General features: G+C 40.5%; 9 protein-coding genes and 1 non-coding gene across 17 annotated transcripts; 5 read left to right on the top strand and 5 right to left on the bottom strand.

Annotated features, from left to right (window-relative positions):
* Positions 1 to 11,802: 11,802 nt before the first annotated feature.
* Positions 11,803 to 15,097, bottom strand: uncx (UNC homeobox). The gene is made up of 3 exons (XM_035179816.2): positions 14,720 to 15,097; positions 14,045 to 14,220; positions 11,803 to 13,195 (listed from the first exon to the last, which is right to left on the bottom strand). Exons 1-3 carry the CDS (start codon positions 14,976 to 14,978, stop codon positions 12,122 to 12,124), a joined length of 1,509 nt encoding a protein of 502 aa, XP_035035707.1. The 5' UTR covers positions 14,979 to 15,097; the 3' UTR covers positions 11,803 to 12,121.
* An 8,572-nt stretch (positions 15,098 to 23,669) lies between these two features.
* On the top strand, positions 23,670 to 28,859 carry zfand2a (zinc finger, AN1-type domain 2A). 2 transcript variants are annotated; one of them, XR_004698643.2, is made up of 10 exons: positions 23,670 to 23,844; positions 24,517 to 24,620; positions 24,714 to 24,808; positions 25,867 to 25,998; positions 26,089 to 26,240; positions 26,343 to 26,480; positions 26,602 to 26,677; positions 26,766 to 26,972; positions 27,916 to 28,000; positions 28,544 to 28,859. XR_004698643.2 is itself a non-coding variant. In XM_035181424.2 (10 exons), exons 2-10 carry the CDS (start codon positions 24,566 to 24,568, stop codon positions 28,580 to 28,582), a joined length of 849 nt encoding a protein of 282 aa, XP_035037315.1. In that variant the 5' UTR covers positions 23,670 to 23,844; positions 24,517 to 24,565; the 3' UTR covers positions 28,583 to 28,859. The 2 variants fall into 2 exon arrangements, 1 of the variants encoding a protein (XP_035037315.1); XM_035181424.2 differs by having other exon boundaries at positions 26,766 to 26,842.
* Positions 28,860 to 43,676: 14,817 nt separating this feature from the next.
* galr2b (galanin receptor 2b) lies at positions 43,677 to 56,459 on the top strand. Of its 2 annotated transcripts, XR_004698527.2 has the most exons (4): positions 43,677 to 43,874; positions 47,477 to 47,859; positions 53,834 to 55,648; positions 56,104 to 56,459. XR_004698527.2 is itself a non-coding variant. In XM_035179813.2 (3 exons), exons 2-3 carry the CDS (start codon positions 47,486 to 47,488, stop codon positions 54,594 to 54,596), a joined length of 1,137 nt encoding a protein of 378 aa, XP_035035704.1. In that variant the 5' UTR covers positions 43,677 to 43,874; positions 47,477 to 47,485; the 3' UTR covers positions 54,597 to 56,459. The 2 variants fall into 2 exon arrangements, 1 of the variants encoding a protein (XP_035035704.1); XM_035179813.2 differs by having other exon boundaries at positions 53,834 to 56,459.
* Positions 56,460 to 60,977: 4,518 nt separating this feature from the next.
* Positions 60,978 to 90,943, bottom strand: axin1 (axin 1). Of its 5 annotated transcripts, none has more exons than XM_035181595.2 (12): positions 90,792 to 90,943; positions 88,082 to 88,267; positions 80,788 to 81,759; positions 74,906 to 75,046; positions 73,784 to 73,880; positions 72,858 to 72,995; positions 69,297 to 69,832; positions 69,048 to 69,212; positions 68,647 to 68,895; positions 68,346 to 68,453; positions 64,928 to 65,077; positions 60,978 to 64,614 (listed from the first exon to the last, which is right to left on the bottom strand). In XM_035181595.2, exons 3-12 carry the CDS (start codon positions 81,681 to 81,683, stop codon positions 64,488 to 64,490), a joined length of 2,607 nt encoding a protein of 868 aa, XP_035037486.1. In that variant the 5' UTR covers positions 81,684 to 81,759; positions 88,082 to 88,267; positions 90,792 to 90,943; the 3' UTR covers positions 60,978 to 64,487. The 5 variants fall into 5 exon arrangements, with proteins under 5 accessions (XP_035037486.1, XP_035037485.1, XP_035037484.1 ...); XM_035181594.2 differs by lacking the exon at positions 90,792 to 90,943 and adding an exon at positions 89,860 to 90,179; XM_035181593.2 differs by lacking the exons at positions 88,082 to 88,267; positions 90,792 to 90,943 and adding an exon at positions 84,074 to 84,230.
* A 5,266-nt stretch (positions 90,944 to 96,209) lies between these two features.
* trnat-cgu lies at positions 96,210 to 96,281 on the top strand. Its single transcript has one exon. It is a non-coding gene; the product is annotated as a tRNA-Thr (tRNA).
* A 5,559-nt stretch (positions 96,282 to 101,840) lies between these two features.
* On the bottom strand, positions 101,841 to 104,789 carry pla2g10 (phospholipase A2 group X). The gene is made up of 4 exons (XM_035179688.2): positions 104,652 to 104,789; positions 103,917 to 104,085; positions 103,131 to 103,237; positions 101,841 to 102,021 (listed from the first exon to the last, which is right to left on the bottom strand). Exons 1-4 carry the CDS (start codon positions 104,686 to 104,688, stop codon positions 101,873 to 101,875), a joined length of 462 nt encoding a protein of 153 aa, XP_035035579.1. The 5' UTR covers positions 104,689 to 104,789; the 3' UTR covers positions 101,841 to 101,872.
* A 4,185-nt stretch (positions 104,790 to 108,974) lies between these two features.
* zc3h7a (zinc finger CCCH-type containing 7A) lies at positions 108,975 to 121,060 on the top strand. Of its 2 annotated transcripts, XM_035179682.2 has the most exons (23): positions 108,975 to 109,134; positions 110,448 to 110,551; positions 112,712 to 112,751; positions 112,949 to 113,152; positions 113,597 to 113,755; positions 114,366 to 114,446; positions 114,687 to 114,740; positions 114,822 to 114,861; positions 114,957 to 115,306; positions 115,409 to 115,649; positions 115,759 to 115,787; positions 115,873 to 116,017; positions 116,111 to 116,269; positions 116,779 to 116,984; positions 117,531 to 117,631; positions 117,817 to 117,998; positions 118,147 to 118,220; positions 118,342 to 118,475; positions 118,555 to 118,660; positions 118,760 to 118,868; positions 118,947 to 119,080; positions 120,106 to 120,269; positions 120,353 to 121,060. In XM_035179682.2, the coding sequence occupies exons 2-23, from the start codon at positions 110,484 to 110,486 to the stop codon at positions 120,540 to 120,542; spliced, it is 2,970 nt and encodes a 989-aa protein (XP_035035573.1). In that variant the 5' UTR covers positions 108,975 to 109,134; positions 110,448 to 110,483; the 3' UTR covers positions 120,543 to 121,060. The 2 variants fall into 2 exon arrangements, with proteins under 2 accessions (XP_035035573.1, XP_035035574.1); XM_035179683.1 differs by lacking the exons at positions 108,975 to 109,134; positions 110,448 to 110,551; positions 112,712 to 112,751; ... (1 more) ...; positions 113,597 to 113,755; positions 114,366 to 114,446 and adding an exon at positions 114,447 to 114,513.
* On the bottom strand, positions 120,932 to 122,304 carry rmi2 (RecQ mediated genome instability 2). The gene is made up of 2 exons (XM_035179689.2): positions 121,844 to 122,304; positions 120,932 to 121,746 (listed from the first exon to the last, which is right to left on the bottom strand). Exons 1-2 carry the CDS (start codon positions 122,130 to 122,132, stop codon positions 121,595 to 121,597), a joined length of 441 nt encoding a protein of 146 aa, XP_035035580.1. The 5' UTR covers positions 122,133 to 122,304; the 3' UTR covers positions 120,932 to 121,594.
* A 1,125-nt stretch (positions 122,305 to 123,429) lies between these two features.
* Positions 123,430 to 128,567, bottom strand: ubfd1 (ubiquitin family domain containing 1). The gene is made up of 7 exons (XM_035179687.2): positions 128,310 to 128,567; positions 125,995 to 126,267; positions 125,693 to 125,901; positions 125,543 to 125,608; positions 125,344 to 125,449; positions 125,166 to 125,248; positions 123,430 to 123,849 (listed from the first exon to the last, which is right to left on the bottom strand). Exons 1-7 carry the CDS (start codon positions 128,323 to 128,325, stop codon positions 123,739 to 123,741), a joined length of 864 nt encoding a protein of 287 aa, XP_035035578.1. The 5' UTR covers positions 128,326 to 128,567; the 3' UTR covers positions 123,430 to 123,738.
* A 1,497-nt stretch (positions 128,568 to 130,064) lies between these two features.
* LOC118122810 (UNC93-like protein MFSD11) lies at positions 130,065 to 142,374 on the top strand. Its single transcript, XM_035179684.2, has 13 exons — positions 130,065 to 130,565; positions 131,167 to 131,222; positions 131,499 to 131,606; positions 131,689 to 131,768; positions 133,012 to 133,108; positions 136,508 to 136,566; positions 136,750 to 136,894; positions 137,874 to 137,923; positions 139,266 to 139,331; positions 139,423 to 139,548; positions 139,636 to 139,810; positions 139,914 to 140,049; positions 141,577 to 142,374. Exons 1-13 carry the CDS (start codon positions 130,476 to 130,478, stop codon positions 141,724 to 141,726), a joined length of 1,338 nt encoding a protein of 445 aa, XP_035035575.2. The 5' UTR covers positions 130,065 to 130,475; the 3' UTR covers positions 141,727 to 142,374.
* The last annotated feature ends 688 nt before the right edge of the window (positions 142,375 to 143,062 follow it).

Raw genomic sequence — 143,062 nt, 5'->3', positions numbered from 1 at the left:
CATTGATTCTGTCCCACTATCACCTCTAATTTGCTTCCAGCCTCTGCACAATAAGCTCCTTTATGACTAATCACACCCATTTACAGGACTGATACAGGGCTTTTTTATTTTTTATTTCCAGAAGTGTGCCTGAAGCTCTCAGTCGCACTGTGTCAGTATTGAAATGTTTCTGGGCTGTCACATCTCGCCACTTCCTCGGCCCTAATGTGATCGATTGGGACGGCTACCGAGCCATAACATGCTCCTCTACAGAGCACTTTTATAGTAACATTTCAGGCCCAGTTGAACCCTCCTTCCCCTGGGCCATTAAATGAAAAACTGGACCTCGAGTGGATCTCTGAGTCTGGTCCATCCCTGAGCTTACAGGCACGTTAATGACAGAAATTGTACATGTCAGTACTACCAGGGAGCCCAAGGATTAAATAATGTGCATGTAATAGTGAGATCTGAGGTCTTGGCCTGGATGTGCTAAGAACATTTGCAATACCACTTTAATGACGAAAGGAAAGAGCCGAGTCTGAGACTCTTGCCTTGGAGGACATGTCAAGCCTTTCATGGGAACCATTTTTAATTGCAACCAAAAATGTCTATTAGTGAAGTCTCCCCTTAGGCACATACTGTATCCATTATAGAGGTCAAACTTTAAGGTTGGAATATATCATATGAAAGGTTTTATCAAAATATTGTTATTGTCATTATTATTATTAATAGAATTGTTGTATTGTACTCAAACAATATCATTAAGTGTAAGTGGGGAAATTACTGAAACTGTGACAATAAAGCACTTATTGCTAGTGTTTAAATGTGATTGTGGAAATGCAGTCATTTAACCCTCTGAGCTTTACATATATTCATAGTTTGTCATGTGATCTGCTGTAGTGAAGCTATAAATCATTTTGTCGTGTCTTTTTTAAAATTACCTTTGCCAAGGAGGTTTTCACCCCTTTCCATTTGTTTGTTGGTTGTGGTTATTGTTTTTTTTGGTCAGCAATATTACATAAAAATTACATGACAGATTCCCACAACCCCTGGTGGACGGATGTAGTATGGGTCACGGAATAGCTCTTTAAATTTTGGGGCGGATCCAGGATTTTTTTTTTCTCTTTCTTTAATCTTGCGAAATGGACCAATTTTCCACATTTTTCTTGATGATCTTGATGAAAAAGCAAATCAGACATTTTTATGGGACTGATATTAATGGAATTTGGTGTAAATCCAAATAGAAAGTAATCCGGATCTGGAGAATTTAAAGGTTCAGTGTGTAGAATTGTGTGATATCTGGTAAAGAAGTTTCATGTTGCAGCTGAATACTCTTGTAAAAAAACATGGCGGCCTCCGTATAGAAGACCCGCTCCCGATGCAAATATAAAGTATTTCAATATAAAGGGCCCATTCAAGGGTAAAGAAAACAACAATTCGTACAATTAAGATGAAACACAATAGTGAAAACATCACTAGGACTATTTTATATTCAATCTCTGCCAATTGATCCCTTTCACCTAAATCTTACATACTGGACCTTTAAATGTGGTTTCATAAGGGGACTGTTGGCATAGGTATACACTCTACTCAGTCCCATCCTAGTTTCTAAAAGGGACATTTAATAGCTTTTCATGATCACAATCAAATTCGCAAAATTGTGCAACTAAAGGTTTTGTTTTACCTTTGCATGTTGAATTTATATTCACATCATTATAAACGCTGGATGGTAAAAACAAATGTCAGTAAATTCCATGAATTCAATTCCAATCCTCACTTAATCCTGTTATTACATCCATTCGTGTGGAATAACTGGAACACACAGGATGGCATTAGCCCCGACAGTGGTAGCAGATGGCCCATGGGACATGATTGTCAGATTTAAGAGTTAGAAAGCACTGACACACACAAATAAATTTGGGCAGCGTTGCTTTAACATCTGAGAACACTGTTTAACTCATCCCATCTCAGGAAGTTTTCACACTTCACACTTCATTAACCTCTGGGGCACAGTTTCCCTGGGAATACGAGGAAGGGAAAACGCTTGACTTTTTCATATAAATCACCACCAGGCAGTGACAACATTTACATGCACGCAGCACTCTAGATAATAGCTGATATTCTGGTTAAGGTGTGGTTCAGTAAATGCTGTTTATATGCGCTTTCACGTCTCGGGCACAATACCCACGTACATGTGCATAAACAAAAGTATCCCAACAGTGCTGTGAAAGGCTCTAATCGCAAAAAACAATAATTGGGATGAGGCGAAATTTACTCGTGTCCGTGTCCCTGGTTAAACTGACATATGCCAGGTTCCAAAGCATGTGTTTTACGCAGTAGTGTAACACTTGCATGGAGCCCAGTAGAATTTATTTTCATTTGTGTTGACTGCTGGCCTGTGTGCATAGCCTTACAGAACTTTCTGAATTTTAGCTTTTTGGAGGAAAGATTCAACAGCAGAAAAGAATGTCATAGCCTACAGTTTGTATTGTTGATGATAGAAATGATTATTCTCTAAGAAATTCATCTCAAATCAGCATCTACTGTCCAACCAGCCTCGAACTAGTTTCGTCTGGAAGTGAATCTTTGGTCACGCAGTTTTGTCAAACTACTGTTTCTGGGTTAAGAATGACTCTTCCTGCTCAAATTGTTTTCTAACGGCTATGTGTAAGGCTGACTTCTGCCACCTGGACTACCACCATGTTATACCCAACAATCACTTCTTGTTGTTCCATTCCCTCGGTGGTGGTGCATCCGATTCCACTTACCTCCGCCAAGACATTCTGATATGTCTTGAAATCCCAAATATCCACTGTCAGAGCTGACAGGCCAATCACAATGGCACCCTCGGCTCCAACAGCGGGCTGAACCTCAGAGCTGGTACATTTTGACATGTGTCTGTCACATACACAGGCAAAGTGAAAAATTGACAGTCAATCTGAATGCATGCAGCTGAAGGTAAACTTTGACCAACTGTGTAAAAGCTTCAAAGTTCTTTTTTTTTAACTTTTTGCCCAACTGCAGTCGATATGATGCTCTCTGAGAATCTGTGCATGCCTCTGAATCTGCAACCGTTTCTGCTGTTCTGAGAAGTCAACATGGGACTGTGGTCTGGAGCCGAGTCCTCTTCTTCCTTGGATCACAGCAGTGTCTTGCCTTGGATGATACCTCTGCAGTCCATTGGGATGGGGTTATTGAACAAAAGATTCATGTTCCCAAAGCTTTCAGGCAGAAGCTGAGGATGTTCCTCCTCCAGGGTTCCTTTTGTAAGCTACATGTAGCCTGGTGTACATTCATATAGATCCAGCAACAAAATATCAAAGAAATTATAGGCTTATTGAACTATGAAATCCTATACTGGGACCTCGAGCATGGAGGTTACCTGGCTGCAATAATTTGCCAGCTGCTACAAGTAGCAACTAGTTGCTGCCCACACACATAAATGGCATAAGCAGAAAACCACATCTCTCTTTTTATTATCAGGAACCATGAATCCTGCAGGTGTGTGGATATCTGAGAGCCAGGGTGGTGTGTTAACTGGCCCCCAGATGGATACAGTTCAAAACAAAGCTCCTGTGCCCCAAATGCTAAAGATCTGGAGTCTGCAGCACATGACTAGGCAGCAGTTAAAAGAATATTGGGACCAAATTTTGCCATGAAACAAAATATTACTTTATTGCTGTTGACTACAAAAGCTTTGCTTTACGCTCCGAGGTCTCCTTCCCCTGCTTGCACATCATTTAACAGCTCAGTGGTATCCTAACTGCCTCTTTTATTAACCCAGCTGTACACAACAGCCTCTTTCTTGGTTTTCTTTGTTAATAATATGTTGGAAAGGCTCATTTTGATCTTGACAGGAGGCCTGCTAGTGTCCCCCCTTCATCTCCTGCCTCCTTGAACTATTGTTTCAAGTCTAAAGTTTGTGCTGCAGCTAATCGTAGCAACTGGTCGTCACGTACTTAACCAAACCTTTAAGGAGAAAGACCGATTGCTGTTACTGCCTGGAGTTTTCTGTCAGTGTCACCCATCCCTCTTGGATTGAGGATTGCTTTCATGTTCTTGTTAAACTAAAGCCAGTCCCAACTGAATCCCTAACACCTTATTCATCCAGCACATGGTCTGATTATGTGCTGCCTCACGATCTGGCAGGATCTGGATCTCACCACGAGTTGTGTCTGTGTGGTTAATCAACAAGCTCTTGGCCGAGCACGTCATCTCGGCCTCGGTCTTGGCACCTTGTTACCAGTCGTGTGGGTTATTTTCTATGGATCAACAACTATTACTACATTTGCATGCACCAAATATTCTTGTTTGGTTTACTGCAAGAAAGACAGTATTCCCACTGAGCAGTTTGCATGCAGCCATCCATACTCAGATTGACACATGTCCTGTCGTCAGGCCCTCGTCAGGAAATTATATCCAAGTCTTTTCGTAATGTTTCTTAGTTGTTTTTGTCCCTCTTTCCAAAATAATGTGTGTAATAATGTTGTCTACGTGGTTTGTGTTTAAGGCACAGACCTGAATGTAAACCTGGCAAGAAGTCATGTGTCACAAACTTTCTCAAAAAGCCCATTTGAGACCCATTTTGCGAATGTTTCTTATTCTTGTCCAAACAATGCTCCTGAAACCCGAATATGGACAAATTCAAAGTCTCAGTTGGAGAAGGCTAAATCCAGAATATCCAAATGGAATATGTTGTTCACTCTGCCCTTTTCAAATTCCAAAGGTTATCATATTATTCAAAATAAACGTGGAATATTAGTTTGCATATTAACGTACTGGAACAAATTTCATTCACATGCATCTAATGCAACATTAATGAGGGGTGAGTTTCTAAAATGCTTGACTTTAGGCCAGTGGCTAACCCTTACCCTTACCTGAACTAAGTGCTTTTAGTTGCATAAACTTTGCCGTACCTTAAAAGTGCCATGAGTGGATGTTATATGTAAAAGAAAGAGGTTTGCTCCGATTAGTTTGAGGTCATTTTCCGCATTATTCTATCTTAACAGTGATAATTCTGTTGATTTTATCGGTTTAAAGTGGGAACTCAGACTGCACTTTTATTTCTCTCTATCTCAAAACGTGTTGTTCATGCAGAACAGCTGCGTTTAGACATTTAAAGGAGCTGCTCCATATGTTGGTGGTGGTGTTACCATAGTTCATATTGTACATACCTGTTACTTTTGTAATGCATTATATGACATATCATCGCTAACGTAAAGATAGTGTGATCATCAATTCGAACACAGGAGTCTACTGCTGTTGTATAATGGATCATACTCTAACTGAAAAGGCCATCAGGATATTTTAAAGCTCTGTATACAGTACTTAATCTACACATGGGCAATAGTCTGCCAATTAACCTACACAAATTAACAGGAGCCAAATACAGACCATGGAATTGATTGTAGCTGTTATGACCGTATTCTTTCAAGAATAGAATCATCCGAGAAGGTGATAATTGGTTTGTATATGCAGACAGATGTATAGATATATCGCCTCACAACGTTTTGTATTGTGGTACATTAGTGTTCACGTAGGTTACATAACAGCATCGTAGATTTGAAATTCAAACCCTGAGTCCTCCTATGTGTTTTAATTAGCTGCAGGAGAAAATTGACCTCTCAGGCATCATTTAAAGGCGCCTCTCATTCCACCACGCAAGGAGAGCAATAACGTAGCCTATCAGCTAATGCTCCCTACATTAAGTCTGCCAGACAAGAGTTAGCAGCTGTGGTAGTTTGTGAAAGTTTATAGTGGCTGATATATTTCTGTTTGCTCTGCTCATTCGCTGCTTGGTTTTTGAAAAGCAGTTATCTGAAGATTCCACAGACTTGTAGCCTCGGGTGATACAAAAACATTAAAATCCCTACTGATGACTTAAAATAAAATAAAATCTGAACAATAGCTTTTATGCGAAGCTACTCAATACACGCGATATCAACTTCTCATGCAGTATCAATACCAAGGCCCTAACAACGGCATTAAGTCTCATCACACAGGGAAATAAATTCAATATCAGGCTTGGCTATTTGGTTTAAATTTATATCTTTAGAAATAGATAGAGATATTGAATTGTCTCATATTATCATAGCTATCTAATTAAATGGCAATCACCAGATGGGATTGTGTTGTGCAGTGTAGACTTTGCAAGTTCAGTCTCCTCAGTCTGAGCCAACAACTACTGGGATAATTTACCTTGGAGATACAGTATTAAATCTAACCTTTAAATACAAACTTAAGAAGTGGCGTGAACTAAAACCAACTTGTGATCATGTATAATTAATCCACCTGCTTTTCTGGGTTTTGGTTTACATTACATTTGTGGGTTCGTATTGTCTCTTTGTGTTACAGTGTATTGTTTGATTTCAAGAAAGGTTTTCTTTTGTTTTTGTATTTTTTAAAGTAGTGTTCCACTCATGGGTTATCTGTAGTGTAGTCTGAGTACCGGACCACAGTATTATCCATAGATATTTGTAATTATGGAATAGGTGAAGGACAACAGATGGAAATAAGCCTACACAGCTAACTCTGGCTCATTTGCAGTATTTTGTGTGTTGATCTATGACCACTGTCCTCAGCAAATAAAAATAGAATTTTTAAAAAAGATGAGAACTGGTGTGTTAAAGTCAAAGATTCACCCCTTGAATAGACCTCAGGTAGAGAAATTGACAATCAGACACAATCGGATAAAGTAAGATATCACTTTAAATATCACTTCTCATTTTGGTAAGTTTTAACTTTAGCCAGGTTTTTCTAGAAGGAGAAAGTTTAAGAACTCCAGACAATGCGGTGTCAGACAGCAGTTGTTAATTTGCTTTCAGATTTATCACCCAACACATCAGCTTCTGTCCCCTTACGAGACCCTCTCGTCCTTAAACTGCTGAGACGTCTGTCCTACACATTGTAATATTTCTCTCTCCCTTTTATTGTTTTGGTTGCGTTATCCAAAAAGATCCCAACGCAGGTCATTTTAGGTGATGAGACCACACAGATAGCAACAGGTATGACCACTTTGAAAAGATTATATTAATCTTACACGTCATCATACAAGGATGCGAGTGCTCTTATTGTGGAGAGGAGTCTCATATCTAATCCACGCCCGCAGCTATTCCAAGACAATAAGGTGCCAGAGTAAGGATGCAGAAATGTGCAACATTTAATGAGAAGCACTTTTTTAAAAAGAGGGAATGCTTTGTTATTGAACTGATATTATTGCACTCAAGGAAACTACTTCCTCGTCATTATTTTGTATCGTGTAATTTAGACGACAGTTCTGATTTTTTGATTGGCGATTGGGAAATATATTGTACATTTTGTTGAAGCAGTAGTTTGAAAACCTTAAAATTCATTGTTATGTTCTTTTGTTTTTGTTGTAATGTGGGGCAGCCTCTTAAGTTTAAATAATATACCGTGTGTTTATTCTACTTTTCAGCTTGATAGATTCGTGTTCACAGATAGTTGTCTCTAATTGTTCCCTTATATAGCTATATTTTTTATTTGCCTTTTTAGGTCACATTTCTCTTAGCACGAGTAATATGCAAATGCAATATTTGCATGATCATTCATTTCAGCCATCCTGTTGTATCATTTAAATGCAACTAGTTTGCTGTGCAAAGTGTTATATGGTTATTTTTTAAGTACTTTTTTGAGTAAGCTAATATAGAAAACCTCATTTATCAGAAAGCTGGCATCTATGTTGTCATGACAACTGGCATATCATCTCACTACAGCCCTTACTCTGATACAAAATAATATTTAAAAAACCTTCTAACAGACCAACATCCTATATCACGAAAAAGCATTTTAGTATTGTATGCCATGTGTTTTCAGGAACACCCCCCCAGAGTTTAAATAAATGTGGGAGATTTACTCAGGAGTCTTTACAAAGATTGTGGAAAATAGTATTTTAAAAAATCATTATGAATAGGATACATAAGAATATTAAAGGGATTATGATATTTAATCATGACAGTGGTGATTTGTAACAACATAAATGTGCTATCTTGTGATTTTTCCACCTTTTTAAAATCAGCTTTGCATGTGGAATAAAGTCACTAAAATATATTTTCAAATATTTTGTGTGTTAAGCTGCAATGTTACAATCTTCAACCTAAGACAACTGCTTGATTTTCTTAGAAAGTCAAAGGGCAGATGGTTAAATGTGTTTTAGGATTAATTTCGATGTTATTTAGTAGAAACCAGGTACAATTCTAAAGAATGTTTTTATTCACCTTAATTTAAGATGTAATAAGTGTCTTTCTTTTTGTGTTAACATCACAAAACCTGAGGTGGGAACACTGAAGTGTTAATAACTACATTTTGATTAGTGTGGATTTTTTTTTCGCGAAATACTCCCGAGATAATTAAAATTATTTTAAGGATCGTCCAGAAATCAATGCAGATGGTAATTTTCGGGGCTTATCCCAGGTATGCACGGCAAAGATAAGAATGATTAAATCCAGTGGCGCATTAATGAGTGTGAGATGTAAAATAATCCTAAAAGGCATGGCAGAGTTGCTGCAGGAGAAGCCAAATGTCAAGTGCCATTTTTATTTTATGGGGGATCCTTTTTCTTTTTTAAGAGACACGGTTCTTTCTTATCCAAACTGAGCCTGTGAGATGTCACACAGCAACACAAAGCGCACAGGAGTGTGGTCCACACACGCACATACATACACACACACACACACACACACACAGGAACACCGATTTGTTTGAAACTTGTAAAAATCCTTCCCTGTTAAAAATGCATTACAGCAATTGTTAAATATACAGTCGCTCCACATAATGTTGAGAAAACATTATTGTAACACATATATTTTAGGCTATTCTACTGCAAGCTTAGGTTTTTTTTCATATAAAAATGTTAAATTCAACATGGAAAATAATCGATTTCTGCAGGAAGCAGTAAATGGCACAAATCTGCATTTAATTCAGTCATCCGGCGCAGTAAAGGGGATCAATTTATGTCTAATCTGACTTAGTTTACTCGGATATGATTTGGAAAATAAACTGATATGGTGCCTATATGAAAACATTTGGTAAGTCATTTAAGCTTGGAAATGAGGAGGAGGGTTCAGGAGTGGGGGGGGGGCTTTATTTCTGAAGACGCTGATTTAGGCTGCAGCTCGCATGCATCTGCAAATGAGACTCTCAATATCGTGGCCATAATTAATTGCGCAAATTTGTTTCTATTAAATAAAACTAACACATACTGAGAAAACTCCATTAGCCTTAATTAAGCTTGATATCCTAATTTAGGGGAAAGTGTCGTGGAAAACAAGCCGGGGTTTTTTTTTTTGGTGGAGGGTTTTTTTTTTTCTTTTTTTCCTCTGTCTTTCTCCGATTGTGAAAAGCCTACCAGCTTTCTGCCTTTGGGCTGCTTTTCCTCCTCTGAGAGTTGGAAATGAGAAATGGAAATGGAAATACCAGGAGGTGCTAAATTAGCTGGCTGATCTGCACTTATTGCCGCATACAGGCCCCTATTACTTTGCCAATCTGCGCCTCTCTCTTAGCATTCCGGGCATGGAGAGGGGGCCGCGAGATAGCAGATTTATCAAATGGGAAAATGAATGCATGATGATCAGTTAAATTGAAAATCAGCGTCTGCATGACAGCCCGACCTGACACCTCCGTAATTAGAAAGAAAAATGATGGCGTCCGATGCATAATAGAGCAAAAACAATTTACACTCTCCCATAATGATCCGCCCGTTCAAATTGAAAATTTCTCCGGGTATAAATTGAATTCATAAAGTGTGATTCATGGACGACACATTATCTGGAGGCTGCCCGGGCATATCGATTGATAGTTTGTCTTGAATCGTGCAGCGTGCCGCTCTCAGGCAAGAAAAAGCTTAACTGCTTAAGCAAATCGCTAATTTCACCTTAAGGCCACCAATGTGCAGCCAGCGATACTCCTATTCAGTGTGCTAATGAATTATGGATGAACTGGGCATACGTCCCAAATAGCCTCAGAGTAACATGGAGGAAATAAAATAGAAAACACACACACACACACACTCTAAAGAATCTGACAAGGGGGTGATTTCAAATTGGCCTCTGTTATTCCAAATTGTGTGAAGAAACCCGGTAGAGTGGGTTTCTAAACGTGAATTCTGGGATTTTTCCACCTTGAATACTGTCAACATGTTTCCATGATTCAACAATGGGGATATTTCTCTGTCACTGTAATTTAATTTACAGGGTAATAACATGGGGGGGGGGATGGAAAATTCCAATTAAAACTTATCTGGGAGATTAAATATATGGCTTGCATGTAAACTCATTGGCGAGTTGGAGATAACATGGAAGATGATAAGAAATAATCAATAAGAGTAAATAAACAGCACATTCAAGGCACAATCTGAGCACCGTGCACACACACACACACACACACACACACACACACACACACACACACACACACACACACACACACAGAGGATGCACCTATAACCAGAGCCCTTGCAGGACAATAATCTTGCGCGTGTGTGTGTGTGCACTGCGTGTGCGTGTGTCTGCCCCTGTAGCCCCCCATCACCCATCACACACCACCACCACCACCACCAGCAGCAGCAGCAGCAGCAGCCTAATAAGACATTGCTTCCCAGTGCAAACAGCTTCATGGGTCGAGATTTATGTAAATATTTTGAAAGGGACACTGGCTCAGAAAGTCATTTGCGCCGGCTCAGACGCGTCGAGCTCGCCCCTTCTGATTATTTTCAATTTATTTGCAAATCAAGAGCCAAAGAGAAAATCTAAAGGGTCCTTTTTTTTTGTTGTCCCCAACAAGAATTGCGAGCTTCTCTATTTAAACCTGGATCTGATGTGTTTTTGTATTTTGTTTTGTTTATTAAGATATTATATATTTTTTTAGATAATATTATTTCTTTCTTCCCTGGGTCGACTGGATATTGTGGTCAACATCAGCGCTAATATTGCAAAGGGGGGAAGAAAAAAAAACCAGGGGAAGGGGGGAGCAGATGTCCCAGATCCCGTGCGGCTTCCCCGGGGACCACCAGCCCTATTAGAACAAATGTGTTCTGCTATTGTAAATAGGCACGTTCGCCCCGGCCCGTCCTATTACAGCCCGACGCATGATCAATAGGCTGATAACACAGAGACATCAATGTAAAGCGACAGAACAATGAGGGATATCATCGAACATCTATCTTAATATAGCCCCTGCTACAAGGGACCCCTGACAAAGTGGAGAGAGAGAGAGGGAGAGAGAGAGAGGAAGAGGAAGAAGAAGAGGGGGGGGGGTGCATGGGAGTAAAAAAGCTCATGAAAATGCCTCCCCACGAATCCCCATCTCCTATCCAATATGCACAAACACACACACTCCCAGCTGCCGGGGCTATTATTTTCCTATTTCAATTTGACACCCAGGCCTTTTCATGCTAATTCTATTATTCTTGGGAAGTTTATGTGATTTCATATCACTAGAAATCGGTAATGTATTATAACCCCCTTTGAGCTAAAATAAACTGAATCCCCCTGCAGTAGCCACCGGGAAAATAATTACTTTCATATCAAAACTCTGCAGGAGTTGAGCGGGTCCTTTTCGCCCCCGGGCTCGTAACCTCATTTCAGCGGGGGGCTTATAGATGAATAAATTTGTTAAGGCAATATACAAAAGTACAACACGAGATTTCCCTTTTTAAGAAAGCCCTTTCCTCGTACTGTACAGTGGTGACTGCACATGTGCAGCTATTTAAGGTCTCACACGGTTCGAGGTGCTTGTATACAATAGATTTATTTAAGAAAAAAAAAAACTTACATATATAAATAGTATAATACCTTTTTACAGCTCTTGAGGATTTTCGTTGGTCTCATGGTCTTGTGATTTTTTTTTTTTTTGACAAGTTATCACACATTAAAAGGAATATCTATAGAGACTCCTGACACACACACACTCACACACACACACACACACACACACTCGCAGAGAGAGAGGGGGAGAGAGAGAGCACACCATTGTCAAAAAATGTCATTGGGGGGAAACCTAGATATTGGATGCGAAGATTGTGGTTAAGCTTTGGCCTAATGGAAGGTGTCGTTTAGAGGTTATATCAATGTGTATCTGCATTATTATTATTATTATGATTGTTGTTGTTGTTTTTACCCCCAGAGATTTATTCCATGTCGACATCTTCTTTTGAGTCTGTCTTTGTTTCTGCTGGACTGTCACTGAGGACGCACTCGGGCCGGTCCTGGATCTCTAAAGGCTCGTTTCTGTCTGCGTCCACAGGCTTTGCACTGAGCGGCTGTGGGCTGCTGACGTGTTCGTGGGTGAAAGTCGAGTCGCCGCAAATGACGGAGGTGGTGTGGGTGTGTTTGCCGGGGGGGAACGCGGCCCTGGGCGGGCTGGTGTGCGGTGAACCGGGCTGGTCCTCTGACCCCACCTGCCCCCGTGGCGCGGCGTCCGCGCAGTCCGGCGAGCTGCTCCTACATCCCGCAGAGACGCTGCTGCAGCGGCCGCCCGCCTGGTGCCTCTCGTGCGGGGAGTCACCGCCAGAGTTTGCAGCCGACGAGGACGATGCTGATGTTGTTGTTGTTGTTGTCGTCGTCTTCAGAGCAGTTTGGGGAACAATGAATCCAAGCGGCTGCGTGATGGGATAGAGAAGGAAGTGTCCTTTCCCTATCAAAGGCCGTGAGGGGGGTAAGGCCGCGGGGTGGCGTCTCGGTCTGGAGTCCGAGAGGAGGCTCTCGACGCTGAAAGGGTTGAGCTTCTGTAGCCCGGAGGCCCTGCTGCTGCCGGAGCACAGGCTGGTCCGGTGGCTGGCGTCGGGCGAGTCCAGCTCGGATCCGCCAGCGTCCCGGTCCATAAGTCTTTGGTTCTGGTTCTGCGTCTGGAGATGGCGAGGCGACTGGTCGCAGCTCGACTGCGACTGACTCCCCCCCACGGAGTCAAAAGGCGGGCCCGTGGTGTGGTCACTGTCGGTCACATGCGACACCCCGCTGTCGCTGTCCGACCCCGGGGTGTGAAATAAATCCCCAGAACTGAGCTTGTTCTGGGACTTGAGCAGCCGGCGCTCGTGCTTGCGCTTCTTCTTGTCCATCCTGTCCAGCTCTCGCCGGGCGATCTCCTCCGGGTCCATGGGCTCCCCGCTGCAGGTGGTGGGGTGGGCGTTGTGAGCAGGTCGACCCGGACCTTTCTTTGTGTTCTCCTTTTTCCTCCACTTCGCCCTGCGGTTCTGGAACCACACCTGCACACATGGAGACACACAGAAACACGTGTGATGAGCAGTTACAAGGGGAACGTTAATTGGAGCAGGATTTGTCGGTGTCTTAACAATATGGTAATTAAACAGGTAGTGAGGTTTCATTTGCTCATGGCTGTTTGGTATGCAGGCCTTTAATTAGGCCTTTCATTAAACACCAGTGTGTGCATCAGGGCAGGACAAAGTTTGGAGAAAGATGAGCGAGGTTTGACATTCAACCTAAATTATTGGTTTGCAGTTTTACAAGTCTTAGTAATTGTGATAATAATCATCATAATTGCATCATTTTCCAGTACAAACTTTGCAATTTTCACAAAAACCTAACAAGTTTTGCACTTTTCAATTTTTTCAATCAACAGCAAAAATTCTTGAAACAAAAATAATTCCATATTTTTTGCACTTATATTGCTGCAGTTAAAAGATTGTAGATTGTGCATAAAATATTTTTGGTCTTTGTTTATAAAGGATTTTCAATACAATAGAAAATCTTTGAGTCAAGGTCTCTGACTAAATTATTTTGTTATTAATAATAACAATAATAAAATAGAAGGCTCAAATATTTTTCTAAATAAAATTGCAACATAAATGATCTTATTTGACTCATATAAGCTATTTTGAAAATTTTGTAGGATAACTATTGCTAATTATGTGTCATATTATGACCCCAAATTGGCCTGTATGCTAAGATTTATTCTATATTTGTCCATGTCATGAAAAAATGAAGCCCTGCTCCATTATCATGAATTATAAGCAAAGGAAAAAAAATACACACACATACAAATTAAAATTAAAAATATCTAGCCTACAATATGAGGGAACAAAACCAATATTTACCTGAACCCTTGATTCTATCAAGTCCAACCGCAGAGCCAGCGCCTCCCTCATGAACACGTCGGGATAGTGGCTCTCGTTAAAAGCCTTTTCTAATTCCTCCAGCTGCCAACCAGTGAAATTTGTGCGAGTTCTTCTTCTCTTGCAACCGGGGCTATCTTTGTCTGGGTCCAACGAGTCTAGCAGCAGAACGAGAGCACATGTCAACAAAAGGATTAGTTACTCAGCCTGTGTATTTATTTTTCCTCAGATTGCAATAATCAAACACCAATTTGACAATATCGGTTCAATGTGTGAGCAGAGTATTTTTTTTTTCAAACTTTACAGCTGAAGAATTTTTGATTTTTTTTGGTGTCTTTTGCAGCCTGAGGAGTCTATAAAAAAAACCCATTTTCTGAATTTACGCTCGCAATGTCCTTGTTCTACTGTTTACCACCCTGACAGGAGCATTGCTTTGGCTTGTGTGCAAAAGCCTCTCGCTGGTGGAGATGAAGTGGGAGCAGAGACTGCACAACCCCACCGCTCGCCTGCGCGCGTGAGCTTTATCAAAAGAAACAAGACGACAACTTGTATCGCACCTTCCAGCCTTTTGTGCGCGTCTGTTTTGCGTCTGTGCGCAAAGCAGACCCAGCCTGGACGAGGCGCTTTATTGTGTGGCGGCTGCGCAACGTGGCTCACCTGTCAGTTTGTACTGCTGATTATCTCCATTCATCCCGCAGCCCGAAGACAAGAGGGGGTTGGAATTACCCACCGACGCCGTGCAGGAGCCATTAAGTAATCCGTCTATCGAGAAGGGGACCGCGGACGCAGATTGAAGTTGATGCCCGGCTAATTCGTAAACGTGATGGTGGCTCAGATGGTACGGGAAGCCCACCATCCCGCCGAGAGAGCCTCCGAACTGGGCGTGAGGTGCATCCAGTATCCTGCTGTCCATCATCCCGCAGGCGAGAGGAAACGACGTCTGGAGGCCGGCGATGGGAATTTAAAAAGCATGCAGCGAGTGTGGCCAGCGAGCAGGGGACATGATGCGGAGGGGAGGGATGAGCTCCGACTTTATCCACATGAACCTCCCAATAATTAGCCCAGGCTCTGGGAATATGAGACCCAATGAGAAGCGGTAATGGGCGCTGACGTCAGAGGCGCGCTCTGCAGACGCTCCCCGTATCGATTGCTAATTAAAGCTGACATCCACCTCAATAAACAATATCAGAGCTGTCACAACAAGACAGGAGGGCTTTGATAAGAACTACATGGCAACTACACGGGGGGACCCACCGGGAGGAAGGGCTCGCTGACTCCCGGGGAAGGGGAGGCTGCAAGGCGGATGGCTTAGGCCAGAGGCAGCCGCACTTTTTGGTCCACTGGAGGACCTGCAAATATATAGGCTATATTATACAAGATGAAATTATATATTCTTAAATTAATATAATTGTTTTTATTACATAATTTGACTGTTATTTTTTTGAATTTCTACACATCTCTCAGGGAGGTGGCATAAAAAGTGAAAACGTTTTTTTAGTAAAACATTTTTTAAAATATGAACTGTTATCCTAATATATATATAGTGGAATTATAATATCCCTCTCCCCAGGGATGCCTGCTGCCCTCTGTGGACCCTGAGACCCTTTGTCGTCCCTGAGCCCCCACTTTGACTTGATATGCTCCCCCTCCCCATACCCCTCCATGTTAGTTATGGATCATGATTTAAATACATTAAACCTTTACAATCAGACAGGTCCGCATGCAGGGGCGTAAAACAAATGGGGTGACTTGGTGAAATATGGGTGTGTGTTGTATTTGAAAGGGGGGCGGGGGGGGGGGCAGCTGAGATATTGCTGAAGGCACAAAGCAAGAGTGAAACTATAATATTTTACTGTTACAAGGCGAAAGCTTCAATTACGAGCAACGCTGCGTTATGGGCAAAATATATGGCCAAATAAAACGGGGGGGCTATACGACTGGAGGCTGGAGCGAGGACAGCACAAGAGTGCAGAGTAAAATAGAAACAAATACTCACATGTACATTATAGTCCCAGTATTTCCTGGCAGGAAATTTGGAGGAAGAAAAAAAAAAACAATCTCCTTTTACTTATGCAACCCCTGCACTCAATATGTGACCAGCCTAAATCCTATCTGCTCATTAGGTTTTCAAATAATTAATTCCACTTTATTTATCCCAAGTCTGGCGCTGTCATAATGTTAATCAGAGTTGAAATTTCGCACCCCACTCACTCCCTGACCCTTGGCACCCGGATTGGCATGTTGTAATAACCTGAATCTCTCAACAGAAGCTGCGATAATTGTTACCCCATTAGCATGCAAATTGTTTAATTAATATTATTATGAGGAAGTATATAATCCGCTCGTCACTTGACCCCCAAGCCCAAATAACAGCCCCCCTGTATTTCAGTGTGTGTAGCCCTACATTTTAATGAACTCCTCAGAAATGATCTCGCCTGTTTATCCATCTTATCCTCTTTCTCTTTTTTTCAAGCAGCAGCAGCAGCAGCACTGACTGGGCTCTTCTTTGAAGCCGCCCTCTTCCTATTTCAACTTTAATTTTTACGCACACGGACCAGATCTTATGAATAATTCCTCCCCCCATTCATTTCTCACTCTCTCTTTTTTGAACATCTAAAATTCAATAATTGCTTTTGCGTCAATTCCAAGCATGTATATATTTATACATCTATATGAGGGCTGTCCCCACACATGAGCTCAATGAACAGCAGCCCCTTGACACAGTCTCCAGAGACATTGCATTTAAATCCGTTTTTCTACAACCGGGTGACATTGTCAGATTCTAGCTTTAATTAACCCGATAATAAGGCGAACAAGGCCAGCATTGAGCCCTGCCTTGTTACCTTTTCACAACTGTCCCTTTTGGCAGCTGTTCAGAGGGGAAAGTATAATAATACACACACACCTGTATATATATATATATATATATATATATATAAATGTTTATTTTCATTTCCTTTTATTGAGATTTCTTTGTTGAGTCTTTGCTTGCAGCATCGTCTTTATTGCATTTATGTATTGTTGGTCAGAATCAATAAGGGAGCACATAGGGCCTATAGACTAATTGATTAACTTTCCATCCAATGAGAGGAATCCCAGGGACAAATAAATGGTGGAGGCTGACAGATATTCACCTCCACACATTTCATTGCCCCCCCCCCCACCCCTTTACCCTGTTTTTAGACAAATCTGAGTGTTTTATCACAAACAGTAAACAAAGAAGAAAAAGAAGAAGCCGCTCATCTGAATATGAACCTCAAGTGCAATCTGAGGGATTTCTAGGAAAAAGCAACTCCCTCTTTTCTGAAACAATCAACAGTTCATGTTTTATTACTTTTGCAGCCATTCAATCACAGTTTATACGATTGAATTCATTCTTATGGCCACAGTTACACACACTAAAGCCTGTAAAGTCCATCATATCAATAAAACTGTGATGTTTGTCACATGACCAACAGAATATTAGTGTTTGTCATCTGTTGCTGCCTCATATTAAACGTTAGGTGTGTTAATCACTCACAAGTTGGCTTCCACAGGCTGTTAAGTCCCCCCACTGACCACAGCGATGACATCGGTGAAGAAGCACAGCCCATCCCTCACAACACAAAGTCTCTACACACCCAGAAGTCCAAACATACAGCCTCTTACCTCATGCAATTTTCATACCCATCAAAGTTTGGCTTTTTGCACCCAAGCAAAACTGAAATCAACCAACTTCCACTTTGCACTTTATCTTTTCTAAAAAGTCTCCTTAATGCCAACTTTCTGTGCTGTTTTTCTCTGTTTGCCTGAGTCTCCCTTATAAGAGGATTTTGCAAACTCACCTGACTGCAGATAACCAGATAACTGAAATACACATGAGTGCCAACTTCATACACAGGGCGTTCTGATGATAGCCTGTACCTCCCACCCCCCGCCCCCTCCCGCCCCCACCCCTAAAAAAAAGACACGGGCTTTATCAACATGCCCATCCAACACTGATACCTAGTTCAGCAGCACAGAATCAAATTCATTTTTAATTAGGCAGGCAAATTAATAGGCGGCAGTTTAGGAGTTTAATTACTCAATTAACTTCACGCACGTTAATTTTTAACTATCTAAATTAGGTTGCACATTATTCGATTTGATGATAATTATAGAATTAAATCTAAATTAATTGTTTTGGATGATTTGGATGAACTAGATGCAATTCCAATTAAACAGTGGAAAGGGGTGGAGAGAGGAAGAAAAAGAAGCTGGTTGCCATTTTAAGCTCGCAAATCCTTTGATTCGATTTTATAAGCAAGAAAACTCTGCCTGGAAATTTTCCCTCTGATCCTACAAATTCTCTCCCCCTCTAATCCCACAATTAAAAGTTTCCTCCCATCTAATTATCTGTAATTGTGCCGCTGTCAAAGTAGAATGGAGCAGTGAAAGCGATTGATTTGGACTTTTAATTCAGTTCATTTCTGATAGAAGAGAAAGTAATTCCCTTCAAATTACCTCATTCAATCCTGACACCCTAATGCCCTTCAAAATCTTTTTTTTCTTAACTCCCCAGTATTTATATATTAAAAATGAAGCTAGAATGACTGGTGCCTCCTAATAATAATAACCAAACTTCCATTAGAATAATAATTTCATTTCAATTAAAACTGACTTATCACCTTTGCTAAAACGTGCTTAATATGCCGAAAATTATCAATGCTTGAAGGAGCCCAAACTGGGGAGTCTAATTGTAATCAGCAAATCAGAGGTGCTTGTCGCTGCCGTGCCTTTGCAGAGAGGCAGCCTCGGAAATAGAACTAATTTACTCAACTCCCCCGGGAAATCCGCTCAACAGATTAACATTTTCAAAATATAGTAATGATATAATTTGAGAAATGGTGACGCCAATTTGTGAGGAGCCTTTGTGCAGAATAATTTGCATCCCCCCCCCCGCCCCCTCATTCGCCACCTCCTGCATTTTGCCCCACGTTAATTACAGCTCCGCAGATGAAGGGTGTGCTGTTTGACTCGGTGCTTATTATTCAACTTCAATCTAATAATTCAACTCTACAGGAATATAGAGGGGGAGAAGAAGAAAAAAAAAAAGTGTCGCCTCTCCAAATTTTAAGCCATCCTGCCTATAATCCCAAATGGGTTTGGATGGGTGAAACAGTGAGGTGCATATATATATATATATATATATATATAGATAGATAGATATATAGTTTGCCTGTCCCTGTGTCTCTGATTGGAACTCATATAGCTTCTGTGCATAGGAAATTGTAGGTTTATTTGATTTTAAGCACCATGGACAACTCCCTCACAGCTTCCTGCATGTGTGAGTGCTATAAATAAACTACACATACATTATAAAGGTGTTTATCACTACTTTCATTGGAGTTACCTAAACTTTGGAGGGCATGGAGTCAAAACATGGCCTGAGGAACGCAGCTATTTATTCATGATAATCGTCCAATAACTAACTAGTTGCTGGGCTTGTGTGGTTTGTTTTGGCTGGAGCCAGCAGTGATGGCAGGATAGCCAGCAGTCCCTTGCTGGTTCCTCACACTGCAACGAGCTGGTAGAGGGAGTGACTGTACTCCACGGCTCGGCCATCTGCTGTAGTACACAAAAAAAAACAAATCTGAAAAACCCCAGAGATTTTTTTACTGTAGAAACACACTCTAAAACAACAATCTGACACAGAAACTACAGACGGGGAGCTTATTGTGAACTTTTCAGATGCACTAACGACAAACTCTGGGGTTTATCATTGTCAGTGTTGTTTTATGTCGTGGTGCATTGAGATGTATATTTTGATTATATTTTTGACCTCACTGGTTGTTGTCTGATTGTGTGGTCCACTTCCTGAACATGTTGCGTTCACTGTCACCCTTTGCAGGAAAAACTACCACTCTGCCACATTCTGTCTTATACGTTTTGTGCATTCACACACACACACACACACATTATAAACATGACAGGTCACAGCAGTGCTACCCACAGACCTTAGTGAGGCCTTGTTGACCCTGTGTCAGGGCTTCTTGAAACCTAAGTCTCTCACCTGCCTCAGTGTCCATAAAAAGGCCTGTTCTGCCCTCTAGTGGCGGTTTGTTTTCCTTCGTTTATTCCAAATAGTCACACAAATAAATGTTGAAACATATTTCATTTACCTTGTGGTGTGGTGGACAAATCACTGGAGAGGCCAGACAACGCAGGTTTATTAATTTGTGTCTGAAACGTCCAGTGTTTCTGAACAGGGTATAACCTCTAACCTCTACCCCTGACCTCTGACCTTTTGATTCCCCTACAAAAATCAATACTGTTTTATTAATTAAAGCTGTTACTTTTTCCAATACCATCATAGAGTTGTAAAATAGTTACCCTGCATAAATTGACAAAAACTATGAACATCATATACGCTCAGAGCCTCTGGTTCTTCCCTTTCAGCAGATGGAAACATAAAGTAAAAACCCATCAATTGAATCTGTTTTTTTAATATTTTTTTATTCTTATTTCAAAAGCATTTTTATACATATATTTTGAATACCTTTCTTTTATTGTTGTCTTTCCTGTCACTGATATATTTGGTATACACTAGTCTCCAAATCTGAATGTTAAACTAACTTTTAATTCAATTTTAACATCTCAGTATTTGTCAGTCCATTGCACTGGACTTGTTCGAAAGGTGCTAAAAAAAAGATCAAGTTTGATTCTTTAATTAACTGCACATATTGTAGACCCGAAGTCATAAACACATGAGCATGAAGATTAAAATGTGAAGTTTGAGTAGATTTAAATTTGTTTCTAAACCTTTCCTTCATGACTCCATGACTCAGTTAAAAAAAGTGTCATGTCATCCCCTTCCTTCTTCTGTCTCTTTCTATTCAAACACTTTGCTGAGAGATGATGACTGATTGAAAAACAGGTTCTGTTAAGCATGTGGGACGCTTCTGTGTGTTTTTCTCTGTGTGTATCTAGGTGTGTGTCTATGTGTCTATGTGTGTGTGTGTGTGTGTAGATGGCCAGGTGTTTTCTGAGTATGGAGCCATCTGGCCACAGCGTCGGCAGCTTATGAGGCAGGAGTTGCGGAACAGGAGAGAAATTCATGCTCTCTAAGTGCCTCTGTCAGTTCTTGATGATGCACTCTTACATTATAATTAAAACCACGGAGAAGGAATATGCTGTTGTCATTTCATTTAAATCAGTAGCTTTATTGATCCCTTAATGTCCTATTTGTTCATTAATGTTTGTTCCGACTTTTGGTGGATTACTGCTGAGCCCTCAAGTGCAAAAATCTTTAAATCGTAAGTGGTTATTTTGTCTTCCTTGAGCTGTCACAATATTTTCACCTTGTGCTGACAGTATACATGCAAATACAAGTATTGCAGTGCATCTACTGCAGTTAGTAGATGCTTTTTGTGATCCGTCTGTATTCATGATCCCTCCTCAGCTCCCTGAGCATTAGAAGAATCCATGCTGCCATCAACTGGTAAACGCTATAAAGACACCACTCAGCCTGCTGGCATTAAACCAAGGGGAAGAGTTCAATTTCAACATTTTAAGCCATCAAGTTTCCGAGAGATTTAGCCCGAGTGCCATCTAAAACAATATTGAAGTCAATTTCACCCCATTACACTCCAAACTCAAATTCAAGAACATAATCTGAGATCTGTTCTCGGTAAATCGTCAAAAAGAAGATTGGATGATTGGACTTGAATCTAAATAATTCAGGTCCGATTGTGATGTTGGAATTATGTGGCTCCGTCTCACTTTTTTAAATCAAATTGAGCTCCGCACATTTTCATGAAAGCTGAATATTATTTCCAAAGACTCTGGCGGGGATAGATATTTAAAAATGCCGAAAGCACATGACAATTCTTTCTGGGTGGCATGTCAAATCGTTAATGATCAGTTCATCAGAGCTGCTGTCGACCCCCTAGAGAACCTTATATTTCTATTCTTACAAGATTGAATCTATTATGACTCCTATTAAGTGTAAATCAACTCCCAACTTCCACTGATATTTAGTATAATATAAACTAAAGGTAAGAAAATATCATCTTATTAAAATCTTATTGAAGAAGATTAATTTTACTGATGAAAATGAACAGTCTGAAGAGGTAGAAAAACAATAATTATTCAAAATACTAAATACAAATTTGCGTAAGTATTTATATAGGTACTGCTTAAATGCAAAAAGTATTGCACCAGTGGTTTACATTGCAGATCCATATGTAAGATATAAATGTGAACAAATGATCTAAACCACATTAAAATCAAACTAATATATAAATATATGGAAATAAATAAGCACCATTCATTAACCAAAACAATCCCCACTCATGATCCTCTTACTACTGACTTTTGATACAGTTTAAGGATCTGAGAAAAGAGGTTATACCTTGTTGGGAGTGGTTTGTTAAATTTATGGGAATACAACAATCTTGCATGACCCCTCCTCTGAGGAGGGACAACAACACAGGAGGATCAGAGGCTGCAGCACAATGCAGACATGTTTAAGAGGGAATTCCGCTGGTCGAGTGCAGGACAACGCTTGTGACACTAATCCTGACATCTTGAGAGGTCTTGTGTATCTTTAGTCAGGTCATCTGCATTTAAAAAGAAAATGCTGGAGAGGTGTGAAGTGTCTTTTTGAGATGGCCAGATGGGAGTGATTGGTTTGATTGAAACCTAAACCTCACATCTATTTCTGAAGGATATTTGACTTGATGACACACATGACACATGAGTCTTGTGTTCTGTGCTTTAGTTTAGTGAGGAAGTAGCAGGACTATAGTCCTCTTTAGAAGACTGGAGAAGTTCCACACACATAATAAAGATCAGCTTCATTTGTGGTGATGAACTTTAATTCTGTTCTGAAACATAGCACATACCTTTAAAAGTCTCAGTGTCACCTCAGCTTAAATAAGTATGTTAACACAAGTTGTCCGGTCTTGTGTTGAGCAGCTCGACACTACAATCTGTTCAATTTTATGCAGTAGAGATCAAGAGAATGTCCTTCACACATTGCTTTAATTTCTTTTTTACCCAAAAAATTCAAAGTCAACTTTATTGTCATCTGTACACGACACAGATGGGATTCAAATGCCCTTTCTCTCCGATCCCCGGTGTAAGACATATAAGTACTCAACATATAACAACCTCACAATACAAGTAAAACACCCAAGTAAGACATCATAAAGGTACACAAATTATTAACTACTCAAGCGACATATAAGTACACCAAATTAAATACTCAAGCGACAAATAAGTACACAGCATATTAACTACTCAAGCGACATAAAAGTACACAAATTATTAACTACTCAAGCGACATAAAAGTACACAACTTGTGAAGTACTCAAGTGACATAAGTACAGGACATAGTAGGCAGTCAAAAGGGCTCAGGGTAGATATGAACTGCTGTGTGTGTACATATATGTGTGATATTATCCTTACAGTTAAGTAATGCATGTTACTTTTTGCTGACTCATGCTCATTTTTGACTCTTGCTGTTGCAATATTGCAAAGTTCACATCTTAAACCACTCCTGCAGTGACATCATATTTCCTGCCGTCGTGTTACGTCATGGATGTAGGAGGGGCGTGCGTGACACATCAAAACTTGACGACAGCTCGGTTAAAAACACACACACACACACACAGAGACAGACACAGACACAGACACACACAGTGGTGCTCAGGGATCTGCGGTTTAAACCACTGACGGAAAACAGGAGATAAAGTCGCAGCTCGATCGGATCAGTCAACAAAACGTCTCTCGGTCCTCTGCTACAACACGAACCGGATCCGGTGAGTAAAACAAGTAGAGGCAGCAACTGTCAGATTGATCCGGCTAGCTGAGTTAGCTAGTCGGCTAACAGAACACTTTGTCTAATGCTGTGTATCGGTATGTTGACCATGTTTACTTCGAGATTCAGTCTAAAAAAAACAAGATGTATTCGTCTTTATCTGCTTGAGCGATGTTGTATAGACCGGGTAGCGTTAACTTTAGCGTTGGCCTTTTGCTTAGCGACACACAAGCTAACACCCAGCTAGCATCTGTGTTGCTAATAAACAAGTGTTAGCTGATGCAGATTTTGAATTTGTCATCATGACTTTGCTCGACACTCTATAATAAGCGTTGTTAAGCCAAGTCCCTGCCACGGGAACGTAAATAACGTAAGCTGTAGTTACGCAATCAACCTAATCGTTTAAGTTAGTTTACGTGTGTAGCTCCTAGCGGGGGGCTCACAACATCTGCCTGCTAGCTTGAATCTCCCCTAGGCTAACTTGACAGTCAGCCGTGTTGATACGATACCAGCAGTGGCTAACTCAGCGATGACAACGCTAATTCCCGAAGCTAACGGTAGCTAGCATGCAGTGAGTCAACCCTGCCCCACTGTTGACACCGTTAGCATTTCACCTGTCAGCGGTTTCGAGTGAAGCTCTGAACCCTTTGCTTTCTTCCTTCCCCCCCTGCAGGTTTGTGGAGATTCGACCTCAGTCAGCCGGAGGCGGACGTGTTTCTGTGATGGAGTTTCCAGATTTAGGCGAACACTGCTCCGAGAAGACCTGCAAGCGTTTAGGTGAGCTCGGCAGGAAAGAGGTGATCCTGTCCCGCTTGTTTGTGTGAGTTTGTTTTTGATCCTGAAATGTGAAATCTCACCCTGATGTCACAGATTTTCTTCCCATGAGATGTGACGCCTGTCAAGAGATTTTCTGCAAGGATCACATAACCTATGCGAATCACAAATGCACGTCGTCCTATAAAAAGGTAAAAACTGAAACATGTTTTCATCACAACTCATACAAAGTGTTAAACAGGTTTTAATTTACTCTACTCACACGTAAAGGTGTTTATTTCTAGTGTTCCCCTTTTAGCGCATGAATGCGCAATTACGGTATATTAGAAAACGTTATACGATTGTAGATTTCAAAGTCAGTCACATTTTACTGAATTTTTCCTGCCAGTCCCATAGGAAAATTATGAGAAAATGTCCAAGTCAGCCTGTGTGAGAATTCAGCAGTAAAACATGTCTTTGAGTGGGCATGTGAACAATATTTCTAACACACAATAGATGCAAAATTGGAAGAAGACAAACATCTCAGAGATTAGAAAAAGAGGTGCCGTGCATGTAGAAGACACTCGTGTAGAAAGATGATGAGATTCAAGAGCTTTTGGGGAAATGGGCCCACGCCAACAAAAACACATGATTTCGTTATTTATACATAATGAAAAAGACTATAAACTCTATACTTAATTCAGTAGTTAAAGGATAACTGGAACATAGAGCCTCTAGCTGGTGTGTACATTTAGACACAAGATTCCTAGAGCCGTTTAACCATTTATTGGGTGAGGTTCATAGTCAAAGTCATATAAAACAAACAGACAAATTTACTGTTGTGGCAGCATCATCTCAGAAAAAGTTTTTTTGAAAAGAACACACCCAGCCCTTATATAACTCCCCTGTGCACTGACAGCTGAATCTCTCCGCCCACTCCACCCACTCCACCCACTCCCAGTCCCACAGAATAAACATTCAGGCTTGAGATTCTTGAACACATCATGTCCTACCTCCTGGATGCTCTACCCAGACGCCAACACTCGCTTGAAAGTTCTGACAATTTTTTGTTGTTGTCGTAAACATGTCACACTTGGAGAATCTCCTGCTGCGTTCGTCATATGTGAAAGGCAAAGTCTGGGAAATATCCACAACCCAGTTCTGTTTAAACAAGAAATGAACTGAATTTTGTTTGATTCAACAGTGTGGGAATACGTTCAATTTCGTGAAAATCTTCAAATCTGTAATTGTTTAATATGTGATTTTATAGGACATCCAGGTCCCAGTATGTCCTTTGTGCAACATCCCCATCCCCATCAAGAGAGGGGAGATGCCTGACATTAAAGTCGGTGAACACATCGATCGCGACTGCAAATCGGATCCTGCACAGAGAAAGAGAAAAGTATGAATTTAATTCATCCAAAAAGTCGACGAGTTGTGCCGATTCAAAATTGCAAGATAAAATAAATAACCTTTGTCTTTTTTTTTTCAGATTTTCACAAATAAATGTTCTAAAGGAGGCTGTAAGCAGAAGGAAATGATGCGCGTCACCTGTGACCAGTGCCGTTTTAATTACTGTCTTAAACACCGGCATCCACTAGACCATGATTGTAAGACTGACGGGCAACCTTTGTCCAAACCTGGGTGGGTATAGTAACACTACACATTCAGATAATGCTGTTATTTCATCTAAAATATCATAGTAGGAGTGGTTGACAAGAGTTGTTTTTTTAAAATATATTTTAGAAATGCTGCTGTAATGAGAGCCCAAAGTGCTTCCTCCACCTTCACCTCTGCCTCCTGCTCCGGTTCATCTGCTGCTTCAGGAAACATTAGACCTGTTCCTAGCGGTGTGATGGCAAATACCAGAGGCCACAACAGTGGGTAAGCACTTCCGTTCTGTCCACTCAAACGTGTATGTGTGAAAATGCTTATTGATACTGACTTCCTCGAACAAAATAATCATTCTTTCCCCCTGCTCCCGTTTTCACCCCCCTTTTCTCAGCACTACCCAGCGGATCCCCACTTCTGTTTCCGCACAGAGCGTAATACCGCCTTCAGCTTCATTTCAGGCCGGCATGGTATGCACATGACATCACCTGATTCCAAATTTCCCCAATGAGAGTGAAATGTGAACATGACTGAGCGGCTCTGTTGCTGTCCTTGCAGACGGAGGAGCAGGCTTTACAAAGGGCTCTGGAGATGTCTCTGGCTGAGTCGGGGCCGCCGGTGCAGCCGGCCCTCAGGTGAGTACACTTCATCCAAACCTTTGAATTACTCGTGTCCGTGCGGCGGAGTCTTCTCTTCATTTAGCTCCAGCATCAAACAGCTGTATCATAACAGAGAGGAATGATCGGGCCGAAGAGTGTGTGACCGGTAGGAACAAAAATATATGACGTGTAACACACTTGAATGAACCTGGTTAAATAAACAACACTGCTCTGATGCAAGCGTGACTGTTGACATTCATGTTGTTAAGATTTATGACATGCAAAAATATCAGATAAAGATAAAAAGGGATCAGGGAAGAAAACAAGGTGCTTTGCGAACAAACATTGAATTCAAAAGTGTGTAAAAACCGGCAATGTGGATTAAGTTTATTTTGCACTAGTGAATATTATTTATGTTTGTTCAGCCTCCAGAATACAATGCCCTGGAACCATTCGTTTTAAACAAATGTAGCAACAGTTACTTTTGCCTGAAGGCCTTTTCCATCCACTCATTAATGGTTTCATTCGCAGTAAATATTTAAAAACACATATGAGTGCATTATGTGAATATCATTTTAAAAGGCTCCAGCTGGCAGATCGCCCACAGCAGCAGGCATTTCAGAACAGGTTGATCTGATTGTCAGATTTAACAAAGGGTGGAAATTTCTCCACTATTTGACTCTGGCAGGTAGCACCTTAAATAACTTCAGCCATTATTCATTAAATTGACACAAGCAGGGACATCGTTTCTAGTTCAACTGCATTCAGCAAGTTTCTAGTTCCATTTTTCTACATTTTTGAGTTGTCATCTCTCTTGTTTAGTTTTTACTCATGAACTGGTTTTTAGTGGATAATAAGAAGTGTGGATTTTTAAAAACAGACTTTCTTATATGAATTTATCACCATCAAAAGCTACAAGTTGCTTGTATTAACTCAGTGAGTTTTCAGTCTCAAGTAATGAGAGGGCAGTTGGATATAGATTTACCCCCTTTGTATCCAGATGCACAGACCGGGTCATCTGTTATAAGTGTTTTGTGTAGTAACTTAGTTTTTGTTTTATTTCTCCAAGTGTCAGAGTCTTGATGTGTTTTTGTGTCGCTGTGTCTCAGCCCTCAGGAGCAGGAGGATCTGGCTCTCGCTCAGGCTCTCGCTGCCAGTGAAGAAGAGTTCCGACGCCAGCAGCAGAGACAACAGGTACCCGGAAAGCTTAGCCGACAGTAGCATGCTAACATGCTAACATACCAACACATGTAGGTACACCGTTGTCATGGCAACCGCAGATTTGGAGGACCCAAACTGTCACAATAAATACATAAACATAATAAATAGATTAATATGACCTTACGTGCTGGATGAAAATAAAGGCATTAATTAACTAATTGAAATTTTAGTTGTCTTTTTTAATTTGTTTAACATTTGAATAACAAACTAGTAAATAAATATGAAAGATAATACAAAGGTAAATAAGTAAAGAAGCAAATCAAAACAAATATCAATTTAAGTCACATTAAATAAATGCCTACATTTATTTTGATATTTTTGTGCATGTACTGTCATACATTTATTCATTTGTGTATTACTTTTAATTTTGACAGCTTCGGTCCTCCATAATATTTTTTTGAACTTTCTTGATGGCAGAAGACAAAAGACTAATTTGCATTTCATATATTTTTTATTATGTAAGAAAATGTTTTCTATGTGAAAGTGAATCTAACTGTGTTTCCTCTTTGTTTTCAGGGAAGAGAGACCAAACAGTCCAACTGCAGCCTTTCCTAGACATAGGCCACCATTTAAACTTGGGGCTGTGCTATTTTATCTACTAACTAGACACTGCACATCTGGGATTTCAATATCCACGATCAATGATTGTCACATGAAGAAATACTCTTGGAAGTTGCTCAGATGTTACCGCCTTCAACAATATAAGCACATACTTTCCCAGCAGGATCTGTCATTTTTACCAATGATTTGCTCTGTACCTATTTTATATGCTGATTGTGATTAATCCATTATATTACCATATATGAATATTGAATAAATTATTTCAAAGATGCCTACATTTTGAATTTCTGCATTGATTCAGATGTGATGACACTTTAAACACTGAGCCACTGAGAGATGAAGCTTGTTATTTTGGTAACTCAGGCATCGGTTCAATAGAGATGTGAGGTGGAGGAATCAAATAGTTGATTTAGACTTTATGCAGCAGAGTTGAACAGTTGTTTGGATTAACTTCTGCCTTGTCATCAAACTACAGTACATGTGGGGGACACCTGTGCAGCTGCATGTGGGAATATTTAAAAATGTCTTTCTTTTTCCACAACTCGATGATTTGCATTTCCTTCATGGTTAGTTTCGGGTTTCACACACTTGTCTGAATTGTACAGCCTTAAGCTGAGGACTTGCATTAGAACTCCTCTGGGTTGAGAGGTCCAAGCCTTGACAGATCTAAACTGAAATACTGTATATTTATCATGAAGATAAATCTGCTCAAGGGAGAAATGAGTTCAGTTTATAATTTTTATATATATGCTTTAAACTGGGCTGCAATTTACAGATGATGTGGAACAGATGAAAGTGCCACAACAAAAAAATTGGAAAATGTATTTACAGTTATATGTACAAATATTTACATACTCACTCCTGCTCAATTAATTGATTGGTTATTTGGATCAACAATTTAAAGTTAAAACAATGTATCAAATAAAAAGGAAAATAAAATAGTTTTGATTCAAGGTTTTAAATTCCAGGATATTTCCTTCAGTTTAATATCATTGTGAACTGAATATATTTGACTATATTGTTGATTAGACAAAAGAAGCAGTTTGAAGATGTCACAAACGTCGATAGTTTGATCAGATGATGTAAATACGTTACTTTCAATTGCAGCAGCTCAGGTTTGTACAGCAGAGGGCAGCATTGTTTCATGGATGATATTTAATCTGCCACAGCAGGATGCATGTTTTACTATACAGATGTTTGCCAGAACAGACTTCTGCCCATTTCCTTCTTAATTAGTCTCACAGAGATTCTTCATTTTCCAAATGCTGTTTTCTTTCCAATACTTGATGTATTCTTGCTTTTGCTGTCGTCTGCATAATGAGCACATTTTGTGAAAGTCCAGCGAGCTGTTGGACGAGCTGCCTGCAGTGGAAATGCCACGTTGGAGAGGAGTCTGTTGTGACTGGAGCTGACCAAACTCATTTACATAGTCATATTTAATAAGTAGACCTGACGGGGGTGCAGCTGCCGGACAAGACCTCCGCAACCTGCTGTAAATAGCATGTGCCACAAAAAACGCCTAATTGCCTTCATCAGATGTGACCTTTGTCATTTCACACTTCATCAGAATATATCATTGCTGGCGTTGTGTCTTCAGTCTTTGTCATATATGGTCTTAATACTTCAATTACCTGTACACAGCTACTTAAAAGTGTTCATGCCTCACTATTTAACTCATCTATGCACTATACGATATGTGAACACATTTGCATGTTTATGATGAGAGCAATTTTGTTCTAAATATATAAACTAAACTTGCTATTTACCATTTGCATAGGATTAGAAGCTCATAATTAAATATTCTAATATTTTCATGACATAATAAATAATAATACAGTTTATGCTTAATATTTTCATTAATAAGAGATGACTCAAGGGAGTTATAGATTTTTTGAATGATTTCTTGGCGAAAGAAACATGTTTTATAAAGTCAATACCTTTGTTTTTCGTGTTTTCACCAGAGAAGGTTACTCATTATAGTCCACAGTATTGTTTGGTGTCTAAATGAAACATGGTGTCTCGCCTGAGTTGTGATTATAACTAAGTTTCTAAGGAGGAGAGGAGAGATTGAATTTTAATGCTCAACACAACCAAGCATCTTTGTGTTCCCCTGCCTGGTGGAAAAACTGGATTCAGCTGGAATCTCCTTCATTGTACAAATCGTGACATGAAGGGAAATACTGACTTTTAGAAATACTACCAAAATGGTTCAGTTTATTGAAATGATCTACATCGTATCATGCAGAATATTTACATTTAACACAGTTATTAATAACATATTTTGAAGTGAAAAGCAGATCAAGTCTCTGCGTGATTGCTGCAAAGTACACTTCTCCGGGTGAGGAGAAGATGCAGCCTCTGACATGTTGGAGACAGATGCTTCTCGCCTGTTGCCCCTCATGTCTGATGGTCTTATGGTCCTCGTCGGGATGAGGCTTGTTGAGTTTGATCACATTAACAGCAAAAGCAACAGCATCCACTCGAGCCAGTATCAGTGAAGGGTGGGGACATACGGCATGGATTGGTTTCAGGGCACTTTCAAGGCTTTCTGACTAACCGTTGTTGTATGTGTGGAGGAGAAAGATGTTTCTGAATAAACGGCAATGATTCTCTGTGTGGGGAGTACATTACTCAGCCCTGAAATGATGAATCATTGAAGGTCTTCACAGGAGCATCATGACATGACCGTGTATTGGCAGCATTTCATTAGCAGCACTGACATTCTTCAGCACATCTGTGAACAAATAAACGCGTCGATGTTCCTCTCACTATTACAACATGCGACTTTTTTGCTTATTGAAGACACTGAGCATTGTATTAATACAGTTATGTCAAGTGCAAGGGTACAAATATCAAATAATTCTTCATTTCTGTAAAAAACTGCCACATTTTTGATGCCATGCTAACGACAGATGTCAGTGTTAAAGGTGAAGATCCTCAGCTGAAGATTTCTGAGTTTGGAGCCTGAGGTGGAAAACACGGCTTCAATTTCTCTGTGTGACAAGTGTCACTTCACAGCACAGCAGGGAAACAGGACAGGGGGCCACAATGTGCCCTCGTTAATGGAAAAGCTGTGTGATGCAGACCAGCAGAGACAGAGACGTACAGAGATGCTGTCCTTTCCTCATCCACAGCTCTTTTTTTTAAGTTTAAAAATAAACGGAAGTTAATTCATATGACAACCAGAAAAAGTGGGAAACAGACCCATTAAAGGGATTGTTCACCCAAAAATGAAAATTCACTCACTATACTCACCACTATGCTGCTGCTGTGGTGTCATCCGAGTTTCTGGAAGCCCCGATATTCTGATTCGACTTTAAAAGGCGTAATTTACACCATGTTTTTAGCCTGAATGTCCGCTGTGATCCACGTGCGAACGCAGCTCTGGAGGAGGATGACAGAGGAGTGGTGGAGAGTAGACAATGAGTGAATTTTCATTTTTGGGTGAACTATCCCTTTAAGTGGCAATTGGACCGTTTCACTTTACAATGAGTAAGTAACTGGTGAGCCCATATTTGCATGTACCTATGGTGGCTGGTTTGGCACAGACGGCCCATTAAACCCACACGGCTGAGTCGGCTACTGTTTGTTATTCATTATCTTCCCTGTACACTGGTACAGAGTGACCTAGTTTTGTCGTTCGCAAACAGGAACAACAACAACAAACTTTACCGCGTTATCAGCAGCGGGAAAAAAAATCCCTGCTCAAACATGGAGGAGGTGGAGGAGCCACCAGGAAGTCCTAAATCCCACCTCCTCCATGTTAGTGGATATCATTTTAGATATAATTCTCATCACACATTTTTTTGGTAAGTTTGGTTTTAATTTGTCATTTGATGCTATGAAATTCAGTGACACATCATGATTGAGACTGACTCGCAATTGGCTCCATCCCCTGATTGCGACTGTCCAGGATAATTAGGCTCAATTTCTGCATAGTGGAGAGAAGAATACTTAGTGCTTTATATGGTTGAAACAGGATTCAAACATTTCAGGACTAAGGCGCATACGATCAAGGAATAAAATAATAAAGAATCAATCAGACTAATGTATTAAAACAATGACAAAAACAAAGACAACACATGATGAAACTGATGAACTAGGATTAATAAAAGGCTTTTATTTTTTCAAACATATTTTTGAAGAATATTTTTAAAAGATGTCACTGACTCTGCAACTTACCCAGAGTGGTGATTAGTTTGAGGGATTTTTTTTTTTAAGGATATTTAAACTGATATTTGAAATTGTCTGTTTTGATTTTCTCCCTTTTCCCCCCCAGTCGGGTCATATTACGGTTCTGGTGTCTGACAAGTCTGAGGATATGGATTTCTGAGCGCTGCCTATTCCTCCACTTCACTTCTCATCCATCAGCTTGTCATTGTGCAATAACCTGTGCTTCTCATTTCACCAACACCGCATTCACACTTCAACAAGCCCACGGAGAGGCGGTGCATCTGCGTCAGCGCTGCACAGCCATCAAACAGAATCAGTCAGTTCAGGTCATTTAGGTTCAGGCAGGAGCACAGTCAAATTTGATTGACAGGGAAGATAATTTTTTTCAGCAAGTCGTGCATGTACACCGCAGAGAAACAGGAAGCGAATTGCTGTTAAAAGCTGTTACACACAGTGCGATGGCATATTTAACGTTTTATTTCCCCCCCACTCTTCTGCCTCAAAGTGGTTTCATCACATTGGATTTGCTGCAGCAACAGAGCGGCTCCCAGGGGTGAAGTGTGTCTTTTATTCACAGAGGGTGCAGCTGAGTATTAAGACCCCCGACAGCAGCCGTTTCATCTCAGGTGTAATAGTGTCCATCGCTTCTGTGAAACTACAGACGATACAGAGATTATTCCCAGTGACAAAAAAACAGTGTGTGGGCCAGGGGAGAAACATCACTTCCCCTAGGAGCCGCTTGTGTTTCCATCATCTAAAAGCAGCTTTTCAGCGGCTATGCACCATCCCTCTGGTTGTCAGTCAGATAAATGTGAGCAGGTGTCATCAGCAAACCATCACAAACACGATCAAGCCAAAGATAAATTATTAGTGTTGTATAAATCTGCGGGGACTCAAGTGTTCAGTTGAGATTATGTGAGGAACTAAACAGATGCTTCTTCATGGTGAAGTCAGAATCGATACAAACTCGAGTGGCCCTCAGTAAAGTGGATTCCTCCGCCAAGGCCAAACAGTCTGATGGTGAAGATCTTATAACAGAAATTTATATTAAAAAAAGAAGTGGTCTAAATAATTGACTTTGTCCAACACAGTGAACATGAAAACCATTGTTACATATATTTTAACTCTTAACTACATGTATCTGCTCAAGTGAAATTATCTTAGCGCAATTTTATAAAGCAGCACAAAATAACAGCTGGGAAAAGAATCATTTAAATCTGAAACTATGGATCTGCACCCAAAATGTACACAGTCATTACGAGTGGATGGATCTTGATTTTTCTTTTTAATCAAGATCTGTGCATAATTCTTAGAAAACTTTATGAAAATTCAAAAAAGAATGACCAATGCTGCAATATCAAAAAGATCCTGGATGGTAAATGAACTGTATTTATACAACACTTTTTTCTAGTGACATCGACCACTTACAGTGCTTCACACAACAAGTCACATTCTCACATTCATGCAACGCTTTTTCTATTTCACACACAAGCCGCACAACTGTCAGGGTCAATTTGAGATTCAGTATCTTACCCACGAACCCTTCAGAATGCAGACTAGAGCAATCGGGTATTGAACCACTGGCTTTCTGGTTAGTGGACGATCCACTCTACCTCTTGAGCCACTTAATCGGCATCCACGGCAACATTTAATGGATTCCTTTCAGACTCAGGCCCCAAACCTTCCACCAGGTTTGGTGGAAATGGGATAAATAGTTTTTTGTGTGATCTTGCTTGAACAAAAAAACAACAAACAAGCTCTAATTGACATTTGGATATTTTCTCCAAAAGCGTTTTCTCCAACCTAGACAGGCTTACATCTTTCATGTACACTATCGAATTTTCTATTCAACTTTATCACCAATAAACTTTTACTGCGCTCTGCGTGAACGTAGGTAATCGTTTTGCAGGAAGATTTCGGATTCTTACTGTCCAGTGATCGCACACACACACAATGTTGTTGATTCTTACGACAACAGAAGCTGTATTTCTCCCTGACTTTCTGTTTGAATAAATGATGAGGTTTGAGTTTTTTGTTTTCAAGCGGAGGCTGTGATGTGCAGAACTGGGACATTTCCCGTGTGTTGACATCCAATCATCCATCATTATATTATATTAAGTATGAGTCACACTGTGCTCAGCTTCCTGTTTGAAGTGGTGTGTGTGACTGCTTCATTTGCCTGTCCTTTAATCAATTACAGTCAGTCATTTGTTGAAGGGTTCTCCATGGATAGTGTCAGCGAGACTCTTGCACACATGGGGCTAGAATCTGAGGAGCCACTGTTTGCCTGAGGTCGGCTCGATGGTGCGAGCACAGTATGGGTTAATCTCATCCGCCGCCTGTGAACCATCACTTTTCAATAAGTGGAACGGGTGAAATTCAGAAGCTTTTAGAAGCTGCACATAAAACGTTTTGAAGGAGGCTCCGATCATTGTCATGCGCTTCTTTTTTTTTTTCTTTCTTTTGCACACTGACAAATAACCCAGATGGATGGCACAAATGATGGGCGGCTCTGGCTGAGGGTGTAGAGCGGTCGTCCTCTAACCAGAAGGATGGCTGTTCGATCCCGGTTCTCCCCATCTGCACCTGTCGGAAGTGTCCTTGGGACAGCACAGGGCTCATCGAGGAAAAATGTCATATGAATACAGGCTATTTACCAAAAGCGACATCTTCTGTAGGTTTCTATGACAACCTTGTAGGCAACATCAACTGTGGTGGTTTCTATGGCAACCTTGTATGTATGTGGCAGGGAGCTGGACTGACACATGGCGGAAAATTACAATTTAACACCGTGTTATTTTCAATATGCAATCAAACCTTATTTTACTATTGTGACGAGACCTCTGAGACTAAATCACTGTTTTGCTATAGGTGTCTCTAAATTGCCTGTTGGTGTGAATGCTTCTTTAGCTCATAAGTGCCCGGTCACATTTATGCAAATGTATCAGTGACACCCCTTCGCCTGCAATCTGTGTGAGCGAGTGAGGAGGTGAATAAAACATTTGCTTGCTGTGGCGAGGCAAATCGCAGAGTGGCTCAGCGTGGAATTCAACACGGGCGAACTTTGACCTGTGATATCTGCCCCCCATTAGCGTATGTGTGACTATGCCCTCAGTCGATGGATGGATACATGAATTCCTCTGTTTTGCCATAACAATGATAATAGCACACTCAAAAGAAACCTGTTGATTGAATGTCAAAGAAAATAAAAAGTCCCTTCTCATGATTGAATGGCATCAAGAAATTGTCAATGTCATATTTGTTTTCCAGCTTAATTAAATAGGGTTTTTACAGTAGTTTAAATTACACTAATAAATGAAATACATCCAACCCAAGTAGATTATGTTGATAACATTGTTGAACCAAACTGATGGTCGCACCAAAGGAGTTATATGAAGTTACAGACAAAATAAAACACAGTTCATGTCAAAAGATAAAAGATGTTTTAAGAAGAAATTAGAAGGATGTTGCCTGTCTGATCTCAATGCATAGGCTGTTCCATAGTTTCGGGCTCTTACAGCAAAGGCCTGGTCACCACCTGAGATCTGGGAAAAACCAGCAGAGCTTCATCCACAGATTTTCATTCTTAGAGCCAAAGGGCGTCATTCACCAATATCTTCTTCTGTATTTTTCTCAATTTTTTTCTTAAGAAAGTTCCCAAGAAAACTATCCCATTGTCTTCGTTAATTGAAAGCATGTGCCAGTTATTCACAGGTCAACGCCCCGCCTATGCCCATAAAAGGGCATGAGACTGCAGCGCCATGTTGACACACAAATTACAGAAATTTAAAAAAAATGTTAGCAAGTCAAGGAATCAAACCAGAAAATATGCTGTTTTATTTAGTGTTTTCACTAGTGGATATATATAAACACAAAAAAACTATACTATATACTATACTGAAATAACGATGCAATTACACATTCAGTGAAAGCTATATCGAGAGAAAGTCACCCAGGGCTCTTTTGAGTGAGACTTACATAAGAACAAAACATTGGTGAATGTCAGAATCTTCGTAAAAACCTCATTAAAAAGTTGGTGAATCAGGACCTATGCTGCTACAATGGCTAAAACGATTCTTCCTAATCACAAATTTTGTCTTCATTTTTGTGCTAATATTTGAACTTTATTGCTAAAGGGGAAAACATTTTTTCATGTCTTCAAATGTAAGTTTTTGTAAGGGTTGTAAAAGCATCTCTGACGTCAAATACCTGTGCAGTGTGTTCCTGATCCGTGTGTGACCGACTGATATCTGTGGTTCTAGTCATTCGTTACTTTCTCTCTCTTTGATTCACCTGGTTCGCGTGCTTCTTACCTTCCTTCTTCATATTTCTCTTCTCAGCCCTGAACAGCGTACTTGCCTTGATCTTTTTGCCGTCCACCACTCATTAAAATCCTCAGATTTACCGGCGTCGTTAATTCCTCTTTTCTTTTAAAGCATCACCTTATTCTTTCAGAAGGAGTGAGTCATGATGCAGCAAAGTGCAGCCTTGAAAGATTCACACTCAGTTTGGCTTGAATAGAAATTTACTTTGAACGCCGTAAATTCAGACTTTTATTTTATGTAGAACACATTGAATGTGGTGCATTTTCTGAATGAATAATGTTCCAAGATTCCATTGTGCTCAACAGAAAGTCCCAACATTTTAATTCTAGATGGTGATGTTTTAAATCTATACATGAGAACCACTCAGATCTGTGCTGGCATTGTTTTAGATACATACGCAGTCAGTTTACTTCCTCCCAGTGGTAAAGACAGAGCGCTGAGGTGGCTGACTCACTCCCACGTATCTTGAACACACTAACTGCTCGGCCTGCAGAGTGTTGCATCATAATTACTATGTCTCTCTCAATGTGAGACTATGAGAACAAGAGAATGTTCTTTTTTTTTTACCTCACATCATTTTGTTGCATTGAAAATCTAATTATCTCATATGATAAATCTGTAAAATAAACTGCTCAAAAAACCAGTGAGTTCTAACCTTTTTTGATGATGACTTTAAAAAGCATCCAGACACATTTCAGATGTCTATACGTTGTTATTGCACGTGTTCTAGTTTCTGCAAGGTTAGAATGATCCAATATTTTACTAGGATAGTCCAAAGAAATAATTCTACATTTCTTTAGCAGAAAGTTTCCTTCCAACTATCTCACAACAAATCTAGCTTCTATCTCATTTTCGGAGGAGTGAACTACTGGGCTAAATTCAAACTACCAAACAAAGAATGAATTGCATGGAATGTAGGTAGGTTTTGTGATTAGGTTTTGTAAAGGAGTGTAATTAAAAGATCTGTGGGCCTTGTTGAAGCCTGAGCCAATCGATCCATCAGCACAGCGTTAGCACACTTCTCCTTTATTGCAACCCAGTCTCTGCAGAATAGGTTGTTTCAATGCTGCGGCGATCATGTTATTTGTGAGGGAGGGTCTCTTACGGGGGTCCTTATTTTGGAACACAGGGCAAGATGGTGAATATCTCTTGTATGTTTGAAGGTCTGCCGACCACCAGCAGATATAAGGGATCAGATATGGGGGATCACCAGCTGTTGTTAGCGACCACCAGCAGATTTCCTCCTGATCCAGAGCCATTGGCTGCAGCGCTCTGCAGTCTGTGAGGTTTCTTTTATAATCTGGTGCAGCGCTTGTCCGTGGATTCCTGGTTCTTTTAGCAACCTGGCAGTGGATGTTGCACTCCTGCAGCAACCTCCACTTGTTGGACCATTGCTTTCCGGCCATGTTGTGATGCCTCAGATGCCATCTCTGCATACCACAGCCTCTTCCTCTCATACGCTTCATCAACAGCATCCTGCCAAGGGGACTGTCAATTCTACGAAGTAGACAACACGCCATGCGTTCAGGTCTGGTTTTAGTGTGGTGGTGACACTTTGTGGTGGAACTGTAAACCGCTGGCCTACATCCACCAGCATTTCCAAGTCTTGGGCTTTCTCCATTTGAACAGTCCTGGCCATTGAAGGAGGCCCTCTCTGTCCCTGTTCCCCTTCTCGGACAAATGGTGTCCTTGGAACTGCACTGGATGTTCTGGAGGTTTTAGGAAGGAGTTCTCGTTGTCTTCATTGTAAAGTTATCAGAATATGTGGTAAATTGATTGTCATCTATTTATATTTTTTTACTTATGTTTATTTTCTGGTTTATATGTGTACTTCTTCTTCTGATTTAATTATTTTCTTTCTTATGGATTATAAACATGTTTTTTTAATTGAAGATACATATCGTCCACTGTTGGTCACTAACATCCGCTAACATCAACTGGAGGTAGGCATTAATTAGTGCAGCAGAACGTACAAGGGATATTCTCTGGTCCTGTGTTCTCAAATGGGACAGTGTTTAGTTTAAAAAGTCATAGAGGTAATGATGTCTGATCTACTGAGCTGGCCACATGGCTTTAATAGTACTGACATAGCAGCCAGTAGCCAGTCAGGTTTACCTTTAGCCTCAAGTTCGGCCTGTATCATTAATTAAAAGGCCAAAGCACTTGATGACGCTAAAGCGCACAACTAAAGTTATGTCCCTAACATCCGCTGGTGGCCGCTAACACCTGCTGACATCTACTGGTAGTTGGTAATTTAATTAATGCAGAAGACTTTCCAACATCCACCATCTTGTCCTATATTCTAAAATGTTAAGTTACTAATTGAGATTGGTAGAATTTTTCATTCACAAATTCCACCTTTAAATTTACAGTCGAAACTCTAAAATTTGACCTTCAGCACATTTCATATATCAGTCATAATGAGTCCACTGTATGTGGAGGGCTGAATGCATATAGGCACAGTGTTACATTTCCCGGGATGGAGTGGCCTTTGGCACAATAATGAATGTCTGCTCCAGGTAATTGAGTTGAGAACATGCCATTTCTTTTGTCTCAGAGCTGTCGCAACTTGAGGTTAATCAGTCCCTAAGTATTTTTCTCACACTTTTATTACACGAGCTGTTCGCCCGCGCCACATGCACAGTGGCTGCACTTCACTCAGCTGTAACAGTGTCACTACACGTCCCTGCAAAAATAGCATCTCTGAGGACAATTCATCCATATTAGTCGCAATTAATAACACATTTTTAAACGGATTCATTCTTGCCATTTTCTTTTTCTTAATCTAAAAAGGAGGGACACCTGATGAGTGTTTTCACATGCTCGAATTCAATTTTAGAGCAATAGAGCAATTTACTTTTGCTGGCAAACAGTGACCCTGGGTAGGCGTGAGGTTTTAATTTAGCAGAAGTAATATGTTGTCTCATACACTCAGCCTCGAGCTGCCCTTTAATAATTCACTAATGCACAGTATTTCTGTATCCCAGACCTTTTTGTAAACCGTCACACCGGTCCTTGTGTTCCAGGGAGGAAATCAATCCTGTTATTTATTTTTTTTCCATGGTTGCCATGGAGACCCCCACATGAAACAACACCCAGAGGTATTTCCGAATGTTAATTTGCTGTTCACGTCGAGGCCGAAATCCATCATTGGCCAGAACTGAGTTGTCTGCCTCTGTTCTCTCTGTCCCTCCTAAATGAGGGTGGAGCTGTTACGTAAGGAGCCAGTGGAGAGATGGATTTTATTTCTATCGGAATGAACCCGCTAACTTTGCTCTTTTTGTTTTTTTGTCAGAGGTTGTTGATGCATTTCGGATAAGTGGCTCAAAATGAAAAAAAGTTAAAGGTGTTTGAAGTGGCCAACAGAAACACTTGTCTTGTTGTGAAAACCCAATGTAAACACACTTCAACCCGGAGGCAGGTCAAAACCTGAAAGGGTTTATTTGCACGGTTCCAGCAAACGGGTTCTAAACACACCTTGGCTCGGTCCATTACCGACTTGGTGACACATATAGTCCAAATGTCCGTTACATGTCCAGCGTCACACTGCCCATTGCAGGTTGCACGTTTATTGAATCACAGTGTCACGGTCAAAAACATTGTGTCGAACCACTACTCCGCAGACTTCACAAACTAAACATTATCCATGTGGTCAATAATATATAACTACGCATGTGCACTAAACTGCACCATGTCATCTGGCTGTCGTAAGCAATAAGCCGCAAAATAGCACCTAAAGCAGAATATAATTAAATACTAGCAAATACACAATACAAAATATACTTTAACTGTATAAAAATAAGTAAATAACATAAGTGACACGTCTATATATATATAGTAGTATATAAATCAAGATGATGTGAAGTCATGAGTGAAAAAGCATGTTTTCTTTTTACAGGTGGCGGCTCAGTGTGGACACAATGTTCCGTCCCTGCAGTTTTGCCCGTGTCACAGAGTTTGTTGATGGATGAGAGCTGACAGCAGAGCAGACAACATGTTTGGAACAGGAGGAGGCGGAAAGGTGTCAGGCCGGCGGTCGTGGGGCTGAATCTCCATGTTACTGGAATCAGGAGTCGGTTTCCTGAGCCAAGTCAGCTGCTGCAGGGAGATCAAACAACCGCCAGTTGTTTGATTCTTCTCGTCCCAGTTTACAGTGGAACCAGTGAGTATGTAAAAAGAGAGGAAACTCAGTCCTTCAGCTAACTGCGGGTGGTTGAGTTGTTCCAGCCTCTCCAGGATGAGATTGCTCTCCTCTCTAATTAGGGATCCATGCGCACAGAAGTAAATTAGCATTCTTGCTGGAATCTGGCATGTTTACGTGGAGTGTTTTTAAACAGATGTTCATTAACATGCTCTGTCCCTATCAAATAAATAAATAAAAAGGAAACATAGATCCTTCATTAGAGCAACCAGGAGTGGGTGGCAGGAGAGGCAGCGACTGGCTTAATAAGAGCAGGAGAAAACACGAGGAGCTCACATCTACGTGTGGACGCTACAATCTCACTGCAAATCTGATTTAAAACGAATTAAACCACAGACTGTTTTTGAATATTGATGACGTGTCTCCACTTCCACCCACTATCCAGAAAGGAGGCCAAAATATATCCTGGATACGAACGTCGCCATCTTGTGCCAAAGACGTAATTTGAAGCCAAAGTCTACCCCGTAGCAATCGTGGGAAGAAACAAGGGTCCAATCTAGTTCCTGCCGATACAAGCGCTCAAGAAATCCCCATCAGTTTCAGCTGTCGTTCATAAAATGACTTAAACATGTACTGAAAAACTCAAAATAACAGAAATCATCTTTGAAAAAACAATTATTTATGGCGGCCATCTTCCCCCGTGATGTCAGTGAAGTAGCGATCAGGGGTTGGAGCCGCAGTATTGAGGTCCCGCCACCAATACACATGGTTGACCGCATGTCAATCTTGGGAAAATACTTATTTGCCGTGTACTTTGACGTTTTAGTTTGCTCCATGTCCCATGAATTAACATGGGCGAGGCTGGGTTTACGACCCTATACTACAGCCGGCCATCAGGGGGCGATAGCTTCACTTTTGGTGATCAGTCGTGTCGTCCATCTTTATATTCAGTCTGTGATCATGACGAGATGAATCATAACTTCGAATACGCTCGGTGACGATGGTCCTGTCACATATTGTTGTGTAGCATGAGTCATTCTTGCCGCTTGTTTAATCTTGAATCATCTGAAGAGTCATCAGGACGCCGCCTCGGTGTGTTTGTACGCACATTTTTGTATCGTCAACATATTGCACGATCCCTCCCCTGGTATAGTATTTTTTATATTTCATTTTGTTTTCTATTTTTCTAATTTATATATTTAAACTTGCATAAATACACCACAGCAAATTCCTTGTACAGGTATGTGTGAACCTGCTTCACATTAAAAATCCGATTCTGATAACATGAAGTCGACTTGAACGATTCTGTAACCCTTAAATTCAGCTGTGTCGTGACGCTGTTGTGATTCTACGGTTTCTATAAAAAGCAGACGATAATAACACAAGAGAGCGGACCTCTGAAAATATGTCAATATTAAACAATTAAGTCTCTTTTCAGAAGAAGCAAGAGAAAAAATTGGAACAAAAGAAAGGTTTTCTGTTGAGTGAGTGAATCATCTGTTGTTCGATGCTAGACCACGTATTAGTTTTGAGCACTAGATCAGCCTATCTGCCACATGTGTACTAGAATAGTTTGAATAGAATAGTTTTGTACAAGATATATTTGTGTTTGTCATAATGGAATTTCTGACACAAACAAGCAAAGAACATTGCTTCAAATCCGTCCTCCGTGCATTTCGTGATGACTGTGTACTTTTCCATTACGCCGTATGAGCTCAGTCATTGTCAGTGAATCCAAACCCTCCCAGGCCACTGAGACCTGTGGATCAGTCCATGTGCAGTTTGATGTGCAGAAAGAAAGAAACACAGCCTCAAACACAAGATTTGACAACCACACCGGCAGCATGCTGACACAATTTACATCTAAATGTGAAAAGTGTCGATGCAAACATGAATTTTGTGAATAATCTGTTCCTGGAACTTATAGGAGGCTATAACATGTGAACGTAATGTTTTAAATAAAAAGTAACAGTGGCAAAGTGGAGATCTGTGGTTTGATTTCCTGTGACTGAGCTGGGATCCACGGTGATGTCACCTGCCTCCTTTACATTTATAAAACCTGACACTAACATTGCCTTCTAATTAACGCTCTAACAATATGCACACAGGCAATATTACAATATTGTTTTTTTCCCTGTGCCGGCAGGGCATCCTGAATTGAATTTGCCAAATTGAGTTTGCAGGCGATGGCTTCACTGGTTACTCAACAGGCCATATTAAAGATTCATGCATGCACAGCCTCTTGTGTGGACCATCTGATTTGAGTGCGTGTGCATTCTCTTCGTAAAAAATCTATGCTGCTCAAAGGTTATTTGTCAGTGAACCCCCTGATTAGGCAGCTGACTGTGAATAGATTGCGGCAGCTTCCCTCCATACCTGCACTGTGCAAGCCTTTTTTTTTTTCCTGCAGTGAAGTGTGAGAATTAAAGTGAATTTGCAGGAGGAGGAGGAGGAGGAGGAGTCCTCAATAGGAGGGAGAGGGGTGGAGGAGGATGAGCGAGAGTCAGATACCAGCAACGGAGGCAGACAGCGTACAGTGTTCTCTGAGGCTTCAGTGTGGGAGTATGTGCGTCTTAACACACTGGGAGTGTCGTTCCTGATCCGAGCAGAGCGTTGTGGATGCCGTCCACTCATCGTCACCGGCCCGGTAGGTTTCTCACCGTGCCTGATCTGCATGCTGATCCTCATCCAGCTGCTCCTGCAGGATAGAGAACATCTGAGGCCATCTGGAACATTTGCAATTCAGATTTGTGCTGCACATTGTTGCTTTTTTCCTTTGTTCTTTTTTATCATTTACAGGATACAGACATATCATTGCTGTTTGTCTGATGTGGAAAGTTTTTCATATGCATCCAGGGAAATCTCCAAAATAAGTTATCCTGTATTTTACTGTAGCTGTGTTGCTTATGGATTCTGATGTATGAATGTGGTGATGCAGTGTGTCGCCTTTTATCTGTGGCTGCCGCTCATCAGTTTTAATGCCGAAGCCTCTCCTGTCAAAAATGAAGACGTTTTCTCACAGATGTCCCGCCCTCATCCTCCTCCTCCCCCTCATCCTCCTCCTCCTCTTCATCTCTGGCACTGTTGTTTCCTCTCATTTCTTCTGTTTCCCCCCAAAAAAAAAAAAAAAATTCCAATTATCCGCTCACATCCAAACCGGCTACTCCAGCCAAAGTCTGAAGAAAATCCCTCAACCTGTCAGATCCCACACTTCGTGACCAGCTAATAAAGCTCCTCCATGTCGTTCCCTGTTTACTCTGATCCCCGCCGAGACCCCCGACACATGTTCTGCACAGGCTGGAATCTCCCAGCCTCCATATCCCACTGCAGTCAGAGATTGCTCAGTCCTGATATTTATCCCCGGTCGGCATTGAGGAGGACAATCAGACGCTGCTGCTGAAATCAGGCATGGGAACAAAGCAGCAAGGGAAATTCCTCTGCAGCAGCAACCAGCTTTAACTCTGCCTCCGATAGTCCCTCTTCTCTGATCCTCACTTTAGAGCGTCTTTCATTCTCTGTCGCCCTTTGCATTTTTGCCCTCAGTCAAGATTCTGATTATGCAGAGGCTGGCAGCAGAGTGAATACTCGGAGGACGTTGAAAGTTTAATAATGTTTAAATAATTCATTTGGAGATGGATCATTGCTGAGATCTGGGGAATGATGTAACAATAAATCAGTATTTATCCTCTAAAGCATCTGCACACCCTGTGATTCTCTTTTTTCTTTTAAGGACAAGCATCTCTGTGATTGATTTATTCTTCATTTCTGTGGGGACAGATGTCAAAGTAAAAATCTCATCCATTCATTTACAAGCGGCTTTGTTGCAGCCTGAGCTTCTCGCTGCTTCAAATTCATGAATTTTACAAGCAATCATGTTTGTACTGTCATTGAAAGGAGGCATTGAGTAATCATACAGCGTGGCTTTTATGTAAAATACAAAATATTGTTCATTTAGGTGGAATAATAAGCATTAAAACCTTGATTCTTTCAGATTTGTAGCTTTTTTTTCCTTTCAGAAAATTGTGGTTGACGTAGTGATGCTCGGCATTATCAGAAAGTTGAATGGTTTCTTTTGTCCAACCACTTCATGACTGGAAATTGCAACCACAACACAACATCTCTGTTGGAGATCGAAACAATAACTCTTACAGGGACGGGTGAAAATGCCTTCATAGATTTAGTTTCGACACTAAAAGCAGACAACAACGTGTCGTTTCTAAAAGCAGTCCGCTTCTTTAAGGTGACACCATATGGAGAAGTCAGTTGCTGACGGATAAAAGTGCCGCTTTGAAGTCTATAGAGAGCAGAAACATTTCTTTACTGTTTTTCTTCGGAAATAGGCGTGAAGAGCTGATTAAAACACACTTTTTCTCACCAAATACACTGCAGCTGCTCATTATCTCCTCTACACCAAAGCGTCTGGAGGGCAATTTCCCCCGTAAGTTCGACATCACTGTGGAGGAGCCTGCTCTCGACAAAACTCAGGACCTCAAGCTTGGTGTTGATTTTTTTATTCTTAATTTCCAAATCTGATTCAGAACGTTTTCATTCCGCCCAAAGAGGTTATGTTTCCACCCTTGTCCATTTTGTTTTTGTTGGTTGGTTTGTTGGTTTGTAAGCAAGATTGCGCAAACGGATTTCCACAAGTCAGCAGAATTTCTTTATCCCTTTCCTTAACATTGTTTTTTATTTCTAAGGGAATAATTCATGGATCTCGAGGCACATTTAGGGAACTGGCGAGTGTGTGAAATGTGTTGCAGATGAATTGAATTAGAGACTGTTGGGCCTTGGGGAAGGTGTGTGTTTTACCGTTCTACTTTGTTATCTTACTAAATGGTTTCCTAAATGATGACATGGCTAAATTTCCTGGAAACCAACCAACGCCCTGACAATACCATCAAGTCACGACAAGGAAAAGAACCACAGACACATGATTGGACCACTTTGCCACAGATTGATCCAGGATTGAACTCTAATGGATTAGATGGGATTTAATCAAGTGTTTGGACACATTGCCTTGTGTGTGTGTGTGTGTGTGTGTGTGTGTATATCTACTGTATGTGTGTGTGTGTGTGTTATCTATCGCCATCGCCATCAAGAGCAGCTCTTTACTTTCAAGCCCCAATTTTGCACCACTCACCATTCAGCGAAATGACGGTTCGACAGATCCCCGAAAAAGCCTCTGAGCCACACACTGACGTCATTGGAAACATTAGTCAGTAAAACTGGGATGTGTCAGAAGCTGTAATACAAACATGGTAATCGGTCGGATCAAGCTCACCGTATAGGCACTCATCTAATGTCCTTGAGTGAAAGCAGAGGTCCGACGGCAGAGATGGCCTTCTGCTCGGGGATTGTGAAAAGATGACGGCTCTTAGATGGCTCTCGGGGCAAAACACAATTTCTTGGGTTTCAGGTCGAGTAGCTGCTGGAAGGGGCTGTAAGTGGGCTCGGCCCACTTACACGAAAATGATCAGGGTTTATATTTAGAGCCAACAAATGGCTGTAGTGCTTTAAATCTTCACTTCAAATGTGACTCTCTTTCCCTTTCAGCCAAATATGAATATAGCAGCAACATTCCCATTGTATAAATTCAATTTGACACATGGATCTCCCGCAATGCAACTTTACTTGTTTTTAAACATGAAAGATATTCACCAGCAAATTAACCACAGCTTCTCATTCTTGTCTTAACACCACGGCCAAGGAGGTTATGTTTGTGTGTTTCCATGAAATTCTGGTGCAGATCTAGATCAGGGTGTGGATTTAGGATTTTTTTTTACTTTCTTTTACATCGTGAGATGAAGCATTTTACTTGACTACTCCTTGATTTCTCAGAGAATGATTCATGGATCTAGATGAAAACATATTTAGACATATGTATGGGACTGATATTTATGAGTTTGGGCAATTTGGTGCAGATCCAAATAAAAATCTGGATCTTTTGAATTTAATTGTGGTTTCATAAGGGGACTGTTGGGCAGAGGTATGCACTGTACTGAGGGACATTCTACTTACTATGTGTGATATGACTCAACTGGGAATTAGAAATCTTGTGGCACGTGAACCATTGTCAACTTTTTTGCCTAATTTGAAAAGTTTGTCAATAAACGTCCCTTCCCTCGTCGTCCTGTCGATACAAACCATGCACCCTGATTTTAGGTTTCCACCCTGACAACATCTTAAAGCTCCAGGATAGTGATGTAAATTCTCCTTGACACGCGTGCCCTCTCTCTTCTCCCGTTTCAGACTTGCAAAATGTCTGATTTTGAGGATTTCAGCAGGCCGGGGGGGCAGGCGAACGCGTCCGAGACCTACCAGCTGAACCCCACCAGCGTGATCGTGTCGGTGGTCTTCTCCCTCATCTTCCTGCTGGGCACCGTCGGCAACAGCCTGGTGCTGGCCGTGCTGCTGCGGAGCGGTCAGGTCGGATACAACACGACCAACCTCTTCATACTCAACCTGAGCGTGGCCGACTTCTTCTTCATCATCTTCTGCGTCCCTTTCCAAGCCACCATCTACTCCCTGGAGGGGTGGGTGTTCGGCTCCTTCATGTGCAAGGTGGTGCACTTCTTCATCAACCTCACCATGTACGCCAGCAGCTTCACGCTCGCCGCCGTCTCCGTTGACAGGTTTGTGACCCAATAACAACCACAGCGAAAAATGTGGTAATTTGTCAACTCCCCCTAGAAGGCATTTTGACCAATCTTATATACATATTAAAAATTTGCCTTGAGCAAATGATCATGCATACATGAGCAATGGACATAATAGGCAGTGTTGATTATGTTTGTTTTAAACAGACAATGCACACCAATTACCATGCATACTCAAGTCCAACATGTAAATGAGAGAGCAGTGGAGATAATGGCCTTTATTGATCGTGCTGCTTTTTTTCATTAGGGCCAAATTTCCCATAAGGCCCTCTGCTCCCTGGTGCAAGGTTAATACAACCAGGGCTGCAGCCAATTATGACACATTATAATTATTTCTGTTATTTCAGGGATGGATGAATGGATGGATGGATGGATGGATGGATGGATGGATGAATGGATGAATGGATGAATGGATGAATGGATGAATGGATGGATGGATGGATGGATGGATACCCAGGGACATAATATCTCCAGGAATCATTCACATTTGAGAAGGTGGAACCTCTGTGTGTTTTTGCTCAATAAGAGACTTTGATTACGATTAGTAATAATAATAAATATTATTTGGATTATTGAATTATCTCTTTGCATTTGTTACCATGCACATAGGGATCAATGTGAGGAGGAAACATCTGGTCTCAAAGTCACTCACGGAGATGATGAAATCATTGCATGATTGTCTGTTTTGATCAATCAATATATGAATTCCTTCCCTTAAATTAATTCATTCTTAACCCTGAATTAATATTCATGGGAATGGATCACTAAATGCGCTTTAATTAATTCCTTCAGAATAAAAGCTGTAGTCATCAGCTCTACTGCTTTCGTCTTTGTCTCCTCTTCACACTCACAATGTTTTTATTTGTATTTATTTCAACCTCTGATACATGGACTTACTTTGCACAAAATATTGTCTCATCTCTGACATCTTAAAAAAATCTTAATGCATCTGTCGTCCAGGTTTATTCAGAAATGAATTAAGATGCTGAGGGGTGATTATCACTAAAAGACACAAATACAGATCTGAGAGAGGAGTTCTGAAAGGTGTGCGTAAACACTCAATACACTTTAATAATTTGTGTTGCTCACAATTAGCAATTGATCAAGTCACTTAGTGGGACCCTCTCATTGTACTGCTTTCTTATACAATCTCAATAAAAGCTTTTCCATTCTATTCTACAACGTGCCTCCAAGAGCCGAACGTTGGACCTGAAAGCAGAGCAGCAAATATTCTCACAGGAATAAGAATCCACTTTTATTGACCTGTTCTCAGCTCGGTCATTCAATGCAAACAGCGACGCATTTCTGCACAATCCAGTGGTTTTAAGTGAGGTTTGATGAGGAAAGTTTTGTTCGTCCCCACTTTGTTCACTTTGATTTCTTTGATAGTGTAATTTATCAGAGTTGTATTCTTCTCATCCGAAGATTAAACGAAAAACTCTGGGAACATCAAGGACAGTAGTAGCTCAGGGAGGCACTTTTAATAGAATTATTAAAAGACCTCACGGAGATGCTGAATCCGTTATTGAATATCTTATGAGAGAATCATGCATTATTCCTCTGCTGAATGATATCCTGTGAGCCCTAAGCCGTCATTATATTTGTTGGGCAACATTATCAGCTCGGTCAATATGGACAGAGTCGCTGTGCAGCTGCCCTCTGCAGCAGACGCCCTCTGCTCACTCTGGCTGTGTTTACACTGAAGACTTCAATATATATTTTAACAAGGGCGCAGAGGGGCGTTTCATTGATTTCCTGGAGGCTTACACCATAGTTACTACTTGCTCAAACTAAACCTTCAAACATGTCCTCACATTAAAATACCTAAAGGTTTATGATTTATCATATGCTTTTTGTCCCCATAAGGAAGACAAGTTCCCATACACACACACACACATACCCACACACACACACTGTCACAGGACACAGGTCACTGTGGGGACTTTACGTTGACTTACATTCATTTCCTGGAGACTTAACCTCTCTCTAACCCTAATCTTAAACTTAGTCTACCCCTATAGCAAACTGAAACACACACACAGGTTTGTACAGCTGTCTTAGTGAGGACACTCATTGGCATAATGCATTCCCTAGCCCCTTACCCTAACCCTAAGCATCCAAACTAAATGCCTAACTCTAACCCTAACCATGACCCTTAACCTAACCTCAACCTAATTCTAACCCTAACCCTTAAACCAAGTCTTAAACCCCAAACTGTGCATTAAAGGTGGGGTCACAAAGTGAGGACCGACCAAAATGTCCTCACTCGGTAGGTTGTGGATTCAAACTGGTCCTCACAAAGATAGCTGTACAAGAGCGTGCGCGCACACACACACACACACACACACACACACACACACACACACACACACACACACACACACACACACACACACAGTCACAAAGTCACAGGTCACCCTAGGGACACACTACTACATCGACTTTCTCTCTTTTCTGAAAAATGACCCTCTCCCTAACCCTAACCTTAATCAACCCCTAACAGACACACACACACATGCACACACCCACACACCCACACACCCACACAAATAATATGTTGCGTGTGCTACCCTGAAGCAGTGATTTTATGTTACAGAGCTCTCCACTTTGAAAATGACTCCATATAGAACCAGTGAGTGCATGTAACTAATGTGTAGCAGCACAAAAACACACAAGACAGAAACTATGCAGAATTAATCAATGCCTAAAAACAAAGAAAGTGGGTTTTGTGTTGAGACTGCAGTTACAATATATATAGAGACGTTTGGGGAAAACTACTAAGAAAAATATCTCCTTTCATTCAACACATGTCCCAGTCTGCTTTTCTACAGACTAATTGGTTTCCGATTCAGCGAAACATAATTAAAAAGCTGGATGATAAAAAAAAAAAAGAAAATGAAACAGATTGTCCATTAACTCATGTTTTTCGTGTAAATCTGCAAAGTCCAGTCAAGCGTACGGAGCAATGTCTGAGTGCTTGCAGTTCCCCGAAGCCCGCTGAGCTGCCACGTGTGACGAGTGGGTTCAAAGTATCTGCTTCGTCTCTTCTTTTTCTCCCTTTGCCTTTTATCTCAAACGCAAAGTCTCTGGTCCCATTTCACTGAGCTGTCACTGATCGGAGAGAACATTTGCTCTGCTTGTGGAGATTTTCCAGCTGAAGTGGTGATATGCAGGGAGGACATGGATTTGCAGCAGCTTAATGCCGCGTTCCATTTCACCTTCGGAGCTCAGCCCTCAGGATTATGTCACAACCTGAGTTGATATGATTTGCTGATATGTTTACGTTAGCCAGCTGGCCATTGTTGGCAAAACCAGTTCATAATAGCGCATTACGCAGCATTTCACACATACTATCACCATAGTAACAAGTCCACAGATGGTAATTGGACAGTGCTATGTGTACGACAAATTTAATGACAGAAGTGCCAATAAACAGTAAACTACAGCTTTCGCTACTGTTGATACACGGAGCGGCCATCTTTGATTTTGAAGTTGGGGGTGGTGAGGTACGTCCGACCTTCGGAGTGAAAAATCCGACTTGAGGGGGCATTCCAGTTGCAACATCCGACACGGGGGTCGGTAATTTCCGAGTTCAGAGGTTTAATGGAACTCGGAACAAATACCCCCTGACCATGTGAGCGCATTGGCGGGTAAAGCATCAGTGTTGAAAGCTGTGAATGTGGAAAGCTGAACAAATCAGCAGGTGTAGATGTGAAAAGCAGACAGAATGGGGCCATGAAAAAACATCAGGTCTCATGAGAGCATGCTGTGTGTGCTGGGATTTGCACCTTTATCCCACACCTGCTTTGCGACATCAAAAGCAAAGCGCACGGCGGCACAGTCATGTTCGATGCTATTGTCACGGTTTTACCAAGCATTGCATGCAAGGGCCGATCCTATTGAAATGCCTGAAAAAAGCCCCCCTCTGTGTATTTTGCAGTCTGTTTGACATATTTCCCAAAGGTGGTTTTCATTCAATAAAGCCCACCAACTGCTCCAGCATGAATGATTATGATTCAACACAGGCTCCGGTGTGAGCTGCATGCGCTGCTTGTTACAATAAGTGTGGAGGAGGTAGCATCCTTTAGTGCCGTTTCCTTTCATACAGTCAAACTGCTGATGAAGCCAAAATCGATTTATTTTATGTTCATTAAATGCTCACTATGTGTGATGTATCCAATATGCAAGGTGAACCTTTAAATCAAGAAAACGACCCGGTTTTCATCTTTAAACCACAATAGGAAATGTGTGCTGGATTTGTAGGGATGATTTAAACTGGGTTTTTCGCTTTCAACATTTAGACTAAGTTTTATTATTTAGTTTTGAATGAATCTCAAATTAAATAGACAGACACCATGAAAATTGTTTTAGTTAGTTTAGTTTAGTCAATTAACAGGCAAGAATTCTGTTAGCATGTAGCCAATAGGACAATCTATGGGGATAGGGACGGTATCATAAGTTTAAAAGTGTATTTAAGTATATTAGGGTCACTTAAAGGGAGAGATTTGAAGGGAAAGAAGTCGGAATATTAGAAGACAGTTGTAATATTTAGAGAAAAAAAGTTTTAATATTATGAGAAAAAATATAGTTGTAATTTGAAGTGCAAAGAAGAAGAAAAAACTCATTATATCGTGAACTTTTTTGTTATTTTACAAAATAATGTTGAAATATTAAGAGAAGAAGTTGTAATATTACAAGAACAAAGCTGTATTATTAAGGGAATAAACTCCTAATATGATGACGCTAAAGTCATAATTTGGGCTCCATGTCACGTTGGAGGGAAACTATCAGAAGATCAGTCTGTCGTCTGTATTAAAACAAGGAATGTGGAGCATCTCTTTAAATTATATTTTTAGTACATTAGTAAGTTTCAGCACCTCATCACCATAAGTATCAGGACTCTGAAAAGATTGTGAAAATTGCCTTTTTTTGTGGCGGAAACGTCTGGTAGTAGTCGACTCCCAGTGACTTGTGTACGACATTATTCTCAAAATCTAAATTTTTTTCTTCAATATGGCCGTTGTACTGCATGGTACAATATAAACATAGGGAAACATAAAAATAATTATCACAATATAAACGGGACAAAGGAGGGCACTTGGAGAGATATTGCGATTGCACAGACAATAATATATCAGTGGAAGAATTGGACAGTTTAAATGAGATATCAGTGCAGTTGTTTATCAGTATTGTGGTGCTTGGGGTCGACTGGGAGAGGAACTGGTTGTAAAGTCTGGCAGCAGCAGGAAGGAGCGACCTGAGAAACCTCTTCTTCACAATCTTCAGGTCAATCAGTCTGCGATGGTGTCCAGCAGGGAGCGGGACTGGTTTCCCATCAGAGGTGATAGCTTAGCTCTCACTCTCCTCCCTCCCACCTCCTCCGCTGGGTCGATATCATCATCATAAGACCGAGCTGGTCTGTAAATCTCTTCCTGTTCGCTGTCGAGATGCTGCTGCCCCAGCAGAGGTCCTCAGGAGCGCCCCCTGGACTCCAAAAGATGTCCTCAGGAGATTGAGACTGCACTGGCTTGTCTTGTAAATTCACAGAAAAGTCAATATGAAAACTGAAGCCAAAAAATAAAACATCAAAAAAGACATCAAACAAATATGTCCTCCCTAAAACACAATGTCTTTTTATTTCCCACTTTATATAAAGTTTCACAGCTGATGCCACAAAGTCAGGAATTGCAGTTGATGGAAACCTTAATTGAAGCGGAATTCTGCACTATCACTAGCTAATGGGCTAAATTGTTATATGCTGTATTTTATTCAAAATCACATGTCAAATATTTATTTAGACTTTAATTTAAAGCTTTAATCTTGGAATTAGAATAATTACACCCTCTTAGCCTAAAGTTAGCAAACAGCACAGCACTGGCTCAGCATATCAGCTATTTACCAGAACTAATGTGGTGGATCTCACCTTTGTTTGATTTTTTTCCCATTATAGGTATCTGGCCATTCGCTACCCACTCCGCTCCAGAGAACTACGAACCCCTTGTAACGCGGTGGTTGCCATGGTGATCATTTGGGGTCTCTCGCTGGTCTTTGCGGGTCCGTACCTCAGCTACTACGACCTGATTGACTTCGCCAACAGTACCGTGTGCATCCCGGGCTGGGAGGAGCAGAACCGTAAGGTGCTGGACACGTGCACCTTCCTGGTCGGCTACGTCATCCCCGTGCTCATCGTGAGCCTCTCGTACACCCGGACCATCAAGTACCTGTGGACGGCCGTCGACCCTCTGGACGGCATGTCGGAGTCCAAGAGGGCCAAACGCAAAGTCACCAAAATGATCATCATCGTCACCGTGCTCTTCTGCATATGCTGGCTGCCGTACCACGTGGTGATCCTGTGCTACCTCTACGGGGACTTCCCCTTCAATCAGACCACGTACGCCTTCAGGCTCCTCTCTCACTGCATGGCCTACGCCAACTCCTGCGTCAACCCCATCGTGTACGCTCTGGTGTCCAAGCACTTTCGCAAGGGCTTCAAGAAAGTGTTCAGCTGCATCCTCAGCAAAAACGGGAGGAATAAGGTCCACGTGGTGCACGTGGCCAACACCGTACCCGGGTTCGAGGCGGGCTCCACGGAGGTGTCGCAGATGAACGAGGAGAACATACGACAGAATGAATGTGAGATGATAAACAGGCCGATCGCGGAGCCAAGGGAGGCCACGGTGACACTGAATTTGCCCTTTCAGCGGCAGACTTGACGAGTGATTCCGCTTCGCTTACAGGCTCAGCACAGATTGCCTTTTGTAGAACAAAAAACATTGTAACTAATATTTGAAGAGAAATGTGTAAAATTTACAATATTCTAATGTTTGGTGGCAAACAGGGGAAGAGATAATCCAAGGATTCACGCACAAACACACAGTTTCACACATTTTTTTACTTTAATACCATGAACAGATCAGACAGAAAGCTTTTACCCTAGACTAGAAATAAAGATGGACGAGTCTGTACATAAGCATCAAATAATTAAAACCAAACAGAACAGAAACATTAGATCTTGTGATACTTAAAATGACAGAAACCATTTTTCTGGAAAATGTATTTGACTTCTACTTTCGACTTTTTAGTTTGGTACATGTCCCATCTGCTAACATGGACGTGGCGGGGTTTACAATCTATACTGAAGCCAGCCACCAGGGGGCCATCTATATGATTTGGCTTAACTTTAGGGAGGCTTTCTCTACAGTCCATGTGTTTTTACTAGGAGTGAAAGTTTCTCAGTGTTTCATCCGTCAACCATTTGCCTTAACCATGATTTGCAGTTTGGTATTTATTTAAAAACTCTTGGGTATCTGAGAATCGACACTTTAACGGCTCTTGTTCAGAGCAACACAAAATGTATCTCATAGTGTTATAATGTTTTTCAGCTTCACACAGTGAGAGGTTGGTAACTGTGCAGGGAAATCCATCCCTGGGTGTGATGCAGGTTTAGAGTCACTGTTCATGCACATTAAGTCAAGAAGCAAGAAGGAAATCAAAGCTTCACCTCGGCTGATGAGGGGTCCATCCGGTGCAGGACAGTCACCTCCACACTTTGAACATGTTCACCTTCATGATCTGCTGCAACTGAAATTTCAACATCTCTTTGAGTATTTTTTTTTTTTCTACATGACTTGAACCTTCTCTGTGACTAAAGTTGTATATTTGTTCTCTTTAGGTGGAGCAGGAGTTTCTTAAGTGTTTCTGTTTCGCATCGTGCATGCAGGTGCTGCTCGGCCTTGTCAAGATATTACTGGTATCTTTGAATAATGTATGTTTTAACTTATATCTTGTTTGCAAACATCTTATTAGGTTAAATTTTAAATATATTCTAGCATATATAAAATGTCTGAATTTGTTATTGATACATGGTTTACTGGTGTAAAGAATCAAGTGTCAAAAGTGATGAAATTGGTAAAAGATTTTAAAAGAAAAGTTTATATATTTGATAAATAATATAAATTAAAAGTTATTGGTGGAAGACTCGAGTCTTTTTCAGACCCAACTTGAGAACTGAAGGATTTCCTTGCTTTTCTTGCATTTTGCAATGACTGCATTCATGGCATGTTTCTCTTCAGAGTAAATTATTATATATTTAAATGAACATGTCTATCAATGAGTTCACTGGTGCATTTAAGAGTTGTGTATTTTAAAACGTGTGTATTTAATGTATTTAAAAGCTGTGAAAAGACATTGTTTACACTCTCTCTCTCTCTCTCTCTCCAGACGACGGCACACCCGCGGTATCTCTCTCTCGCTGTATATGCTTGTGTCCTACCTCAGAGCTGTAAAAAGAAAATAAAAACATCTTCTCTTCGTCTCATTTTGTTCCGATTGTGTCGGACGCAATTTTCTCATTTTGCTCAGACTGATTTACCTCCAATGTGTTTACTGTGCCCTTGTATTGTATCGACCGTGTACATAACATGTCTCTGTTCTGTTTCACCATGTAAAGTTTTCACATGTTATAGCCTTTAGATTTAAATATATACATCCATTCAAATAGATATTCGTAAAGTAATTATTTGGAACACAATGTAATATGCACTTCAATGACCAAATAAAATATTTTTTGCTGTGAATTTTTTAGTGAAGGTTTTATTCAATTCCCAATTTACATAAATGTAACACTTGAAGACTGGGCACATGCATATATATAAGCCATTGACTTCTGATATATCTATCTGTCTATCTCAATGTAAACATACTTCTGCATATTTATGTAAATTGTAGCCTTGTGCTGTTGCTGTTTTTTTTGCTGCAGGAATAAGACATGCCATTAACATGCATGTGCCGCATAACAGAGCAGATTCCTGAGAGATTACTGCCCAGTACAACACGGCTTCACTTCAACTGAACTTTCTGGCAGAAAAAAAAAAAATCTACTGGCAAAATACAGTATATCTCAACATAAGAATCACAATAGAATGAGCTTCTAAATAAATTCAAAATAAAATATAAACGAATTAACAAAATTAATTTCCTGAGTAATAAACTTATACATAGATATAATAGATAAATAGATATGATAACAGATACAATACATTTATCATGAACATATACATTCTTTCCGATATGTAATATTAATTAACAGTCAAATATTGATTCCAAAATAAACTTTACAATGAACATAAGTGTACCATATAATAATTATTCTTCTGTGATAATGGCGTCTTTTGGCCATCTGGGCACTGGCTGTTAGTAAAAACTGAACCTTTGACCAGAACAACATCTGCATTATCAGAGTCAATGTTCTGCTGCTGAGGTTTGTACAGAAACACACATCTTATACTTTAACTGACACTGTGTGCGTCAACAAAGTGTGGATAGAGTGTGTGTTAATGAATTATGTGATAAGCTTGACAGGGTTGGTGCTCTCCCAGTAACCATGGTGAAATTAACCTTAGAGACGGCTCAAGGCCCTGAAGGCAGCAGCAGAGTTTCATCAGCTTTGCAGGATAAAAAACTACTGTTAGAAACTGGATTATGAGAACACTGTAACTTCTACCCGCTCTGACTAGAGATGGTTGGGTGGATCTGGGTGGACGTGGATGTTGTACAGAAACAAACATATCGCAGCTCAGATACGTGATGAAGGGATCGATGGGGAGAGGGAAGGGTTTGAGTTGTGAGACCGAATCGAGCTCTTTGGGACTGATTAGAAAAACAACTGAACAGCAGGAGGGGAAATAAAAACATCACTCTCGATGTGTAACACTTTGAACTTAATTGGAATTTGAAACACACTCATGTCCGTCTGCACATCACATCAGACCCATTGAACATACACTACATGTCAGCCTATACTACACATGAGGAGCAGAGTTTTACTATGTGTGTGTTGCCTATGTGTTTTATACCCTTGGTGCATGTATACTGTGTGCTCCTGTCCATCTTGGGTCCACACACACACAGGATAAACTGTTCAAAAGAAGACTTGTCATGTCTTGCTCATGACTAATCACCATCTGTGTTTTCCCCGGTTGAATTCTTATCACGTTGGCAAACATGAGCAGTGGCTCATTCATCGGGCAAAAAGACAATTCAATTTCACCATTATTTTGACAATCCATATTTCTCCACTTGCTGGCTGCCGACAGCCTGGTCCTTGCAGCTGGCTGGCTGTCAATCTCTTCCTCTTCCTCAAGCTCACTCTGAATTCACAGAAATGTGATCCTCGTATTCTGAAAACTCTTCCTCTTCATCCTCTTCATAATCTTCCAAAGCTTCTCTCTCTTCAAAAATCATTCCCGAGGCCGTCTGAGCTGAGAATCTTTTCGCCATCTTGATCGATTGTGTTTAGGAGCCGGGTAAAGCTATTTATTTGTTGTATCCCCACCCCGCTGTGAGACAACATAGAATGGTTCCCGCAAGACGGAGGGTGAAACGTGTGGGAAGGTGGGGGGAGAGAGGTGTGGGGCTTGAAATGTAACAATTTTGCAACCTTGTGCGGGAAAAGAAGATGCAGAAAGCCAGTGGACCCAGACAACCCTTTTGTGATAGAAATGTGTAGGGGGGTGAACAGTGGGTAGTCATTGAAAATATGTTCTTATGTTCCTTACAGAAAATGAGCCAAGGCCAGTGGGTCTGAGGTTGAATCATTTTTCTTTCAGCAAACATTGAAAACGAGTCCCACAAACCCAGACACCACACAAAGTGCCAGAATCATTCTTCATGTATCTGAACTTCACTAGTAGTTCATTTTAATCATTTGTATGATTACATAGTTTTTTTATATATACTGCACCTGCAGCAGCAGAACATGACGATGATGACGATGATGATGATGCTGATGAGGAGGAGGATGATGATGATGATGATGATGGTGAGGATGATGCTGATGAGGAGGATGATGATGATGATGATGAGGAGGAGGATGATGATGATGATGATGATGATGATGATGATGAGGATGATGATGATGGTGATGATGATGCTGATGGAGGAGGATGATGATGATGATGATGATGATGATGATGATGATGATGATGATGATGATGATGATGATGGTGAGGAGGATGATGATGACAACGATGACGATGACGATGATGGTGAAGATGAAGATGATGATTATGGGGAGGATGATGATGATGGTGATGACGATGATGATGATGATGATGATGATGATGATGATGATGATGATGGTGAGGATGATGCTGATGAGGAGGATGATGATGACAACGATGACGATGAGGATGATGGTGAAGATGAAGATGATGATTATGGGGAGGATGATGATGATGGTGATGACGATGATGATGATGATGAAAATAACGATGATGAAGATGATGATGTTAACGATTAAGACGATGATGATGAGGACGACAACGGCGGCAACGATGAGGACATCGATGATGACGACGATGGTGATGATGATGATAATGATGATGATGATGACAATGGTGGTGATGTTGATGATGATGATGATGATGATGACAATGGTGGTGATGTTGATGATGATGATGATGATGATGATGAGGACGATGAGGACGACCACGATGATGATGGTGACTTAATGGTGACTCAACAGGTTTGCAGCTAACTGACCGTATGAGATCATCTTCCATTCCATTTCTGTGGAGGTCGTTGGATAAACCTGGTTATTTCACTGCAGACAAACATTTCTCTTACATCCCAGCTGTTGCCTCGTGGATCGATAATGTTACAAACTCCCTGTGACTCACAGGAGTGGGTGAGGTGAGTGGTGCCTGCAGGCAGGTCAGCACGCTGCACAGAGACCTTAGCAACACACAGAAGCCACAGGCAGCAGCGTGGGTTCATGACGCGCATCTGAGAGGTGGACAACACTGACAACGCTGCTGCACATCTGTGGCCTCTGCACATGGCGCCAACACTTTAATGAAGCGCGAGAAACTGTCTTATTCATGTTGTTTGTTGAAAGAAAAGCTGTTTATTCCACACAGAGGCACTGCTGTTGAGTGATAAGTCATTAGTCACAGCGAGGCTCTGGCTGAGAGTTTGACTGACGTGAACACAAGGGAGCACACAGGACAACAGCACAGCAGCAGTGCACAGCCTCGTTCGCTCCAACTCACCCAAGTATGAAGTGTCAATTAGCTCGTGTGAGTCGAGGTTTAAAGCAGCACAATAGAAACATCTGCAGGAAAGTGACAATCATCATTTGTTCTCAATCAATATGGAAACAGCCAGAGGAGGAGAGAGCAGGATTTACGATGCTCACTTCCTCTCATCCTATAATGGATCAATGCAGGTTAGTCCAGAGAAAATCCATTCATATGTGTATTTATGTCAACACACAAATGCACAGCTCAGCTTTTCTTGTTCATCATCCAATGAGCTGAGGATCAATGTGAGATACACTTATAATAATATGATCTAATATTACCAGGCAACTTAGAGTGCCACCTTCAGTCTGCAGCACAACACTGCAGTTATCAGCCTCAAAACAAAACATGTCACTGTGTGATTTTAACATGTCTAAGTATTCAATTTAAATAATTATATCAGATTAAAAAGATAATTTCAACATGTCAGGGTTTAACCTTTAAATGATTAAATTGTTACAGGTAAACTCTGAATTTAAAAACATATCAAACTAAAATAGTTTTTTACGTTAAAAATATCATATCAGGGTAAATTATTAAATTTAAAACAGATGTTATCAGATAAAAATAATGATTTAAGTAAATAAAAATATCGAATTTATTTATTTTATTAAATAAAAATACATTTTTGGGGGAAATTTTATTTTAAAATTCAAAATAGATTTATCTGAGGAAAATATGATTTTACATGTCTTGGTAAGTATTAAACTCAAATAATTTTATGAATACCAATATGAGTACAATGCATATTCTGTAGGTCCTCTTGTTTATATCTTATTTTTACGTATTTATTACTTTTACTGAGTGCATATGTCAAAATCTGTTTTTGCTGCTGTAACATGCTAAATTTCCTCATAGTTGAAGAAACAAAGGATTTTCTTAACTTACCTTATCTGACAAAATAAGTCATCACATTCTAAAGGTTCTTGGCGAGCTGGCTTTGCACACCAACACCACCACAGGTCGTTGAACCCGTGTTCGGAAGCACTAAAGGAACACGACAGAACTCCAGCGCTGGTTTACTGCATGTATTTATTGTCCAGGTACCAACGGTGACCATGCTAGTTAGTGAACAGAAACAGGTCCAGGGTACTGATTGTGCTAACTGGGCTGCTGGTTGATGACGATTCACGTTGTACATATTTACATAGAAAACGTGTGGAATAGTGACAGTTGAGCAGGATTGCAAATATAATAATAAGAAAAGAAAAGCCCAAACAAAAAAATAAAGTAAAATAAAAAATAATAATGATAACAATAATAAAGCTAGTCCCTGGCATTTATATCCCCCACGTGTCTGAAAGTCAAACTGCAGACATCATTAGCATATTAATAAAGGCACTCTGATGTTTATATACATGTCATTGATCTCAAATAAGGGAAGTTTGCTTTTGGGGCTTTCACAGTAAGATTCACAACAGATTTGTCACTACATTTCAAAATAAAATAAAAAAACAACAAAGAGGATTTCACTGGATCTGGTACAAAGGCCGACTGGAGGCAAATGCACTAAATATATTAAAGTTATGATTTAAGTTAGAAATTCAAAATACTGCATCTCAAACAAACGTAAAGTCATGATATTCCCCACACTGGGTTTCTATGCAACAACACATACAGTTCAGCACTCTGGATTGAGGGTTCGCTCATCTCATTCTGCCTATTATTCCATAGAAACAAAAAAAAAGGCTCTTATTATAATACATTCCTCACTATGGACTTCAGCAAAATGATGGAATACAGAATGAAAAATACAGCATGACCTTGAATCGTATTGTCATGTACCTTTTCCCAGTAACTCTGTGCCATCGCTTTCTGTTTCTTTTTGTTTGCTATTACAGTGCAAAAAAAATGTCACATTTCCAATCAGAGAATAATTGTCTGGGACGTTGTAATAATAACTAGATCTTCGTGTCCTGTGAGCACGAGTCATCCACATGTTCACGTTCATGTCACGATGCACCAAAAATGTCAAAGTCGTACACATCTTGCAAAAAAAAAAGAAGAAAATGCAATAATAGTTTGCTAAGAAGTAATTCTAGCAATAAGTGTAATAAGGGAAATTCAGAACTTCTCCTAACATCTGCTTTGTTTCTCTTTGGTGTAACGTGATCTATCAGAAGTAGATCAGAAGTTTGCACTTAACGATTCATTCCTGTCAGGCACAAGATGGAGCTGTGATAAACAAGAGAAGGCTACAGATTAGAAATCAGTTGTCAGTGCAGCCCTTTCTCAGCCGACGAGAAGCTGTGATTGAAGGTTTGAGGTGGTGAGACTTGGGGACTGCAGAGGTTTGTGTGTAAAAGCAATGTTTTGTGTTCTTCATTGCACACAAATATCGACTTTTCATACGACAGTGACGGCATTCACAGGCATTCTTATTCGAACACCGTGACCTCGGGCCAAGGACGTTCTCTGCACAACAGTGTACAGGTGGAAAAGCTGCTCTTCTGTTTCATCAACTTCTGATGCTGGATGTGACACTTTTTCATTGATGTAAATTAATTTAAATGTTTGATGTCTAACTGGAAATAATAATAACACATTAGCATCTTCAGATGAATGTATCCGATGAATTGTAATTCAACAACAGGCATAATCAGAATAATTATATCAAAATTAAGGTCAAATTTCTCATCCACAATCAGGACTAGTCAGCGAAGTTGTACGACCGGTAGAGAATCCCTGCAGACATCAAGCCAAATACAATTTAGCTTGATGAACTGACTGAGGTATTACCTAAAAATAATAAATAATTTACCAAATGACATTTAGTTAACAGGGTTTTTAATTTCCTGATTGTTTTAACAGTTGTATGCAGAGGTTTGGGCCCCACTGGGCAAATTTTGTAGTTGACATTAAAATCAGTCTTGAAATGTTAATGCACTGTTATTTTTTTTACCTAAAAATACAAAGAGAAAAGTCTCTCAGTGACTCAGAACTCGCCCCGACCCATATACAGGTATCACAGCTTGGTTTTTGTATCCAGAGAAACTTTCTTTTCTCAGTTAAGGATTTTTCACCCACTGATCTTGCACATGTTCTTAGAAACCTTTAAGCCACAGATTTGCAATGATCAGTAGAAGTTGAAGGTAAAACTTTCTTAAAAAACTTTCTTAAGTCCACAAATAAACACTAGAGCCTCAACTTGCTCTTTGTTGCAAGGATTTTTTTTACTTTTAACTAAAATCAATATTCAATTTGCCCACATGGTTCCACTCTGCTGCATTCAACTGTGGGAATTGTCAAACTACTTTGAACACTTTTCTAATGTTACACATCAAATACAATGGATGTCCAGTGTCGATTTTAGACCAGCGCCACTACAAAATCACAAACCACCTTTTGCATAGATATTCACCTTGTAATTTCCAATCATGTTTTTAAGTGTTATTGCATCTATGGCGTTTCATTTGAAGGCAGCTTTCTTTAAACTTCCATTTTCAGCTGAGTGGAGGTGAAAACAATGCAGTGAAAGACTGTACACAGACACAGCCATCCACCCCATTTACATGCGGGTTACACTGACCGACCAGAAAAATACAAATAACCCGAGCAATGTGCATTAATGCAACCAAATAAAACAGCAATCAATTATCACATTTATTGTGAAACTGTGTCAGAGAGGGACTGATTTCACACGATGCCAATTATTATTATTAGACTATATTATTATGTATAAAAGTCTTACATTTTGTATCAATTGTACCAAATTGAATCAATTACAACAGCAACACAAGGTCTGAATCTCAAAAATGATAATAAGCTTCATAAGAGCACTATTAAAAGACACGGAGCTGTTATTGTGGACTGCATTCAACTGCACAGGGGTTTCTATTTTTCTGGTCACTCAGTGTTGTGTGCTTTAGAAAATCATGTTGCAGCCTCAACTGAGACGGTCAGTGGTTTATAAATACGATGAAAGTGCAGCCGCAAATTAAAAATCTGAAAAGTGAAGTATTAAAAGCACTTTAGAGTCCAGAGGGCCCTTCCAGTGAGCGACAGACAAAACTAACTGACTAACAACAACAAAACTTAGTCCTATAAAAGGACTTTGATCGTCTTCAACAGGGGCCAAACTCCTGCTTCAATAGGATTGAAAATGAGCTTTTTTTTAAATAGTTAAATAGATATAAAATTTTGTTATCTTTAAACACAAACTGTACACATCTGGTACCAATACATATAAAAATTACAAGTGTGATTATATTAAAAAGGGCTCCCTCGCCCTCTGATACATGATATCAAAAATATGTAGCTTTAGAAGCACTTTTGTTCTTCGTTCATCTATTAAACTTTACAGGTCTACATCACACTTACAAAGAAGTGAATGAGGTCTTTCTCTAGTCACTGCAGCGGCGCTACGCCCGCTGAGGCCACTGCTTCGCTCTTCATCTCTTCCACCGAATCTGTTTCCTCCCTGCTCCAACGTTCTTCATCTCTAAACACTTCCTCTTCACCATCCAGTCGCTCCTCGGTCCATCGTTTCTCTACTTCTCCTCCTCCTCCTTTTTAACGTGCACCTCAATCAATTTTTTCAACTTTCCCGATAATCTTCTCCTCAAAAATGGGCAAGATGGCATCATCTTCACGCACCTCTTCAAAGACCACCCCGCAGTCAAACTCGTCGCTCACCTTCTTGAAATAATACCTGAAAAGTGCAAAGAAACAGACGAGACAAGGTGATAAGTAATTTAAAAGTAATAACAGCAGAAACCAGAGATAATGAAGATGATGATGAAGTTTAAAAATATGAGATTCACTATTAAGGGAAATAATTATCAAATGTTCTAATCATGCCATAAACAAACATGTGTCTTTGTATATAATTTTATAATAAGCACCACTAAAATATATTCAGTTCACAAATGTTCATTTGAGGCATTAAATTCAGATTATTAGGTGTTTTAACAGCTCCTGAATAATAAATGTGCACAGAAATCCCTCAGCATCATGAACCTCACCTGTAATTTCCTTTCTTTGTGAGCAGTTCTTTGAACTGGCCCAGAGTGACGACTCTGCCTTTGACAGACGTCCTGTATGGAATCTGCTCCTCACAGAAGTAATACGCCACCACTGTGTTTTCACACGGCTGCTTCTTACTGGCTTTATGTCTGAAGAAAGAAAACAGAAAACAGAAATAATTTACATAATCTGAAACGTTCCCATTTATCAACCTCCTGTTGATACAAACAAAAGTTTGCTAAGACTTAAGGGAATTGCAATTCCATGCTGATGCACATAATGACTGTAAGACTGGGGAAACAATGACAGTGACATCAAATTTGAAAAAGATTAAGGATGGAAATATAAAAACATCAGTGAAAACACATGGAATCAACAGAAACATGATATTAGAATGAGATTTAAAGAACAGACAAGCACCAGGCCCGTCAGTTTGTGGTCACAAGGTCAATGACAAAATGAGTTATGAATCTTAAGTTGGCTCCAGAGACAGGAGTTCATATTTTTATATAACCTTACAGGAAATGAGGAACTCAGCTGAGGGCTGAAGGTTGAACTCAGTAATCAGCAAATACAAGGACACTGCGAAAAAGTACCATAAGGCTAATGTCCTCATGCTTTCTGGTTCACTTCCAATAATCAATTTTACTAGAAAAAACTAATATAGACAAAAAAACAAACTAAGTGCTGTCTCATACGAAAAACTTCTTCTGGCTGCTGTTGAGTTCAAATGTGATTTTTAGATGTTAAGAGCTCCAAAATAAAGCTCCTAAATCGTATGGAGGTGCCAGGTTGTTTGGCATTGTGGGTTAACGGACACACAGGTCCAGTAGCGAGAGGTGAGGCAGTTTAACTAAATGGTTGAAGTTCCTCTAACAGGGAGAGGGCCTGAAAGGATGCTGTGCACGATGGGATAATGTTAACGTTTGACATCTCAAAGACTTTAAGGCCTGACATCCTTTGAACCAACTTGAACAACCACACGTCTTGTTTCTGTCACTGGAACATGAAGTCATTTGCAGTGACATCACTGGGAAGACAAGAGGCTCGATCTTGATCAGGATCAAGCTTCTAAACGTTTCAGACATAAAAGTACGTTCCCAGTAGTTGTAACCAGCAGTGTACTGGTTTGGGTTTGACTGAGTTTTGAAACCTGTATAAGGTGAAATATGTTCAGCCTTCACAGCTACTACACATCACATATTTATTTGTTCTTATTATGTGTTCTTATGGATTATTCTTAATGACTGTATATTTATTTTGTAAATAAACATTTGATTCTATTCTGTACATTTTCTTATTATTCTGTCCTATAATACTTTTTTAAACTACTTTGTTTTTGCTGCTATAGATATACATAAATAATATATACAATAAAACATCTTGAATCTTGTACAAATTAACACTGGAGACACAACTGACTCGGCTGAGTGATGTCAATGAATTTAAACCAGTCATCACATGGATGTGTTCTGTAGGACAGCTTGCAGGAGGTGGCCTGGTTTGCACTTGTCAGAAAAACATTTTCATGTAAGATTCAGCTTCAGAACTCAGTTACTTTCTTCCTTCTTCTGAGACTGTTTAATATTGATGCAGATCCGTGGTTTTTAAAGGGTAGTGGCTGTGACAAACAGCTCACAGGGGCAATTACTGCACTTTAAAAGCTTCCTTCAGCGCCTAACTGTTGCAATTTGGGTAAAATGGAGCAGAGGGATGACTCACTCACCGACATGATACATTCATTTTTTGATTCAGTGTGATTTACACTTCCCGAGGACATCATTATCTCTGTCCATCAGGAGTAAACATCCATAAATACACTTTGAAACCACAGGAAAAAAAAGGCAGCAGCTCTTTATAACTCCAGGACCTGCCGGTGAATTATCGTGTTTCATTCAGAATCAGAACAACACAGTGATGGTTGTTTGTACAGCGATGGGTAGATTGCAAACAGGGATTGCTAGTAGCTAATTGGTGTATGTGAATCTTATCTGAAGGCCTATTTGTACACTTACAAAACCTCTGGTGTAGATAATCACAATGCAGTAATGAATAAATACATAATGCATCTTTTGTTAGTATATTTCGTATTAAAATCAGTTTGTTGCTTTATACTTTTGTATCTTATACTCTTTTTTGTCTTTTTTTTTAGACTAAACAAACAACACCAACATGTTCATTTATATCTATATCCTCTTTTTAACTTCTCAGCCTTCTTTCAGGCATTTTCGAGTTTGGACATTGGAGACACTCAAAGGTTCAGTCAGTCTTCACGATCAAGGAACTGAAGGACTGAACTTCAGTCCTCACATGTCTGACCAGAGTCTTAACCCACTGGCAGCGCCACGTAACCTGCTTTTCATCTTCACAGCTCCCCTGCTCCCCTCCATCTGTTAAGTGGCCTTCTGAGACGGAGAGTCAAGCATCAAACAGAAAGACATTTCTGACAAAACATCAAAAAATATATACTCTAGGCTAGTCTGCCTCTGAACAAGCACAGGAAACATTCGCTTCCACTTCCTCTGGGTGCTTCTAAAAAAACAAGAAAAAGATATATGTTTTATATCATCAAGTCGGATCCAAGTTATTAATAAGGTGAATATGCGGCCATTGAAAATAGTCTCAGACTCGTAGTTGCCAGTTTAATGTGACCGTTAAAAAATCGTTAAATCAAATTCACCGGGTTAGGGTTACTACTTAATTTCAATATCTCTCTAAGTGAAATACTGTCTATGTTGTATATAATATTGCTATTTCTATATATGCTCATGTTTATATTTCTATTTTTTTATTTGTGTTTTGTCTACTTTTCCACAGGTTTATGTTTCTAATATCTTATGATAATATTTCCTCATGTATATAATACATTTTTTAAATATTTATTTTATGTTTGTAACTCATTATTAGTTATGTATTACTTCTTTACTGATGTTTCCCATTTTTCATATAAATTTTGCTGGTGTAAAGGATTATCTTGTCTTGTCCACAGACCACTCTCCCTTAAGACTGGGATAATGCTCCCCCGTGTGCACCCATCTAGACAATTATTGACTGTTGCCATTCTTTTCCAGCTTCATGTCCATTCTTTTCTTCTTCTTGACATTGTGTCTTCCATTATTGCTTGCTCAATACCCGACACCGGCTTAACATGCAACATGCAATGTAACAGCGATGATCTCCAACGGTTAAAGAGCATTCACGCAGTAAAGACTTAGTGATAGAAATCAGCACGGTATCTAGGGAAAGAAATCTCCAATTACTTATTTCTAAATGTCTTTTTTTGTAGTTCTAGTAACAAACACTGCTCTGGGTAACTAAAGGACCAGTGATGAGAATAGGAGGTATGGTGGGATGCTGTGATCTATGGGGAAGTTGGAGACTATGGGAAAAGTTACTGGTAAGACACAGTGAACATACTCAGGCTCGGAGAGCTCGCTGTCAGAAACGGCGGGCACCACGCTGAGCGGAGGGAACAGTGCCGGCCTCACCGCGGTTCGACCCCTCTGGATCACCTCCATCACGTACCTGAGTGACCGAACACCCCCAGCAGTTAGAAACAGACTGACCCTGAGGAGAACACACGCTACAGAACAAGACTATTTCATTCTGACAAAAAAAAAGACTGAGAGGGCAGATCCGACTTCTTCCCTTGTCGATCAAGTTGAACAGATTCTGTTGAAAAAACTGCATCAATTGACAGGACGTGGAGCTTTCTTACCTTTGCTTGGGCTGTAGAGTTCCAGATTTTATCTTCTCCTCTTCAAGCCGCCGGCAAACCTCCTCCAGCTGGATGAGGGGGCTGGGAGCTGGGTTGGGGGGCATGGTGGGATCCTGGATGAACGGATGTGACGGCTGCACGTTGTTCCGCAGCTGGGCGCCGCCGCACGGGTACACCGAGCCCGGTCTCTCCACCGAGCTGAGACGGGATCCCTCGTGGGCTGTGGTCCTCTTGGACCCAGTGGTGCTCCTAAAATGTTTATAGCACAAAACACACACATAGTTGACTTTCTTAGGGAAAGATAGAAAAAAAAGCCAGAGAAAAGCCAAGGTAACACAACCACACCAAGCAAAGGCGGCGAGAAACTTCTTGCTATCATAAACTTCATTGACTTCACTGACCCGTACGGGCTTCTCTTCTGTTGAACCATTTCTTTCTGTCCCTCCATCAGCCACAAAAGGATCTTCTGGTTTTTCTCCAGCTCTTCTCCGGATCCCACCATGTCATAGGGCCGCACATCCTCACCTTTCCTGTACACTTTTTTACACTGTGGGCCGCCTTTGCTACTGTTCAATGGAAGAAAACGACTGATTAGAGATAAAGAACAAAATGCATTCTCTGTGAATCAATGCCATTGCAGTAGCACAAACCCTGTATGTTCCATGGAGTTGGATCCCATGCCATCAGCGTAGCTGCGAGACCTTGATCCATAATGACTCGTCTCCACTCCCCAGGGAAAGGTGCCGTGCGCACGCATGGCTCCCTCCGCCTCCACCTGCTCTTTGGGCTTTCCGATGCCTGTGTGGTTGATGTGATGCACGTGTTTGTGGTGGTACAGGTGGCTGCTCTCTCCCTTCAGGCCGTGCCTGGATGGGTGTTTGCCCTGGCCTGATGAAGGCGGCATTCCAAGTCCAATCCCTTTGCCCCCTGGGAAGCTGTCGGGTGAGCGTGACTTGGGCGAGTGGCGACCTGCCCCGGGTGACTGGCAGCCGGGGGTTTTCATGACCCGCTGGACGTGGTCATCCAGGATACTCTCGGGGTTCTCCTCGTGAGCGTCTCTCAGAAAAGCCCCATTGTAGGTGATGTCAGTGTAGCGGGAGCTGTGATTCTGTGGATAGGCACCAGGAAGGAACCTGTGACCAGCTGATGTTGTGGCTGTGGGCATGAGTTCATCACCGTCCTCTTCCTTTAGTAGAGAAACACACAAACACAAAACATCATTTAGAGGAAGTTATTAAACCTGAAATAAAAATCTGGAAAAAATAAACTAACTTATGGGGAAAGGGAATTAATGAATAACCAAGGCATATATATGTTCCATACCACATATAAATGAAACCAAGTCTTATAAAAGTTACTGTAGCCACAGGCATTGTTATTTTAACAATATATTTCCTGACATATTTGACAAGAATGAAGATCGTACTCATTTCAACCAGCAGATGGCAGATTTTTACCACTTGCTAAAATGAGTCCTCCCATTCTTACTGCAGACTTTTAGAGACGAATGGGAAGACAACCGTACCAGTTAGATTCAGGGTATTAAACATATACACAGTACATTTGTGTCATTATAATGAACCAATACAGCCGCAGCTCTAACAGAGTCAGCCCTCTCCATGGGCCGTGGTGCTGCAAGCTTGATTCTGAAGAGGTTTTGTTAAGCAGGGGGGGGGGGGGACACGCAGTGATGAAATACAACACGGTAATCGATGGAGGAATTCTGTCATTTAAAAGTGGGAAAGTTGAGATCCTTAAATGACTCAGGGACCTCAAACCACAATTAATTCCATTCTTTAATTTAAAACATGAGGAACACAATTTGCTAAATCTATATTCTCCATCACAATGTTTCTAATGCAGCTGTAGCGATGAGCACCATACGGCAGAGCTTTCATCTGTGCTGCGTCCTGTGTAAAGTTAGAAACACTTTGGCAGTGGGAGAAAGGAGGGGAGGGAACAAAGAGATATAGTGGACAGACAACAGTAGGTAAGGGTTTCACTTTCATTTTTCAGCCAGCCCGTTCCCACACTTTTCATGTCAGTTATGTTAATAATTAAATAAACCTTTGTTTGTGAACACGCCAGAACAACGGAGTTTGTTATTGCCCCGTGCTCGCTATTCTATTCGCTATAACCACATGAAAGACAGCACAAAGGGATTCTCAGCCTGTTTCCACAAAGTCTGAACTTCCCGCGGCCCGCTGCTTTCTTAAACTCAGCGATGCTCTAAAAGACGACATTTGCAGCCAAATATTTTTTGGCATGTTTTCTCAATAACTGATGTGTCTCTGCACCAAGATCAAGAAATCTGTGTTAGCCGAGCCTACTGGAAAAGACTTCATTTAAACACATTTTTTACAGCTCATTAATACAATAACATGCTTCTCATTATGTGGAGTAATAGTGCAAATGTCTGTATGATCTGTTATCTGGTCCAAACCAGAAAGGTTTCAGCCAATGGTTTACTCATGTGAATAGCATGACGCTTCTCGTGTATGTGAATCAGTGCATAGCTGGACCACAGGGCCCATTGTTCCAAACGATTCAATTAAGTGAAGCCATAATTTCATTCTTAGCAGAATGTGACATCGAATTTCAGCCAGATTGTTACCTTCTCCAAAAGTTGGTTATGTTTCGACCTCTGTCTGTTTGTTGGTTTGTTTGTAGGCAAGATTACACAAAAACTTTAGGATGGATTACCACAAAACTGGGGTATGGATCAGGGAAGAACCCAGGGTCAGGATCAGGGGCGGATGTAGGACTTATTTATTACTATTTTGTAACATTGTGAGGCAATTTTTTGACATTTTTACTCATTCCCCAGGGAATAACTCATGGATCTTGATCTTGGCATATTTTGGGAACTGATTTCTATGAGTGTGTGTGTGGTGCAGCTTGATTGAATGTAAGGAGACTGCTGGGGAGGATTGCACACTACTCTGTGCCATTCTAGTTGAATCTGATTTGATGCAGCGGAAATTCTTCATGCATCATGATGGTATGAAACATCTGGCAGTGTGGTTAAGAAGCCGAGCCCTGTCCATATCCTCTTCCAGATGCGCAGAGTGTCACTTGATGAAGGCAGTCATTTCATGCTCGCCGCCTCCAGGTTTAATAAGGCAAACCTCGAACTGTGTGATGGCAGCGTCTCTTCTTTCAGGGCCAAACCCACATAAATCGTCTGCCTGGAGACTTAATACTTGGCGCGGTGTACTGAGGGAGATTTTGTTTGTGCTCGCATCGACCGTTTCATCGGCGTTCAAGTGACATCAAACGAGCGGCACACTGTTCCAAGCTTACAAGTGGGCGAGTGCGCAGGTGCTCCATCTGATTGATCGACAAAGCCAGATCGCTGACAGGCCAAGGACAGAATTCTCCAAATGATTCATAATGTGTTTTTATTCCCCATTCAAATGGCTGGCCTCATTAATTTCATTAAGGCCAGACGGATTTAAGTCTCCTTTGTTACTGAAAACTTAAAGCCCAGCGGCCAGGCACACATCTCACTTTCTGGCTTAGAAACGGGCTTTGATGATTCCTACTGATACTCAAACAACGGTCTCCTTTTCCACTGTCTATGGTCACAATCTATTGAATTATTCTTTTATTGAAAGAAAATCTATTATATTATTAAAGTTTGAAAAGAGGGCTCTGATTTGAACATTTGAAGAGTGAGGATTTAGATCTGTGTAACAGCTCTAACCAGAAGAGTCTTTCAGATGTGAGATAATCTAAATAAATATTCACAACTAAAAAATTAAAACTGTGCATTTAATCAATTAGGCACTCAGCATGAAATTAATGTTCTTTTCCTACCTGGCCGCTAAAAGATTATTATTATTATTGTACTTAACATGGTGAGAAGCTGAGGAAAAAATTACCCCCACATTTTGGAAATATATGTACAAATATTCAGCTAAAAAAATTTTGGACAATTTCCAGAAAAAATAAAGGAAAACTTTTGTAAAATTACTGAAAAATATCAAATTAATAAAAAAGTAATTAGTGGAATATTAATGTAAAAATACCAATAATTTCACTGAAAATCTTGGAAAATTCTACCCCAAAACTCCCATGCTCCCTCTTTTTCCCTGAACCTTTTGGATTGTATTATGTAGGAGGTAATTTCTTCGACACAATAAGTGAAACAATAGCTCTGGTTGTGCTCTAAACAGTCGACACTGGTCTAGAAAATAAAGCAAACGTACCAATCGAACTCTCTTCAGTCGCTCCTCAAGTTTCTCCTGAGCCTCTCTCTCCCTCAGCACTCCCTCCAGTCTGCTGATCAGCTCTGCAGCGAAACGCTCTGGCTCCACATGAATGTCCTTTGGAATCCGGTTTGGGCGCTGAGGGAAGAAATGTCATGATAAGTCAGTGTTTGCCACCACTGCATCACTGTCATCCCCTTGCAGCACCCTGACTCTTTACATCCCGACACCAGCTGCTATATTCACAATAATGTTGTAAACAAACAATGAAGGAAAATAAATGCAGCATGATTTAAAATGACACATTAACTCATTACTAAGTGTCTGTGACATTTATTTCCTCTCCTGCTGCAGCCGTGACAATTGAAAGCTTTTGACGCCTGATTTAGAATAAGTTTACGATTTAAAAAAACGAATTGATATTAAAGTAAATTACATAAAATAGCCTGTCAGTCTTAGTGAAGTGAAGTCATAATTAATTTGTTTGGGCAGGGGAACTTAAAAGTTATGCTTTGGGAATTTGTACTCTACTACACAGTCAATCCGTGCATCCTAATAGGATGCAACGTGTGGAGTTTAATTTGACTCTTTACTCCGCTGCCTAATTAGGGACGGGGTTTTCCTACCAAGAGACAGCCTCAGCTGCACAGGGAGGCATCAGGCTGTCACAGGGGAGGATTCATGTCTGCTAGGCTTCAGCACACACAGCTTAGGAAAGCATCATGCTGCATTTAGACAGCCTTCTCTTTCACCATCAGCTATTCTTATACTCCATCACAAGCCCTGCGACACAGCAGAGCTTAAATATGCACATCTCCAATGGTGGAAGCAGAAAGAAATAAGGCAGAAACCGACAGTTAGAGAGAGAGAGAGAGGTGTGGAGGCAGAAAGTGAGAAGGGAGGGTAATAACCCATGAATAACTCACTGGAATATGAGGTAGTGGCACTCGCCCATTTGCTTTGGCACTTTCGTGCATCTCCCGGCGATGCTGTTTGCGGTATCTGTAGGGTGGTACCCCATCTCTAGAATTAACAACAAAGACATTTTCATAAAACCTCATGAATAAACAACACAGGCAGCTTTGAAGCTCAAAGCTTTTCACTGCTTTCCCCCCCTAAAATGAACACCTAGTAAGTCTTGATCAATCAGTACAGCAGGACAGGTATTCTCACAGGCTTATTGTGTCCATGCTACACCACAAGTGGTCTGGCAGATTACAGTAGCATGTTAACACATCCATGAGTCCATAATTCCGTGTGGTATTGGCCACGCTGGGTTTTACACTCCTCCTGTGCTGGAAGCTCTGGACCAATTAGCTGATAACAGCCTCTAATCCATTCCGCTTCAAACACATTTTTGTCCAGTTGTGCAAAGCTTTGAAGTTTCTTTGGCTTAATTCCCTGGTGCCATCTCTGCACCTAGAAAACATTCATTTTTTGGTATTTTAAATCTTCTTTCACCGGCACATGCCTGGTTTCATGCCCGGCAACTGAAAAACAGGTCCTGCTTCAAGTGAGCCCATATGGTAGAAATGTGTTGCCTGTGGCTCTCCTGCTTGTACAATAATAAAGTTGTCCCTGAAAGAAAACATAAATAAAACAAACATTTGCTTTGTTCAGTGCAAATTAAGAACTGCAACTTTAAAGAATCACATTTAAAGTTACACTTACATACATACTATCAGACATTGGCTTAATGTCTGCTAAGAGAGTACTTTTAAGAATCCTAATTAGTATTATAGATCAATTCTAACAGCTTTTACTGGTATGGCTAATGAGCAGATGGGACTTTAGTTGCTGCTCCTGTTGCAAAGTTTGAGCACAGGGGAAATGGGCAAGAATTGAAGCCAATTAAACCTTTACTTCTTTCTTCTAGCAAAGCAAACTTACATGACATGCCTTCCGTTTAAATAGCAACTGGGAATACTTGAGTCTAGGTTCTGCCTTCCATTCAGATGATAAAACTATATACCAGGCAATATTGCAGCCCTTATAGCCAGTAGCACAACTTAATGTGAGAGGAGTGTGTGAGATGAGAAAATACATACACGCTGCTGTCGGTAAGGGAAATCGTGTCTGCGTCACTGGACAAACTCTGCTGCTCACTGTCATTGGCGCTGGTGGCGGGGGCCAGGGCGTAACCGGTGTTGACGTAGTACGGGTTGATGGGCTCCCGACATAGAGCGGGCCTGGAAAAATGAAGAATAATAGGAAATGCTGAGAAAAATAAACACTAATTTAACAAAATAGACCAAAATATGATAGTTGGGCAGTTTTTTGTCCTGATTTCAGAACAGACAAGTCTTCAATTAGGTCCATTTGGTGGGAAGACTATGAGAATGCTGATGCTCCACATTGGGTCAGATAAAAACACACTAAAGTAGGGCTCCAACTAACAGTTATGTTCAATACTTTAATAATAATATGATTAATCTTGTTTACATGACATCAAAAAGTTGTGAAAAATGTCTTTCATGCCAATGTGACTTCTTTAAATCTCATGCTTTGTTTAGTCAGCAGCCCCAAACCACAGATGTATTCCATTAACCCTCAATCATGACAAAGAAAAGCATGAAATCTTCATATTCAAGAGCTGGAACTGACAAATGATTTTTAGAAGTTTAGCTGAAGGAAAGATGATTGTTAGATTTTCCCATCTAATAGATTTCAGCTCTGATTTAAAGCCATGAAACTACACAACAGGCCTGTGCAATATGACAATATCCACATGTGACAACAGAAAAGAGTCTATTGTTGCCTTCACCAAGGAGGTTATGTTTTTGCCCAGTAGTTTTGGTTTGTTCGTTTGTCAGCAGGATTAAACAAAAAACACATGAAACATGATGAGACACTGGCCAAGAATGAACCCTGTAAATTTTGGTGCAAATCTGGACAAAATGCAGTATCCAAGGATGTTATTTCACCTATTATAACATTTTTGGCGTGTTCACTAATTTATCAGGATATAAATAATGGATCCAAAAAACAAATCCTGATCTAGCAGATCTTAATGTTGTTTCATTAGGAGATGGTTGGGCCTGGACAGAGGTGTGCGCTCTACTGAGTGCCATTCTGGTTTCATATCATTTTCTTGTTTATTTCTTTATGTCACAAATCCTCCTTTGTGACAACAGATTTCGTCTTTTCAAAGGTGATTTGTGTTCTTCCATTAAGCCCAGATAAAGGCAGGAAATGTGCATAAAGGGGACAAAAACAAACAGTAATTCAAACAGGAGAGGGACTCCAACCAGCCAGGACAAATTGGGGAGCTCTGAACTAAAAGAGGAGCTCCTCCTGTCAAATGAACGAGCAGCAGTTTGGGTATGAAAAGCCTGACACAAACCCAACAGACTAGATTAACTACGAACCTATTTTACCACCTACGCTAGATTCACGTCAAACAAGCTGATCTGAGCCAGTTGAGTGCTCGAAAACAAATCCCAGACATTGTGAGAGGCTTTTCCCCCGCAGCACACCATATGGCGACGATGACGATGGAAGATAGAGGGGGATAAGAGCTGCTGTTGAACCATATCTGCATGGACTCAGCTCACACGGTTAAGAAGAGTAACGACATGTGATTATATATTGTGCAGCCCTGCAACACGACCTGGTATGTATGTGTGCATAGTTTAGTCTTTTTGCACAATGGTATGAATATATATGTGCCAACATATGTCCGCAGCCCTAAAGCCCTCCCTTTCCTGCACATGGTCAACTTCTCTGCCTCTGCCGTATCCCATGATGCATCGGTAGACAGCAGCTTTATAAAATATTGGAAAATGGAGTATACTGGACTATACAGCCTCATCCTGCAGCGCATCTACAAAATTATATGGAGGCTTCACACAATTTACATTCTACATTCATTGACTCTGCTGAACACATTTCTTACAGGGCCTTGTACACATGAATTATAGATGTTAGGCATCATCTTTTCTTTTTTTTTATTATTCAAATTGGAATTCCCTGAAGCATTTATCCCAAGCCTTCTCCCTGTTTGGAATGCAGAAGCCGAGTTCAACATGAAACCTTTGTGACCAAGTGATTTTCATGAGCAACCACGTTCAGAAACACTGGATATTTCCAGTGGAGGTTTGGTGAAGAGTTGGGACAAATAAAACAAAAATGCAGTTGATGAAATTATTTCTTTAGTGTTTGAATACTGGAGCAAAACTGTCCTGCAACACTGCTCACAGTTCCCCAACAATTAATGAGAACACTGGCTGCTCATGAATGATAACAGCAGTGTTCTGTTTCATTTGTCCCTTTCTTGCATTATAGCACAAAAAAAACATCAGGCAATCGAAATCGAAATTGTGATACCGTTATATATATATTTAAAGTTTTCATATCGGCAAACATAAATACTGAAACGGCTATGTCTGTGAAAGGCTCATATCGGCTGATATTCATTAGCCAACCGATAAATCGATCAGGCTTTATTTATAACACAAGCAACGTAACATATAAATGGTTTCAGGTGTTGTATATATAGCTGGATTTTGTCAAACATACATTTAATATCTGAGAGCACAGTTGGCCATGTTGCCTTCAGCTGCCTGCCATGGAATCATGATTTTCTATGTTCCATTCGTTCATTCAATCTCCCTGTATCAATAATCTGTTGTTAATGTCAACACACAGAGTCCAAGAAGTCTTATTACAAAAGAAAAAGTATTAGATCTGGATCTGACTCAACATTATCAATGACCATGGTGTGACTCCAAAAACAACATTTCTTTCAGACATGACACATGATATCAGTTTATGGGGGAACACCTTTTTTTTTTTTACCCCACACGACTTTACTCTGGTACGCAGATTGTGAACAGTAACTTTCATTAAATTTAATAAGACAGTGGAGTCTTGTCTTTGAAGCACACATCTTACCTGACTGAGAACAAAACTGAGCTGCTTACATTTTGAAAAATATCCTTTTATAAATATTAATAAATATATAGAGTGTTCTCTTTCAAGTTAGATTATTTTAAGGCTGATCTGAATGAGGAAGTTTAATATCTAGCCTCTCATTTATCTGATGAGACAACACACAACCGATGGCAAATTTTGTTACATAAAAATTGTTTAAAAATAAAGGCAGTAATATTCCTTGATGACACTTTTCATGTCACATTATAATTTGTCAAGCTGGAGGAAACCGCTCATGTTAACCTCATGAAATCTCACCATTGTTCTTGTTCTTTTTTAACAACACAAAACTTTCACTAGATCATATTTGCAACTGCCATAACAGTAAGGCAAGCTTTACCAGCAGCTGTGTCAAAGTCAGTCAAAACCAAATGCTGTCAAATCAAGTTAATCAATCAATCAAAACAACCTGCTTTACTCATACACCAGGGCCCTGAAACTAAAGCTGTTTTTGATATTTACTTGTGTTCTTCTCCAACTGTGATATGTCAAAATGTTGACAGGTTTCTTCTTTGCATCTGATTGTATTTCTATTGTCTGTATATATTTTGGTCACAAAGTGTTAACATCCAATAGTGTTAAATTGCAGGACGTTTTCTTTGTGGAAATACAAAATCATGACATAAAATATCAATACACCATGTAGATCTCATGGACACACAAACTATGAGATGAAATAACTTTAGGAAAGACATGAAAGGTCAAATTAAAACTAGCCAGGTCTGTTCAACTGGTTCAACTGCTCAATAATGCCAAGAATTATCTTAAAGATGACCAAGGCAAAAGACCTTCTCAAATCCTGCTCCAGAGTGAAAAAGAAGAAGAGCATGTTTACACCAAACATGTCAAAGTAAGCAAATGTGTAAAATATGCAAAGCAAAGACTAACTGGATCTGCAGGAATCACACACAGCCAAAAAATGCACACCTCAGTCGTCACAGGAGAAGAAACAAAGATAGAACAAAGTTAAACTCAATATTCTGTTGAGGATAACTGGCACTGGATCAAACAAACAACTGAACACTGACTTTAAATCAGTGTACAACCCTCTTATTGTGCATTCAGAGGCACATTAAAATGAAGAGACACTAATGTTTCTCAGCATTTATCAGCAGTTAGGCTGGGACGGTCAATCCTTGACAGTCATCACCATGTTGAAAGCAACTGGAACTCGATGTCATAAAGTGCAAAGCACATTAGAACAGTGAGGTCCCTTCACTGCTTATAAACACAACTTAAGTTTGTCGGCATCTGCACTGTCTACTGAGGACTTAAAGGAGATAAACCCAACATGTTAATCCATAACAGATAAAGTAAAAGAGGACGGCTCTCACATGACGCCTGGTATTCATCCTGAGTAAGACTAGAAAAATACCCGGCCTCCAAGCATCATTTATGAAGTACTGAATATTGCTAAATAAATGTTTATGTCTGAGTTGAGGATAATTATTTTTTCCCTAATTTACTTTACCCCCTGTATGCTCATTGCTTCGAGCTTCCAGTCTATTAACAACACCCCCTCAAATCCCCCCCACATCCCCAGCCCATCGCAGCATTTCGCTGTCGTCATCATCACCTGCTAATTCCGTAGGAATCGCAGAGACCTGATCAGCAGGCATCAGCAGACTTTGCACCGCAGAGATTATTGCAACATCTGGTGGAATCTACAGTAGCGTAACACACTGACAACTACATATGCACTCAGACAGCTGCTCCACCCACACTGCATGTAGTCTTAAATATTCAATATGTGCTACACTGTAAAAATGTTTAGGCATCAAGTGTTAAAGCTGTTCAGCTGTTTTATATTTTGCTTGAATGTTACCACTTTTGAGCAGAGGTAATATTCATTTTATAGATAAACAAAATGGTGACATTATCATAACTTGATATTTATAGGAGGGATGCAGGTCAGCAAAAATAAGAAAACATGTCACTGTAAAATGAGACTGTCAGACCTGATGAGCAGGATATTATTATTTCGTGGGTGTATGTGTGGTGTAGCAAAAATATCAGTATTGTTTTATGTTTTTTAATGTGTTACAACAGTTAAACATATGTAAGTATGTATTTAATACAATCTGCAACAGAATGTAAGACCATTCCAATTGTATATGTGCTTTCAAAGCATTTCCCATGCATTAGCATTAGGCTTAATCCCATGCTCTGACCTTGACCTTCAATAGTGCAGGTCCTGACCCAACTGCCAACAAGTTTACCAAGTTTAATGCAAATTGGATTTAAACTGCCTGAATTATCACGTTGAGAGCAGACAGGAAAACACCACAAATTACAATAAACTCATACAAATAGTGCAGCTGTAATGAAAGGTTTTTCAAAGCATATAGATGCCACAGATTGAATGTTATTGCACAAACATAGTCAACAAATACACTACAGTCCAAATTAATCACCAGTGTATGAGTCAGTTGAGTGTGATTTAAGACAAACACTTTGCTTCCATAATGATTCTGAAGCAATGTCCTAATGTTGCTTCAGAATCCAGAATTATCAAATCAAATCAATATACGTGGGTGTGACTAGTCATAACCCTTACCCTAAAAAAAAGATTGTGAGTTGATCATTTTATTACAGAAAAATACTTTTCTCCAGAAATGCAGACTAAATATTAAGAGGTTGAAGAGGACAAAGCTTATAGTGATTTTTGGAAAAGCTCCCCTTCAAACAAAATAGTGTTTTCACATCTAAACCTTATCCGATGGGAAAACATATTTCCCAGAGTACCTGCACAAGAAAACACAAAGAAGACTTCTTCAACTTTCCAACAGCAAGTTAACTTAGACTCAACTTCCCCACCACCATCTTCCTCTCATCTCAGCTGTCTCTTGTGCTACTCTCTGACTCTCATCTTTTCAAACTTGAGGCAGTGTAGGGGGTGGTGTGGGGTTTCAGGTTTATTTCTAATTCAGCACTTTGCGGAGAAAAGCTATGCAGTTAGAACTGATGTGAGGCTTTCTAGATTGCTGGGAGGATTTACCTGTACTCGTGACTGTCCTGGAATCTCGCAATGTTGCAAACTCGCTGCGTCGCAGTCTCCATCAGCAGCTTCTGGGTTAGCCGGGTGCTCGGTGTGGGGTCGCTCTCGGGCTGCTCCTCAGTCTCATGGTCACATCTCCATTCCTCATCTTCATTTAAAGTCGGCAAATAACCCGACAGTCCTTTCCCATTCCCAGAGACAGAGCTCTGATCACTGTACAGCTTAGGGCTCTCTCCTCCTGTCCGTGTATATTCCAAATAAATGTCAGACTTGAGGAATAAGGGGTAGGTGTTGTCCTCCATGATAGTCTGTATCTCAGTCTGAGCCTGGTCAAACATTGCTGGATCAATATGAAGCTTCATCACACAGTCTTTAATGAAGGACTTGGTGGCTGGTTTGATCTGTCTGGAAACGATCCCATTGTTGTCCAAGACGAATTTCTTATAGATGGCTTTTGCCAGTTTGAGCTTCTTCTCTTCGTTACCCTCATTGGCTTCTTGTTTGCGAAAACCACTGCATGCGAACCAGAAGTCCAGCATATCTGCGCACTCCTCCTGCTTGAGAAACATCCGAAACAAGTGGATGCCATCCTGGTCATCCAGGAGGGAGTGAAGCGATTCTGCCCACTTTATGTAGGGTGGTGTCGGAGAGGCACTGCCCTCCGGCTCATAACCCAGGTCCAAGTCGGGTCGCCTGGGTGTAGCCACAGACGCCTCACATTTGAGGCTCTCATTCTTTGTGGAGAAGCCTAAGTTGCTGCATTGGCGTCCGTCACTGCACACGAGCTCACCTTCCTCCCCTGGGACTGGAGGCCTGGGAGCATCCTCAGTGAAGCCTCCCCCCAGGTCGGCTAGGTAGCCCCTTTTGTCGCTTACGCTCATAGTTCCAGCATCCATAAGCCACGTCTCCGTGGAGCCCACACTGCACAACTATTAGATCCAGACCTCTACATATGCCACTGCAAAACAACTCCTGCAAGGAGGGAAAAAATATATAATGAGACGCAGCTTCATCACATCACTGAAAGGCAGGGGAATGCTTTCAAAAGATATTTTAACACTCATTCTCAGATCAATGGCAGAAAAAATCCATGCAGCAATTTACTGAAACCAAGTGTAATTCAGATGAACATCTAGTGTTGACAAAATGTTGATCGATTATGTGCCATACCCCCGGTGAAAGAAGAACTAATATCCTGTGGGGAATTTTTTTAATCCTGCACAGTTTGCATTTTCATCAGATTTCCATGAAAAACTCATCATGTGGCCAATTTCCAGCTGAACATTAAAATTAATGCAAATTCTGCAGAAATCCAGAGGATTTGAAAAAGCTACTGTGGAGCTTTAAAACCAGACAGTAGCTTCTGGTACTGACACACATCCCCACGGCAGCGTGTGTTTACACTCCAATATTAGGAAAGTGCTATTTGATTCTCATAATTTAAACTGAAATAGAGTTTCATGCTCTTGGTCTGTGGCCATAGATTCTGCACAGCATCTGCAAACCTGAGCAGAAATTAGAAAGTGAAGTCATCAGGGTTTTAATGTGGTTTGATAGTCTAGAGGCAGCTTTCCACTGGGTGTAGGACGAATATGGTGCAGTGTTAATGTGGCACCCAGTAATATCACACTGATTTATATGCATAAGCATATCATTACTTTACACAGCTACTCCAGTTACATCCAGATTAGTAGTAGTGTATCACCACAGCACAAGCTCAATACTCCTGGGGTTTATTAACTCAATAATAAAGCAGGATTAGTGTATCTATTTTTAACCGATATGATCAGTACTGCAAAATATACTTCATTGATCCTTGTGTAGTATTCTATACTCCCTTCCTATCGTAGGGGAAGGTCGGCAGCAGAATAGTACATGTAAGGATTTTAGGGATTGTATCTCTAGTTCAAGGACACATTGTCCCTGAGCTTTCTTGCTGAGGAAAGACACAGTAGTGCCCAAATGTGCACCTCTATGGACTGTACACATGCTGCATGCATGGAAGAATATGATGGTGTGATAATTGTGTAATGTAAATATAATAGAGGGTAAACAAAATTTAATTTTAGACGCCTTGACAGCTGTGGACAGGACTAAATTGTGGTGACCGGTAAAGGCTCTGACTAAAGGGCCAATTAAAAGAAAAACAGCATGACATGCCCTGGTTTCACCTTGGAATCTGAATAACGTCCTCAATCCCAGCTCTGTGCATAGAGTCGATGCTAATGGTTTGGGGATGGGGAAAAAAATAAATTCTGGGTGAAGAAAATGGGTTCATGATTTCAATGAGCGAAAAAAAAGGGAGGTCTGACAGCTGTCTTTACTCCATCTGTGATTTCACTGGAAATATTCTCTTTTTTAATGGTTGCCATCACATTCCCTTTAGGGCACACCCACTCCCTGTCTTGTCCAACACACACACACACACACACACACAGACACACTAATCGTTACCCTGACTGAATGAAGACAGCACAGACAAAAAACTGCCAACAGTGTTATTCTCTGCGCAATCCGTAAGCGTGAGCAGCACGTGCACTGTGCTTAACTGGAAAAAAATAAATAAATAAAACACAGTGTGACCACGAGCACGTCTCGTGCCAAACAATGGCGGTGTTTAAATGCTCAGGGAATGCAAAATATTTAAATTAGCCCCACGTTACCTGCGTGTAACGATGCACCGGCTCTACAACGTGAACGGTTGAGCGCGTGCATATTTAAATTCACGGTTGCGCGGTCACAGGTGTGCGCGCGTGTGCATGTGCGGAGCGGCTCAGGGAGACAGTTCGGGGGAAATGTCCCGGTCTTTGTTTTGACCGAGAAGTGAATGGGCTCGTCACATTTTGAGGTGAAGCTCATCACAGCCATGTCTTGGCCTCTCCGGCAGCAGCGGCGAGTGGGGGAAGGGAGGCACAAACTAACTCCGTACACACACACACACACACACACGGACACAGGGAGAGAGGGGGGACAGGCCTGTTAGCCCGCCGACAAGTGCACAACTTTGTCTCACTATCCCCCCGCTAATGAACGCGCCTGTGCCCGCTAACAGCCGCTCAGCTGCTCGGCGGGCGGCCGGACCTGCGTGTCCCCGCGCCGTCAGAGGACACGCAGGGAAATCCCGCATCAAAGCCCCGCAAACACTTAGTGAGCCATCGCTTTTACTGCTGCCCCTATCTCCCGACTATACACCGCAATCCCGGTGCCTGAGCTCTGAGCTGAGGGCACCGGGAGGAGGAGGAGGAGGAGGAGGAGGAGAGGAAGAAAAAAGTCACATATACTCAACCCGTGAAAATCTTCTCGCTGCTTTCGAGTGCATCGGGTATTTGGACCGGGACAAGTCCCCGCCGGCGGTGACACCGCTGCGAAGAGCAGCACTTTAAAAATAACAAAGACAACAGTCCGCTCTCCACCTCTCCATGGCTGTCTCTCTCTCCCTCTCTCTCTCTCTCCCCTCTCTCTCTACCTCTCTCTCTCTCTATCTCTGTGCGCGGAGCCGAGGCTGCACCGCAGAACGTGCACAGCGCCCCAAGCGTTCACTACACACATTACCACCGATTAGTCTCGGGTACATGTGGTACATTGATTCTTCTTCTTCTCTTTCTCAGGTGATAAATATCTTGAAGAAGAGGTCGCTATTCCCTTGCGTGTTTTTTTAAATAAACGAAATAAAAAATCTCAATTCAAATATCCACACACCCTAAAGACTATTGCACATGAGGTGACAAATTTATTTTATTATTATTACATATTAATAGCAAAGACCTTTTCAAGAAATGATCAGTTTATAAACATCAATCTCAATACCTCTTTATATACAGGTGGACAACGTGTCAAAGTGTCTGGCTACAGTATCTGTCATAAATCCTGCCCCCTCCATGTCATGGGACATGGATCAGACTAAAAAGGTCAAAGTAGATATTATAATGTTTTTCTCATATATGGTTTCTGTTATTTTACTTTGATGTATAGTCAAGAGCTAATTTTTCCAGTACGCTTAGTTTCAATGCATAAAAAGGGGGGTGAAACCTCGTGATTGATAACTAACCCTAAACTGTAACATAAACAATGCAGAAAAAATTTGCCTTTATGTTTTTTTATTAAAAAAATCTGTTTACTTTCATGATTAATCCTTGATTTTTTTGGTTGTATTGGTGTTTTCATATTATTCCTAGTGAAGTATACTAAAGTTGGTGGTGACAATGGTTAAACTATAAAATATAAATAATCATTATTATTTTGTTGCCCTTAGGGTTTAATGATGACGTAAATGCTGCTTTCCTGTTTGTACATGAAGCATAGAAAGTAGAAATTTCCCATTTGACTGTTGCAAGAGCAGGTGAGGCAACAATGTGCTTTTCAGTCCAACCACAGACTGCACTAGATGTTTCCACTGATTACTTCATATGGGCTGGCTGTGCTTTGATCAACTGAATCTTCTTAGCATGGCACAAAAACAGATTCATGGAAAACTGGCCAGCAGCATGCCAGGTTACTAGTAAATCGTCTGTATATAAAGATGCCTGTAGTCTGGCGCCACGGTCTCAAGGTCCCACGGGCTCAGCCAGCCTCAGATGTCAATCATTACATTTCACCCCGTTTCATAGCATCAAATAACAAATAAAATCCAATCGTATCATAAACACTTGAACATAAGTGGTAAAAACCTAAAATAATGGAAACCAAATTTGAGTTTTGTCTGATTCCCATCTGTTAAAATGAAAGAGGCAGGGTTTATGACTTGTACTGTGGCCAGCCACCGGGGGGCGATCAAGATGTTTTGCCTTCACTTTTGGGGAGCTTCATGCCGTCCATCGTGGGATGGCAATTTCGCACAACATGATGACAATGTGCAAACAAGGACTTTTTCGTCTACTTTCTTAAATAAACATCTTGTATTGTTTTGTTACTGGTCATAATTATGTGTCCTATTAACATGTCTCAAACAAAAAATTTGGAACGTACCCATTTACCTGTTTCAACATCTTGGCTCCCAATTGTGCCGTAAATACTATACTGCGGTATATCTCTTCATGTCATGGTGTGTTGATGAATAAAACCAATAAATCTATTGTGAAAATCAAATTAAGGAGTGACACACCTCTACTGAATGAACACTACAGGGCCATCAGAAAATTAGAAACACATTAAATCCTTATTTTCTGGCTGAGACTAAGTCAAAGGGATGCACGCAGCCTTTAAATGTTGAAACTACAAGTAGTGATGCTTTGAAGCAAGACATCTATTGCAGCAATGTTTCAGTTCAACTGATGATTTTTCCACCATTACACACACTTGACGTGTCATTACTTAGCTTAAACTTACAATACAAAGACTAAGAGACGGACCAAACGCAGCAATAATGGCTGGTGTCAGTTTGTGTGCTTTCATACCAGACAGTCACTGAGCAGTGGTTTTACTGACTCCAAGATGAAAGGCCAGTGGAACATCATCAAAACCATGTATGCGTTTGATTATGTAATTACAGCAAAACCATTTAGGATCACTAGAATGAACAGGGATATGCATTTCACGCTCCGTCACACCACATCACAGGAACTGCCTGCTCACATCTACAAAACCTGTTAAAGTGTGAACAGTACACAGCGCCTACAATATTCATGCCAGTGACACAAAAGATGAAAAAGACACTCCGGCTTCCTCAGGGTAGAAAAATGGTTTTGGGCAGCAACAGTTAAAACATCCTGATACTCAAATACTCTTCTAACATCTGTCATTTTCTCCATCCATCGGCTGTCTTTCAGTTATCGTTCATATAACATTTCAGCGCTCTGCTGACACAGATGTCAAAGGTCAGCATTTCTTCCGCTAGAAAACCTTGACAGTGATTCAGAGCCTCAGGCCGATGATGTGTCAACAGCATATCACATCGACCTCCAGTCATGACACTGATTCCTTCACAGACAGTGCTCCATCATAGCTGCACACTATACAAGTAACTATACTGCAACAGTATCAATTGATTGATCAATCAAAAAAACATCATCTACACCTAATTTGATTTTCGATTAATCATTTTTAGAAGTATGAAATGTTAAGGTTCTCTCGTTCAAGCTTCTTGGATGTGAATATTTTCATGTTTACTTTATCATGTATGATGTAAACCTTTGAATTTTGGACTGTTGGTCGGAAAAAACTAATCGTACTGTATTAAAATTATCACCTTTATTGCTTGAATTTAGCAAATTTCTACTATTTTCTTCATAGCTATGGACTGTATATAGGACAACAACTCTACTTCCTCACACTGTACAAAAATAAAGTCAAAATATCTCAGATAAGGGCGCCATCTTGTGCAGGTGACAGCATTTGGAGGCAACTGCAGTACAGTAGTGATCGTGAAGTGGAGCCACGACATCAAGGTCTCGCAAAGACACAAGCTCGACCAATCAGTCAGTCTCAGCTGTCAATCATGACTTTCCACCAAATTTTTATAACATCAAATATTAAAACCAAACTTATCAGAAACATGAACACTTGAACATAAATGTCAACTTTGGACTTAGGCCCATGTTTCACTAACATGGAGGAGGTGGGGTTTATGACCTGTACTGCAGCCAGCCACCGGGGGGCGATCAAGATGTTTTTTGGCTTCACTTGTGTAAGCTGCACAGTGTCCATCTTTAAATCTCTTTGGCTGTAGCCCTTAGAAAAAGCTTGACTTTTCAGAAATGTTTAACTGTTGACAATCTAAAACTATTGATAACTAACTGATGCTTTCTGTCAGTCACCAACATGCTCATCAGTTCACAGTTTTCAAATCAACTCAGATTGATTTCTTATGATGAATACTAAGCCTCCTCAGTGTTGTTCGTGTCTGTTTATTCTGATGAAAAACACAAGCTATTGAATGGCTCAAACTGTGCAAAACTATCCTTCTTAATATTCAAAACAAAAAAAGCAGGTCCAATGACATTGTTGCGATAATATCAAGTGACAATGTAACCAATTCTAAACAGCAGGTATTCTGATTGGTCCGTTAAAAGTGAGGAGGAGAGTCTGGTTACTGAGCATTTATTTATTTTGAAGCATGTGTCAATGTGTTACTATCAATAGAGGAAAGAGCTGCTGCCTTCCACTTGACTGAAGAAGGGACTGAAGGCTAAAGATGATCTGAAAGGAAATATTCTGTGTATCTACATCCATGTGTGTGTATGTGTGTTCATAAATGGTTCACATGACGATGTTGACGATTCACACGCAAATCAACATGTTCTATCTTATTGTGTTAACAGCATGTTATTGTTAATAACATAAGACCAACAGGTTTTACCTTAAATCTGATTGTCTTCCTCATGCATCCTCCAGCAGTTCGTCCATTTATTGAGGATTCCATTGTGCAGTTATTAAACCCATGGGTCTGCAGTAACGGTAACATCCCCGTCATCTCAATGAAATGAAAATGTCTGGCCAGAGCAGAATGTCGCCATAACAGTTTGTCTTTGCCATCCATTTGTTCCTGGAAGAAAGAAATGTGAAGATATGTTGAGTCTGATGTAAAGAGCAGGAAAAGTAAAAGTATGTTCTAGGTTTGCGCAGGTTAAGAATTCAGTAATGTGAGACCAAGAAGTGCTGTGACCAGGAGGTTGGTAAACTGAATCTCTCCAGCAGCTTCAAACGTCTGAGTGTGGAGAGTGAACGAAACATTTTCTCCCCTTCCTCAGCAACTACAAACAAGAAGCCCTGGAGCGACTGGCCCAGTGGAGCTGCTCGAGAGACGGAGGAACAATGGAAGACATTTCGCTGTTAAGCTCTGAGGTGGAACTGTATGAACCAGAAGTGGTTATTTATGAAATCAGCCTAGACTGTACAAAATCTGCTTTCTGCCATAAAACAGTTGAAGAAATAGCTGTAAATCCTTCAGTGGGAGAATTAACATTTTAAAGTCAATTCCTCTGTTTTCACTGATCATTTCTACTAATTCACCATTTTGTGTTTTTTCTGAGTTATTACAAACATGGCTCCTAAAGAGGGATGAACTCACACGTGTTGGATGATTTCAAAGCAACATTTAAAAATAATTTGTGAGTTTTGTAACATTTTCCAGATTCTTGAACATCCCTCTGCGATGAAGTGTTACCAGAGGACAACTTAATGTTTCCCAGTTCAGTCCTTTCATTCGCCTTTTGTTCCACCTGTCAGTGTGGATTTAGATTCCCTTGTAGGGTCTTGCCTGAAATAGGCTTATCTCTGCTGAAGACTCTCTGATGGACAAAAGCCCATTAGCGCTTGTTTTAAAATGAATGCTCCCATTCTGAGCCCACACAATAGACGATTCTATTTTTTTTTTTCAAATTGGCTGTCTTCAAAAGAATTCACTGAAAGTTAAGACGAACAAAAGCAACAACAAACATCTTTTAAACCTGTCAAAACGAGGAATGGAAAACATACGCATTCATAGAGACATTCAAAACCTGTCGATAGGATTAACCAAATTATTTAGGTAAGATGGTTTTGAGAAAAGTGTCATGGGAATATTAAAGCTATTCAATGTTTGTTTTAAGTTCTAAAAATGAGTCATATCAAACGAGCGTTGGAGAATGTATTCTGGAGTCCCGCTGATGTCCTTTGTCCTGGCTGAATATATCATGACTAACAAGCCTTGGACTGGATTAGGCACAGAGGATTGAGCAATTTGCCGATTTAAGTTTATTTTGCTGGGTATTCCAGCTCCTGCAGCGACCACACTCCTGGCGGACGGGAAAAAAATCTTATTAAGGCCCATATATCCTACGGTGACATAATACCAAAGACATACATCCGTAGCCATGTATCAAATGGCGAAAGTACATTGTCAGACATCTGCCGGCTTGAAGAAATTCAAATAGATGTAAGCGGTCGGTCTATCGGGGGTCTTCAGTAGTCTGGTCATGGGATGAACATTCGCCGGTCAAATCAAATGATGTGCTTTGGTTTTGATGAGAGGGACAACAAAACCAGCGTGGCACTGACACGAGAGACGATCGGAGACATAATAGACCGATAAACAACACAATGGGAAGTTACTGGTAACCGCGGTTTTCATCCTCAGAGATTGAAAAGCAGACGTACCTGCTGGTTAACCTCACTGTGTGCATCTTTGTTTTGTTGTGCCGGATCGCAGACTACTCCCAGCGCTTTTCTATGGATCGAGCACAGTCCTTCGCAGTCTGCAGTCAAGACTGCCGCCATCTTTAATCACAGCGGAGTCCATCTGTCGATGGTTCTTCCCTTTCTGCCCTCTCTTTCTCTGTTCCAGTCTCTCTGTTCCAGCCCTCTCTGTTTGTTGTGGGGGGTTCTTATTTTCCGTCCAACATCAAACCACCATATCGACGGGCTCATGGGCCGCCCAGCAGGGGGGCAGCTTGAACATGCTGCATTGGCTGTTGTCCCTTTGCACGCCGGAGATTAACTGGCCACATTTATTTCTCACAGAGCGATATGGATAGTCCGCAAAAAAAAATTCATAAAAAATAATAATGTCAGCTTCCAGGACTTTGATTTCAACAAGCCTGGCCTCAAAGCTCCTCCATGATCGTCCCTTAACGCAACTTTTCCTCAGATGTTCTGACGGATGGATTTGGAGCTCTCTTTGATTGAGGCCACATCTGTATAAATACTGTAATTTTTGTCAATTTATTTACAATTATAATATAACTGTCAATAACTGTTTTTCTTTTAATTACCAGCTGCACTATCATATGTATCGTAAATAAAAGCACCTTTAACATCTGGGATTCTTTATATTTTACTAACTGAAACTATATTTGACCTGAGCAGCCTCGGAGTACATTTATAAGTATAAACAGACTCCTTCTTCTTTCATCCAACTGATGCATTTCATTTAAAGTGACACTTCCTTTTTGTTGCTCCTGGTCTTCTGTTGGCGTTCAAAGCCCTCAATGCGAAGGCGTATCTTGTTTACTGTCACAGTTTTTGTTCCGCCCAACTCTCTCAAACGAACAATAAGACTGGTTACGTTTCAAGATGGTAGACGCTCTCACCTTCCTCTCCTGCTGTGTGTCTCGTCGGATCTTGTTCCTGTGGTCCGCCATGGCTGGGCGCAGTCCCCCGCCTGCCACCGTGTGAGACTTTTTCATACTCATGCACCTGTTTCAGATTCTTAGGAGTGTGTTGCTGAAAGATGAGCATCTTTACTTTATATTGCAGCTCCAGCCGTGCGACCCCATTGGAGGAAACGAGGACCAGATGATTGTGTGCACAAGCGTATCGTAGCTATGGTAACATACCCAACAGGCATGAGTGATGTGCACCTAATTGCTTCATACACATTAAGCAACAGGGAAAAATGGAAATTAATGGAAAATGAATCCGCATTGTGCTAAATCTAACAAAGAACTCTTAGATATTCAGTCCAAAAGGTTTTTAAATAAACTACATCACTAAATGATATTTTATTGAAACGTCTATTGTATGACGATGTGAAAACAGCCCAGTGAAAGAGGAGAGAGAAGGGTGAAAAGACATTACGGGGAGAGGGGGAGAGATGATATTGCTTTTGTTATGTAGCTTCATCAGCTGCTCAGCTTTCAACTGGATTTCACACTTGCACGTCTCGTCGTGGTCAGGGTCAGATCCAGCGCAGCCTTCTCACAATGACACAATTCTCCCCTCACACTACACCAGCACAGACCGGCGGAGTTGGCTGCCACTTGAATTTGCCTAAACTGAGATGCATTCAAGCACAGTTTATTTCGAGGGGTTTAACTTGTCGGTTGGTCTGCATCAAACATGCATTATAGAGTGAATGTAAAAACCTGTTTTCTGACTAAATTAAAAAAACTTGCATTAGACTAGCAGGATAGACATCATTCTCTCCAAAGTGTCTTAGAACTTTAATTATGTGCAGAAAAACTATAGATGTCTGATGTGATAATCAGAGAGACAGCAGGACCATGTTATATGTTGGACATTATCACAGCCAATATTTCTTACTGTTGCTTTGAGAAGGGACTTATTTGTTCTAAAAAAAACCTGTGGGGAGTTAAGCTCAAGTGTATATTAGTGTGTGTGTGTGTGTGTGTGTGTGTGTGTGTGTGTGTGTGTGTTTGGCTAAAGGCTAACATAGCCTATTAACGTGAGCTAAGGCTATAGCTATATCTGTAACTGTAATATTTTGCTCTGCTCTGCAGACTGTTAGTCTGGTTCTGTGCAAAGATAAAATGGCTACTTCAATTTAATCAACTCACTGTATCTTGTTTGTTTATTACATACAAAACTAGGATGGCCCTCAGTAGAGCACATTCCTCCGCCAAGGCCCAACATCCCCCTTATGAAACCACATCTTAATTTAGTAGATCATAAATATCAGCCCCCCATTTGCTTTTTTTCATCAAGATCCATGAATCATTCTCTGAGAAACGGAAATGTTGAGAAATGCAATGTTAAAGAAAGTGAAAACAAAAATCCTGGTTCTGCCCTATATATATGTATATATATATATATATATATACTGTCACAGGCAGGAGTATTTCTGCACAAGCGCAACAAAATAAGATGATATTTCAAAGCAGTACAACAATAAATAATTAAATAGGTCGCTACCGTAAAACCTCTTATTCTCTCAGGGATCGAGGAGCTTGGTTTTCCCCACATGAACAAAACATACCCCAGATCCATGTGATCTCAGACTGAAACATACCGTATCTGAGGTTATGATGTTGCAGAGGTTTATTATTTAATACCAGAGCTGCTGAAGAATACAAATGTAAAATAAACTATAAGAAACTCCAGTTATCTGAAGTCTGATGGGGTAACTTGAGGATTCTTATCCTGTTTTATTGTTGGGGATAATTTGCTTTTAAGACATTAGAAGAGCAGCATTCTGCTCGATAGTTTAATAGCTGCATGGAGATTCTCATCCTAAATAAGAGAGGAAAACAAATATCCAGCTTCATGTGCTTTTATTAAAGGTTGATAAGATGACCAACATGATGATTTAACTGCAACTCTAATGTTTTACCTTGAGTCTGATTGTCTTCCTCCAGCAGTTTGTGCATTTATTGAGGATTCCACTGTCCCAGGTATTAAACTCATTCGTCTACAGTAGACGTTTTGGACAAAGAACAATGTCGCCAAAAACAGTTGCCATCAATTTGTCCCTGAATAGAAGACATATATGTTGTGTTTGGTTTAAACAAATCTACCTTTTACAATATAATCCAATTGTTTTGCTAACCCATAAACTGATTAAACAGCAAGGCGCCCTCTATTGAGACAAAGCTACCTAGAATCAAACCTGGAACAAAAGACATACAACTACAGACAAATACTACTTAAAGGGGCAGTGTGTAGAATTTAGTGACATCTAGTGGTGAAGTTGCATGTTGCAGCTGAAAACCTCTGACCTCACCCACCCCTTCCAAACATGAAAGAGAACATGTGGTAGCCTTCAGTTGTCATAAAAACTCAAAAGATGTTTAGTTTATCCAGTTTGGGCTACTGTTAAAAACATGGTGGCATACGTAGAGAGGACCCGCTCCCATTGTAAATATAAAGTACTTAAATATAAAGGGCCCATTCCAGGGTAAAGAAAACAACATTTCCTCAAATTTAGACGAAACACATTTGTGAAAACATCACTAGGATTATTCTATATTCAATTTCTGCCAATGGATCACTTTCACCTAAATTTTACACACTGAACCTTTAGTACTTGTGTTTTAGATCTGACAAAGGCCTAACAAGAAATATCATTGTTGGCAGTTTAAAGCCTTGAGAAAAAATAAAATTATATTCATTACTTCCAGGGGCCTGGATCCATAATGAAGCATCAGCAGCTCCTCAGCTCCTCAGTCAGTATTTACACTGGAGCCTGACAGATATGGATCTTTGGAGTAAAACATTTCCAATATAGATATATCAGTCAACATACATACATGTATATATATATTTTCAAAATAATAATAGTTATTTGCCATGCGATAGTATGTCATTATCAAATTCTCATGACAAAGAAATGTTATGTGGGCTTGATAATTTACAGTTTAACCATAAACTTAAATAATAATAATAATAATAATACATTTTATTTATAGGTGCTTTTCAGAGCACTCAAGGTCACCTTACATGGCAGAACACAACAACAACAAAATGTATCAAAAACATCAATAAAATAAACAAAATGAACAGTGAATAAAACTGTAAATGTAGTTTTTGCAAAATGGAAGACAATAAAACTGAATATGCCTGTTTAAAAAGATGAGTTTTTAGATGAGATTTAAAAATGGTGCATAAATATAAATAAATAAAAAACATAAATACAAAAAATACAAAAGAAAATAATGATACATTTTCAACACAAAATGCCAACATAAACGCAGATGGCCGTTAAACCCATAAATACATCGGCACCCTGCTCCCTCAACTTTGAGAGGTAGCATTTATCCTTTATTTTCATTCATCTTTTTCATCAATGCTCGTGTATTAGGATTACCATCGGCAATCAGCATTATACCTCACTTATCATTTTAAATTGTGGCTTGTTTTGTTTTACTTAAGCGAGACTCGACTTCAATTCAAACATAACCACATTTCCAGGGGCTCTAAATTAAATCTTCTTATGTGCTTTATATAAGAGTCTCCGCTCCTTCATCCATGCGCTGACAATGTGCACTAAGCAGGTCAAGGTGAATATCCCACATCTGTGATTTCCACTGCTAACTCGTTCCCAATGGAAATGAGTCTTATTCATTTTTCAAACAGCCTCTGGGTTATCTGATCCACACAAAAAAAGAAAGAAAGACGGAAAAAATAAAGCCCCTCAGGCAGTCATTCATCTTTGATGTTTGGAAAAGAAAGACAGTGAAAAGCTGCAGTCTGGCTTCATGCATATTGTATTGCTGAGAAAAGAATCGCAGCCAGCCCACTGGTTCTCAGAGTTATTAGCTATGCAAGTTCAGTCTCAGTCTGTTCTGCTCTGATTTGGAACAAAATATGACCCGACTGTGCAAAGCCATCAAACTTTGTTTGGATATTCATGGTCCGCCGAAGATTCCTGGTATTTTGGTGACAAGACCACACAGGAAATTGACTGTGTTGCCGTGGACACCAATATTCCGAATAAGACAATAGTCTGAATAAAACGCTGCCATGTAAACAGCATTTTCTATTTACCTTGAATAGGGCCATACTGGGAACAAGCAACAATCCAACCAAGACATGTTTAGATACATTATTTAGATATGTTTCAAACGCATTATCACGTCCTATTGGAGTCTTCACAGCATTTCATGACATCCACAGCAGATACCAACTGTTTGATGACGCATGCCCAGTATGTTAAACTATTTCCGGTTGAGGTTTTAAAACTAGTGAAATAACGTCCAATGTAATGGCAAAGTGGACGTAATGACGTAATAATGGTGTCCATGTAAATATAGACACTGCTAGGCCAATATTTCCCCTTCACTAAACTTTGCTCATCATACACTCATCATAGAGTGCAGATGGACTGCTCCGAGAAAGTGAAGCCAAAATATCTTGATCACCACCTGGTGGCTGGCTGCAGTATGGGTAAAAAAAAATCCTACATCCTCTATGTTAAAAGGTGGGACATGGAACAAACTAAGAAGTCAAAATAGTTGAGACTGACTTGTGTTTGGTCGAGCACGTGCATCGGGCTCCGGCTACAAATGCGCAAGATGGCAGCGTTCGTATATGCAGGATATTGTGGCTTCATTTCTGGACAACGGGAGGAAGTGGAGATGCATCGTCCATCGTTATATACATTCATAGTCTTCTTAAGTGTTTAGTGACCTATGCACATATCTCTTCCACATCAATGAACCTATAGGACAAAACATTTATTGGACTTTAAACTGCACATTTTTAGCACTGTGGCCTGTCTGAAAGTGAAGTTTCTAATCAGATTCTGAGGCTCTTTAAATGGACAAGTGGATTCTCCTTCAAACCTCTTCCAACCATTCTCATCACTGAAGTCAGGCTAAATAACATAACACCTCCGTGTGTAATGCATCAACACACACTGCGTCCTCCAGAAGTTGAATCAACACGTGTCTGAAACCAGCTCAACAAACAACTAAACATTAAAAGCTCCATTACATTACATATGCAGTAAACTGAACAACTTGACGTGTGTACTGATCCACAGTGAAGCAGCTCCTCAACTTCTCTGAGCCTGTTTTTGTTTGTTCCCGGACAAGTTGTTCTCACGTGGTAGATAACAGCGTCCCCTTGTGGCCATAGTACAGCAACGCATGTGTTCAGGAAGTTAAGCTCAGCAGCTTCCGGGGCTCGTGTTCGCACTGCAGGAGGAAGTTGATCTGCAACAAAAGATGTGAAACAATACCGAGCCAACGCCACTGTGACGTATTGGCAACGCTGGAATTCACACCTGATTTTGTACCTTTAAGTTGAATCGAAAACGGTGGCACAGCGCAGGCGCGGTGGCCAAGTGGTAAGGCGTCGGTCTCGTAAACCGAAGATCGCGGGTTCGAACCCCGTCCGTGCCTTTTATTGACGGGTTCTAATGGAAACTATGCATCTCACTGTCTGTGATTAGTTTTATTACAATAACACTGCTTTACTATGTAGTATAATACAAGATACTATTACATACAAAGGTATAATACACACTAACAGCACTTTTTTAAATGAAAACTTTGCCGATATCATGTTTTGATTTGAAGTCTCCTACTGTCAGTTATCTTATTTTCCGGTGTATTAAAAGAGAAACAGCTTTTGCATTTTAACTCACTAGTACAATTCTAATTAATGTGAAATGAACACAGAATAGTAAAAACTGATACATTCACATAAAGGCCTGAATAGTTGAATTAGTGGAACAGTAGAGCAGAACAGGTCAAATAATATTTGTATATTAAATAATTTCAAGTGGGTTCACCGTTAAAATGGAAAAAGGTTTGTTTTTTAACATTGTATATATCATGAATCAGCTCAGATTCAAGACAAAACAAAGAAAGGACACAGAAATAATCAAAGGTTCCTATGAATCAATTTAATATTATTTAATAATAATCTCTATAAATGTATTGTAAGATATGAAGGTCAGTATATCATCAGTGGTGTGAATGGGTGAAAGTGTAGGTTAAGTCAGGGATAAATTTGAAAAATGGCTGCTATTTTCCTGACACATCACTACCACCATCACGTTCTCCTAGACAGGAAAAGGAAAAAAGAACTTGTCACATTCACTGTCCAGTATTTTTATGTTGGTTAATACATTCAGTCATGTCTGTGTATGTATGTGCCCATAACATGCTACATGTGTCTATTCTTCCAGGACATTAGACGTGGTTCTGTGATATGTATATGAGCAGTCCTTAATAAGAATGAAATAGATGTAGGCCTCTTTAAAATCAAGTGGAAATAGGCCCAGAATTGCTACAGCAGAAAGACATTAATGTAAGAAGAATACAATATATGTGAATGAAATAAAAGGAAATATAGTCCAGAAACAGCAACTGAGGACAGTGATCAGCTAAGTGTTTATGATTTACAGTCATTGGCGGTTGCTCTTCTTCTAAATCGACTTTGAAAATATTTCAGGAAACACAGTGGTTACCGTGCAATGTTTTTCACATCACACCATCATTATGCGAGCGCAGCTGACAGTGATCAAGCAGACTGGTACAGTTTCCTTGGCAACACTCTATGTCGCAGCATCAATGATTCATGATCTGGTTCATGCGGCAGCGTATCATTATATTTCCTTTTTTAAAATGATGCATGATGATAGGAAGCAAACAACTGGATGCTGCTGCAGTGGTTTGCAGAAAAAGAAATCGTTGTCAGCACATCACATTAACCAGTCATCAATTGGAAATAAGGTCCACATGCCTGTTGTTATCATTTATGAAGGTTTAATCTACTATCAAATCTTTATGTAGGCTGCTGGAAAGGATGATTTCATACTGTCATGGAGGTGTACAGCCGGTTCTTTGTGTGGAATCTGCACCCACTTAGACCAGTTTATTTCACATGAGCAATAAAGACAGGCTCTTGTATGTAGCATGTCGCCAAGGCCATTATGACTGACAGCTCCCACTGTTATTTCCATGGTAACCTTTTTTATTTTCTATTTTGTGGACAGTGTCAAAAGTAAATACAAATATTGACCCTGTCATCGACCCCGTAATCTAAGAAAAAATGTAAATAATAATTATAATCTTAATTGTGCTTAGACATTAGGTGCTTATTGTTTATTGGTTAATGGGGATTTGTGCTTGAGATAAATGACGTGATAGAGAAAAGAAGTAAAATGTTTTCAATGCTGGAGCCACGTTTAATAAGATTGTACTTTAAAAGGTATAGAATGACAACATATAATCTCACTTTAGTGCAACCCAGTGTGTCATATAACGTTTCCTCCAACAGTAAAAGGAAAGTAATTACCCGGCTCCTTCTAAATAGTTTGGACTTTTGACACCTGCTGTTTAAATTCCAGATACAGCAACAGTGTCATTCTTTGTGTTTTAAGGATCTTTCTTTTACCACCTTTTTCACACCTCACAGGTGAGGCCATGTGGTGCAGGCTTGGAGAATGAGGTCATAGAATCAGAATCAGAGTTGATTATGAACCGAGGCGCCGTGGGAAATTCTGTAGGCCTGAGCAAAACAACGTGTCCCCGGAGAAAGGGAGCTAACCAACCAGGAGAGGGAAAGTTAAGATGCTTTATGTTTGTTGACATATTCCTCTAATGTCGATGAATTGATGGAATTTATTTAACCTATAAAAACAAATACAAAACACTGCACTGCAGTCATTGCTTGTCTCTGGGTACCTCAAGGCATAAAGTACTGTTATAATGCAGCCCCCTGGTGGAAACCTCAGGTAATGATAAATAATGCCCCCATCATGCTGAAGATAACCGCTTTGACTTTGAAAACCAATTTATTTTACCTTGTGAATGAGCTGCTGAGTTTGTGAACGGAGACTGCAGTGTGTGTTGCTCTTCCCTTCCTCGTCAGCTAAAGAAAGACAAAGTTATATTATCAAACGTTTGGTCCTGAAGTGTGAGAGTGAGAGGAGTGTCCAAATGGTCAACATAAAGAGAACAGAGTGAAATAGGAGGAGGAAGAAAAAAGGGTCTGTAACAATAGTGAATAGGCAGCAGGTCCAGGTCCATCGTGGGCTGCTCACACACTGATTTCCTTCTCTGTGTGGGCAGCAGCATTCTGAACTCTAAGGAGAGTGACAATAGAGGCAAGGCATTACAAGCCATTCAAACCACGTGTTCCACTCCAATTTGTTGCTTGTTATTTATAAATGACAAAAAAAATACATTGACTATACATATGCACGTAGCCTGTTTAGAAAGATCTTTATGCTTCTGGCAATTTAAGGCTAAAAACGTCATCGTTGGCCATCTGGCTCTTCGCTGAGGAGCCAAACAGTTGATTAAAGAACGCAATTAGTGTGGAACAGGTTCCATCCGCTCCAACAGCAGGGATTAAAGAATATGCGCTCGTTCACCGTGACAACAACGCTGTTGTGCATATGTGGGATAGACAACCAGCGCTCCTTCAAATCACAGGGCTGCTTCAAGAGTGCCACACTGAGGTCGGTCGAGTCATTTCAACTGGGTTTTATGTTTCAGCTGCAGCCAGTGTCGACCGCTGCTGCACTGAGGAAGCACCACTGGCGGTTTCGCATGGCAACATGTCAGGAGGTGAAATACAATAATCACCTGGGTAACTGCTAAGAAACTGGAAAACAAAAACAAAACTTTATTGCTGAGAATCAAAGTGGGGAGCCAAATTTGAGCTATCATAATATGAAATTATGTTTATAAATAGCCACGTGCATTTATAATTCCATTTTGACCTATTGTGAATCATCAGGTCCCCACCATGCAGAGATAGGAGCAAGACACCGTGAGAAAGTTTGCTGTTTCTTTTATCGTAGTTTTGTGCATCTGTGGTGGATTTGCATCTCATTTTGTGCTTGTTTTGAGGCTCTTTGTATTAATTTCACCTCTCTTTGTTGTCGGTTGTGTTTCTTTCGCTGTTTTGTTGTTGTTGGACTGATTTTCTTTGATTGACTTCCTAAAGAGGCTCCGGTCCGGGCCCGTGTCACACCTACCCGTCCCTGGCCATAGCTCGTCTGGTTAAAAGTGAACTATCACAACCTTTAAGTCAACAGTGGCAGACAGAGGGCGCAGCCTGCTGAAGATTTTAAAGTTAATATTAAAGATTAACATAGACGTGCACTGTATATGAAAACAACTGGGGGACAAGTGAGATGATCAATAAAGTCAAGAGCTGGAATCCTTCACTCACCACTTCAAGGCAGCAAGAACCACAGAGAGGGGTGAGCGGAAAACCTAATTTGCAGGGGTTAGAGGCAGAAGAAAATATATAACCTTGTGTATTGAATTTATTTCTCTGTCGGCCTCGAGGTGGACAGAGAGCGTATGACTTCCATAACTTCCCGAGCTCATACCAGGCGAAGGTTGGACACAATCGAGCAAGTGTTTGTGGGCCATGACCCAGATACTTATTTCCAGTCCTGGGCCTTTGGACACTGCACCACAACATCGACTCCCGTTTCAATCGGCGCTCATGAGCGGTGCAGCCTCTCAACAAAGAAACTGTGTCTTCCTGTGCGAGCCCCACAGACGAGTGCAAAAGCTCACTGGAGCAGTGACATCTGGGAGGGTTTTTGTTTACTGTGATTACAGACATGATGGCCGTAGTGTTTACTGGGTGTCAGAGGGGAAATGAAGGTTTTGACTCCGCGGAGGGACTTGATCCGAGAGCGGTTCCCGAGCCAAACCCCAAAAACCAACTGTGTGCGACCGAAATAATGTGACCGATTGTGTCAACCACTAAAAAACCCCATTCAGTAACAGGCGTCTCATTTCTCAGAGTTTAGGTATATAAATAAAATCTGTTTTCCTTTTCATGCTTCTAAATGATATTGATTTTAGCAATGATTCTTTTGAAGCAAAACATTTTTTGAGTGGGCTCCCAAGATTGCTTGGATCTAGTGGTGGTGGGCTTCTGGTTTAGTGATTATGAATATGGCGCCATCTACAGGCAATATCTGGATCCTACAGAGGCTATTACAAACCAGGTGAGGCCCCGCTGGTTTGATGACACCATTTTTCTGTGGAGGCTTCCCACTATGTAAAGGTCGCATATGTCACGTGACGCTTGTTTAAGTGCAGCATCGCAAAACTGGGATCATGCACATGAGAGTTTTCCTCACGGTCTCACACCCTGGTGAAAGTACACAAAGTCACTTAATAGCTATCCACACTGACTATAACTTTTTCTGTAGGCTCCATGGGAAAGTTCCTTTAGGCACAATCATCTGTTACCATGGTGTACTGCTGGGAAAACATTGGAGGAACAAAAGACCTTTTTTGTTGAGTTTATAAATATGGTCTGAATCAGTGGAATGAGTGAATCAAGTGGCTTTCTAAGTTACTAAAATAAAACTACATATGCAAGGAAACTATTTCATACAGGATTTTAGGGTAAAATAAAGTAAGGATTTGAGTCACAGTATAGACTTTAAATCTCAGTTTAAAATTGTCATTCGATTAATACATTTCCAAATACTCTCGTTCACTTGGCTATTTAAAGCCAAGTGAACGAGGCGTAGTCAGAAATAAGGCCAGAGCACAGGGAGCTACCTTCAGAGTTATGAGGCGGGCTCTGTCCTGCATATAATATTTCATTTATATAAGAGTAGACTGTTGTGGAGCAGCTACCTGAGCTTTTCCCTGCTGATTAACATCTGACCCTCTGCGGAGCTCTGAGCTCTGACTCAGCAGAGAGTCCCGGCACAGGAATGCTCAAGTTGTCTTTTTTTTCCCCATCCGCATGAATCTGCTGCAGCTGTAAATCCTCATGACTTTTCCAGAGAGTCATGTTGGGTTTGTCCGAAATGAGGTGCTCATGTGGCGTAAACGTGTTATACGTCTTAATAGTGGTTTTGCCTTATGAAAATATTGTTTTATCCCCCGGAATTCAACCATGATGATGATACAGTTTCAAAACAGTTCTAAAAAGACACAATATCGAGCCATTGACTGTTTTCACTGTCATCACCGTAACAGACGTGTTTATTGTGTCAATAAATACTACACATCGGTTGTTTGTATCCGCACATGAAATCCGGCCACACGGCGTATTTTCGGATGAAAGGTGCTTTTCTCAAGCATTTGGCGGCGTCTCTGTCACACTTGCACAGCAGCATTTCACAGTTGTCCTCCAAATCATCTGCAATGATAAAAAGTACAGTAACAATCTTCAGTCAGTGACAAGCTGGAAAGAAGATTTTCACGGAAACGTGCAATTTCTGTGGTTTTTCCACGTGGTTATAATAAAAAATATATTGTGGTCACTTGTTCTGATGTTTGCAAAATCTTAGATCTTACAACTACAATTTACTGCTTTAAAATGGTTTAATCAGAGAAATTTGGTTCCTGAGTAGAAGAAACTACAAGGGAGATACATTAACTGTGAATTCTATGAATTGATTTTATAATTATTTTTCAAAATAAATCAATAACTGGTGTTTTAATGAGTAAACATCATCAAGGCTGCCTGTTTGGAGTTGGCTGTTCTCTTCTCCTGTGGTAATGCTCCGGAGCTATTTCAGAATTATTCCTTGTCATTAGTGAGTCCTACTGGAACTTTGTTGTTGTTTGCCTGCTGGATGTTGTTTGCAGAGCTTTTTTATATCCAGTCTATGGTGCAAAGTGAAGTTAGAAAACTTCATCCTACCTGGTTTAACTGTAATGACAATTTTATTTTGATAGTGTTACTCGATATATGACATGTCTGCTATTTCAGAGGTGTGTTAAGCAAGTGACAATCTTCAGACCCAAGTTCACAACTTTTCAAAATAAAAGCTCTGTAATTCATCTCAATATAAAGCATTGCGGCAAGAAAACAAGAGTTACAGATGACAGGTCGCCTATTAATTACATTTTCATTGATACTGAATGTTTCATGTCTCCAAATTGCCCCAAAACCGGCACTGCACGTCCCGGGGCCACTATGAATACACATGAGAAGTGTGAAGCCAATACGATGAACAGTTTGCGAGATATGCGTTTCACAGACAGACAGAATTTTGTGTAATTAGTAGGTAGACATGTTACTTTGATTCATGGGGACTTAAAAATATGTTGTAAACATCTTGTTTTCCTCATCAACTGCCTTCTGGGTGCTTTTATGAACTCACAGACTGATCCCTGTCAGGGTTTTATACTGGTGGCATCACGTTTTCGTGAGCTGCAACTAAGAAGAACAATGAGTATTTACTGTACTTTGTTTTCCATAACAAACACAAAAATATTGGCTAAGCATTAAATATGCAGTACCGCACTCAGCTGTCTTGTCCTCACACGTCCACTGATACCGGTCTGTTTTGGTTTGGCAGCCCAGATGCTCTGCATCTCCATAACAGCAATCGTGCTTGTGGCAACACCTAAACGTAGCACAGGAAAACATTAACAACAGCATGGACGTTTTATTTTGAAGGCTGAAGCAGTCAAAACTCAGTCTAGACTTCACAGGGTCAAGAAAGCAGTAGGTGGGTACAGTCCCTACTCTGTGGTTTGAACTGCACCACTGCTATTTTAAAGGCAGGGCAAGAATCACCACATGAGTTTTCTCAACAGATAGTTAGCAGCTTACTGGTTTTGTGGGGGTTCAATGTCTTGCGGTGAAGAAGGAGGCGGCAATTAGGATTTGGGTGTGGAATTTTTGGGCCTATTTTGAAGCGACCACTGGGCCATGTGAGTCGGCTGAAGTTGGACGTTTCCTCCCTCCATCCCATGGCACAGCGTTTGTGGTTCAGTCGACTCATTAGCAAACGGAAACTGTGTGTACGGCCCAGGACGTAGCGTGACTAAAAAAGAGTCCAAGGCCTCCAGGAGGAGGAAAATAATGGGTACGTACCATCTCTGGAGTGGAGGGCTAAACACCACCAAAGCATGCTGGATATATCTTCCGCTCCACATAATGTATAGGTGGGCCACATATAGAGTGTCAACATGTGTACATTTTGCTGCACTCTATCATCGAGTGTTCTGACTTGTGAGATGTGTTTTCTTTCGGGGCTCGGGTTCGAGAGGTGTGTGTGCGATTTATAGCTTCCGCCTCACCAGTCCGCCTGGTCCCTGGGCCAGCCCTGACCGCCCAGTCCACAGTAGCATCCGTACATCATGTAAGCCAGGGCAGATCTCCCTGTGCTGCATTTGATGGCGCCCGCCAGCTCGAGTAACCCTCTCCTTGCCCGCTGGGACCTGCGTGCTGCCACAGAGGCCACAGCCACTGCAAAGAGCAATACACAACACAAGAGGGAGAACAAACTGAGCTCGCTCCTTGGAAATGAGTCTCACTTCATCTGGCACTGGTTTCTGTAGCAGAATTTGATAAATATTATACAAACAGGAACAGCAGGAACATTACAGATTCACAACATCTTGTTTAAGCATTAAAGTCTCACAAGAAGATGTTTTTGCAGGTGTATTGACTTAAGATATCCAGTTTTTGTAAACTCCATATTCAATCTAATCTTATCTATAAAGGTGCAGCTGCACTGAATTCCACACACCCCTTAAAAGTAAATAAGACTCATATAAGACTTTACATTTTACTCCTCAGGAGCAACAGTAGAACTACACGCTACTGCTTGAAAACCTCGACCAGCTTCATAGTAGAAATGGAAGAAAAATACATATTATTGTAAACAACAACATCGATTCAATAACACTCTCAGTGGGTCACGTGTAGCTTTCACCTTCGCTGACTCCCTTCTGTGTTCTTACAATATCTTTTAAGCCCTCAGCATTTCATCACCAGTAAAATCTCCTCTTCAAAGTAAATGAGAGACTCACCAGACAACAGGAGAAGCAGTCGGTAAAACGCAGACATGTCACGCAACAGGCAGCTCGACTCCACACTGTTCACTTTCACTCAGTCAGTCTGAGTGGGGCATAGAGTTGAGAGCTTTTTTTAGATGCTGTTTGAATAATCTCCTGAGCATCACTATTGGCCAGAGGCTAATCCAGTGTTTGTAAAACAGTACGCCCCCTACAGGAAAAAGCCTACGGTTATTTATTTTTTACAGTAGATTTAAAAGAATAATTTAACTTTTCACGAAACACAAGACATTTAATCTACTCAAATTCAAATATACCCACTTTCCAATAAAATCATTTCTAACTTATTTTGTTTTCCTAACTAACTGTGTACTGAATGTTCTTTCGTGTTTTTTAGTGGCTTCTAAAAATAACAGACGGACCAAGTTTCTCCAATTAAAATGTCCAACTCTGTGGCTTAACACAACAAACAGGAAGACAGAGAAAAAAGATCAATATAAACTTCACAGATCGTAGTCACTCTTGATGGTAATTTTAGATCTAGAGTAATGATCAATAACTTAAACTACATTTTGAGTTTACCAAATCTCTTATTGGCTCCACCAAGAAGCTTGTGTTTTTGTTTGTCTGTTAGTTAGCGGCATTACACAAAAACAGCTGGACGGCTTACCACCAAACTTAGTGGAAGGATGCGGTATGGGACTGCTGGGGCTTGGCGGAGGCATATGCTCTCTGAGTGCCATAGTAGTGTTCACACAGGATATACGGGGTACAATAAATATGAACTAAACTAAAATAAACTTTTCTTAGACTATAAAAAGAGCCAAACAGACCATTCAAATAAAAGATAATTGTTGCTCACATTATAGCGCACTGTCAGTTACTCTAAGCAAGACAACAAACAGTGTAGTTTCGCTTCCTCTAAACAGATTCAACCAGACTTGATGATAATAATCATCAAGTAATCACAATAATCACACTCATAATGACACAGTTTTTTCTCCATAATGATGAAGAGATCGACCAGGGCCTCTCTCCCATCTCCTCCTGCTGTAAATAAACATGTCAGTGGGGTAAACAGAACAGAGCCTTGTCCCCATTAAACAACCACTCAGGACATACTGTAGCTATCATTGTTGTCAGCATGATTTACCGAGCAGCACTCCAAGTGTCTAAGTTTAACAGCCGAGGTTGTTTCTTTGACAAATTGCAGAGCTGAATCTGGAAACGGCATGAATCCTGTCATATCTCTGCCTTCCATCTTTTTATTAGGGTTTCTGAAAGTATATTTTCTGCTCTGTCACACTGGACTCCGTTGTCATCTATAATGTGCTAATGTCAGGCCAGCTAAATCATAAAAGACACACGGTTTGGGCTTTGATAACAGGGGACACATTCACAGTGTCTTTTTGTGTGTGTGTGTGTGTGTGTGTGATGCAGTTCCTCAGTGATGCTTCTGCACAATGTGAGATAAGCGCCTCCTCCTGGCAGTTTTTATAGCTGCCAGGATGACTGTACTGCATGAGGAGACACGTCCCTTTATATATACTGTACTTATATATATAACTCAGTTCAGCCAATCCACTGCCACAAAACATCCAGCCAACGTTAAGATCATATCAAGCTGAACCCACCATGACTGAATTTATATATAATACTGAAATCCGATAAAGCTACAAATCTGCAAAGAACTGAGCAGGAAGCAAAATCCCAGGTATTTTTAGTAGTTCTCTTTAACATTAAACCCCCAGAAGCTCAAGGGTGATGTAGTTAAGAAAATTATCTATAAAAAAAAATCTAAAAAGACACTTTCAGATTAAATGAACTAAAGATTCAGAGGACAGCATATACTGATAATAAAGATGGGTGTCGTGTCTCCACTTCCTCCCACTATACAGAAATGAAGCTAAAATATCCTGGACATCTTGCTCATTTGGAACCAGAGTCAGCGCAGAAGCGTTCGGGGGATGAAACCGCGGTAGTGAAGTGCCATCGATACACAAGCTCGACCAATCTCGAGTCAGTCTTAGCTGTCAACCCTGACCCTAACCCCATCAAGCATCAATATAACATATGATAATAACATCAGTGTGACAAGAACTACCTAAAATGACAGAAACCAACTTTGAGAAAAAAAGTGACCTGTGCTTTGACCTTTTAGTTTGGTCCATGTCCCATCTATTAACACGGAGACTTCAGGTAGTGTTTGAGCCGTTTTGGCTTCACTTTTGGGGAGCAGTCATGTCGGCCACCTTTATGTTCAGACTAAAGTATCAACTGGTATTATGTCCTTAATTTTGATTTCAGAACAAACTCAATGTCTGTAAATGTCAATAAAGAAAAGTAAACATCCATCCAACATTAAGATCAGCTGAACCAACCCTGATTCAAAATGTTAATGTCCGTCTGAAGTCTGCTTTAGTTACAACCGTGCAATGAACTGAGCAGAGAGAAAAGTCCCAGGTAATTGGTGGTGTTGTTTTTTTTGCCTTTCTGTAACTCAAGACTCTCGAAAGGCTGATGTGATTGTACAAAGACAAATGATCAAAAAAAGACACTTTCTGATTAATACAAAAGGTGAGAGACTCAGAGGACTGTGTCCATGTCAAACAGTAAAGTAGAAAATCTCTGGAGTAGAAAAAATCATCCAGCCAATGTTGAGATCCTGTCAATTTGAAACCTGAATACACTACAAATGTGCAATGAACTGAGCCGTAAGTAAAATCTCAGGTTTCCTTTAACATGGACGCTCAGAAGGTTGAGGATGATGTGATTGTACAAAGACAAATGATCCAAAAAGACGAAAAGGTGAGAGATTCAGAGAATTGTGTCCGCATCAAACATTGTTACGTCCAAAACCAATAAAAAAACTTATGCTGCGATTGAAAACCGACTACTCTTTGCACACTGCTGTTTTCACTTTGGCATAATGGATTTGACATTTCACACATGGCTTACAAAATGCAGACAAACCAAAGCACTTTAATTGGTTCTACTATTGCTTTTTTTTTTAAATGTCTACCCGAATGTGGGTGGATTTCACCTGAATGAGAATCAGACAGCGGCTCCAAATAAATCTGAGGAGAGGAAAAAGAAGGAGTCAGCAAACGATGAAAAGGAAGATGTGAAGTCTGCCTCCTCAAACAGATCTACAGATATACTTCTGCTGCTCTTACAATTTATACTTGTTTTGTAAACCCTCATTGAGCCGTGCACCTAATTTAAACACAGAATGAAAGAGAATCAAAAAATATATGGAAAAATAAAGAAAATGTATACTTTATTTCTAGATATCTATTTGGGGCATTTTGTCTTTGCTTTTATATTTCATGCATAGAAAAATGTCAACAAGAGACAACATTTTTCCAAAACAAATAAGCAATCTTTCTTTTTATTTTTGTAAAGAAATAATTAGAACTGCATTAGCTGGGTCATAATTGGAGTCAGAGTATGTGATTTGATGGCCTCCTAAATACCTACAAGGTGTGTGAGGTTCAGTGTTAAGCCACAGAACCTGCAGGTCAAACCAGTTTGGTTAGATTTTTCAAGATCATTTTCAAGTTAATCGTTTCAAAGGAAAAAATGTTTCAGGTTCAAAACAGGTGAGCGGATTTATGTTCAATTCAAAACAGGAAAGAAACGTGAAATTCACTGCCAAGATTTGAAGGAAGGGAAGTTGAGTTGCTTCAGGCTTGAAATGATCACAGGAAAGTGCTGTGTAGATTTGGAAGAATAGAAACAATGACCTCAGATGAAGTCAACTGGTCAAAGTTTTCTTCCATCTGATAGATGAATTAGTAAATGAATGAAGAATGGGTAAATAACTTTATCTAAATAATGGTAAGATATTTTTAGATTCCTTTTTTGATTTCTACTTCTGCATTTGACGATAATGAAAGGAGGAGGGAATTAACTCTTGTTTTCTAGAAAATAAAACTGAAAACAAAGACTTGGCATTTGCTCAATGTGGCAATGAGCCTTTAGAAAGCCTTCACTTGTAACCTAACTAGTTTCGTTTGCAAGTAAAGTGACACGCAAATGGAAAGAAATTTGATCTTCTCATGCAAACAGTTCTGAATAAGCCACAACAAAGGGCGGATCCTCATTATGCTGAAGGCAAATGAAATGCAACCTGCAACAAAAACAATTGGGGATCTGTGCATCCAGAATTTGTTATATTCTTGTGGATTTAATTCATGTGTCATCATCCTTTCTTTAACTTTATCTGTGTATTTCCAAAATGCAAAACTCCAGGTTAATTCTCCCTGAAGTTGCATTGTCACATGTATGCGGGGATGCTGTCGTGTGCCTCCGCTGCCTGCGGGGGGCAGCAGCGCTGTGTACGCTCCGCCGCCCCTCGCAGTAGAAGAAGATGCAAAGGGCGGCCTTCAGCGGCACAGCCATCTAGCTAAGTTATTTTAGCTAAAAGGAAATAAAAACATTTCTCCCACTTTTAGATAACCGACGTAAGGTTTGTTTGGAATAAAGATCCATTCATGTGAGTACGCACTGCGGCCGCCGGCGGCTCGTTTCTCCGATATTCGCCGGGTCTCAGTCGGAAGCTAAACATGTACAGATCGCTATTGTTTGCGTTGGGGAACTAGTTTAACTTGGACATGTCTGCGCTTTGTTTGGTTCCCACTCCTCATGGGGACGGAGCCCGGTGGCGTCATGGCGCCGGCTGAGTCCGTGTCTTTCACAGCGTAGTTTGAAACTGTTGCGCTTTATCTGAGCGTCGGCAGCAGTTAAAGTGTGTGTGTGTGTGGGCTACAAACAGCGAAGCTTTGCTAGCAACTGATGCCTGCTAACGAGAAGTGTCCCCAGTTGGCAACACACGTGCGCTAACTCGTAGGCACCCATTATCGGACAGCGGTTTATTTCCTTGCACAACTCCCATTTAATGTGTTTATTTCAACTGTCAGTCGTATGTGAGTGAATCGTGGTTGTTTGGCTTCCGGGCACAGTAAAGTTCCCCAGAGTAAAAGTTTGTTTTGGGCTGTTGCAGTGCGAATCAGCACATGCCCACCCACCCGTTAGCTAACATGAAGTTACCACAATCTGTCTGCCCCGTGAGTCGATAAGCAAATGTTGCTGTGACCCAGATCCTCATCTGGTCGGGGAGCCGTTGAAATTAACTTTAAAGTAACGTGGTGGACACCTCCACAGCGGTCAAACACAAGCGGGGCTGACAGCTTTAAATTGGCGGGTTTATGTGTTGTGATTTAAACCCTTCACGTCAAACGGCTGATGGTAACGCCAGGTTCTCCAGTAGAACCCATGTGGGTTGTTTGGGTGACCAACACTTATCGTGTATCCAGTGAAACACACTTGAGTTGCTCAGATTGTAGATGCTACTAACTCTGGAACTAAAAGTGTCCGATAATGGACATCATTCAGTCAAGAGACCAGCTTGAACGGATCCCTACGTCCAGGAGTGGAAACCCCTCCTCACCTACACATCCAGATGTTAAGCTTTTACTGTCACTATTGTCAAATATCAGTGGGTGCTTGTTTTGTTGACATCGTTAGCTCCCTGGCTAAAGAAAACATAATTTCCGGATCCGCACTGTCGACGTTCTGACTAAACGCGGAAGCGATAAAAAGTTGCAGTGAAGCTGGTGTCGACGGGCTGCTATAGTGACCGTTAACCAGTTAGACGACCTGCTGCTTATTGAGATTCATTAAAAAGGAATGGGTGTGTTTGTGTTGACACTGTTGGGGATTTTTCTTGTGTTTTTTTTTTTTTTTTCTTCCTCCTGGTCAATTCAACAACAACAATACCAGTGATAATGTTGTTTGTCATCATTTCAGGTGCTGACTGAGGAGTGGATAGTTCAACGCACCATCATGTCCGCAGAGTGTCAGGACAGGAGGAGCCGTTGGCAGGAGATCCAGAAGGGCTTGCAGTTCATCCAGTAAGTGTCACAGTGGGGCATGGGTCAGACGCCGTTTGTGTGTTTTTCGGGTACAGGCAAACATCTGGTTCTACGCAGGGATCCATCATTTTCGTACAGCTGTTCTCACATTACGTTCCTATGTAAAATATTCTGTCTGGATTTTGATTTAAACAACAAATCACGTTTTTTTTATTCAGAGTATTGATCCGGGTGTTTATAAAAGTCTTTATAAATCTCTGCAAGACAGTGGTATGCTATTTATTCTTTAACAACCCTTTGGTCTTCTCAAATGTTGCTCAAATTATGAAATTGTGGTTACCTCTATTACTGTTGTGTAGTTTTTACTACTACATAAGAGAGAGAGAGACACAAGCTGGGGTGAGGTTTAGGTAATCTGTTGGGATCTTGCTGTCAAATGATATCAGAAATACCCAAGTTTCACTAATATGATCATTCAACTCTTCATAATTACACCTGTGTAAAGTCTAATGACTATTCTGGGTGGTTTCAGCTCCTGTGTTTATAAACCTGTTTTTGACACAGAGCCTAGAACATCACTGTTGTCTGTGTTAGTCAGTTCATTAGAAGAACAAAGCTTGGCCATCTCTGTAGAAAGTGTAGTGCCGGGATGATCTGTCATTGTGGCGCTGTGTCAGTGAGTCAGCTGATTATTGGCAGTACTGCCGTTTTTGTCTTCTAATGTGGGTTTGTATTCATGCATCTGGTGGACTGGCTGTAATATCCACATACTGTTTCAGAACTGTGCCAGGCAGCGCAGCATTTCATTTCATCTTATCTGACAAGGCCCCTTTACCCGCAAAACAAAAGTGATACTTAAAATACTACAATGCATGCCATCACTGTGCCGTCAACAGGAAACTTCACTGATGTCACAATGTGTTAAGTTTCGAGATGGATTAGCTAATTATGATGTCACTTTTAATGAGCTGTTCTTATTTCGTAACTACTTGAATTTAATTGAACCTAAACATTGAGGGGTAATAACTGATGCCAGAGATTTGTTGAGAAGAGTAAAAATTAGGTTCAGACACAATATTCAGCCATAGGAGAGATTTTACATGCAATGAGTTTATGTTCAGTCCTGTTTTTTCGCTGGTGTTATCTGTAGGTGAGGGAGCGGCTGCTCTAATCGGAAGGTTGGTGGTGTGATTCCTGACTCCTCCAACCTAGATTCCACAGTGTTCTTATGCAAGATATTGAACCCCCACTTTATTTTGCCCCGGACAGTGTGTGACTGATAGACAAAGTGCTAGATATCCAAATGTAAACTGCACTGTCTGTAAAGCCCTTTGTGTTGTCCTTAGGACTTTGGAAGTGCTATATAAATTATATAAATGCAGCCCATTTGCCATATAAGTATATCCATACAGAGGAAAGAAGTCTTAAAATGCCAGACTTCAGCCCACTTTCATAACAAAACCACTATGACTATCACACACTTTACCACTGTAACATTTAATGGCACATGAAATCAAATCATCAAATCCTTAACAGTGCACCAAGGGAGTATTAACTGTTGCAGCCATTACTCTTGACAGTCAGCTCTGCTCTGTGTCCACATGCAGATAACTCAATATAACTTGTTGAGCGATCATGTATAATAGATGACATTTAATAACTTAAAAATAAAAATGTAAAAATTAGAATATTTAGGTCTGTGGGGAGGGATTGTTTTTTGGACAGAATGCTGCTTTAGCTGACTCTGCAGTCAGCATCTGCACGCACAGCAACCAAAGCAAGGAAACCCCCCCCCCACGCACGCACGCAAATAGAACACTGACTTAAATTAATTTCCTGGAGACGTATTCTCACCTTAACCATAACTTCTACTTGCCTAAACCAATCCCTTCCCCTTACTTTAATACTTTAATTTAGCCTTACCGTAACAACTAAACCAAAACGGTAACTGCCAGTTATATTGTGAATAATACAATATATTTCTGTGGCAATTTAAATAACTATTTTACTTAATTCATTTTTTTAATTGATCTGTAGAATAAGATGCTGTGTATGTAGTACAATCTTATTTTGTGCTGAATTAAGCTAAATGAGTTTGATTGAACTCAAATCAAATGTTATTCATATTTCTTTTAGTTTTTTAGTTTCTGTCCAGTTGATGCTTTGAAAGGTTGTAACTCAAACCTCGTTTCCTTTCAGGTCAACGCTACCATTTCCAGGAAACCAAGAGCAGTATGAGGTAAGCTATGTAAACACCCACCTACTATTAAGCATCAGCACTTGAACTGCACTAAGTAAAACCCATTTAGGGACAATGACAGGGCGACATGAAAAAAAGCCTGTGATCTTCTTTAATTCCAAGTCAAACACGCACAAGTAAAAGGGCAGACCCACTGCACTGTTTTCAAAACTAATCTGGTTCTTTCTAATTTCCAGGTGTTCATTAAGGACCTCGTGTGGAATCTTTTTGGGGAAGGAAATGACGTGTTTAACGAGGGGGAATGGACAAAATCCATCGAGATGTACACGGAAGCTCTGAACATAGCGGAGTACGCGGACTCTGAGGATATCTGTGTTCCAACTGGTTTACTAGAGACGCTGTATACAAACCGGGCTGCTGCATACCTAAATGTTGTTCCGGTAAGCAGGTGGCGACTGTCAGCCTCGAGCCTCTTTCAGTTTTACTCTGAGACACTTTAAATGCCAGCTCCCTTTGGGCCTTACGCTTTACACTGTAAGTGCTCAGTTGCTGTCCCCTGAAGCTCACTGCACACTCACTGACAATAAAAGGAACGCTGGAATTGAAGGTTCTGTCGACTGCAGGTTCTCTGACTGATCATGGGCTTTGACAGGACAGCCCCATATCGGTACTGTCAGAGGAGCGTCCTGTCAATTAATGCATAGTCATGTTGCATGGCAGTGAACAAACACTTTTCCGGGAGGCTACATACCACACCCATACCTGAGTCACTCCACTGAACACGTGACTGGAATCAATCAAGAGCAGTGTCTCTACTCTGTGTTTTCTACTACATTATGACTGAAGAGCTTTCCATAACGCTGTGACGTCTCTTTTTTTCTAAGGGACTGTACGACCAAGCACTAGAAGACTGTGAAAAGGCTCTCCACTTGAACGAGGGGAACTATAAAGCACTGTACAGAAAAGCAAAATCTCTGAAGGAGATGGGGAGGCATCAGGAGGCCTACGAGACTGTTGCCAAATGCTCTTTAGTTGTGCCCCAGGTAAGGTGCATAATCCGTGTGTTTTTATGTTTGCTTAACCAAATCACCCGGAAATCCTCTTACGTTGTTATGACTGAAAATGTGACAAAAGTTGAAATGTCATACAGGCCTCCTGCAGGCACAGCACCCCCAGTAGAGTCATGTTGTTGTTAAAGGTCCCATATTTTGTATATAATTTGAAGTTTTTAAAGCCGTAAGACGATACTTTGTGATTTGAGGCACCAAAAACAACTTGGGTAAAGTTGTACATCTGTCGTACGGTTCTCTCCGGAGCTCTAGCAACAACCGGTCGTTTTTATTGTTTTCTGAGTGACATACGACCAGGTCAACTACAGGTAACCACTTGTTGTCTAGACCTGCATCATATTTGAAAATAAACATCTCTTTTTACAATATGGGACTTTTACAGATCAGCAGTGCATTTAAAGACATGTTACTGCTACTGTAAGTATTCATTCAGAAATTTCAGGGGGAACTGTTGTTGACTCACCGTTGGTGAAATTGTCAGTACAGTCGATTAGTGTTACAGATGACTGCCTCAGGTTCGACACTGTCCGAATCCATATTATAACATTTTGAATAATTGCTTCTCGTGTTATTATTTCCCCAGGATCCCAGTGTTACACAGCTGACACAGGACCTTGCCAAAATTTTGGGATTGAAAATCCGTAAAGCTTATGTGAGGAGTAAGGTATGTGTGTGTTTCAAGAACCATCTCAACCATCTTATGACAACGAAGAGAATCCATATCAGATAAGGTGAAATTGGAATTCTCCAAGAATAACCCGTTGTATATGTTCTAGTTAAGGTCCTAACAAATTTTAATCTGTAAAGATTTGTTGCTTTTAAAGTGTTAGTTTTTATGCATTAAACCATATGATGAACATAAATGAATCTAATTGATTGATTGTGTATTTTCACTTTTTAACAGCCTGCCTTGAATGTAATGCGAGGATCAAACTATCAAGATGCATCATGTGACAAGGTAAGGAAGCTTTAATCCTAATTATGAACCTGTATTTTACCAAGATAGACATGATTCAATGAAACTCTTCTAAACTTTCAGTTTTCCCATGGCTCATCTTCAGTTGAAGATATAGAAGTTGGTAAGTTGAATACTTAACATAGCTATGATTTGGTCGTCAGAGCAGAGTAGGACAAAGGTCACTCATTCATCTTATCTTCCCCTGATGTGTTTTAGAAGTGCCTCAGTCGACCCAGGACAGCAGCATTTTGGCTCCGGTCCTGGCTCCCATCCCCGCTCCAGTGGCAGCGCACTCGCCCCTGAATGATGGGGCCACAGTGGTGGACGACTTTCCTCCCAAAAACAGTATCTCATCGGTGACCCCGTCTGAACCTCCGGGCTTTGAGAAGTTTACCCTGCCCAAGTCTGTGCCCACGTCAGCCCCTCTCCCTGTGCTCCCATTTGTAAACGGGTGCAGAAACGCGGACCCTTGCCCTATACTTGAAACCAGTTCAGATTTCGACACAGACATTATTGGGGATGACCTAGATGATCTTCTGGACCAAGCTGGCCCCGAATCCGACATGGTTAGTCAGATAAGTAAAGATCAGATAAGTAAAATGAGTGTGTCGACATCTGAAGAGAACCGCGATTTAACCGTTTCCATTCGTGCTTTGTCGTTTATTCAGGTTATACCCACAGTGAAGGGGCCTCTTCCTCTGCCCATCAGTATTGCCTCGGGCAGTTCCATGTCGAGTCCATTCCTAATGCCATCACACATCAACCCGTTTCTCCAGCAGTGCACTGTGACTCTGCCCCCGCTGTATCACAAATCAGGGACAAGTACATATTTTGATATGGACACTTTTGAGGCCCTGCCCCCACCGCTGGACTCCCTAGATACGCTCACCATGACGGACTTCAAAACAGGTATTTGTCTTTGTTGCCCTTCTTCTGTAGTCATGTAGTATCAGATTTAGTAAGTAAATGAATGGCCGGCTGATGTTGTTTTCTTTTCTCTCTCGTGTCCAACTTTCAGATTATGTTTCAAATCCGTTCATTCCACTGGTAATTAATTCTATATGTTATTAATTATTGGGCACTTCAGCTGTGTATTGTTACGTGTTTATATTTTGTCTCTTCTTTTTAATAGCTTAACAATAAGGAAACCCCAATGGGGATGGCAGTGGGTATGCCTGAGGTGAAGGGTCTTCCTGCTGCTGTGGATTTAGCAAAGAACCCGTTAGCTGAAACGCATGAATTCAAACAAGCCTGCTCGATGTGCTATGTCAGAACTGGTGAGGAATCGTTTTGTTGGGGGTTTTTTTAGGCAAAGGAAATAATGTTTGGTGTAAATGTTTTTTTTTTAAATTTATTTTTCCTATCCACAGGGCCAAGTGTGTTGGATTACGCATTTCATACCGAAGAGCATAAATGCAAAAAGGATGCATTACTTGGCAGAATCAAACATTCGCCAGATAAATCGTGGAAGCTCATTCGGCCCAGACCAACAAAAACCCAATATGTGGGACCATATTACATTTGCAAAGGTAACAACTACAAACGTGATTTTCTTTTTCCCTTTTTTGCCCTTTATATTAAATCATTGATTTTAACGTAAATCATCTTTATGCCTCCGATAGCCAGTGGCCAGAGGCAATGTCTCAGGAACACCTTGAAGGAATTTCTTCAAATTCAGTTGGACTTAATGATGGACTGATTAGACTTTGGTGGTCAAAGGTCATGGTGATCTCATAAGAGTCTGGAAAAAGTTTTATATATACTGAAACTGCACTGGTTGGTGGAGGCATATAACCACAGGGCGCTAATTCTAGTTCTGTCCCTAAAGCCCAACACTTAGATTTTTCCAGAGGAAAAAAAAATTGCATACGTACTCATTTCATTAGTAAAGTAAAAGCAAAGACGACCCCAGGTACGTTTACTTGTTTACCTTTTCCTGCCTCTATTTTTCTGTCTGCACGGCGTGTTTTTATTTTCTGGGTCTTTTTACACTTTGCTGTGTCTGGATAAGAACTAAACGTACAATGTGTCGTTTCAGAGGTGGCAGTTGGAAAAGAGTGCCTGTACCCGGGCCACTGCACGTTCGCATACTGCCAAGAAGAGATTGATGTTTGGACTCTGGAGCGAAAAGGGTTTATCTCCAGAGAACTGCTCTTTGATCCTTTTGGACCCAACTCCAACATCCGGTTGACTGTACCCAAAATCTTACAGGAGCATCATGGGATTTTCATGTTTCTCTGCGGAGTGAGTAAACTCCAATATGGTGGTGTACATTTTTAACAGAATTGCATGGGTATATCAACTTTTTACTAGAAGCGATGCACGTAAGCAGAATAGTTTTTCATTTCAGTGTGAGGAGAAAAAAACAAATAATGTTTTTCCTCCAGATGTTTCTTAATCTCCAGCTGTCAAGAAAACAGATTGGTCCAAATTTGACACTTAATCTGAAAAAGAAGGCATTTATATATAAAAGGGAAGGAAATAATTGTGCTCATTGAAGTTTTTTCTTTCTTTCTGTGAAATCATTTATTTTTCTGGTACTTATTAGTAGCTGTTAGACTTGGAACAGTTATTATGGAGTTTTTAAGTGGATGCAAGAATAGAATATAATGACACAATCATTTTCTGCTGCATGGTTGGTTTTATGTGCTGACTAAAACAAACACCCCCCCCCAGCAGAAGCTCTGCTGTGTTACAGCAGTGGAGCGGAGTGATGGATGCCGCCCCTATCAGCCTTCTGTTATTACCAAAATAAATTTGCACTGGTTTTAAATTGAATGTGCTCCACAGGTCTGCTTTGACCACAAACCCAGAATAATCAGCAAAACCAACAAAGATGACCCTTCACTTTGCTCTCATCCAGTGACGAAGCATGTCTTCGAGGACCATAAGTGAGTCAATTCACATTTCCTGCCTCTAAAAGCTCCGTGTTTACCTCAACAGTATGTGTGAGCGGTAGACTTGACTTTAGAGTCCAACTCATACACTCAAAGCAAACAAGACCCTGTGAGGGAATGAGATTATGAAGGGAGATTAGGATACGATTGTGAGCATTGAAGCCCTGTTTGTCTTTTAGGTGCCTGGTCCACATTTTGAAGGAGAACACGGTCCGATATTCTAAAATCCGAACGCTGAATCCCCACTGCCAGCTGGATCTCTGTCGCCATGAAGTCCGCTACGGCTGCGTGAGAGAGGACGACTGCTTCTACGCCCACAGCCTCATCGAGCTGAAGGTCTGGATGATGCAGCACGAGATTGGTAAGACTTTATTTTCAGTCCCCACTCAAATTGGTTTTACACCTGAAATGCACGTCTAGGGATCTTTTCTCTTCCACAAGCCCGAATGAACAATTTCTGCAGTACTAGTCACCGCTAAATGAAACATTTTTTTTTTGCATCATAAAAGGTATTACTCATGAAAGTATTGTCCAAGAAGCAAAGCAGTTTTGGAATGCAACAGCATCGTTGCAGGGAGTCCAGGTAAGTCACCAGGAGTCTGTTTGCCGCTGGCTTTTCCTAACCTGTCAGTGTGATGTTACCTTTAACAGTCCTCATTGGCTTTGACGAGATTTTAACCCATCCCTTCCAATCTCATCCGCAGCTTTCCAACACACAGAGGAGGTTCGGGCCTCCAAATCTGAAGATGATGTTTGTCTGTGGCCAGTGCTGGAGAAATGGCCAAGTGAGCGAAGCGGACAAAAACAAGAAGTATTGCTCAGCCAAGGCAAGACACACGTAAGTATTCAGAGGTTTATGTTTTAAAACAACGGTATAATCCAGTGCATCATCACAAAGTCCGTCTCTTATGTTTCAGGTGGGCGAAAGACAGACGGGTGGTGCTTGTTAGTTCCCATGAGAGGAAAAAGTGGACAACAGTTCGAGCGCTTCCAACCAAAAAGCCGATCCCGTCTCAGTTTGAGGTGTGCAAAACATGTTTCTAAACTGAACTTGCCTCATTTGCTTTTTTGTGTCTGAAAAACAAATTCCAGCCAGGATCATTTTTTTTTTTCCTTTCTTAGATTTGCATGCACGTGACTTCTGGAAAGAAGTGTCAGTACATCGGGAACTGCACATTCGCTCACAGTGTTGAGGAACGGGACCTTTGGACCTATATGAAGGAAAACAATAGTGAGTTGGGCTCTCTTGCTCTGTGGCATCTAATTAGTATGTGACGCACACTCATTTTTACACCCCCCCCATATTCAGTTCCAGATATGGATCAGCTTTATGAGCAGTGGCTGCAGTCACAGAAGCCTGGCTGGGGGGATGAGACCTCGGGCAACTCTGTGAGGGAGAACGGCAAACAGATCCACATGCCAACAGACTACGCAGAGGAAGTGGTGAGTTTAGAAGGCCCAGAGAATATCAGTGGTTTTGTCTGGTGACACATTCAAACTGCTCTGTGGCATTTAGCTTGTGAAATAAGAGCCTACTGCTTTGTTTAGGTTGCATTATACAAATGCTGTAGGATAACGCGGTCATTTCCTTTTCTTTGTTTTATCTGTTTACCATCTCCAGCTATTAAACTGGGTTGTTATGAAAACACAGACACATTAGCAGCCGCTTTTTATTGCTTTTATACTTGATTGTTGATGAAATAAACACCATTTGTGCCTAATGGTTCACTTGTGTGATAGATCATAAGATTTTGATGTTTTAATTAAATTATATGCAAAGTCAGTAAAATAATGAAAATGTCTTTTGCAACCAGACTGGATTAGTTTTACTTTTACGCTCCTTTTTTGCACCTATTGATGTGTATAATAGTTTAAGATGTCAGTAGCTTGGCAATAGTCTGAATAAGATGCTACCATGTAAACAACATTTTCTAATTACCTTAATCCAAATAGCATAGTAGATACAGGTAACATCAGAATTACCACTAATCAAATCAAGACATGTGGAGTATTCTAACTTTAGTCGCATTATGTATACATCTTAATCACATAACGTCCTATTGCACTTTTCACATTTAGTGACATTGACAAATGGCTGTTACTAACTGCTTGTTGTCTCATAATCGATGTAATATTGTCTCTAACATGTTAATATAAATTGAATATTCTGTTAACAACTCGTGGAAACATCATAATCAAAGAGAAGCATTAAGCAGAATAAGGTCAACAGTCTGAATATTGTTCTCCATGTAAACACAGTGATTTGTTTGACATTGCAACCATGCATGCAGCATGTTTACCTTTCATGTGCGGTGGGGGGGGTCCTTGTGTAAATAGCCGATTAGCTGCCGTCTTCATGTTCTCACTTGGGTGAAAATAGACGGCTAAAATAAAAATAAACCACAATATATTTGGTAGGATTGATAAACAGATGGCAATTAGTGAGATTGCTCATTTTCCCCCCCCAGGCTGGCAATCACTGTTGGCTGTGTGGTAAAAACTGCAACAGCGAGAAGCAGTGGCAGCAGCACATCACGTCAGAAAAGCACAAAGACAGGGTTTTCAACTCTGAGGACGACCAGAACTGCTGGCAGTATCGATTTCCCACGGGCACTTTCAAAGTTTGTGAGAGGTGAGATTATCTGACGCAGCGTACTGTTTGTTCCCGGCTCCAAGTTTCTGATGGTTGACATTTGTTATGTGGTGTTTTGACAGGTTCCTCAAAAGCACGTGCACAGAGGACGACTTCTGTAAGCTGGCTCACGGGGAGCAGGAGCTGAAAGAGTGGACGGAGCGCAGGGAATTCCTTTTGATGAAACTTGCCAAAGCCAAAAAAGACCATCTTATAGCACCCAATGACAATGACTTTGGAAAATACAGTTTTCTGCTTAAAGACATCAAATAATATGGCGACGATGTCCATGCTCACTTGATGACAACGCAGTATTCCAACAGTCCGGAATCAGGTGATCCTTGAGAGCCTCTGAGATGCACAGGAAGCAGCCTGATCACAGCATGGTTTTAAAGGGGGCGATCGGGACCGGCCCTCTGTTGGTGGCTTGTTTACTCTGATCAGAAGTACAGGAGTGTTCTGGTTAACAGCAAATTATTAGTGTAAGACACTTTCAGCTTTGCTATGCACCTTTTCAGTAGAAGATCTGAAATCTGTGATGAAAATAGCATGTGTAAACCCTGATCAGAGACGTGTTCAGATACCTAACAGTTGACCTAAAAAAAAAGTTTAAATTTTCACAAGCAGTTTGTATGTTAATGACCTTTCCTTTTTTTTCCAAGTTTAAGTATGGGATACTTAAAATACCATTCTTTTATTTTTTATCCATCAACATAGGTCATTTTCCATTTATCTAATAGTGTTACCAGTGTAATGGGCACCACACCAAATAAAGCTTCTTTTATAACCTGTGTTTAAACTGCTGTGTTTTTAATTGATTTCACATCTGCAACTATGGTGAAAGATACTCTACAGGTAAGTGAAAAATGATAAGTACCATGTCACTAATACTTTCTTTAACAATCCTTTTAAAAATGATGCTTAGTTCTATTCCACAGCTGACTAACATGACACCGGCAAAGATAAACGTGAACATTTTCTTAATTCTGACGAGGTTTATTAGCTGCAGCAACAAGAAACTTAATGTTGCATATGAACTCTGAAACCCTGCTTTTGTATACATTAATATTTGAACTGTCTTTTTTAGTACAATTGTAGAACCTGACGATGTTCCTTAAAAATAAGTTAATGACAAGATGTCCTCAAAGCTGAAAGTCAGTAGAAAACAAAATCCCATAAATAGTATTTCTGCATGAACAGTTCACATGTGCTCATAGAGAAGTCTTGTCTTGAATCCTTTCTTCAGTAGTTTACATGTATCATCGATTGTCTTCTTCACTGCACATCCAGCCGGAGCAGTAACAGGAGCAGGTCGTCCTCTGCTCTCAGCCCAGAACCTGCTGCAGCTCCTCCACCTCCAGCTTCCACATCCGCATGTGGAGCGCTGCGTGCTCCGAGAGATCTGCCATCTTCACCGCCCGGATCACTGGCTCCGGGGAGGCGGCCTGGATCACACCCATCACCATCACGTACTTGCCTGTGACATCATCAGGGGGGGGTCGGTTGAAACCAGTAGACAAACTGAGGCCGATTTGTAAATAATTAAAAGGTTCAGGAGTTGTCGGATTTCTTACCTTGGGACAAACATGGCTTCCCCTTGGGGATGTTGTTGACGCCCTGGACAGAAAATGTCCCCGTTTCATCCATCAGCAGGACGGCGTTTCGGTCCAGATGCGCCTGCATCACGGTCCCCTGCATCCACACCAGTGACACCGGAAGAGTGCGACCTTTCCCCGGTCTGATGAGCCAGCTGTCCCCGCTGCCAGCGGCCCCCTGGTTCTCTGCGCTCCTCAGCTGACAGGAGAGCACTTTAACCGGCGGAGGACGTTTTCTCTCCACGCTGCTTTTCTCCGGTTTATACATGAAGTGTTTTCACGGTGGATCAGAGCTGGAGACGTTTGTGGACTTCACATTTCCCGCCACTCGTAACTGCGTACCCGGAAGAGGAGGGGCTATTTTTCTTTCAGTTCCCTCCTGGCGTCTTCCAAAATAAAAGGATCACCTCAAACTCTAATGTTCATAAAGGTGCCCAGAAACCAAACAGTACACTGGAGATGAGATTATTCATCTGTCTATTTAAAGAAAACCACTGGCTATAATTTGAGGTAACTGACTAATTGTTTGTGTATTCTAGTTGAATTTTTGACTGTCAAACAAACAAAGCAATTTGAATGTGTTCCTTTGGTCATGGGCACTAAGATCAGTTATTAGAGAACATAACTGTTAAATGTACCGATGATGAAAATAGATGCTGGATGCAACATTAACATAAATGGAATACTGGAAATTTCTCTGTGATATTTACTTGACACTAAGAATTCAAACATTTTCATAAAGCAGAACTTGACAATAATTTAGTTAAATAAAAACTAAGAGTTTAGAAAAATCTTCTCAGATCAGACAAGATGAAGCAATGGTGAAATTGCATTTTGGTGGAGCACATTTTAAACAAACTTGAAATTAATCAAATTATGTTTGACCCAAATTATATTCAGTGAAAATGGGGCATTGGGATCCCAAGTGGTTTGGTTGCCTGCTTCTCCCATTTGATATTCCAGTCTTGCCGGTGTACAATTCCTTTTTGAGAAAAAGATTCTGAAGTTTTTTTGGGAGAAATAGTGCATCAAGAACTATAAATATCAATTGTACTGTAAAGTCAAAGGGTAACAAACGTGGCTATGTATGGTTTTGTCAGTTTTATTCATCAGTACCTACAACAAGTCTCAATATTGTAAAAATTGAAATACATGGTTGACTTATGTTGAAATATTGGTAATAAGAGCAAACATGTTGATATTATAAATAAATACTGATATTGTGATTTAAAATAAGAGGCCTGTTTCAGTCATGGTCTATTATACTAATAATAATGTAGCCTTCAAGGAAGGTTCTGGCTGGCACATTTATTTTTCAGCAGGAAAACGACCTAAAAACATTAAACTGAAACATGAAAACCAGTTTTACGGGCAAAGCCCAGACTTCAGTCTAATCGTAAATTAAATTTAATTACTGTTCACTAAAAGTCGGAGCAGCTTTTCCCGTCAGAGTTTACTGCATTGTTATGTTGTGCAAAACCTTGGTGCCACACAAAATGGATCAAAGATGTCAACAAGGCTTCAACACTGAACACAGACAGAACAAACAACAATGTCCTGCTGACTTCATTTTATTAAATAAGTTTTATTTCTTTAAGAACAACTGAAGAAAAGTGTTAGCAATTTCTGTACAACGGTTTCATTGTTTTCCCTTGGATTTGCTTCAAACCTCGAATGATCAACAGGGCTGAGAAATGTTACGCTGCCACATAGTGCACTTTTAACCTAAAAAGAATATGATTAGTCCACAGGCATCCGTCCGTTTCCTTCGAATATATTCCGAGAAGTAAGCTTCACTATTGACTCCAGTTTCATTTGCCACTGGCTCCTCCTCCTCTCAATCCCAGTTCATCATTGTCAAAAAGAGAGGCACATTAGAAATACTGCCATTTTCCAAGGACTGTGTCTTTGATTGCATCAACAAACTGTGTAGGCACCCAGTAGACCCAGTATTGAGACGCTTCTGTCGGACCCAACTGAAAAGCCTATGGAGGAAGAGGGAGAAAAAGCCATGCACATATCAAGGTACAAATTCTAAAAAGGCAACAAAAATAAAGATAAACAAAGAGGTTTTATAGACAAATCCTAAAACGGGACATCTGATTGTTAAAATACATGTACATTGCCTCATGAGATCTTCCAATGAAAAAGACAATTTCCTTTCCATTATATTACAGCCCATTTAACATCCCAGCAGCCATTCAGCAATGCAGCAGCTGACTTTCACTTTCACTCATACTCCGGTTCACTCGAGGTGGATCACTGATACCAAGGACTGGAATAAAAGCTTCCTGCCCAGTGACATTTTAAATCATCCTTATCTACTCCTCATACATTTCCAGCTCCTCTGTGATGCAGGAGTGGCCGACATCATGTTTCACTTCTGAGCCAAAACAATAAAAACAGTGATCTGTATCCTTGTGATTACGCTGTTCTGCATCAGGATGTGACATCGCTGCATGATTGACATTGATCGAGCTCAGTAAAGCGGCTAAACGCCCTCACATTTGTAATGGCTACACAGGCTTAATTCCATGTTGAGTCGGTGGGAGGTGGTAGTAAATTGAACTTTTACAGCAGCTTGGATGCTGAATAATTAGTTTTTGCCTAAATGCTTAAACTCACAGCATTTTACTGATCTCATTTTACTGTGCTCACTTTGTAAAAGAACAACACTTATCAGATCACTTCCATGTCTAATAGTGAATTTTCTCATTTACTGTCTTTCACATGGAAGTACAATGTATACAATCCCGAAATGAGTTGTAAGTTGTTATTAAAATGGAACTACATGACCTCTGTCCACTTTTAAAAAAAAACATCAGTTATTCAAATGATTTAAGAATCAACTGAGCATTCTCTTAACGTCATAATCTTTATACAAACACTGTTGTGAAGTACTATTTTCTTCTTCAAAAACAAATCTTAATAATAAACTGCAGCTACTTCTCTCAACATTTCTAGAGTGGGCTCCAATTTGAAAGCCGCTGTTGTCCTCTGACATTGAGGAAGAGAAGTGCCTTTACACATAAAGGTTAATCTAGAGAAGGCACTGACATTTACCGCTCCGCTGCAGAGGCCCATAACAGCAAATGATGACCCGTCACTCTGATGTACACATACTGCAGTGACTTCAGTGAACCAGCACTGTTTACTTACACAAAACAGCACTTACAGATGAGCTAAATAAATGAAACTTATTTCTATGAATTTCTACATTTTGATATTTTACTTTCTAGCTTGGGTTAAGTGGCATGATCCATATGCACAACTATTTCCTTATTTTCTATAAAACACTTACCATCATGTGATAGTCCTCATGGCCTTCAATGGGTTCAGTCAATACGTTTTTAATGGAGCCCATTGGGACTTTCTCCGTTCGCTCTGTAGAGGAAAATACACACAACAAATTAGGGAACTTTGTATCATCAGTATCTCTGTGTTACAGGGAGTGAAGCAAACTGAGTACAGCTTCTCACCCTTTGTTCCAAGCCACAACTGATCCTGCTCCAGTTTAAACGTGAGTCTAACTTTTCCCCCGGACTTGTTGAACATTCCGGATAAAGGCACTGTTGGTAATCGTTCCTGTTCGCGGGGCAAAGCAGTTACTCACTGTGTCTGGTTAAACATGTTTAACATAGAATGGATCTGGGACAACAGCTTTGCATCTTCTCTCACCTTTGTTCCTTTAATAGCTGCCATTATGTCGTCTGGTTTACCTTTGTCCAAGACTTTCCTGTGTTGCTGAGATAAAAAGGGGCAGATTTTAAAATCACAAAACCTCCATAAATATTTTACTTTACTCTGCAGCAATGTCATTAATCATACCTTTTGCCTGCATAAAGGCTCTTTCTTGTTTTCTTCCGCTTTGACTTCCTCCTGAATGACCTCTTTGGGTGTATTCACGGCTATTATATCAGTTATTGTAGATCCTACCACCATTATTTTTGCTCCATTCGTAATCTTTATTTCACGTAGCGTCTTGTCCTCGGGGAGCAATCCTTTGTACATCACCTTCTGCATTGCCGGGGTAAGACCTGAAATGAAGAAGGTGAACCCTCATTAAGCTTTGTGGCTCACACACACCACCTAACATTGAGTCTGCACTAAACTACCACCCATGCTCTTACCAGTGAGTGAATGGATCCTCTCTTTTAGTTTGGCTCCTGTGCTATCAAGAGGAATTTTCAGATCATATTTATTTTTGTTCCAAATAATCTTCAAGTCCACCTTCTCCCGGTCATCGTCCGCGTCGTCCCCATTGCTAATACTAGAGTCCTGAGTTGTGGCGTCTCCTGCATCCGTGTGAGACGTAGTTTCCGCTTCACTTTTTTCAGCATCTTCAGTCAGTGGTTCCGCTTCTTTTGGCTGTGCCTCAGTCTCCATTATGACTTCTTCACTTCCTGGAAGAACACGAAAAACCAAAAACGATTCAGACCATTGAAGGAAATTCTTCCAAAATTCAGATGCAATATGTAGCTAATTAAACAAATCATGAAAGATAACATTACCTCCACTAATCTACAAAAAAGAGGAATTAAACATTCATGAAATAAAACAATAACTTTTAGGTCAAATTAGCCAATAAAAAGGCATACAATACTTCACAATAGTGATTTAATATGTCCAATGTTTAGGCAGTCGTAACTAAATTGATCAGAAGTAAAGGTGTTTCAGGCCCTTACAACTGTATTCATTAATTTAAGATTTTTCTTTCAAAATTGTGCAGCCTTTATTTTTACTTTGGTGGTTAAGTTGGTTCTCAATAAGACATCAAAGATTGTCCATCAAAGCATCTTAAAATGATGCTTTAGTCATCTTTTGATGACTAAAACTACATAATTAGTTATGCATTGTCCCATATTTTCACAACGAGCTGCTTAAAAAGTGGAGACTGCAGGAAAGAGAATGAAGTGTGTCATGATGTCACACCTCCACTTACATCATGAGGAATTGAGTGTGGCCGCGGTTTAGACAGTTGTAACTAAAATGATTATAAGCAATGTGTGTCAGGTAAAAGTACCTATATCATATAACGTCATATCATCTATCAGTAATTTTTAACAACCTTCAGTTAGTCATTTATTTTAGACTTAAAACAATATTCATACCATTTTGAAATCTACAGAATTTATATATTTTTTAGACTTTTAATTAAAAACTATATATTTGGGTCTTAATAACCAGTTTCTTTACAATAACAGTGCCTGTTTTCTGATTAATTAAAATATATATTTGTTTAATATGCATGTCCCCAATTCCTTCACAGAGCGAGCAACTTTAAAGTGGAAAGAAAACAGCAGTAAATAGTATGAAGTGTGTCATGACGTCACTCTTCCACTAACATCATGAGTATTTTACGAACTTTTACGAAATTAAACTATCTTTTAGGGCAAATGAGCAAAAAAATTAATAATCATATGATAATGACTAAACTGATCACAAATAAAAGTGTCAGGACCTGGCTGAGGAACAAAACTTTTCGAAAAAATAAAAGCACCTCCATCACAGCAACTCACATTATCCAGCAGTAACTTTTAACAACCTCCGGTTACTCATTTATTTTAGACTTTGTGATATGTGCTATTTTAAAATCAAGTCTCGAGCCTTTTTGCGTGAATGAGCAGTTTGTTCACATTTCTAGTGTCTCTTTTCTGATTACTAGGAATATAAATATTTATTCCATATGCATTAACTCATACCTTCACGCAAAGTACACAAACACAACTTCAGTAAAGAGTATGAAGTGTGTCATGCAGTCTATTTTAGCTTGTATCCCCCCCACCCCCCTCCTCCTCGTCCTCTTCTCTCTCTCTCTATCTCTCTCTCTCTCTCTCGGTCCTTCTAGCTTTTTCCATCGCTCATTTCCTTTGTCATCTATTGACATTTATTTTCACTTCTGTGTTGGACGATGAGGCCAAATCCGCGCTAACCTCGTCCCAACCAAACAAAAACCCCCGTGTGATTCTCGATGGTAAATAAGAGCACGCATTTGTCGGGCTCAGGGAGACACGAGTGGCCTTGGTGGTCACAAAAAACTGCACCCAAGTGGCAGCGTTAAATCAAACAGCACACGTTAGTACTCCGTCGTTACCATCCATAACCCGGCCACGTTTAGCGAGAGCCGTGACAGCCGAGGTTAAACAATTCAGGACGCGTCACCGAGTAAATGTCAACATTATAACCTCAGTCCTCCACAGATCCACTTGGGGTCTGACTGCTGTTAGCCACCGTTGACGTTAGCTAGCTACACACACACACACACACACTGGTGAACATTTAAGCGAAAAACGCGTAGCGGAGAATCGTAAATTCGCGTTACACGGGTTCGATAGCGGCGCACAACAACATGCCGGCGAGAGGCACGAGCCGCTCCATTAGCAGTGACAGAGCGGAGCGAGGAGACGCGAGGGGGGAAACGCTGCTGAAGCTGCTCAATACCCACCATCCTGCGTCGCCATGATGATTGTGTACAATCTGTTGTAGGCTGTGGCAAAGAGAGTGTAGAGAGCAGGATGACATCCGATACCGGGCGACGAAACTCCGCCGGGGCAGAAGTCGTGTCGGAGAAGAAACGCGTATTTAGCGAAAAATAAAAGATACGAATAAAAGTTAGTGGTTGTTTTTAAGTGCAATTACGAGCACAGCTTTACTCGCCACCACGTTAAAACATTTGCAGTTTCACTTAGCCGGCGAAACGCAACGATAGAAAGACAACGCGCATGCGCTGCTGATACACAACTGCAAATAAAGTTGTTTTATGATACAGATTGGTTGAATTTATGATGAAATGAATACAATTTAAACACAGCACTGTTACATAGGTTTATAAGAAGGTGAGTATTGGCAGTAGGGTCGTTAAAAATACGAGCAGCATAATGTAGCCACAGACAATATTTCTTTTAGCAAACGCGGAAATGAGTGGTAGTGAGTGCTCTCGCTTCGCCGCGCTTCTTTGTTGTTGTGGCAGCATCGAGAGGTGGCACGTAACTCAGCTGCTATTGGACAAGCTCTTCTTCTTCTTTTATTAACCTGACGTTTGGGATTGAAAACGGCGCCATGTCGCCAACTACTGGATGTTTATTTATTGAACTCACTTCCTCTGGCCTTCGCACCAACTCAATAAAGCTGTTACCTCACTTCAGATCTGGTACAAATCCTTCTATTACTTGTCAAATGCTGTATATCTGAAGGTTCAGCTTTAAAGGTCGAGTGTGTAAGGTTTAGGTAAAAGGGATCTATTGACAGAAATTGAATATAAAAAAATCCTTGTGATGTTTTCACTAGTGTGTTTCTAAATTGTATGAATAGTTGTTTTCTTTACCCTAGATATTTAGATACTTTAATTTTACATTGGGAGCGAGTCCTCTATACGGAGGCCGCCATGTTTTTTTCACAGTAGTTCAACCTGGACAAACTAAACACCTTTTGAGTTTTTATGACAACTGAAGGCTACCACAGGTTCTCTTTCATGTCTATAAGAGGAAGGTGAGGTGACGGGTATTCAGCTGAAACATGCAACTTCACCAGTGGATGTCACTAAATTCTACACACTGAACCTTTAAGAGTAGGCAACGGTTTCACTTACCCAGTTTCAATACAACAAACCCACTCTTTAGGTCGTATTAAATGCCTCAAACTGAGATGGACTTGCTTTCCAAATTTCATGTTTCATGATCATTGTGCTCGTCTGCATTTCTCGTTTTCTTATCACATTATAAAGTCACGACATAATAATAATAATAATATTAAGAAGCTATATTTACAAGTATTCAACCTTCACAGTCATTATGCATATATTTCTTACTTATTATGTTTTGAGTATTCTTATTTTTATCATTGTATATTTATTTTATTCTATTCTTTATCGTATTTTTTTAAATATAGAATTATTATTCTTACCATTATTGTTGTTCCTGTTGTCTTTTATTACTTCTTTACTTCTACTTAAGTTGTTCACATGATGATACTTAAACAACTGGTGTGACAATAAACGTCTTGAATCAGAGAATGTGGTGCAGTGGGATCCCAAAGTAGCATGAAAAGAAAGAACAAGTAACCCTCATATTTGTACTTGAGTACAAGTACTCATGTACGTTCCAGCACTGCTCACTTCTGCAAAATGACACTAGAAGACACTCAAAACTCTTCCCCCCCCTCGTTGGAGAATATTCCCCCTGGTTTCCTCTGGAAGGCAGCAAAGCTAAATGAGTACAAACGAGAGTAAGAAGAGGAAGAGGAGATATGAGCAGGGGATGGATGTTGACGAAAGCAATGACGAAGAAGTGAAAAAAAAAAGGAAAAAAAAAAGGAAGACTGCAGAGGAAAGTACTTTTAATTTAAGTCACAAGTTGTCATGCGAGGGTCGGTTGGTTTTTTAGGAGGGAAGTGCGCCCTTGTCTCGGTGGTGCGTTCACGGTCCTGCAGCTCAACAGTTCGTGCAGCGGCTCTTCAGGCGCGGCTCAGTTAAAATGGATTTACCGGAGTTTCTAACGAGTCCGTATGGGAGTCCGTGTTAGATCTGCGCTTCATACGAGTCGACAGCACAACATTACCAGAGGCTGTAAACACACCACACCACTTGTTTTCCTATTGGAGACTGAATAGCACCATGGCAGACACAAGGACTTTCAACGTTGTGATCCTGGGTGTGGGATTTCTGTTCATTTTCACCGCCTTCACCACTTGTGGGAATATTGAAGTAAGTTAAAAAAATAAAAATAAAACAACTTATAACTTTTGCTTTTGACTCATTTAAAACTTCCTGCACAGATGTTCGGTCTTATTTGCATAACGTAGCTACTCTCTGAACCGGAGGAGATAATTTATTGCTTTAGTGCATGTCTTACATTTCCTGCTATTATTACGCACATGTGTAATTACAGCACGTTTCCACAACTGTGTAAATAGTCTGCCAACACGTACATGCAAAATTATATTCTTATGTATTTCAATGCTTCACAATCTCTGCATTTACATTTTTGTGTATTGTTTATACTTTATTTATCCCAGAAATAAATTATAATTCAGTATTATAATGTCTAGTTCTAATGCTTTTATTACTTGAACTTTTCTGGGGCTCAGTTATTAATCCCAACAGGAGATGCATTATGGGCAGTAGGAAGCTGGTCAATCAGAGCTTGTGTCATGTGCATCTCGTGTCTCTAATTTTCTTCAATGGCCAGTGGAATTATCAAACCAGATGGAGGACTGTGGGACATAATTGTGAGGCATTTATCCTTTTGTCGAACCCTGTGTTTTACACTACATGTTTTCTTTCTTTTCTTTTTTTTCACTTTTAGCAAACAGTGGTGAAAAGCCTGGAGAATGGCACTTTCACTGGGAGTGGGTACCACAGGTAGGTCAGGCAGGATCACATCCTCCGCTCAGCATGGGATTTTATAATAAACCCTTAACCTTTTAAAGTAAACCTGCAGTAATGTTTGTTTTTATATTTTATTTGTTATCTAATTTTAGATCTTTTTTCATATCAATTGCTGTCTTTGATTTGGAATGATGTCGTCTTTGATGTTTTGTGCTCTTGTTTTTTATTTGTCCTGGTGGCTGTTTTGAAAGGTGCTATACAAATAAAGTTATTATTACTGTTAATATTTCTGTTTTGCTTCCTTTACAGTCTTGGAATCATCTATGGCATCTTCTCCTTCTCAAATTTACTTGCACCAGCAGTTGTTACAGTATTAGGACCAAAGATTTCCATGTTTATCAGTGGCCTTCTCTACAGGTAAACATTGTCATGCAGGATGCTGACATAGATGAGAGCTGAAACATATCTCTCATGACCATTCCTCATGTTCTGTGTCTAGTGGGTACATCGCTGTGTTCATCATCCCGTCAACATGGTCCTTTTACTTCACCTCTGTACTCATTGGCATAGGAGCAGCGTGTAAGTACTTCTCCCACAACATGTCCTGCAACATGTGATCACATATGAAATTGTTTTTATAATTAGTTGCTGTAGGAAATGTTGCATGTTCATTAAAGGTATGGCATACAGGGGGGAAAACACGTATGTATCCTGGAAGGAAGGGAAAATGTTGAGGTCTTTAATTGTTTTTGTACTTATCAATTATTCCCATATTTCTATTACAACAACAAACCTTTGCAAATTTCATTAATCATTTAAGACAACTCTCGTCTCCATTACTTTCCCCTGTATTATGACACAGTGAGTTGAAACCTGGTTTATAATGTCAATTCATATATTTTATTTGTATTTTCATTTGTCTACTTAATCTTTTTTTATCAGTGTATCTATAATTTAATCTTTTATTTTACTAATGAACATCTAATGATTATTTTCAGCAGCAATCAAACTGTTGGTTATTTTCCTTATTAGTCGTTTTGCTCATCAAATGCTAAAGAAGAGTGAAAAATGCTCACTATTCCTACGTATACGTAGCCCAAGGTGACGATCAACATCCGAAGATGACAAAGGAAAACATCTAATCCTCTCGTTCGAGAAGCTGAAACCAAAACATTTTTATGCATTTTTACTTGAGACATGGAAGAAACAATTTTTCAATTATCAGAATAGTTGCACATTTTCTCATGGAATAATTGGTTTATTGTTTCATTAGTTTATTCAAATACCAGATTTGATTACATTACATTGACAGGATACAGTGTGTTAAAAATAGGTCAAAGCACTGAGGCACATGAATACTTCGGCTCGGCTCCTGTTTGTTTGTGCAGCCTCAGTTTGTGTTCAAATCCAAACAGTGTTTAATAACGCATACAGGGATTATTATAACTGGGATGTGATGATGAGTATAAACAGTATGTCCCAAATTACACCTCAAATAGGTTCAGAGCTGTGTGTGTAAATTGTGCGCAGCACCTTGAGCTCGCTCTAAGATATAAATGAAAATAAAGAGAAAGCGGCTCTTTGCTGAGAGGTTAGCTGAAATAAAATGAAGAGAAATGATTTGTAGCTGGTTTTTTAATGCAGCCTGAAATTGCTGCACTGCGATGAATTCCAACCCAGTGCCTGGGCCACTGTGCGGTTAGATGCTTTACTTACAAACACAGAAAGATAATTTTTCACTTCATGTGGGCAATTAACTGACCGGGTACATTTTTTTCCCTCCTGAAATGACCGCTCTCCCTCCCATTCCTTTCCCTGGCAGTGCTGTGGACGGCTCAAGGACACTTTCTCGTGGAAAACTCAGAAGCCTCCACCATCAACAGGAACACTGGGATGTTCTGGGCTCTGTTACAGTGCAGGTAGGCTGCCACTGACTGATGTTAAATTCAGGTCTCTGTCTATTCCGTGTAGACTGACTGCATAACGGATAGAGCTGGGCAATAAAACAATATGAATAATATATAATTTTAATCAATAGGAATATAACAAAAGTCCTATATATTGATATATATCAATATATTGTTTATGCATTGTGCAAGCAGTGAGGGGGTATAACACATAATTGATCAAGAGGATAAAGAAGAGTTTAAAACCCCAGCCTTCACTCTGGAGCAAAACTTAAACTTAAGGAAATAATAATCTGACAGTAATCAGGATAATCATTGATAGATAGATATGAAAATGTTTATCTTATACTTAGACCTAATACTGGACCATTAACACACTGGGCCTGTAGATGTAGACTGTTAATATATTAACCATAGACTGTGTATAAAGATGGACGCTGCATCTACACTTCCTTTTACTGTACAAAAAATTAAGTATATATAATATCCCAGATATGGATGCTGCCTTCTTGCGCTTTTGCAGTCATTTGGAGCCAGATTCTGCACAGTAGGGGTCATGGTGTGGAGCAGCAGTATCGAGGTCCCATCGATAAAACTCTCGACTATTCGTGTCAGTCCCAGCTGTCAATCATGAAGTTCCACCCCAAATCATAGCATCACATTATTAATTAATTCAGGAAAAAAATTTAACATACCGGAAAAAAAATAATTGGGCATACATACATACATCAGAGCAAGACTCAGACAACAATGGGCAGATTAACAAAAGCTTTAAGGAATCGTTTTTGTGCAGATTACTGTGAAAGGATCAGGGGCGAGTGGAAGGAAGACCAGGGTTCTTATACTGCATCAGGTGATTAGTGGAAATCAGCTGCAGGTTTGAGAGGGAAACCACACCCATGCCCAGACCTGCCAAACCAATCACATGCACACTGACTAACACATACCAAGCATTCTCAGCCAATCAGTGTTCATTCACTCACACACACACACACACACACACACATAACAGGAGGGAGGGACAGCCAGACCATAACACAACCTAAACTTTCATCTTTGAGAAAAATGTATTCTGCATTTAGTTTGGTCCATGTCCCGTCCACTAACATGCAGGAGGTGGGATGTATGAACTATACTGCAGCCAGCGGCCCCCTCCCCTTTTGGGGAGATGCGATGTCGTCCATCTTTATACAGTCTGATGACGCTGACTCATTATTTGAGGGAGACCAAATAGAAGGCATATTATTTGAAAAGGTTATTTTACACACACTGCATACTTAGATTATCCTGTATGTGATTCTCTGGAATCATTTATCTGCAACTTAGTGAAGGAACCTAAAAATCGTCAATTAACTGCTAAATAACTAGCTATATTATATCAATCCTTTAATTCCTGCATTCACTTCATAAAACACGTTTCATCACCTTGTTTTTCATGTTCGATCAAAGCTGTCACTACGCTGCAGCAGCCAAAATCTTATCCTCTTTTTATTTTTTACCTGATAGTATATTACTGTGAGCTTTATTTAAAAACGTATCTCATAAATCATGTCACAAATTGTCATTTGCGCGTCTGTATTAGTTTCTCTGCAAAATATATTCAAAACAAGCCCGAGCTGCTGAAACCGGAGCGTTGTGCAGGAGTTTGGGCCTTTTCATCTCTTTTGTTTGGCCCGCTGCTCTTGCACAGTAGCTTGGACATCTAATTTGTATTTGCTAAAATATGCAAATTGAATTAGTATAATAATTACTTTGGCTGTCACCTGCGCCAAAGCTCACAACAGGGCAATGCTAATCTGAGTCTGCAGTGGTGATCCCTGCCACAGTAAACTTATGAATCAATTCTTCACAGCCTTCACACACACACACACACACACACACACACACACACACACACACAGAATGCAGCCAGTCTTATCTTTATGAATAACCCCTGTTATCCCTCATTGAGGCTTTGGGACAGAATAATTGCACAGAATTTTAAGCCCCCGAGAGATTTGACACCAGTAACACTCGCTGTCCATAACAAATAGTACCAAGGTTGTTCTAATTAAATGTTAGGGTGTTTAACTGAAATTAAAAATCCCAGAAATCAACTCCGTGATGACGACGAACTCTTGTGGGACGATATCTCTCTTCCCTGAAGGTCCACAAGTGGCGACTGCATCAACAAAATACAACTTTGTTTCATAGTGGGGGTTGAAAACTGTTTTAAAAGCTTCATAACACTTTTCTGCGAGATGGATGAAAGGATGGTGGATTGTGTTTCTTATCAGGTGAAAGCTATGTGTCTCCAAAATGTCACCCAGACAGACTAGACGTCAGCTAAATACATTTTAGCTGACGTGAGGCCGTAGCTGGTTCATTCTGTCCTACAGCAGTTGGCAAAACAATCTCAGCTTAAGGTCCATTTAGTTGTCGTTCGGACTCTAAGTCATATGACATGATCTTCCTCCTTAAACCTGCACTTACTGACGCCTTTGACCATTTGAGGGCAGCAGAATCAAGCCATAAACACAATGTAGATTACCTTACAAGTTAATATTGCAATATTTGATAAAGAACAGTTGCTTATTTACACATCCTGCAGTTACAGAGCAACATACTCAACCTATTCATTGGATTCCCTTGTTTCTGGCCACTTGGTGAATGTAAGCTCACTGTACATTGTTTGAATGCGTCTGTGGTGGTTTTTTGGTCGTCTGTCCGTCTCGATATCCCAGGAACGCCTCGAAGTAATTCATTCCAATCTGGCACAAACGTTCACTCTGAGTCAAGGATGAAGCGATCCATTTTATGATTTTGTAGTAAAAGGTCAAGGTCACTGTGACCTCAGCTCTCAAAAAAGTTCAAAAAGCTCTAAAACCCCTTAATAAAAAGGGATTTTCTCCTCCAAGGAGGTTATGTTCTCACACCTGTCCATTGGTTAGTTGGTTTGTGTCTGTGCAAGATTACACAATAACTACTTTAATGGATTACCACGAAACATGGTGGAAGGATGCGGTGTGGGTCAGATACAATTACATTTTGATGTAGATCCAGATGTTTTGCTGAAAACTGCAGCCCACTGCCCAAAATGACAACATGGGAGATATGAGAATGTACCAAAACTATAAAGCTGTAGGGCGCTTAGCTAAATAATCTGCTAATACTTTATAAAACTCGTCTGTAATTTCATGACATCAAGTCTTTCCACTGATAAAGATCATGTAATATGATACAAAAAAAAATGTAAAACATATACTGAATTCACAATGAATGGAAATTGAATGGAAAACACATTTCATTGACTTAGCTGAAAAGTCCCAACACTGGAGATACAAGGTTTGAACCCAGCAGTAGATTTTCATTTGAATTACTGTCATATCCATCATCTACATATTTGACTCATCAGTATTTTCTCCTTTGCAGCATGTTGTTTGGGAATCTTTACATTTACTTTGACTGGAATGGAAGAGCGGAGATATCAGGTAGGATTATCACTGAGCAAGTCCTGTCACCACCATTATAGAAAATTGTAGCAAGATGATGAAAACATCAAGGGCATTACAGAGCACGACTCATTGGCTATTCTGAATATGCTCCGGCGCATATCTGGAGTATATCTTGTGCACTTAAGTTAAAGTGGTTTATTATAATTTTCTTCTTCTCAGACAGCAGCAGGAAAAACATCTTCCTGTCCCTGTTGGTCACCTCGATACTCGGCACGCTCAGCTTCCTGGTGTTGAGGAGGAGCCATCACGAAGAGGACATGCTCTCTGAAGAGGAAGGGCGCCTGCTGCTTTCGACACACACGATGTAAATCCTTCCGATAATTGCACCTCTCTCCCCGTAATCAGACTATATAAAAGTGTCTGAACGGCGACTGGAAGGACACAGTGAAAGTGAAGTACACTGTGATTTATGCCACGTGGTAAAATATATTACAGTGGGCAAGGCAACGAAAGTTAATAATTTACCTCCCATCTACTTCACCATGTTAACCTTTAACCAAACCACCCACGAAATTGATATTTGATCGAATAACCTACCTTGAATCGTATGAGGGTTTTCATCATGACTTATCGCCTCAGCTCCACAGGAGCGCTTGTCCTTCACAAGAAATGACAACGACCATTTTCCCACAGATCATTGCAATTTTGACGAGTCTAATCATAGGTCTTTTTCTAGTGGGGTGCAATCACGCAGATTTTGGACGGCCCGGGGAACGAGACTTCCCCTTTCAGAGTGACAGTGGTTAAACACCACAGCCACTTCAGACCTTTTAAATCATAGAAATGATTTGAATGATTTGGAAAAGAGGTTTGACTCAAATGACAGAAATAACAAAAATATAGTATAAAAATATGGATGGCGTCAAAATCCAGTGATAGTCATGGAAAATGACGGAAAGAAGTTTTTTTTCTGAAATTTTGTCAGCATCTTTATTTCAAAGAAAAAACGTATTCTTTCAGCCTTTTTCTCTCTCTTATGGTAGCAGCTTGTTCAGACACTATTCTGAGTATCTACTCGATCCAGGTATTTGCTTTCTGTCTTGCAGCATAACAAGGAATCCTACGGGGAGCAATTTTTTATCTGTGGAAGCGCTGTTCTGCTCTCTGTTGGGATGTTTTCTGAGGAAGTCTTGTCATCTCTTTGCAGCTTAGGTTTCTGAGATTTGTAAATAACTTCACTTGTGGTTCACTCAAAGGACGTTACATCATTGTTTGTGTGAGTAGATTATTTCCGCAGAAGGTAAAACACATTTTATAACACATTTGTATCTTCTGTGGTTTAGGTATAAGCACAGAGCCAGCAGTGCCATGCAAGATGCCAAGTCAGAATTCAGTAAGTTTTTTACATTAAATATTAGTGTCTATGAACTGTTTTGCTAAAACAACACTTGGGATTTGTTCATTTACACTTTGCATCAGTATGAATTTACCGTATGCATATATAATGAACTCCACCGTGTTCCAGGTTTTCATTATGTGGTGTGTTCATCTCCGTCTTGTAATGTTAAAGAAAGTGAAAAATAATACAGATCTGCACCAAAATTCAACGGGCTCTTCGTTGGCCCAAGACCTACCCCTCGACAAAATTTCATGGAAATTGGTTGAGAAGTTTTTGCGTCATCCTGCAAACTAACAAACAACACTGACCTCCTTAGCAGAGGCGATTCAACCAAACTTATTGATACAAAATAGCACTTAAACATATATGAGTGTGAGTAGAACTGCCTTAAATGACAGAAAGCATCTTTTGTAAAAAAAAATGTTATCATGTACTTTGGCTTTTCCATTTTGGCCTATGTCCCATCCACCAACATGGAAGAGGCAGGATTTCTGATCTTTACTGCAACCAGCCACCAGAGGGCTGTCAAGAGGTGTGGTCACTCCTCAGGAGCTGTCCTGTCATCCACACTATGGTGGCTATAGAGCAATTTAAAAAATGACAGGTTAATTCATTAGAGTGCATCATATGGGGACCACAAATATCTGTATGAAGTTTGGCTCAAAATGCACATTCAGTCGAAGTGCTACTTTTTCTCTTGCTGTGTAAATATTTATCAGTCATGTTTTTCACAGCTGATATGAAATCTACTGAGAAAGTGCAGAGGTGTGTTATTTTGTCTTCCTCGGTTACTTGGCGTACTGCAGGCAACCTCCAGTTTCTCCGTTTCACTGCTGTTGGTCTGACACTAGCAAGGCAGTCACAGGCAGCGTTGGTTTTTGTTCGAGGGAAAATTGCTTTCATGTTGATAAGAATCTTTCGAGCATTACAACAGAGTACACAGAAAACTGCCTGTGCGGGAGCTTTTATTTCAGATTATATCTGTGTTTGTCAAGTAGAAACCCTGCTGCACTTGCACCTGCTGTCAGTGCAGCAGAGATGCATGCTGATTTATGTCAAGAAAGGGCATCCCGGCATATACAAACAAACCTGGAGGGATTTCTTCTTTTGAAATCTGAATTTCCCGTAACAGCACGAGTAAATATCTCTCTTGGGTGTTTTTGCCATAAATGCGTCTTTTTGGCTGATTGAGACTGAATATTTTCTCAAATTGTGGCTGCTATAAACTTTAATTGTCAAAATGGGGCCTTAACAGCTGCATTTTTATCTGAGCTCAATAGTTCTAAATATCATCTTTAGCAATTCAAATCACCCTTTTGTGTCCACTCCTGTTTAGAAACAATTCTGCAACTTCTGAAGAGTAAAACTATACTGCTCCTGAGTCCCTGCATGGCATACAGCGGTGAGTACAAATGGAGAATGCATTTCCTGTAGTGAGTATTTTAGCCTCCAGTGAGGGCTCGCGGCTACAGCCTGCCCTCTTTGTTCTCCAGGCCTCGAGCTATCTTTCTACAGCGGCGTGTATGGGACCTGTATTGGAGCAACCACACAGTTTGGACTTGCAGCGAAAGGCTTGATTGGGATCTCTGGGATCGTGGTGGGCATCGGAGAAATAGTGGGTAAGTTTTAGGCTCCTCTGTTAAACTTCGATTTACAGTCACGGAACGTCTGCCGGGGCTCACGTCGTCTTTTGGCTCTCTCCTCAGGCGGAGGCTTGTTCGGATTGCTGTGTAAGAACAACCGCTTCAGACGGACCTCTGTGGTGTTTCTGGCAATGGTCGTCCACTTTGTCGCTTTCTATTTGATCTTCCTCAACATCCCAGATGACGCCCCCGTCGTCTTTAAGACCACGACCCAAAAGAACCCATATCTAACACCGAGGTAGCTAATTTATCCAATCATTTAATGATGAAAATGTATGAACAACAGAAAGGCCTGTGACACTTCTTTTCTGTTTGAATAAGATCTACTTTTTCTCCCGCAGTGTGTCCATTGCCCTGCTGTGCAGCTTCTTGCTCGGACTTGGGGACAGTTGTTTCAACACGCAGCTCTACAGCATATTAGGCTGTGTTTATGCTGAACACAGCACGCCTGCTTTCGCTATCTTCAAATTCATCCAGGTAATCCTGACTTCCCAATTTACCGACATTGTTAGCAGTGACGAGCAAAGCCGGGTTAAAATGTTGTCTTGTCAGGTGTGAAATAAATTCACCTGAAGCACCATTAAAAAGGAAAAGACAAGACCCCTGTACGCCTCTTAATCTCTCCCTTTGTCTTTGCAGCAAAATTGGCCCCTAACCAGAAACAAACCCTTGAAATTGCAGTTTTTTTTTATATTGAAAACAAATACTTGTTAAATAATAAGCATGTTGCTGCATGGGTCCAATAAACAAGGTATTCAACTAATGCATAAATCAATAACGAGTTCAATAATGAACTGTCTGCTGTCTCCCATGACGTCTCTTAACAACCTCGCCTGCAGTAAATTATCCTAACTAGACCGTGCAAAGTAATTAACCCTAACATTAGAGTATTATACTGTTACCAATTGTGCCACAACTAATTCATTGTTTGAATGTCAACATAAGAAAAACATACTTAGCTAGTTATCAATGCTGGATTTCTGCTTGAATGTATGTATTTTTTACAGTGTGCGTCACTTTTACGAGAGGATAAGAAACGGTCATTGAGTGTAAATAAAGATGGACGATGCGTCTCCATTTCCCTTTTCTGTACAAAAATGAAGCCAAAAAATTCAAGATGCGGGCGCTGCCATCTCGCACTTTTGACAACATTTGATTGTGGTGCAAAGCCGTGCTGTCAAGGTCCCGCCAATACACCCCCACCTGTCAATCAATACGTTTCCCCCTGCTCTGATAGAATCAAATAGTTTATAATTAAAAATCACACTAATTAGAAAAATAACTTTTTAAAATACATGCGCTTGATAAGAACTGGCTAAAATGACTGAAACCATCTTTGTGAAAAATTATATACATATGAAAAATATATTATACGTGACTTTTTCGTTTTTAGTCCATGATTTGGCTTCACTTTTGAGGAGCCCTATGTCGTCCATCTTTGTATCCAGAAGTTTGCAAATTTTGCGATATCGCTTTAACGCTTTAAGGTGACTGAAGTCTAAACTTTTCCAAAAGCAAACAGGACAGAAACCCCAATTTAAAGTGTTATCCTCACATCTGGAACACTATGTGTAGACTCTAATCCTAAAGTGGTAACCTTTAACACCTCCAAATAAGATGTTATCAGTAATACGCTACTCATTTATTGATTTAGTCCATTCCTTACATTTTTGGTGTCGTTTTTAGTTTTGTAAATCCTTAATAAAAAAGACACTACCCTTAAAAGACTCTTAATATAGAGTCTATTCTTTCTACTAAAGCCCCTTGAACAAAGCTCGACAGACCTGCTAGTTCCGGATGAAAAGCTGCGATTGGACAATTGCTGTTCAGGAGAGGCTTTTAGTGAATGGTCAGCTGACAGTAAATGCACCAGTGGGATCTGTTAGTTTGACAAAGAAGTGCGAGAGCTACTTCCTACTGTTAAAGGGCGTCTTGCTTGTCCAGCCATGTGAGAGCAAAAACTGTCTGTTAAACAACTAAATAAAATCTCCTCTCCCTCGACAGTCGGTTTTTGCAGCCGTGGCGTTTTTCTATAGCGGCTACGTCCTACTGATGTGGCAGCTCCTGCTGATGGTCATCCTGGGCTTCGCCGGAACGCTCAGCTTCTTCGTGGTGGAGCGGATACAGAACATCTCCGTAGATTTGCAGGAATAATAGAAAAGAAGACATTGTTTGAAATCAACGCTTTAGCGGGTTAGACACCTTGGTGGGCGGGACTGAAGTCACCAGAAAAAAAAAACAATCCTGCATGTTTTATTTCAAGAGGTTATTTTAAAATCTCCTTTTACCATAATGCACTGAGGGTCGCACACATTTGGATAAATATTCACTCTTTAGAATATTTTAAATTGATGCCACAGCTGAACCGAGTTGCCTTAAGTCAACCTTTGAATAGTGCTGCAAGGTTTTTGTACCTTGCACATTTTCTCTCTTAATTTCGACACTACATAGTGTAATTGCTAATTCACACTATTTTTCGACTGCACTTGATCTTACTGTAGGGTGGGTAAAATAACCACTCGCGTACAGTATCTCTAATCTGCTTCCAGCTCAGGTCCGTTGTTAAATGCAGTGTCATTGCTGAAAATATTTATGCATTGGTTTATAGCTCGTCAGAATTGACAGATTGATGAAGAATGGATTATCTATATATATTGTTCCTGTCATTGTCTCTCAGAAAAAAAAAAAAGTTTACTAACTAACGCCTGACAATCACTGTTCTCAAGGTTTTTTTTGTAAATTTTTGCATATTAATGTCAATGAATCTTTGATGAATAAAGTTTGATGCATTTTGCATTTCAATTTTCTTATTTATTTTTTTAACCTAGCAACCACTGAAAGCGCTTTATGCCACAAGCCACAGACAGTCATACAGCACTACTTTATTATATCAGGGGCAATTTGGGGTTTAGTATCTTGCCCAAGGCGTGTGTACTGGAGGAGCTGGGGATCAAACCACTGACCGTCTGGTTAGTGGACGAACCTATTCACTGCATTATTAAGGGTTCAGGTTTAGGTAAAATTCATGTAAAACAAGGCCACTGAAATCTGACATAACAGGGGAATATATTTACAGCTCACATTCAGTTCAGCCTGCAGCTCCAGAACACATTCATCCAAATTACTCTGAAAAGGCCCATTGTGTTCTCACATCAGTTTGTATTTCAGATTTGAGGAGGATTCTCCGTTTAACTCACCATTAACTCGCCCAGCGTCTTTCCAGCAGTCGCTTCATTGTATAACAAGACAACGTATAATAAATCTACTGGATTAAATCCTGATTTAAAAGTCAGGGGCCATTAATCAAAAGAGGAGCAGGAGGCGAGGTTCCAGGTGGAAGGGAAAGGGTTACAGGCCCAGACGTCCCACATCACTTCACTGGTAATTAACTATTGATTACATTATAATGAGAGTAAGCAGTTTTGTGTGATCTTAAGTCAATTGTGCCACCTACTTGACAACAACAGTGCACTGATAGGCCAAGTGAGGT

This window comes from Hippoglossus stenolepis, chromosome 16 (genome assembly GCF_022539355.2).
Source record: "Hippoglossus stenolepis isolate QCI-W04-F060 chromosome 16, HSTE1.2, whole genome shotgun sequence".
Taxonomy (NCBI): Eukaryota; Metazoa; Chordata; class Actinopteri; order Pleuronectiformes; family Pleuronectidae; genus Hippoglossus; species Hippoglossus stenolepis.
The sequence above is the reverse complement of the archived record's forward strand: the minus strand, read 5'-3'. Positions and strand labels throughout refer to the sequence as shown.

Bases quoted from the DNA above. Each gene is read 5' to 3' on its own strand.
- uncx (XM_035179816.2), bottom strand. From the start codon at position 14,978: ATGATGGACAGCAGGATACTGGATGCACCTCACGCCCAGTTCGGAGGC. The intron at 14,221-14,719 runs GTGAGCCACGTT...TTCTGCTGCTAG, and splicing joins TCAGCAGTACAAACTGACAG to ACTCGTTGGACCCAGACAAA. The intron at 13,196-14,044 runs GTAAATATTGGT...CCATGTGTGCAG, and splicing joins TGATAGAATCAAGGGTTCAG to GTGTGGTTCCAGAACCGCAG.
- zfand2a (XM_035181424.2), top strand. From the start codon at position 24,566: ATGGAGTTTCCAGATTTAGGCGAACACTGCTCCGAGAAGACCTGCAAG. The intron at 26,241-26,342 runs GTGGGTATAGTA...AATATATTTTAG, and splicing joins CAACCTTTGTCCAAACCTGG to AAATGCTGCTGTAATGAGAG. The intron at 28,001-28,543 runs GTACCCGGAAAG...CTTTGTTTTCAG, and splicing joins GCCAGCAGCAGAGACAACAG to GGAAGAGAGACCAAACAGTC.
- galr2b (XM_035179813.2), top strand. From the start codon at position 47,486: ATGTCTGATTTTGAGGATTTCAGCAGGCCGGGGGGGCAGGCGAACGCG. The intron at 47,860-53,833 runs GTTTGTGACCCA...TTCCCATTATAG, and splicing joins GCCGCCGTCTCCGTTGACAG to GTATCTGGCCATTCGCTACC.
- axin1 (XM_035181595.2), bottom strand. From the start codon at position 81,683: ATGGATGCTGGAACTATGAGCGTAAGCGACAAAAGGGGCTACCTAGCC. The intron at 69,833-72,857 runs GTACGTTTGCTT...TCTCTACTAAAG, and splicing joins GACTGAAGAGAGTTCGATTG to GAAGAGGACGGTGATGAACT. The intron at 64,615-64,927 runs GTGAGGTTCATG...TGCACTTTTCAG, and splicing joins ACAAAGAAAGGAAATTACAG to GTATTATTTCAAGAAGGTGA.
- pla2g10 (XM_035179688.2), bottom strand. From the start codon at position 104,688: ATGTCTGCGTTTTACCGACTGCTTCTCCTGTTGTCTG. The intron at 104,086-104,651 runs GTGAGTCTCTCA...TGCTCTTTGCAG, and splicing joins ACTGCTTCTCCTGTTGTCTG to TGGCTGTGGCCTCTGTGGCA. The intron at 103,238-103,916 runs GTGAGGCGGAAG...TGCTACGTTTAG, and splicing joins CCCAGGGACCAGGCGGACTG to GTGTTGCCACAAGCACGATT.
- zc3h7a (XM_035179682.2), top strand. From the start codon at position 110,484: ATGTCCGCAGAGTGTCAGGACAGGAGGAGCCGTTGGCAGGAGATCCAG. The intron at 117,632-117,816 runs GTGAGTCAATTC...TTTGTCTTTTAG, and splicing joins CATGTCTTCGAGGACCATAA to GTGCCTGGTCCACATTTTGA. The intron at 118,221-118,341 runs GTAAGTCACCAG...TCTCATCCGCAG, and splicing joins CATCGTTGCAGGGAGTCCAG to CTTTCCAACACACAGAGGAG.
- rmi2 (XM_035179689.2), bottom strand. From the start codon at position 122,132: ATGTATAAACCGGAGAAAAGCAGCGTGGAGAGAAAACGTCCTCCGCCG. The intron at 121,747-121,843 runs GTAAGAAATCCG...ATGATGTCACAG, and splicing joins GAAGCCATGTTTGTCCCAAG to GCAAGTACGTGATGGTGATG.
- ubfd1 (XM_035179687.2), bottom strand. The intron at 125,902-125,994 runs GTAAGAGCATGG...TCTTCATTTCAG, and splicing joins GAGGATCCATTCACTCACTG to GTCTTACCCCGGCAATGCAG. The intron at 123,850-125,165 runs GTAAGTGTTTTA...CTTCCTCCATAG, and splicing joins ATGAGGACTATCACATGATG to GCTTTTCAGTTGGGTCCGAC.
- LOC118122810 (XM_035179684.2), top strand. From the start codon at position 130,476: ATGGCAGACACAAGGACTTTCAACGTTGTGATCCTGGGTGTGGGATTT. The intron at 130,566-131,166 runs GTAAGTTAAAAA...TTTCACTTTTAG, and splicing joins CCACTTGTGGGAATATTGAA to CAAACAGTGGTGAAAAGCCT. The intron at 136,895-137,873 runs GTAAATCCTTCC...TCTGTGGTTTAG, and splicing joins CTGCTTTCGACACACACGAT to GTATAAGCACAGAGCCAGCA.